Source organism: Podarcis raffonei, chromosome 2 (genome assembly GCF_027172205.1).
Source record: "Podarcis raffonei isolate rPodRaf1 chromosome 2, rPodRaf1.pri, whole genome shotgun sequence".
NCBI lineage: Eukaryota > Metazoa > Chordata > Lepidosauria > Squamata > Lacertidae > Podarcis > Podarcis raffonei.
The window spans coordinates 56,574,822-56,719,000 of NC_070603.1; the positions used below are offsets into that span (position 1 = coordinate 56,574,822).

Consider the following 144,179-nt stretch of genomic DNA (forward strand, 5'->3'; position numbering starts at 1 on the left):
TCAGAGAGAGTATACCTCTGAATACCAATTGCTGGGGCACACAAATGGGGGAAGTGTTTTTCTGTAGCTTCCCCTACAACTGGACACATACTGACTGGATTATTGTAACTCGCTCTACGTGGGGCTGCCCTTGAGACTGACCGAGAAACTCCAGCGGGTGCAGAATGCCGCGGCGAGACTCCTTATGGGGTCTTCACTGCGAGATCATATTCATCCAGTACTATACCAGCTGCACTGGCTCCCGGTGGAGTACAGGATCAGGTTTAAGGTGCTGGTTTTAACCTTTAAAGCCCTATACAGCCTAGGACCCTCGTACCTACAGGACCGCCTCTCCTGGTATGTCCCACAGAGAAATTTACGGTCTGCAAATAAAAACATCCTAAAGATACCAGGCTACAGAGAGGTTAGGCTGGCCTCAACTAGAGCCAGGGCTTTCTCGGCCACGGCTCCAATCTGGTGTAACGCTCTGTCACAAGAGACTAGGGCCCTGCGGGACCTGACATCTTTCCGCAGGGCCTGCAAGACAGAGCTGTTCCACCAGGCCTTTGGTCAGGGCGCAGCCTGACCCCCTCCTCTGGCAATCTGCACAGAATTTTGCTTGATGGTAGCCATTAATTTGATTTTAATTAATTTTATAATGAATGTTTTTAGAATGTTAGACTATTTTGATTGTTGTTAGCCGCCCTGAGCCCAGCTTCGGCTGGGGAGGGCGGGATATAAATAAAATTTATTATTATTATTATCATTATTATTATTATTATTAGATAAACGTGGTATAAATCAGCTTCTTATGTATCTAACAGTAGTCAGAAATCTTTAGTGAGCCTAACCACCTTGTGTGACTTTCGATCCATACAGCTCAGAGTCATATCATATATTCACTAACCCCCATTGTGTCAAGGCACTGGTTCCGATTGTGCATAGCCTCTCCTGACCCAGATTTAATAGATAAGTAGTGCTGGGTGCCATTGGCATCCTGATAACATTGTGCCCCACATATTCTGGTGACATTCCAGGAATGTCTGCAGCTTTAAGCCTCTAGAGCGCCTGGTCTAGAAAAGAGGTATCAATGACTGGGCAGTAGTTGTCAAGTGCCTCAGGGTTCAGGGAGGGTTTCTTCAGGAGGAGATATACCACCACCTCCTTCAAGGGACCACCGTCTCATGCGAGGATGCGTTAGTTACCTTCTTCAGCCACTCCCACCCCAATCTGTTCAAACAAGCCAGGATGGGCAAGAGTTGAGGCGGCAACTGCTGGGATGGACAGTCACAAGCACCTCATCCACATCTTCAGGCCTCTGTAACTGGAACTGACCCCACAGAATCAATAGGACAACACCAGGCACCTCGCCAGAGCAGAGGCTGCTTTAACAGGAGCATCAAGATCTGTGTGCACGCAAGTGATTTTATCCTCAAAGCGCCTACAGAACTTATCACACCCGGCTTGTAATAGTTCCCATGTCCCATTAAAATTGGGGCAAGTGACTAATCCTCCTGCCAAAACATTCTGCAGAATGTTCTGCCATGCTGGGTCTTGCTGTCTTAATACAGCCTGATCCTTCTGTTGCTTATAACCCTCTGGTGTTTGTTGGCTTCTTGTGTAACTTCCTTGCCCCGCCTTTCACATTGTTGACACACTACCGCGCCCTTTGCCAAGGCTACCTGTTTTGTTTGTGGGAATTTTGTGGAGATGGCCTTTCTCCTGGAAACACCTCTTTGCCTTACAGAGATTCTGCAGTGCTGATATATCTCCTGCAGAAGGCTGTCCTGAGTCTGTCTAGCAGCAACAGCTATATAAGGCCATCCCTCTTGCCTGTTGGAATCATTTGACTTCATTACTTCTGTGTTCTTAAAGCCCTAGTCCATGCTGGGTTTTCTCATAACAGATCATGGGGGTTAAGATTTGGTGAGCCCTAACTTTTGTAAAACAAAAACATAAACAAAAAACCAGAAGCTTTTCTTTTAGGAATTATGGGATTGAAGTTACCTAAACAATATAAAAATATATTTACGTATGCAACCACTGCTGCAAGAATGGTATTTGCCCAAAGATGGAAGGAGGAAGATGTCCCATTGAAAGAAGAATGGCTACAGAAACTAACAGAATACAGTGGTACCTTGGGTTAAGTACTTAATTCGTTCCGGAGGTCCATTCTTAACCTGAAACTGTTCTTAACCTGAAGCACCACTTTAGCTAATGGGGCCTCCAGCTGCCGCCGCACCGCTGGAGCATGATTTTTGTTCTCATCCTGAAGCAAAGTTCTTAACCTGAAGCACTATTTCTGGGTTAGCGGAGTCTGTAACCTGAAGCGTATGTAACCCGAGGTACCACTGTATGCAGAAATGGCAAAACTTACAGAAGAATAAGAAATCAAGATAACAAAGTCTTTAAGGGGGAATGGAAATCATTTATTGAATATTTACAAACTCATAATAAACAAATTAAGACATTAGCTGGATTAATGTAAAACGTGCAGTATTGAAAGCGTATATAAAATGGATGGAAATAAATATAGTTTTAAATTGGAATATGCAGGAAAATAGAGTAAATAAAAGAAACCACAGAAAGAGGGGGAGGGAAGTAAAAATATGATATGTAAAGATGATTCTGTTTGAAATCTTTATTTGCCATAAATGAAAATACTACTACTACTACTACTACTACTACTACTACTACTACTACTACTAATAAAGATTTGGTGAACCCTAGCTCAGATGAAATATCAAGATCTAACTAAACCTCCTACCATTCTCCCACTAATGGTGCCAGCAGCTTGGGTAATGTTAGTGAAATGTTAGTGAAATGTTCAGAGACACCTATAAGTATATTCAGGGCCATAGAAATGTACAAAATACATGCAAACAACATTATTCATGAATAGTGCACTTGTATGTGGACTGATTTGCTTGCAAAACATTTATGAGCTGCAATCAAGAAAATTATGAGCCTCCGTGTGCATGCACTTGGAACCAGAAGTCACAATGGTGGGTACAATTCATAAATACTCTTTCAGATGCGATAATTGAGGTTTGGTTTTTGCGAAAACAAATGAATGTTTATTTTGCTATATGTACAAACACTGGGAAGCCACAGTCACAATTTCCTTGTACAAATAAACCACGGCAAAATTAATGTCTGATTATCATGTTTAGCTATCCATGCTCAGGTTTCATACTTCTTTCCTATATGGAAGTGCTTGTAAAACAGAACAACATGTGAAATTATTATTTATTTAACTTCCACCTTGCTGCTGCCGCCACCCCTGCGAAAGGCGCCCAGGGTGGCAAAGTACAAAGGAGCAAAAACAGTACCCACATTTTAAAATGTTTTAAAAAAAAATAACCAAATATTCTCACGGCTAATAACTTCAAAGTTGCCAGGATCAGCTTTGGCAGTTCCTGTCAATTCCAAATATTTCCCCTTCTTTCTTGTCACCTTTGCTGCGGAGTACATTTCACAGTCCCTTTGATAAGTCTCCAGCTGCTCAGGTGAGATGTCCTAGTGGTACATGACCTTACTCAGATTTGGTTTCCTATGGAACAGTAGCAGATGGTGTGGTGGAACAGAGACACTTTCTGGACCTCTCAGCAAGTGAATCATCGCTGCTCACCACAAAGGAGAGTGGAGGCTGAGGTGGCAGGGAGAGTGATGGAGTGTCAAACTGGCTCTGCTGGTGTGTTTGGACCACACCAGCGTCACTGCCACCTCACTTCTCCCCCTCCTGGTAAGCAGAAGCACTTCACCTGCAGGGAGGTCAAATAACCACCTCCACCCCACTTTTGTCATCTACTACTACTTTGGAAGAAGACAGGAGTGCCTGGTGTGCTCTGGTCCATGGGGTCATGAAGAGTCAGACACAACTAAACGACAACAACTACTATTTTGGAAGGAAGTCGCTGGAGGCTTCTGGCATTTTGCAAAATCTGGGTTTATTTACAAATGCACAGACTGTGCATGGGTGGTTGTGCAGTTTAAACACTCCAGCCGAAAATACCACTGGCACACATCAAATCTTTAGGAAGAGGCAACTCCCCAAATGCTTACAGAGCTCTCTTCCTCTTGTGCTGTGCTCAGAAAACTGCAGTCTTCCTTTTTGGTTACCTTCCTAAGACACACAGCAACTTAGATTACATCGGTGCCTTTTTTCCTGGGGGTACTCAAGGGCACTTTCCCCGCCCCCACAAATGTTAAAAGTGTGGCCCTTACTGTAATAACTTCATGTTGAGTACCGGCACCCATTTTTTCTTTTTTAAAAAACACTGGATTACATCAACCTTAGATGGGAGGTCAAAAGGTATGTCCCTCCACAACCCTTGCCTCTGACTGGCTTTCCTATTTAGAACAATAAAGAGTGGGCTTGTATCGAGAAGTCATCTTCTAACAATTAGCTCCCATCAGTGCTACTTTTCTAGAAAAAGAGGTACCTGAACACCTCCCTCGTTCTCTTAGAACGGCAATGGTGCCCACCTGAGATGTGCTGGAACGGAGTTCTGGCGAGTTCCAGGTGGAAAAAAAAAGCCCTGGCTTCTATGGAGAGACATCACCTGAAAATCCTGGGCTACTAACACTTCTTTGTTAATAGCCCTATTTGTTAGTAGCCCTATTAAATCTGATAGCAAATCCTTTAACATTATAAACAACACTATATTATATAATTTTTAAAGGATGTTTGTATCATCATGATGAATGTAATCCGGTAACTAATAATAATAATAATAGTACCCCAGTCATCTGACTGGGTTGCCGCAGCCACTCTGGGTGGCTTCCAGCATACACAAAAACAATGAAACATTAAAACATTACAAAACTTCCCTGGTCTAACCCGAATGTTAGAACATAATTTAAATCATGAATTCTTAGGGTAATGTGTGTTTCCCATCACCAGACCTCAACTAAATAAGTTTTTACTGGTTCCTTGGTGAATTAATTTTGTAAAACTGTCAAGGCATGCCTAACTTGACACATCATTATGTTTAGAGCACCTACCTCTTAGAAAACCACCCACTGTGTTTGCCTTCAGCATCTGTAACTCTTCGTTTCTTCATTCAATTTGTAACTTACACCTTCAGCAAACAAAACCTACAGAACCATTGGATGGAATCCCAGTGGTGTCCTGGTGGTGTGCGTGGAAGATCTTTGAGGCCAGCGGAGGTATCTATGTTAACAGAAAAGGAAGATGCGAAACTGCCTTATATGAACTCGGACCAGTGACCCAAACCACTCATTGTTGCCTACACTGACTGGCAGTAGGTCTCTTTTCACAACTGTGTCTGGAGATGCCGCAAATTGACTCTGGGGCCTTCTGCATGCAAAGCAGATGTTCTGACACTGAGCTATGGCCTGTACCCCTCAAAAGGAAGGCAGGGTGTTTTTATTGATTCATGCTTCCTTCCATAGTCCCCATGCCACCTGCTGCCTTGTTCAGGAGGGTGGGTGGTGGCAGAGCAGCTGTTGGTAAAAATCACCCCCTCTTCCCTTTCATTAGCTTTCACTGAATCAAAAGCCCTTCTGTGAGCCCACGGGTGCTGACTCAAATCTACCCAAAACAATAATAATAATAATAATAATTATTATTATTATTATTAACACAAATACTGTTGAGACTGTACTGAGTCCCCCCCCCAAGCAAGTTCCTGAGTCCGTACCCTCTCTCAGCAGCCTGTTAGTGCCAATGTTTTTCGTTTAAAGTCTCAGCAGAAGGCCAGCATTACTCTGACTATGGACATTACAGCAGAAAGTAGCTCAACGAATAGCATCTACTAGGTAGAATATTTTGTATTCATCTAAGGATCAAATGACGTGAGGGGTGGGGAATTATGAGTGCTGAGCTGCATTTGGTTAGAGGGTGTTTGTTGTGGCTGCTGCTTTTCGGTTGTGCACAAACTGTCCCAATCTTAAACTAATATGTGCCTTGTACTAGAGAAGAAGAGATAGAGAATAGAGACAAGGATTCCATATTAATTATCTTGATTTAGGCACTGGTAAATTGTTATTGCTGCACCACACACGGCAATTTAAAAAGTCCGAAAGGACAAGACCCTTGTCTAACAATCTAAAATTCATATATTGGGGGAGAGAAATGAAGGCAGGGAGAATTAAGGGTGGAATGTGCTTGTGTTTCAACTACACATTTTTAAGCTCAGTTAAGTAGAGTACAGGGACAAGTTTCCTAGAATGCCCTTTCTGACCAAACTTGCGCTGACCTGCCCTCAGGTACTAGACTGATACTCTTAGGGTTGCTGACCTCATTTCCTCCTTCCTCCTTCGTTCTCATCTTGGGAGAGGGCATATCTTTTGTGTCTTTCCTGTTGAGATGCAAGAGCAAACATGGCTCAAGGCATCTCCACCTTAGTTAAATAGAACTAGGACCTTTCCAGTCAGACGTGTATTCCCATAATAAACATAGCTTTCTTATTTTTTCTAAACTCAAAATCTCAGTGTGGTTATATGCAGGGTAAACTGTGCTTCTCCAACCAGGATTTAGCATGAAGTTCAACTTCTGCTGAGTGATTTAACTCCTAACGCAAACAGATTTCCACCCAGATGTTCCTTCCCAACCAAACTTATGGTTAAAAGCAATTTAAGTGACAGCCAGACTTCACTGTTGTAAATAAGGTGTGGCATCATGTTGCAATACAGGTGGAGAGAAAGAGCAGCAATGCCGAATGAACCAGAAAAATATGAGAATGAACAATGTGAAGAGAAAGTCATGCTTCATAGCTGAACGGTAGTGAGCTAACCCTCCATTGTGAGAACTGGTGATATTTTTAAACTGTTCTGACCAAGTGAATCTGCTCCTGGAATGCAATCTTGCATTGTACAACAAACAGAACCATGAAAGCCAGGGCTATCGAATTTCCTCATTCATATTTTCCTTTGAAACAAAGGGTGTGCTATGTGCAGGCAAAACAGCTTCTCCATTGTTAGGGTGAAAGACGCAGTAACATTTCAATGGATAAACAATCAAGAGATTGTGGGGAGACGGGGGGCATCCACAGATAAAAGGCATTCTCTGAGCAAAGAGCTGGATACAAATCAAAAACCAATTTAAAAAAAACCTTAGTGTTGTAGAATAATCTTTTTGTTCAATTTTTTTTAAAAAGTGGAGTTACACTTGAAGTTAGACATGATCTAGGTTTGTTGGGCAGTAGTTTGTTTGTTAACAACCTCAGATATGCAGATGACACAACTTTGATGGCAGAAAGTGAAGAGGAATTAAAGAACCTCTTAATGAGGGTGAAAGAGGAGAGCGCAAAATATGGTCTGAAGCTCAACATCAAAAAAACGAAGATCATGGTCCCACTGGTCCCATCACCTCCGGCAAATAGAAGGAAGAAGAAATGGAGGCAGTGAGAGATTTTACTTTCTTGGGCTCCATGATCACTGCAGATGGTGACAGCAGTCACGAAATTAAAAGATGCATGCTTCTTGGGAGAAAAACATTGACAAACCTAGACAGCATCTTAAAAAGCAGAGACATCACCTTGCCAACAAAGGTCCGTATAGTTAAAGCTATGGTTTTCCCAGTAGTGATGTATGGAAGTGAGAACTGGACCATAAAGAAGGCTGATCGCCGAAGAATTGATGCTTTTGAATTATGGTGTTGGAGGAGACTCTTGAGAGTCCCATAGACTGCAAGAAGATCAAACCTCTCCATTCTTAAGGAAATCAGCCCTGAGTGTTCACTGGAAGGACAGATCGTGAAGCTGAGGCTCCAATACTCTGGCCACCTCATGAGAAGAGGAGAAGAAGAAGAAGAAGAAGAAGAAGAAGAAGAAGAAGAAGAAGAAGAAGAAGAGGAAGAGGAAGAAGAGTAGTAGTAGTAGTAGTAGTAGTAGTTTGGATTTGATATCCCGCTTTATCACTACTCGAAGGAGTCTCAAAGCGGCTAACATTCTCCTTTCCCTTCCTCCCCCACAACAAACACTCTGTGAGGTGAGTGGGGCTGAGAGACTTCAGAGAAGTGTGACTGGCCCAAGGTCACCCAGCAGCTGCATGTGGAGGAGCGGAGACGCGAACCCGGTTCCCCAGATTACGAGACTACTGCTCTTAACCACTACACCACACTGGCTTTCCCTGGAAGACTCCCTGGAAAAGACCCTGATGTTGGGAAAGATGGAGGGCACAAGGAGAAGGGGACGGCAGAAGACGAGATGGTTGGACAGTGTTCTCGAAGCTACCAGCATGAGTGTGACCAAACTGCGGGAGGCCCTGGAAGACAGGAGTGCCTGGCGTGCTCTGGTCCATGGGGTCATGAAGAGTCGGACACAACTTAACGACTAAACAACAACAGGTTTATTTGTTAATCACTAAAGGAGGGCTGTTTCCCAAACAGTTTTGCACCAATTGCCTATCGTTGTGCCAGAACAAAGTGCTACTTGTCTATGTGCAGGAAGATTTTGAAATGAGAGCAGACTTAATCATGTAGCACCCCCAGGTGCTTTCTAAAATGGTGAGCTCCCAAGAAGGTGAACCATGGTGTCCTGTCCCCCTGCTTCTGATTGTTTAGATTAGCCCAATGAACTAATCTAATGACCTGCTTGAGTAAGAATGGCAATGGTGCCTTACTAACAATTCCATTTCCCCAGATACAGTGGTGCCCCGCAAGATGAATGCCTCGCGAGAAGAAAAACCCGCTAGACAAAAGGGTTTTCCGTTTTTCGATGTGCTTCACAATACGAATTTCCCTATGGGCTTGCTTCGCAAGACGAAAATGTCTTGCGAGTCTTGCGATTTTTTTCGCCCCCCCCTTTTTCTAAGCCGCTAATAGCCTTTTAGCCGCTAAGCCACTAAGCCTTTAATAGCTGCTAAGCCGCTAAACCGCTAATAGCGCTAATCCGCTAATCCGCTAATAGGGTTGCTTCGCAAGATGAAAAAACCGCTAGACGAAGAGACTCGCGGAACAGATTATTTTTGTCTTGCGAGGCACCACTGTAGTATTCAACTCTCACAATGTGTGGTTGTTTTTCTGTAAATCAACCAATTGAAAGTTATCCCGCATGTATGAAAAGGTAGCTTCTTCAGGCAACTCTAAGTGGCTCCTTCTACTTTGCTAATTGTTAAGTTGTGGGTGAAAATATCAGACGACACAGCAATTCTTCAAACAGCTCTTGTTTATTCACAGGCCAGAACAGAACTGAACTGAAGGGTTCAGCCAGCCTGCTTATATAGAGCTCCACTAGAATGCAACAGTAACAATTTTCTGTAACTATCCAATCACTGAACGTCACTTTCAATCCCTTATTTGCATATGTGGACCTGAACTATCTACAGTATCCCCCTGCTGGCCCAGGGTGAGAACTTCAGTACATAACACTAATTTCAGTGGTGCCAGTGCCCAATGGTTCTGGTGGGGCAGAAGGCAGGGAAGCCTAAAGTAGGTGGAGCCAGAGCCAAGGCCAGGCAGAGCCAAATAATTTAAATTTAGTCCCCACCCTCCTCCCTGCTGGGTTCTACAAATGCAACTCTAAGACTGAGGAGGAGGAAGCAGACACCCAGTGCTAGCCTTTGGTTTGGTTGTTAGTAAGAAGGCACATAGGCTTGGAGGAATCAAGAAGACTGAGCTTGGTGTGGCTATGCCCCATTTGCCCTAATGGACCTGCCTTCTCTAGTTAATGAATGTGGGAGATGAGCAGCCAAACCTAACAAGTGCATATTCTTGCCAAGGACTAAGCCCACAGAGCTACATTGCTGATAGGCAAATACTCAGACCATAGAAATACTGTAAATATTTACAGTAAAACCAGCTTCAGGCACATGCTAAAAGCTGGAGCAAGCAGAGGCATGTTTGCATCCAACGTTGGTCAAAGGAAGAGAGAGGAACAGGAAGTACTATATGCTCCTTCCTCTCCAGGAGAGGAGGAGAAATGACATCACACATGAGCCCTCTCTGCTGATAGTATTTCTATGGTCTGAGCCCTTGCCTTCCCCCTTCTTCTTCCACTTAACAAAGGCAACAACTTGCAAAGGAAGTTTAAAAATAAGATTCCTTACTTTATAATCATGCATTGGTTCTCAGAAATAACAGCAGTAAAAACTATGCAGGCAAAATATTTTACAGAAGAAGGGGGGAGGCAAGGGCTGGATTTAGGTTTGATGAGGCCCTAAGCTACTGAAGGTAATGGGGCCCTTTATATGTCCAGCTGCCAACAACAAATTGTCTCTGTTTTTTGTGTTGAATATATGCTATATCAGGGGTCGGCAAACTAAGGTCCGCGGGCTGGATCAGGCCCAATTGCCTTCAGGATCCGGCCCGTGGACTGTCCGTGGATCGGCGTGGGGATTTTGTTCGTTCAGGCTGCGCCATCCCCCCCCCGCGCGCCATTCCCTTCCCTGCCCCTCTCCCTCACACACACCGTGGCAGCGCCTCCTCCTGGCTTCTCCCCGCCCTGCCTAGAGGAGGAAGGGGGCTGGGCTGGGCTGAGCTGGCTGATTGCCATTTTAAGCAGCCCCTCTCTGGAGCCAGTCTATTTGCGCCGCTCATCTTCCCTCCGCCGCTGCCACCACCCTGGTGCTCGTGTGGGCCAGAGAGCGGAGCAGACGAGCTTGCTCTGCCTACCCACGAGAAGCAACAGTGGTGGTGGTGGAGGCGGCGGCGGCAGCCCCTGGGAAGGTAAGTGCAGGCTGGGGGTGGGGAGGAGGACTACTTGCCCCCTTCACCTCTTTTTCCAGCTCCCCCTTCTGATGCCGCTTCTCTGGCCTGCCACAAAGTCTGAGGGACAGTGGACCGGCCCACGGCTTAACATTTTTGCTGACCCCTGTGCTATATGGTAATTTATGGACCTAATAGGTATCTAAAGCTATTTGCACATAACAAAATATGTATTTTATCAAAGTAATTGTTGAACTGAAATACAATTAAGAAGAAGTATATTAATAGTGAAATTGGGGGGGGGGCAAGAGAGTGGGGCCCTAAGCCATAGCATGTTTAGCTTATACGTAAATCCGGCACTGGGGAAAGCAGCTTACTTTGTAGCTAGACTTGCTCAAATGGAGGCTTTGTAGCCTAGTTCCGATGCTTTTAATTTTGCTGTCAAGGATGGGATTTTTAAAACTCTGTTCAACCCACACATACATGAGCCTGAAGTGATAAATTGCAATTAATATATTCTCTCCTACCCTTTAAAACCCATCCCACAATTCATGTAGCTGATGTGGGATTTTTCAAATTAGCCAGAAGCCAAGTAATAATCAGTTAAAAGTCTGTGCTTGAAAGCCTAGAAGTAAAAGGGTGAACATGGGTTTATGGGACAAGAGTGGGATCAACTCTGCTTCTCAAGCTTCATTGTAGCTGGACCAGGGTGGAGATACTGCGTGGTAAACTTCTTACCTGTGCAAAGTCCAGCTGATATTTAACATTGTTTAAATCTGCTGGACAAAGAATGGAAAACACAAACATCTGTGGAAGGGCTGCCTGGTATGCAAATTGTAAACAGCAGACCTTAAATGTATACAGAGAATTTTGCCTTACGTTGAACATGCCCACATAGCTGAGTCAGAATGTGCTGGAGTTCTTTATGTAAGTTGCTTGAAATATAGGTTACCTTTCAGGACATAAGTGGGAGAAATAAGCAGCTTTTTACTACACTTCACAGGTCACCCTGACTGTTCCTGGATACAGGATCATGTGGGGAAATGACAACATGAACAGACCTGCACACAGATACAGCTAGCAGCAGATAACAGGGACTGCTGTGATCAAAGGAGCCGGTGGAAGTGCTGCTGCAATCTTGGAAGCTGGTGGCAGCTTCTGCTGTCTTAATTCAAATACAACCCAGGGGGAAATGTTTCGGGCTTGCATCTGTGTCTTGCTTGAGTTCTGAATGCAGTGGTGGCAGTAAGAAATGGCTCAAACTAGCTACCTTAAATCCCAAGTTGTTCCTCCCCACACCTGTTTTTACATGAGCTGGGATAATGGCAGTTATCTAGCACCGAAGTGATCAAGGGGAGAAGCAGAGATGGAGCAACAGGTGGTTGCATCTGGTGCCTGCCTCCAGCTCCCTGCAGTCCTATGGTATGGTTGGATGTTCTTCCACAGGGCCCCATAGCATGGTGGTGATGCTGCTGCTACTATAAATGTCAGGTCATCACCAAGACTGGGGGGCGGGGGGAGATACTCAAGTCTGCCCTACTGGGTACTCCATGCAGCATCAAGCGAGGCTAGAGGGCAGGGCAGGGGGAGTTGCTGTGGTTCATCAGAGTTCATTCTGCTTGAAGGAGGCAGTGGTAAAACCACTCTTCAAGAAACCCTCCCTGTATTTGGAAAATCTAAGTCATTACTGGCCAGGTGCCAGTCTCCCGTTTTTGGGCAAGATTCTTGAGCCATGGTCCAGATCAAGGTGCTCTTGGAGGAAACGGATGTTCTAGATTCATTTTAATTGGGGTTTAGGCCTGTTTTTGACACAGAAACTGCTTTGGTCACCCTGTATGGTGACCTCTGTTGGGAGAGACACAGGGGAAATGTGTCCCTGTCTCCTCAACCCCTCAGTGGCTTTCAGTACCTTTGATCATGGTATCCTGGAGCGGCTGTCAGAGTTAGGAGTGGGCAGCTCCGCTTTGCAGTGGTTCTGGTCCTACTTGGACAGTCATTTCCAGAGGCTGATGCTGGGTAAGTGCTCTTTGACTCTTCACTGTGGGGTTCCTCAGAGTTTTGTTTTATCCCCCATGCTGTTTACCTGCATGAGTGGGGTCTTCTGACATTTTGGAGTACACACTGTCAGCAATATGCTGATGACACACAGCTCTACTTCTCCTTTACATCTGCAGGTGAGGCAGTGGGTGGGCTAGACTGTTGTCTTGCCTCAGTAATGGACTGGACAAGAGCCAACAAACTGAAGCTCAATCCAGATAGGAATGCTCTGGTAACTACTGGGTTAGATTATTGGTTGTATGTGGGGCTGCCTCTGAAGATGTTTCAGAAACTTCAGCTGGTGCAGAATTCAGCAGCCAGGTTGCTCACTGAGGGCAAGATGGTTTGAGCATTTCACACCAATCCAAGTCCAACTGGCTACCAATTAATTTCCAGGCCAAATTCAAAGTGCTCCAAGACCGCAAGACCTCAAGGACTGCCTTTCCCTGTATGAACTGACCTGGACCCTGCAGTCATCATCTGAGGCCCTTCTTTGTGTGAGTCCTTTTTTAATATAATTTTTATAATTTTCTTTTTTCTCATCACAAATATACTTCTATCCATAACATACAGTTTGTATAACATATCCCCCTGCCTCTCTTTTGACTTCCCTCAACTTCCATTTCTGATTTGTTATCCTCTCCATTGTATTTTGCTGTTTTTTACAATATATCATATTTTCCCTTTGTTATAATATTTGTTCCCTATCCATAAAATTGTGAATGTTTATTTAAATCCTACCATCGAGTCAATATTCTTTCCTTGTTTCTGCAAATTCTTTGTGTGAGTCCTTGAGAGGTCCGGAAGGTGGCAACACGAGAACGGGCCTTTTCTGTGGTGGCTCCCCACTTGTGGAATGCTCTCCCCAGGGAGGCTTACCTCTGTATTTGTTACATATCTGTAGGCACCAGTCCAAAACATTCTTTTCCCATGCCTTTGACTAATTAAACTATCTATGGCCTTTTAAATGGGGGGGTATTGTTATTGGTTGTGCCTAAATCTGAGGTAGGGGCTTAACAGTGGGAAGCCAGTAGGAAGCAAAAGAAAGGATTAATATGTTTGCATCTGCGCATACAAATATGCACCAAGCAGGTGCCCATTGGAGATTGCAGCCTTAAATGATTGCCTTGGGTTAAAAAGAGAGAAAATGTCTCTGGCTGGGGCTGCTCACAGACATTTAAGTCAAATGTTACTATTCAGTCTCAGACCCATTAAAAAGCAAAACACAGAATTAATGTGTGCCGACTGAGCCAATCTTAAGACTTTGGAGGAAAGATGCAAATGGGTGAAATCCAATGCAAATGTTATCTCCACTTCAGAAGCCTCCGAAACTGTTTGTATTATAAGCCATGAAAGGCTCTTGGTGATACTCATGGAGAGATGAACAGGGAGGCATCTTCTCTGGACAGTCGCACATTGTTTGCCTGCCAAGGACTCACTCTCCTTCTCTGAGGGCAGCTTTATAGCCACTCATGGACAGATCCCGTGATGTGTGCGGCAGTGTTTCTCAGATGTTTTGAATTTCCACAACCCCCTTCCAAAGTTATTCTGCCCTCTGGGATCCCACGACTCACCCAGCACCAAGCAACTGTTCCATAACAGAATGGGAAGAGATCATTGAAAACATAAACTCCTCACTTTCCTGAGTCTTCAGGTTATGGTAGAGGTGCCTGGATCTGTCACTTACCATTTCTGAGTGCTGCAGTTTAAGCTAAGCGTAGTGAGAGACTCTCTCTCTCTCTCTCTGTGCATTTTTGTGCTCACAATGAGGATTTTTTGTTTTGCCTTAGAATTCAAGAGACATAGCCCTTAACACAGGCTATCTGATCCGATTGGCTCCAACTGTGCGGCTATGAGAAAAAGAAGGTTGGCCAGGATAGTGCAGGATTTGGAAGCCATCTTGGATATGATTAAGGGACATCAGTCTTCAAATATCTAAAACAGAGGTTGTCAGCATGGTGCCCATGGGCACCATAGCACCTTTGAATGCTTTCTTTCATGCCCCCAGACAGATGCCCTGGCCTCTGAGTTTTCTACTTAAAAAAATAAGAACCTCTCTAGCCCTTCTAGAAAGAACATTATGCGACAAAATGTGCAGGAGTGAGTGTGATGTGGCCGTGTGTGTGTGTGTGTGTGTGTGTGATGCTGGCATGATAAGCATAAAATTGTTGCAGGTGGCTGTTGCTCTATTTTATGTTATGCCATGCTCCCCGTGGCAGCCATTTTGTGGCTGGCACGCCCAGCACTATTTCAAAATTTGAAATGTGACCACGAAATGTTTCAAAAAGGTTGGTGACTCCTGATCTAAAAGGATGACACTCAGAAGATGGAACAGAATTTGTCCTCCAGGGCTAGAAAAAAAAAACAGCTGGAAATTTCAGGGGAGCAGATTTCAGCTAAACGTTAAGAGAAACATCCTCACAGAACAAGTTGTTCAGCAGCGGAACAGGCGGCTTCCCCAAAAGGTGGGGAGCTTTCCTTGGCTGGAGGTATTCAAGGAGGGGCCGCATGGCCATCTGCCACAGATGCTGTAGCTGCTTCATTTAAAAGAGGATTAGACAAATTCATGGAGGATAAGTCTGTCCATGCTTACTAGTCATGATGGCTGTGCACCGTCTCCAGCATAAGAGGCCTCTCTGAATACCAGTTGCTGGGGAACACGAAGGAGAGAGGGCTCCTGTTGGGAAAGAGTGCTGAACTGAACACTTCCAGCTTGCCAAAGCATCACCAAAAGAGAGGACAAAGTATGATGCAGGTCTGCATAAAGGGGTTGATTTGTATGTAGGGAATGCACATTTAGAAACAACGACAACAATTTTGATAGAAATGCAATGCATCTTACTATAGTTGGGAAGCCTGTGGAGAGCCGTAGCTACGGGGTAGGGTGGGGGAGGCTAGTCATGTTATTTACCCCAAATGTACACAAATGCACATGGGGTGTTTGCACCAAACTGGGTCTTTGACCCGGGTGAAATAAAGCCTCATTTCGCTCCTGGACTGTGACTAGGTGACCTGAACATTGTCCAGGTTGCTACCTGTCGACTGGCAACTCTAAAAGGTTCTCCTCTCCCTCCTTATGAGTTTTTTTTTAATCTGCAATCTGAGCTTAGACCAGGCAACCCTTCAAACTGAGGGCTGACTATCCTCAGGTGCAGGACATTGCTCCGTAAAAAATGATGCATGACCACCCTAACTAGATAGACTTTTGTCTTACCCGGGAGGGTTCTTCTCATGTCCTTATCCTGTCTTGCAATTTACGTGTGGAGCAGGGGGTTGGACGAGATGGCATTCAGGATTCCTTCCAATTGTATGAGTTGGAAAACACAGTGGGGCAAGCCCTACTTGTTGCACACTGGCCAGGTATCTAAAGCTACCTGTTTGTAAAGAAAAGCCTCAGTGTAACTCTACACCGAAGTGACTGAGGGAGACTGTCACGGTAAATGTTGAGCTGCCTATGCAACAATAGTATGTGAAAACAAGTACCTCACAACACAAACATATTTGCTTTACAGATACCTAACTTCACAGAAGCAAACGTTTCCATTATTTGTATGCTCTCTACACTTATCAGTCAATATTAACATTGTGTCGTAACCATCTTTACCAAGTGATCTCCTTGACAGGGTGCCATGGTTGGAATGTACTGCTTTCTATGGTGCAGTGATTCATGCTTCTCCTCAGAGCCGTCTTTCCCATAGGGCTTAGTGGTGCGTCGCGCCAGGGCGCTGGCCTCTCGGGGCACCCCAGCAAGTGGTGAAACTGTGCGGCTTTGCCGGCGGCCTCCCCTTTCCCTGCATGCCCGCCAGCTGCACACCGCCAACCATAAGGCTGGCGGTCTTGCAGCTTCCCTCCCAAGCCTCTGCGGAGATCACTCTCCTCCCAAGGAGGCTTGGGAGGGGCACAACTTTACTCCCAAGCCTCTGTGGGGATCGCTCTCCCACAGTGGCATGAGGGAGAATTGCACACATACACACCCCCCCGGATGGCTGGCAGTGCGCAGCTATGGCCACCCCAACATTATCTGTGGTAATTGGGGGGCGCTGGGCAGATATTTGCACCCTGGTGCCGCATCTGCTAAAGACAACCCTGCTTCTTCTTTTGATGTAAACCACTTTGTAAGTGACTAATCTGGTCCCATAAGGAAAAGCCTCACAGAAACTTCTTCAACAGATCTTCCTTTTGTAGTAGTGAAGACAGGGCTTATTTTAAAAACGATTCTCCCTGTCTGCATCTTCCATCTCCCAAACTGAATTGTATCTGGTTTTCAAACCCTGAATTCTGATTTTCTTAATTGCTTTTAGAGATGAGTGCCACATCTCTGGTCTTGCTCACTTGAAAATTATAAGGACAATAAGTATCCAGAAAAGATTAGTGCATGATCTTGCATAGCCTCTAACACTCAATCATAGTGCATAATAGGTCTTTCTTTCCTATTATTGTAAGAAAGGAGAATGGTTGTAACATGAGTATTGAAGGAACATCAATGCCAACTCCTGCCCTGCCTAACAGAGCCATCTGCACACACAAAGACAATCCATCATACTGAAGGGGGTTTAGCCAGACCTGCCTGGCTCAGCTGGTGAGGAGCACTGCAAATGTGCCTCCTCAAATGGAAACCACTGCTGTTGGCATCCCCACAGGAAATGGAGAGGGTGAGAGCAGATCTGGCTCCTCAGCCAACCCTCCTCCCATCATGTGACAGCAACAGGCCCAATCATCACTGAACCAGCCTGGGATCTGGCACAGCAAGGAGTGTTTTCCCCCCTGCCACACCCCTCCTTTCACCCTGGCTGGTGTGAGCAGCGGTGCTAAGGTGTAGGCAGTGGCTTTGCCCATGCTGGTTTGGATTGCAGCAAGTCCAGGAAAGTGAAGTGTCCTGTAGTATCAAAAGAAAACCATTTATAGGCATTGAAATGTAGCTTAAGGTTTACTTGCGGTTACAAAAATTAAGTTGAGAGAAAAATACCCTCTTCATTTACGTGAACAAGTGAATGTTATTACATTAAATATTTATTTATACCCTGCCTTTCTCCCTGACAGGGACTCAGGCAGCTTGAACATGGTAATTGGTTATATACTGTACTCTACTGTACTGTACATACTGTGATATCTGGCCTGTTTTTTTGTATTTGTCTTCAAGTCTGGAGGAGAGTAGAGGTTTGGTAGGATTCATCCATTACTAGTGGATGAGCACTTTTAGGGGTTTTGTTTTATTGTATTTTTTGTATTATGGTATTTTTATTCTATGCATTTTGGTTTTGAATATCAAGGTGTTTTGGTTTTTATGGATTTGTAAGTGCTTTGAGACATCTTCTTGTGAGAAGATTGATGAACAGTATAAATAACTTATATTCAAAGTGGATTTTGTATTTGACAAAATGGTATCTAATCTCATCTTCAAAGGGGAAGACATGAACAAGCTCACAGTGTATGGCTCTCATCTCTCAACTGGACAAAGGATTAGGCCAGGCCAGGCCTGCTTTGTTAGGATATTAATACCAGCTTGCTCTTAATCTGCTTGTTTAGGATTTGCTAGTTTTATGATTGTACTGGAAAGGTATTGGTTTTATTTTAAATTTTTCCATTGCGTTGTACACCACTTTATTATTTTTTAAAGTGTGGAGTGACATAAAAACAACATTTAAATGTTTATATTTGAGGCACCCCAAGCAGCTGCAAAGAAGATGCTGATCACAATATCCATTGCTTGATTAAATGTTTTTGCTTCCCCCCAAGTTACCACTTGGGCTGGCTCTGGAAAGAAAGCCGTTTGAGACCCAGATGGAAACAGGCCTCCCATGCAGTCTTCATGAAGTGCTTCCCCACCCCAACACCCGTGGGACTTATAACAGGTATATTGTTCAGCACAAACATATTGTGATCAGAATACAGTGGTACCTCGGGTTACAGACGCTTCAGGTTACAGACTCCACTAACCCAGAAATTGTACCTTGGGTTAAGAACTTTGCTTCAGGATGAGAACAGAAATCACGTGGCGGCGGCGGCAGCGGGAGACCCCATTAGCTAAAGTGGTGCTTCAGGTTAAGAACAGTTTCAGGTTAAGAATGGACCTCCAGAACGAATTAAGTTCTTAACCCGAGGTACAACTGTAGTAGGATGGGCATTCCTGTGAGCCCACAGAACTTTTGAATACTTGGTGCAACATAGTGGCTAACAATAAGTGGAGTTGTGTGACTGTTGCAAATAAGTCAACAAATGGGAACGCCCTCGATTGAAAACTTCTAGTCGCTCTTGAAGGCTGCCCTCTTATTCCAAATGAGCCCCCTTTAATTCATTGGGGCTTCCTTCAGGGGCGGACTTTGGTAATCTTTGATAATATGGTGCCCTGAGAGAGCCCAAAATCTGGCACCCCCCAAATGGATCTTCTCCATTTTGCGCCCCCTCAGCTCAGCACCTGGTGCAGGGGAGTGATAAATCCAGTGCTGCTTTCTTCCTAGGAAACATATGTTTTGCGCTCCAAGTGACCCTCCAAGATGATTTGGTCCTCCACTTTCCACCAGTCTCAGCCAACATGGCCAATGCTGAGTGATGCTGGGAGCCGTGATCTAACAAGATCTAAAGGACATCTGGTTGGAGTGGATGGTGTTGGGGTTATAGACAAGCCACTCTTCGCCTCCCAGCAAGATAGAGAAAGGAGCATAATATTTTATGCGTCTCTTTCTTTATTGCCTCTGTAGCCCACCTTTTCTTCCAAGGAGCTCAAGGCGGCGTACATTATTATTATTGTTGTTGTTTATTGAATATATATACCTATACCCGGGGGGGTCTCATCCTTCCCGCTCTCCCCGTGCTACCCCAACAACAATCCTGTGAGGTAGGTTAGGCGGCAGCGATCTCTGCGCTGATACCTGGGAAGCGCTTGGAAGCAAAGCTCTCCCTCGACGCTGCGCAGCTTCTCTCCAGCCTCGCCGAATTCCACCCGAAATACGCAGCGACCCAATCAAGCCCCGGACTACAACTCCCGGCATCCTTCTCCGGACCGCGCACGCCGGGCAGCTGCGGTTCGGCGCCGCCGCCGCCTTCCCCCTTGCCACTCGCGGGGCGTTCTCCTGCCGGACGGGCTGGGCGTCGAGGCTCCGTGGGACGAGCGGGCTCCCCGGTTCCGCCAGCTCCTTGCCGCCCCGCGGCGCCCCGGGGGAGGGCGGCGTCCCGCGTCCTTCCCAGCCGGAGAAGGGGGAGTTTCCAGGAAGTGGCCATATTGGATTCATTCAGTTGCCTCAGCCCAGGGAGGAGGAGAGGAGCAGGTTCCCGGCAAGACGGCTTCCTAGAGCCCCAGGAGCAGGAACCCCTTCGCCCTTCGGCCCCCGGATCTCCCTGCCATGGCTGCGACGGAGCTGGAGCGCTTCTCTGTGAGTAGCAGCAGCAGCAACCACAGCAGCCTCGTCTCTAGCCAGGAGGGCAGGGGCGCCGCGCGCACGCCGCTCCCTCCAAGAGCTTAGAGACCCCGGCTGGCGGGGGCTGCGCCGTGGGAAAGGGCTCGCCGTGGGGGAGTTTAGGGACGGGGCTCCGGGCCGCGCCGGGGCTGCCTGTCTGACTTAGGCTGAGCTTGGGGCATCAGGGATCTCCCGGGGAAGGGAGTCGCCTTCTTCTGCAGAAGAGGCTGCGCGTCTCGGCGCACTCTCCAGCAGGCAGGCGTGTTGTCACTTACTCACCAGATTGCCAGCCCCGCCACGAAACACGCGTTTGGCAGGGTGGAGGGGGGCAGGGAGGGGGCTTGTGCCTTTCTGCCAGGAGAGATGGCGATGGAGGGACTGGAGTGGGGGCGACCTGTAGTCCTCAGTGAGCGCGACTCTGTGGGAGCGTGGGGGGTTAAGGCTGCGTTTCCCACCCCTCTTACCTGGGGGTAAGCCCCGCCGAATTCAGTGGGGCTTATTTCTGGGTAGGGTTGCAGCCTCCGGGGGGGGACTCCTCCATGGGTTTTGTACAGCTGCACCAGGCGCCAAGGCTGCCGCCGCTGCCGCGTTTTAATACATGTGGCCCGCACCCAAGGAGTGGACTGTCGTAGGTAGTCGGGTAAGACCCACCAGCCGACTTTCTCCTTCCGAGGTATCGGAGATCTTCCCATTCCGATGGACTTTTTGCCCTGCCCTGCAGTATTTGTTTAGTCTCTGCGGCAGGAGATGGGCAGCTGGCCTTCAGGAATGGAAACAGCAGCTGCAATTCAGAAAAGCGTCCTAGCAGCTCGATCCTGTGCGTGTCTGCATGGACTCGACTCCCACTGCTCACCTCTGAGCAAGTCGCACTGAAAACAAGGACTGTTTCTTGTGGATGTTGTGTGCAGGATCTCAAAGAGATGAGCCTCTTTCATTCTGAACCAGCTGTCGCCCAAAGGGGATTCTTCTCGGTGCATTTAATCTTAATGGAGTGGGAAACCTTTGGCCCTCCAGATATGCTTTTTAAAAAACAAAAAACCCTGCTATCCTGGCTCATGATCAGGGCTCATGGGAGTTGGAGTCAGGAGGACCATAGGTTCCCTGTCCTTAATTTAATAATTCCTGGGCGGGGAAGTCAGATTCTCAGCAGAAGTATTACCCACATAGTTGGCTGCCAATATATTGCTGCGATTACTTACGCAACTCGAAACTTGCAGTGCATAACAGAGAGAAGCAAAAGTGAGCTTTTCTATTTGCTAGTGGCTTTTACTCTGTGTTAGAAACTGGGAGAGAAAAGCTAGGAGCCAAATGGCTCCTGGGTTGTGGACGCCAAAACAGAATGTCTAGTTGCCGTTCAGCAACACTTTTTATTTATTCTTGTATAAGCATGAACTAATACGCAATTCACATAAGTGACATATTGTTAATATCACATTTCTAACATAAATTGTTAATACACGTTTAATTTGGTGCTTACAATAAAAATACTGGTACATATTTCAGTTTTCAAAACACTCTACTGTACTCTTAACATATTGTCTGTCCTTAACATATACTTTGAGGCTTCAGAGCACATACATTTCAGTAATCCTTGAGTGTCAGCCAGGTGCAAAAAAATGGCACCCAGACTTTTTGAGCTGCTCGCAAATGGAGAATTTTTTTGCATGAAATGCACCTGGCTCCCTGCTAATTTCGAACCCTGCTTTTACTCCAGTAATGATGAGCAGTTGTAATTATGGGCCTGAACCTACCATTTCTACTGAGGCTAAATAGTATCTTCCAATTGACATAAGTTGATTATAGAAATGTGAACTGTCTGTTGGAAGTCCCATATGTGATGTTGACACTGCACATATATATATATATATCACATTATCTTGGACGTGAGAGTATGCAAACACAGTTCAGCTAATAGTCCAACCCCCTATCAGCCTTGAATTCCTCAAGTCTGTGATATGCATTCGCGCAACATGCATGAATGAAATTTCATGTCCATTATGCATTTAACCATTCTGTGCTGTCTCTTTCAGACACCTTTTATCTAGCTCTGTGAAAGAATGAAATATCTCCTTCCCCACAAAACCCTGGGACATACTAGTTTTATGTATGCCTTAGTATGCTTACTAAAACAAACAACAATTTTTTTCTTTCAGAATAATTTCTTTTTTTGAAGGCTGATTGTCAAACCTCTGTGTGTGCCATTATCCTGTCTAGAACACAGCCAATGTTTTGTTTGAGTTGCCAGATGTCTCTGGCCATTGCAAATCCTTAATTGTGTAAATGTTGGCATCTAAACAAGACAGAAGCCAAGGAATGGCTTTCTAAGCCAACACTGTGGGTGTCTCTGAATGGCAACATCATTTAAATGCACATTTATGAGGCACAAACTAAGACTGTGCCTTGTAGTGTGTTTGAAATGTCAGATGGAAAGTTTGGGAAGTGTTTTGTATATTTATGTTGGGTCTGCAGGAACCTCCTGTTAGGAAGAAATGGAACAATTACAAAATGTACAGCTGCTCTTATATATACATTGTGTACATATAGCTGTATACATTGTATAATCTCATTGCACTCTATGAAAGGCACAGGTTAGTTAAAACGATCTGATATTGCCTTGCATCTATGGGTTTCTAACTGCTCATTTGAACAATTATATTGTTTCCTTCCTGGCTTTTAGCTTGTGCTAATTCACACAAGCATTTTCTCTGGCCATCTGGAGTTTTATTTATTGTGTTGCAGCCTATGGCATAAGTCAAGTGGAACTCTGTGTTATGAAAGGAACCAACTCAGGGTTGGCTAACTGCTGCACTGGGATTTTCTGAAGATGCAAATTCTTTAAATGAATGTAGGGTAATATTCAGAGGTGTCTTTCTGCTGGCATAGCGGCCACCCCACTAGCCGGAACCCTTGTTAATAGGGTAGTCAGTGGAACATTCAAAACCGATTGGTGGTGAGCGGCAACATTTGCATGTGCAAAATATATAGTGCAACTGCGGCTGTTATATATGACAGTTGAGCTTGTGCACTGCTGCTGGCACTGTTAAGGGTTAAGTTTGTTAGGAGTTGCTGGGAATTGTAACTCTGTGAAGGGCAAACTCCTGTGCCCAGAAATATTTGAGGGCAAGAATGTGCTTCAAATGTGCTTTAAAGGTACGGTGTGTACACAGCCTGGTAGTTGATGCCTCATAGGGGGAAATGAAAAAGGGAGGGAGAGGCATTGTAATGGGTGCTAGAACAAAAATTTATTTATTACACATCTATACTGCCCTTCATCGGAGGATCACAGGGTGGGTTATACAATGTAAAAACACAAAAATACATAACATAGTAACAAACAGAAACAATAAAAACCACGCATGCACACACAGTTTAAAAGGCCATAGATTGTTTAATTAGCCAAAGGCCTGAGAGAAGAGGAATGTTTTTGCCTGGTGCCTAAAGATATGTCACAAAAGCGCCCAGCAAGCCTCCCTGGGGAGAGCGCTCCGCATGTGGAATGATGGAAATTGCGTTCATACCCAAGATATACCCAAGAGACAAACACTCCAGTCCAGTAAGCTGAGCTAAACGGTGGTGCCTATAAATGCCAGAGGACAAGAGGTATATCGGGATCTTCCGTGGAGTTTTAGTGTGGGGGCAAATCAAAGTGGGAGAGTTGAGATTAACGCAAGAGCACAGTTAATCTGATGGGTAAAGCAGCCTGAATCAACAGGGCTTGCAGCATTTCCTCCTGAATTGAAAGCTCTTCCATGGGGGGGGGGAGTGGAAAAAAGTATCATGTGATGATCACATGTCCGCTTCACTGATGGCATGCACACATGTACGGAAACTGCACTTGCCCATGTGTATGCAATGAAATGCACGTGTACATGTCACACTGTTGGTTGCAGTCTGCATGCAGTTCGCAAAAGAGAGCGTTTGAAATAGTCCACAGAGGAGGACAATCCAAAGTGAGAATGAAAGCATGCAGTTATGCGCAGGAGCATAAACTGCTGTTCTTGGGTACATCATGGCAGGACGGCAAAACTTGATACTGGAACAGGCACTGTGGGATTAATGGGATTTCCTCTGTCTATGCACACAGCCAAATTGTGCATCTTGAAGTGCCTGCAACGTGGACCCCCTCCCCCCAGTCCATCATAACGATGGAATTTCACTAGTTATAGCATAAATGCCAAATAATTGTGGTAATGCCATTTTTTTTGAGGGGAGGAATAACTTAAAAGTTCTGCTGTTTGTTGTTAGTGTTGAAAGCACATCCATGTAGGCATTGATACAATGGGAATAAAAATAAACCGAGTTGAGGGTTTTGCTAAAACAGCAAGCTCAAGTCATTTGTATTCCCTTCCAGCGCCAGTGCCTTGAAACCTTGCCAGAAACTTGCTCTCAGTGGTTACTTGTATTTCTATTGAGAGTAATTAGCTCAGAGGAAAATTGTTCCCGTGATAATGTTTGAACCACTCAGAATGCAAAACAAAGCACAAAAGTAAGCGCTGCTCAGGTTTTTGCTTTTGTGTGGCATCAAGAAATCTAAAACATCGTTTCTATTAGGTGAATGGTGCAGGCAGTATAAGCTGTATAATTGTTACCAGAAGCCAAGCTGGATGGGATTTGTGTAGGTTTAAAGCTGCCATTGGCAGTGTTCAAAAGTTTATATGTTACTGTAGTGTTATTCAGGAGGAATTACAGTGATGACCAACACCTTTTATTTTCATGTATCGTGAATAGCTTAACTTCCCAAGCTCAAGTTGTCATAGTTTGAGCTAACATAATATATAGAAATTCCTTTCTCTCCATGGTTTGAGTGCATCCCTCCCGTAACATCTCCTTCCCTTCTCAGATCTCTGAACAAAAATGTTGAGCATTCTGCATTAGTTTCAAGCCCTTATGCAGCTCTGGCTATGGGGAGAAAGTAACGCATGAAATGAACTGGGCTGTGACCCATTTATCTGAGTGCTGCACAGTCTATCCTTGGAAAACATTTTTCGATTCAAAACTGGGTGTCTGGTGATACTGGATTCAGCAAGCTGGCTTTTGCTCCCGCCCCCCTCCATTCCTTTTTCCAAGGACCAATGCTAGTTTGCACATTAAGCGCCATTCCCCTGAATTGTCATACCTTAGGAAGGCCCTTTGTTAAGCAAGAGGAGCTCGGGGTTTAGTTATTATGAAATATATTGTGGGTATTGTTCTGCATTTTGAAAATTAAATTTAAAATATTGTTCAGAACAGTTTGTTTTTCACTATCATAAATTTCGGGTATGTTTGTGTAAGACAATGGAATGTAAATACCCCACCCCCAGCCCCTGCCGGCCCCAGTTGTTATGTAAGATTTTGCTGGAGCATCAGTGTGTTCTGTCTGCCTGTGACCTTAATGATGGCCTCTGGAAGGGCAGATCAATCCTAATTTAATTAGAGATGTAGCCAAACTGAACATCCATCCCTGCACGACCATGAAGCTTGCTAGGTGGCCCTGAGCAAGTCACAATCTCTCAACTTAATCCATCCTACAGAGAGGATAAAATATAAATCTCTGCCCAATAGCGGCACAGACGTGGATTCTTTAGTTTTGTTACATTCTCAGGGCTGATAACCGATATCTGTTGGGTAACTTGGTGCCCCTGAAGATATACAGTATACACTAAATGAAATCCAAGGCTGCATTCCTGTGCACACTTCGAAGCAAAGTCTAAGGACCTCCATGGAAGTCACTAGAAAGTTAGCATCCATCCATACAGTTTGGCTGCCCATTACGTTGGCCGACTTTGATTTAGGTGCTGAATCACTTTCCTATCCTGTGATGCCAAAAGGGAGGGCAAAGAGTTGATTTGGTGCTCATAAAACATGGTTGAATAGCTACTTCACAACTGCGCACCTGCTCTGACCCTACGGGAATTACAGTGCAAGCCTACATTTCTATACAGAAGTAAGCCCCACTGAATTCATCAGGACTTGCTCCAAGTTAAGTGTGTGTAGGACTGCAGACTTAGGATTTCACATTTTGAATGTTTTAATCCTCATTTCAGTAGCTGGTTTAAAACTCTGGCTAGTTCTGAAACCAGGTAACCATAGTTTCCCCGTTTCGATGGAATGAGAAGGTATGATTAGTTGAAAACTTACCAGCTTACTGCAGTGTATGCCAAGAGAGCCAGCGTGGTGGTGTGGTTAAGAGCAGTGGACTTGTAATCTGGTGAACCGGGTTCAATTCCCTGCTTCTCCACATGCAGCTGCTGGGTGACCTTGGGCTGGTCACACTTCTCTGAAGTCTCTCAGCCCCACTCACCTCACAGAGTGTTTGTTGTGGGGGAGGAAGGGAAAGGAGAATGTTAGCCGCTTTGAATCTCCTTAGGGTAGTGATAAAGCGGGATATAAAATCCAAACTCTCTCAAACTCAAGGAGTGAAAAGGTGGCAAAATGAAAGAGAGCATGAGCAAAGGGCTTGTGCATATATTGGCTTGTTTAAGCTGAGAAATGATTGTCAGAACCAGGCCATTATGTTACTTCTATGGGGGAGTTCTGAGCTTCCTTTTTAAATACCAGTAGTGATCATTGAATCCAAAGCTGTGGTTGGAATAACATTTGATTCTCAATACTTCCAGCACTCCCACAGAAACCCTGCATGACCTAAAAGCCAATGTCATATGGAATCCTGATGAATAAGGACTCCATCTCACGCAAACACCCAGTAGTTAAGGTCTCATTATTAAGCCATTATTCATGGTTGCAGAACTGGAAGTGTGGAATGCATCTATTAAACATAATTGTAATTTAAGTGTGATATGAAGAGTGTATCTCTGCTGCTTCTCTGCAAGTCATCTTGGTCCCTTTCTCCTTAAAGCTTGATGAGAGCAACTTGGAGCATAATTTTTTTTTCTTGAGCCAGCAGCTTGTGTTTAAGCTCTGCCCTGCAGGGCTATAGTTGGGCTTTGGGATATTTAGCGACCCTTCTGAGCATGTGTGAAGTGCCTTCTTGGTGCTTCTTTCATAATTCACATTGGGGATTTTGTTCTGGGTTTGTGTGTTCTGGGTTGTTCACTTTGAGATGGCTATATTGTGTGCCTGATGCCCTTAATACACACAACAGATGTTCGTTGGATTGGACACCCTTATGAAGCACGTCACTCTTCCTTGTCAACTGTTGACGTTTCTAAACCTCCGTCCCACATTAGATTGTATGGGTTTGGGGTTTGTTTTTCATTTTTCTTTGGGAAGCTGCCTTCACTTCCCACACTGTGTTTAAAACAAGCCAGCCCCTCTCCTCTCTCTACCCCCCTCACCCCCACGTTGCTAAATGCAAAGTGCGATGGAAGGAACTATTATAAGAAGCTGACAACTGATGTGGCACAATCTGGGGAGCTGGGCTTGTTCTGCTGGGCTCCCCCCTCCCCCCCCCGTGCTAATGGTTTTATGCTTCACCCTCAGCTGCTGAGGTTTGGTGTAAAGCTCTTGAGATGATAGGGTGTTCTTGGCAAATAAAGGAGTTAGAAAAACATTTCAGAAATGTTACCAATAGCTAAGGCAACAGTGTGAGAAGAGGTCATGTGTCTCTCTCTCATTTCATAACAGACCACAACTGTGAAATGTTCTGAGGAGGACTGCTGTGGGAAAGTTGATGGCTGTGATTTCCCTTTTGAATTGCCTTGGAGCCGGCTTGGGATGCTTCCTACCTCACAAAAGGATATAGGGCAAATAATTCCTTTGCGGGAAAGGGAGTTGAGCCAGAGCTGTGCTCTTAGATTTCCCACCATCACCACCACCACTGTGGAATTGGGATGACATGAGCCTCCCTAGATATTCTCTAGGAAAGGTGCCATATGTCATGTCCCCAAAGTGCCTGTTCTCCAATCACCATCCAACTAATTTAATTTGTTGGGCCGACAGCTTCTCTGAATGGATCTGCATGCATAGCCTTAGCCAGATTAAAATCCATAGTTGCTGGGACCCTGTACTTCTCCTACAAAGGGTACAGGTCTTGTCTTGTCTTGTCTCTGATGCCTCTTAGTGCTTGGGCACCTCCTACCAAGGGCAGCATGAGGGCAGGGATGGGGTTGTGTTGGCAGGGACAGGTGGGAATTGTAGATCAAGGCATCTGGGCATCACTAGGATGGTGAAGGCTGTTCTACCCTCTTCTTGAGCAGGGAGATGGAGCACAGACATGGATCATCCCTACTGTTGCACAGCACTTTCCAGGTTGTCATAATAATAATAATAATTTATTATTTGTACCCCGCCCATCTGGCTGGGTTTCCCCAGCCACTCTGGGCGGCTTCAAACAAAGATTAAAAATACATTAAAATGTCACACATTAAAAGCTTCCCTAAACAGGGCTGCCTTCAGATGTCTTCTAAAAGTCTGGTAGTTGTTTTTCTCTTTGACATCTGGTGGGAGGGCGTTCCACAGGGCGGGTGCCACTACTGAGAAGGTCCTCTGCCTGGTTCCCTGTAGCTTGGCTTCTCGCAGTGAGGGAACCGCCAGAAGGCCCTTGGCTCTGGACCTCAGTGTCGGGGCAGAATGATGGGGATGGAGATGCTCCTTTAGGTATACCGGGCCGAGGCCGTTTAGGGCTTTAAAGGTCAGCACCAGCACTTTGAATTGTCCTCGGAAACGTACTGGGAGCCAATGTAGGTCTTTCAGGACCAATGTTATATGGTCTTGGCAGCCGCTCCCAGTCCTAGAACCTTAGAACTGCAGTGTGACTGATGCAATGCAACTTGCAAGCCCTTTCAACTGTTCCTTTCCTATCTCTATAAACTTAGGGTGAGGAGAAGAGAGATGAGACTGGCACATGTCATGTTTACCACTGCATGAGTGAATTTATGGATTCATGGCCCCTTTTTCCCGCTGCTTGGCCCTCCGGATTTAAGGCACACATCACCTACATCTGAATGACTATGTTTTATTTAATTTATTAATTTAATATATTTATATCCCAGGTGTGTTAACTCCAAAGATTTTTCAGAACTGCTTATGAAACAGACATTGAGATTAAAAGGGAAAACGCCAGGATATCAGCAACACAGGTAGTTATTAAATCCACATTAGCCATGTTCAGGACGGCTTACTCCTAAGGAACTTGGTATACGATTGAGGCCTTAGCCTACATAATTGATACAGGGTACATACAGAACCTTTGTCTTAGGCTGCAACAGGAGATATTTATTTATATTCTAGTGCGGACTTGTCTAAACCTGTGCCTGGGAGAGAACCTGAGTGAACAGGAGATGAAGGGCAGGACCACTCTACCCCAGTTGCACCAGTGATAAGTGGATAGTATTTTAGTCTTGGAACCGAATCCTCACTTGAACACAGTGCTTACCTTGAGCTGCTGCTTTTCTCTGACCTGCCCTACAGTTCTGCATGGATAAACCCTCTCTACCCCACTAACCTTGAATGTCTTGGAAGGGTGGGCCTTGGGGGAAAATGTCTAAATTTCCAAGGATTTGTCTTAAGAGTTTTGAATGAACAACGGCTTACGGATTTGAAGTATTTAGATTTCAAATGTGCACCATTGTGTTATTCTGTTGCCAAGAGCTTTGAGACTGGTGGTGAAGGGTGCTTTTAGCTCCTCTGAAAGTTCGACTGAGCAGGGGCTTGCTAACAGAACTGACTGTGGCCTTTCGTTTTCCAAACCAGACGCTGTTTATCTTTTCCAGCATGTACTCATTTGGGGAATGGAATTCTTGTTCTGCTGAAATCATGAACTTTCTCATCCTTAAGGTCATTCTGGAGGAAATGTCTTTCATTTTTTTGTTTCATGGTTTCCCTCTGTTTTTCGCTGACTTCTCCAAGGTCCAACTTACGTTTGCAGGAGTGTGTTCTGTGCAGCAGTGATAAGAGGCCAAATTAATTTGGTATAACTGTGTCTGGCCTGTGCCACTTGAGGCTGCAGATGGGAGGGCCCCCAGATTTCACCGCTCCTCCAAATAAAAATAAAAACAAATCCCTGAACATGACAGGGGGAATAGTGCTGGTATAGTCTTCTTCCTTGTACGGTATTTTTCTAAGAACCGTAAATAAGTAAGTAAATAAATAAAGAGCCTGCCTGCTGCAGTGGCCCAGGTCCAAGACAGGTTTACCACTTTAGTGAGAACTAGGCCAGAGCAAACCCTAATTTTGTTCCCTTGTGCTCTCGCAACATTAGGCTGCCTTGTATAAATACAGCAACAGATCAGAAAAACCTGATTAAGTGCAACTTTCTTTCACTTTGTGTAGGGTGGGGGAGCATCATTCCTGAAGCCTTACCCATCTATACAAACACTTGGATGGCTATTCTTGCAGTGTGCACACATTGACAGGGGTTAGAGTTTTGACCTGATCTGTTTATCTTTGGCTTATTTGTCTGGTCTAGAGAAGGGAAGATGTACCATAACTCTGATCTATAGGTGCCTGTCAGGTTTTACCATGAATTCTTTTAGAAAACATTGGAGAGGATTCTGGCAGGGGGGCAGTGTAGAGATATTTGACTGCTGTAAAAATGTGATTCAGGCAAGAGAACTTCTAGGGATATTAATTAGCACCTCTTGCAATTTGTGCCAAGAGGAACAAAGGCCAGGGTTAAGAGAGACCTGCATAAATGTCAATATATACACACAGGGAGTTACATGTTTCCCCTGCTCCCATTTAATTCCTCTGCACTGTGTTGCTGTTCTCCTCTGGAGGGGTTTCCCTGGCACCTTCTTGAGGATCACATGGGGCTGCAGTGAGAAGGAGGCACAAAAAAAGTCTACATGGACAAAATGCCATGCATAGCCTTTTGGATCCCATTTAAACTCTCCTCCCCAAATTTGGAGGAACTTGGAGTCTATCCTTTGTTTAGGTAAGGAAAATATTATAATGCAAAATTCCAAAGGGTTTTTTAAATACTTAAGGCATAATGTAATCCAAGCATGGCCAGTTAGAAATATGAGTTTGTATTTTGGTGTTGTATTGATGTGTACAATACTGTCCTCTTCTTTTATAGTCAAATACAGGTGTGTTTTTTTTACTTTGCATTCATGCCTGCTATTGAAATAAAAAGCTCACCAAATGTCCTGTTTGTCAGTGTGGGAAAGAGAGAGCAGCTCTCCGCTGTCAGGAATGGGATGGGCAACTGGGAGAGCATGTGTTTCTGGACTGAGCAGCTATTTCTTACACAACGTAAGTTTTTAATACCTTGATCATCCTTCAGCTATGCTTAGCAATGAAGAAGTCGGAGATTGAGCAATCCAGCACATACCTAAGCAAAGATAAGTGACATATTGTTTGCTTTTTAAGGTGAGTCCAGAAACAGCATTTAGATAAAGAGGCTCAAATGTAAGATCAGCTTGCTTGGTAAGGGCCCCAGCCCATTGAATAGCCTTCCATAAATATGCTGGGGCTGTTGAGGAAAAGACATTTTTGCCTTCCAGAGAACCCCATTTTGTCAGCATCAGAGAAGTGCTTCTAAAAGGTCTGAGTGGCATTGCTAATAAAGCTCATGCTTTGCTGAGCAGAAGCAAAGATTTTCCTCTGAATGTTTGCTGTTCTAATGGGTACAGCAGAATATGAGGATGGGGTTGTTGTTTTTGATCCCTTAAAGGAAAATGAAACAGCAAAGTAATGGGTTGGAACTTGTGAGCTTGGTGGACCAACAAAGAGGTTGATTATCTTCACATTCCTAGTGAACTTTTTGCAACATTCAGTGTGCATTTAAAACACATGACTTCCCCCAAGGAATTGTGGGAATGGGAGTTTTTTTCCTCACAGAGACACAGTTACCAGCATCCTTAACAAGCTACATCCCAGGATTCTTTGGTGAAAACCATGTGCTTTAAATGTGCCTCGAGTGTGCTTAAAAAGTGTGGTGTGGATCTGCCCTCAGATGCCTGTAGTTAAAGGTACAAGAAGAGTATGAAATTTCTGTTGATACATTGACTGGAGAAGGGTGGTGGGAGAATCAGAGGAGTCAATAAACATCCCTCTCTGAAGTGGTTTACCTAGAGGCAGACTAGTGGTCTCCCCCGGCCTCACTCCTTCCTTTCTGCTCATTTCACTACATCATGGTCATGGCACCCTGCAGTGCCCCCTAGCCTCAGTACCCAGTGCGGCGGAACCAGTCACGCTGCCCAAAACCCACCTCTGGTTTACCCATTTTGAAAGTTGTACAGTTTGCTACAGAAGCTTGAAACAAAGCTTGAAAGATTTGGTTGCTGTGCACTCCAGATCAACAGAAGCAGCATCCCAACAAAGTTGTACGGAAGATTCTCCCTCCTTCATTCCTGATCTGCATTCTGGGATTGTACTGCAGTTTGCAAATGAAGGAGCTGAAGAGAATGTTACCCTTCCTGTGTGTGTCCCCCCCATCTGCTCAAGTTGGCTACGAGTGTTGCTTAGCAGAGATGCAGTCTGGGTTTTGGATGCTTGAAAGCGTTTGTTCCTGAATGGTGAATGAACTGATTCTTAAACAGCTTCATCATCATCATCAAATGGCTGATACCTACTTAGTTTCTGACAACAAGAGTTCTGCTGTACAAAACGAATGGAACTTTGGATTTCACAGAACAAGCCGCTGTAATAACTTTAGAGGGCTATTGAACGGCCTACCAATATAAAGGTCACATTTGGCAATTCATTGTGGGCCAGAGGACTACAGCTAATTAGCATACATAGCTGCATGTAATTAATACAAACCATTGCCTCTAGGCCACCCAAATTCCTCAGTAGCTGCATGCAACAGTCCTTCTTATGAGATATGTTTCTGCTCTGCTTATCCACACCCTGCCTTGTGAAACAGTTCTCAAACTATTCTCTCCCCCCCCCCCCCCCGTGTGTGTCTGTTTCTGTCTCTCAACTCCTGGCTTGGATTATGATGTGACTGCTTAACCAGTGACAATATCTTTTGCCCAATTACTGTACAAAATACCCAATTTATCCTAATCCTGTCCTCTTTTTTTTATCAGGGTCTGAATTATCCCACTGAGCCACAGGATGGGATAGTTTGCTAAGCTGTTAAAACCTTTCATTCAGGAAGCAAAGAAGTCCTATTTAAATCAATGCCATTCCTTTGGAACAGAATCAGAGTGTTTGAGGCATGTGCCACAGAAGGAAATGCGGAATGACTGAAGTAGTTTCTCTCCTGCTTTGCAGATGTTGTGGGACTGGAGGAGATCCTTAATTTCCCACTGAGCATATAGTTTTTCCAGTGCCTTAGTCCAATGTCTGGAAGTGGTGCTCAAACTCTTTGCTCATAGGCGCAGTCTTTGCAGCCTTTTTTCATATTGAAAGGCAGAAACTGGCTTCCCCTTGTGTCCTTAGCTGGTATGACAGAGGGCTTTCCCCTTTGTAGGTGCTCAGGCAACTGTGCATGAGGTTTGTTCTGAAAAATATTTATAATGCAAACCTGGTGGTATATTAAGGTAGGGGTTGGCACACAACAGATTGGGATCTACTGGTGTATTTCCAGGGGGTTGCATTAGAGCAGCAAGGGTTTTTCCTGACTCCCAGCTGTTCAAACATTAGCAACAACTAAATAACTCCCCTCCATCTAAATTAGGCTGTTGAAAGTAGAAAAATAACCAGGAATAGATATTTGTGTGAAAGGACTGTGCCCTCAGTTTAGTTCAGTTCTGATGTTGAAAAACAAATTTCCTAGGCTTGGAATGCCAAGTCAGAGGCACCCTGTTTTTAAAATTTTTTAACCATGTGCCTTTTGCTGGTAGTTCTAATAGAAAACAAAGTTGATTTGACAACCACGAAGGCTTCCTACCCCTGCATAAAGGCATTCTTGACACCTCTATAAAAGCTTGACAACAGTAAATGCACTTGCTTCACAATCAGTTCTGAACATCATATATTTATTGATGCCGGCAGGTTTCTTAAAATAAAAAAATTGTGTGTGTTGCACATGCTCACCCCAATGTAGCCTAGCAAGTCCATGATTCTTGAGAAGGGCCAAGGCAACCCACCCTTCCTCCATGAGTTCCCTCACCTCATGGACTGGGGGGGGGGGCAGTGGAAGCAGCCTTTCTGCAGCTGTAGCAAGTCTTTCACTTCAAGAACTATATCATACCCTGTTTTTGAAACTGTATTCTGATGGGCCCTTGATTGCACTCTGCTGAAAGTACAGTCGTACCTTGGATCCCGAAGGCCTTGCGAGGCGAACGTTTTGGCTCCCGTACGCCGCAAACCTAGACGTGAGTGTTCCAGTTTGCAAACATTCTTTGGAACCCGAATGTCCGAAGCGGCTTCCGCAGCTTCCCATTGGCTGCAGGAGCTTGCTGCAGCCAATCAGAAGCCGCACCTTGGTTTCCGAAAGTTTTGGAAGTCAGATGGACTTCCGGAACGGATTCCATTTGACTTCCGAGGTACCACTGTATGTTTCATTTTCATTTATTTATTAAATTTATAAACCACCCTTCACCCAAAGGCCGCAGAGCAGTTTACAACATAAAAATGCAAATAGAAAACACAAAATACATAATATAATAGCAAAAAACCCCAATAGCCTAATAGCTCCCCCTCCCACAAACATATTTTAAAGACCATAGATTGTTTAAGCAGCCAAAGGCTTGCTTGAAGAGGAACATTTTCCCCTGGTACCATGGACGGGAGATGCCTCCCCCTTCAAAACTGTGGATATGAGAAGGTGGCTATAGAGCATGCAAGTTCAGCTGTAATAGAAGACATGTCACAGTGCTCTAGATCTCGGGACTGCAGCCTGCCCTGACAATTCATGCCAAGAGTTTAGTGGTCTGAATATTCTGACCTGCAGCTGTGCTCTAATTGGGCACCCTGAGTGACATTAACTGAGTCACAGATTTCCCTACCGGTAAAGTAATCAATGGATCCTATAGAGTGCCCTATATCTCAGAAATAGTTACAGTAGGCCAACAAGCCTAGCTGTTCTTTATAAAAATGAATGAACGTCACGCTGTGTGGAATGTTCCATCTTCGCAAGTGTATCAGCTTGCCAGCAGAACAATGTCTCCCCCTCTCCTGCACGCTGCTCTGGGGTTCTCCTGACCCCCAAGGATGGCCCAATACATCTGGGCACCAGAGACGAACCAGAAAATGGTGCCTCCTGCCAGAGAAGAAGAAGGAGTGAAGATTTCCATCAGGAACAAGGGGGAGAGTGAAGACCAACATCGGGAACAAATGAAGGAATCAAATCAACCTTACGTGGTGGTTGAAGTGGGAATCCAAATCTCTCATGGTGCTGGGGGGAAAGGGCCCTCTCTGAATCACACTGGGCAGGTGGAGACCCCAGAGGGCAGCCCCTGCCATTTCCTGCCCAGGCATGGGAAGAGACCAGCAGTGCCTCCTGTCACTATAGATGTGACATTGGATGTGCTGCTAAGGAGGTGGCAGATCTGACCTCCAAGGAGCACATTGCACCTGGCAATGCATTCCTTGAAGGCTGGATCCTCTGCCCCAATGGATCCTGCTGCCTGAGGCAGTTGCCTCACTTTGCCTCATGGGTGTGCTGGCCCTGTCTGATGCACACCCCTGGCTCCTTTTGACCAATCAGAACCTATGCCACATGGGCAGGTAACTAGTGTGAACACCTGGCCAGGAGTTTGGAAGACCCAAGACACCCTCTGAGGCAGAAATAGGCAGTTGATAGAAATGGCAAGCAGGATTCCCCAAATTTTCCTGCCAGGTAGAACCTTTCCTGTGGATTCTGGAGATGATGTGCCTCACTCAAGGGAAATGGAGGCATGAGGAACCAGTCTTTTTCTTCACATTGACAACATGGGCATGTGGCAGTTTCCTGTGTGTTAGGCATAAAGCTTTGCCTAGAGAGCTTGCTTACTTGATCTGGCACACATTTTTAGAATTAAAGGCCCTACATGGGGTCAAATGAGAGGACACTTAAATGTCAGCTGTTGTTGTTGCTTAGTCGTTTAGTCGTGTCCGACACTTCATGACCCCATGGACCAGAGCATGCCAGGCACTCCTGTCTTCCACTGCCTCCAGCAGTTTGGTCAAACTCATATTTGTAGCTTTGAGAACACTGTCCAACCATCTTGTCCTCTGTCGCCCCCTTCTCCTTGTGCCCTCCATCTTTCCCAACATCAGGTTCTTTTACAGGGAGTCTTCTCTTCTCATGAGGTGGCCAAAGTATTGGAGTTTCAGCTTCAGGATCTGTCCTTCTAGTAGGAGACTAGATTTTTATTGGGCAGTGAGTAAAAGGCTGGAGAATCAAGGGCTTAATAACTAAAGGCTCTTTAGAGCACAATCAACAAACTAATTAGGTGGGTCTGGTCTTGCTGAGGCAGCACATCTAAAGTAGCTTATAAACAAAAGGCCAGTCAGCTGATTATAGTCTTAGTAAAGATTCAAACACATTTCTCCCTTTTGTTTGGTTTAGTTCCTTTGTGCAGTGTGTCAAAGACTATCATTTTCAGTTCCAAGCCCTCCTTGATTAGTTCATGTGCTGCAGTATTTCAGATATGTTGTCTTGTTGTTGTTTTCCTGCCCAAGGTGTGTAAGGTTTGTCTATCTTACTTATTTGTCGCATTTGTATCCTGCCTTTCCACCAAATGGTCTCAAGGCTGCTAACAGCAGTGGCAAATGTTGCAAGTATTGTGTTTCTTGGTATCCACCATAGGAGTCAACTCCTAGGGTCTGATGTCCCTTCGCCCTGCCTCCCATTGAAATATTTGAAGGGGCCGACACACACACACCCCAGAGTTGATGGGCTCTGGCATTCAAATGGTGTTTGTGTGCTGGGTCTTGTGATTGATTATAGTGACAGACTGTTCCTGACTCATCCTAAGAGATGTCCATGCAAGAACTGAAGTGGGGTTTCTATCGCCAGATGTGACTGGCTCTCCCACGTGCAGGAGTTGATCCACCTGAATAAGCCTGTGGATTGCTGGACCAAGGCCATTGATTGAGCTTTTATTGACAACTGATTCTTCTGTTCTTTCTACTTCAGTCACAAGAATTGTTTGTTTGGAATCGGATGGAAAACTACAACAGTAAGGCCACCGTTGACTTTCTCGGTGGTTTTACAGTATTAATTTTTGAGAAATGGGCTGAGTAATGCAGTCTCCTTTTTGGCTGCTACTCAGAAGCAACTGTGAACATATTAGAAGAGGAGGGGAAGCATAAAATAACTCCCAAAGCACATATTATCTTTTCATCTTCCCGTTTATGGATTGTCTTGGTTTTGCGATTTGGCTTGTCTGAGACAGAGCTTTCTTATAAACTCATAATACTGATTCTGGCTGTTGCCTAGGAACATGTCTCTGGTCTTTCGGGGCATTCATATTCTAATCATAGCTCTCTGGCAAAACCTTGTTTACTTCCTTTCCAGGCAGTGTCAATGACACAGCCTTCAAAGGTTTTGGTTTTATGTTTATAACTTGTCTTTCATTTATGCTTTAGAGAGGGTGGGTGTGAGGAACATATCAGCCCTAGGCAATTTTCATTAAGAATACAGGCTGCCAGCTGAAGTGATTGGATAGTCCGTAATTCACATTTTGTGTTTCGATAGTAAAAACAGGCTTGTAATAAGTCACTCACCTGGCTTCCTCTGGTGAGAAGAAACAGACTTCAGATGACCGTGAAGAGAAGCTTCTGTAAAATGGAAAAGATCTAGTTCTTTTCTCCCCGCCTCCAGCACAAATGAATTAAGGGCCAAACTAGGTTCCTAGGAAGCTATCTTGTATCCAGTCGGACCACTAGCCTATCCAGCTCAGTACTGTATGCACTGAATGGGTTTCAGACAGGGAACCTTTCCCTGGAGAGGCCAGGGATTGAACCTGGGACCTTTTGCATGCGAAGCTGATGCTCTACCACTGAGCCACATGGCACAAGCATGTAATAATGCATTTTTAAAAAGTTATTTGAATATTTATTTAGCATTTTGTGCATCCCAACCTTCTTCCCTTTTGGAGCACTGGGTAGCTAATGACACACAGTAATAAAAGCAGCATAAAGCAGAACATAAATTAAAATGGCTAACTTACAAAAAGACAGTAGCAATACATATCTATAGAATACATCAGCTGCTGAAGAGGAGTGAAATTGTGACTGCAGCATATAGGAAGGAGGATTTAATCCTTTTCCTGTGTGTTGCAGTCCGGCTAAAAACCTCTGCCACCATCCTTCCATCCCTCAAGCTGAAATTGGCCTTGGAACAGAAACTTCCAATCGTGCCAGCAGTGAGTTTTGAGTGTGTGGCTTACATCAGGGCGGTTGTGGTTGGGGAATGGTTAGACACCCCCTCGCTGTGCAATATTCTCTCCCTGCCTGATGTCATTTTCTTGCTCTCTTCTCTCCATCCCCTCCTTGAGATTTAAAGGTATCTTTTTTAAAATGATACTGTAGTCAGTGGTATCCAAACTTTTTTCAAAGAGGGCCAGATTTGCTGAAAGTTACTGACCTTTTTTAAAGGATTGAAGTTGTTGAGCTTTTTTTTTAGGATTTTACCCTAGAAATAAACTGCCACAACTAACTGGATTAGGCCCCTGAAACAGACTTTAGACATGCCTGCCTTAGATGTTCACATTCATTTAATATTTGAGCCTACCATACGTATGTGGAGCAGGTTTTCAGGCTGCCCAGTTTTTCTGGGCTAGTAACCTTTGTGAACACACTTGTACTGTGCATCAGCCCCACTTGCCATGTATTTGCTGAACCCCTATATTATGTCCACTAAGTCATGCTGGCCACATGGCCCGGAAGCTGTATGCTGGCTCCCTTGGCCAATAAAGCGAGATGAGCGCTGCAACCCCAGAGTCAGCCATGACTGGACCTAATGGTCAGGGGTCCCTTTACCTTTATCTATATTATGTCCACACAAAGAAATCCTATGTACAAGTGTGTGTGCACATGCTCATTGGCCCAGGATCCCTCTTCACATTGAAGAGCTCTGCTTAGGGAGAAGGGAGCTTAACTGCAACTTCCAGCTTGGGTGGCATGCTAAGTGATACCATAACGTGGCTTACTGTGTTACACAAACAGGGAGTCCTGAAGTGATTTACTGGAACAGCATCATACAAAATATACAGCTTTGAGTGATGGCTTCAATTTCTGCTGACAAACGCAGTAGGTGTAGATGAGTTTTTAAAATGTTGATGGTGATAGTGGAGTAAACTGTTGTGGTCAGCCAGGGCTGTCTTAAGCATATGTGGTGCTGGGGTGCAAAGATCCACTCGGCGCCCCCCCCAGTTGCCGAGTCCCAGGTGCGTAGGAGGGCGGAGCCGGCTGCCCACCTCAGCGTCTCACTGGCTTGGTCGCCCCCGAACTCACGGCACAGAGCCGCCTGCAGCAGAAGGGCCCGCTGCAGCGCTCCGACCGACGAGCGGGCTCTTCCCCGGACTCTAGGCCTGGTGCCCCTGAGAGCCCAGCGCCCGGGTGTCCTTCACTCCTAGCACCTATGGGAAAGACGGCCCTGTGGTCAGCATATTTCCCTATCCCGAAATCCTGTCTGGAGACACTTTGTGCTGTTCTTCATTTGGTGTAGGAAAAGGGAGCGGGAGCACAAATGTCTATCAATATGTTCCGTAAAAAAAGATGAGATCATTTTAAAAAAAGAGCTTGAATAGCAGAGTTCTGTCACAGCCAAGAAAGTTGTTTTTGGTGTTTCTTCTCTTGCCTTTTAAAATAAAGGGAGTGTGTGCTTAGTCTTTTGAAAGAGGACATTAAAATGCTTGAGTTGGTCTTAAGTTGAACAACAAGTTAATCTTTTGTTTAGTAATCTTGGAGAGAAGTCTCAAGGCTTCAAGTCCTCCACTGGAATAAATTTTAAAATTGGCAGCCAGTGAAGGTTTTCATAAACACTTAGCTTCTGTAGACTGTTCTGCCTGATGGAACATCAAGACAGGATTTATGCGGGTGGGAATGGAGAAACTCAATCCAGAAGCATCAGTGTTTGTACATTTCCTACTCTCAGTTAACCTCCATATAGTTTTGAGGGATTAGAAGCCTACCTCAGTTTTCACATAAGTAGACCCACAGGGTAGTCCTTCTGGGACAGTTCTCCAAATTGTTACCTGTGGAGCTACCAAACCACTGCGATCCTGATAACAAAATTATCATTAAATGAAGGGTGTTTGCAGAGAACACCCTTTTAAAATAATAGATGAGGGAAGTTCCTCTTTCGATTTCAGGTGGGAGTTGAAATTCAACAACATCTGGAAGGCCACCCCTGGTTTAATGTTACAGATAACTCCTGTGTTGATTCGGAGGACAAGCACTCAAACATGTACAATCGGGGTCACCAACTGGGTGCCTGCAACCTTTCTGCTAAAGCAACAGTATATGGAGATTTGTTTTGGGGTGAGGAACCCATTTCATCCCATTTTTTATAGTGCAAAAAAAAATCTGACTTTTGTGAAAGATCTGGAATGGATATACTCAATATTTTCAGTAGTATGGCATGTGTACAAGCGCCACCTCACTTTTTGTGGAGTGGGGATGGTTTAGGTGACGGTCTGTTTCAAGGCCACTTCCCTTTGACCAGTGCGAGCTGCTAGTTTGCATGCTCAGAGGAGAGAGATGGCAGATAGCGACAACAGCACAGAGTCAAAGTACTGCCCAGAACAGCGATCCTTATCCTCAGACAAAATTTCCTCATGGTAGCCAAGTTCACTATAGCTCAGGCAGACATATAGGTCTAATCCTCTATTCTTCCTCCAGATCAGTACTCCAAAATACTAGGCATTAAATAAATAGCATCTGCCCTCATGTACATGCTTATAACTCCATTTACTGGCTGGAGGAGCGCAAGGCGGCATTAGGGGTGTGACCTACAGCCATGGAACTTTTCTCAACTTGGTCATAGCCTGCCTTTGGTGTAGAAAGGAAAACCTTGTCCTCTAATAATAGTGACATATAAAGGTGCAGACAGTCAGTACCAAACCCACTCTTTAAACCGCCGGCTCAAACAGTAACTATCCCACTATAAATGGAAAGTGTGGAAAGACCCCCAAGATACCACCATAACAAGAAAACCTGGTGTGGTCGCAGATGGTGAGGTGAGTGATGTGCAGCCCCCACCACCTTCGCCCCCCCCTTCAGGAGTGCGGGTGAACAAAGCTGCTTATGGCAGATTCAAAGGAAACAGATCAAGGGCTCCGAAAGCTGCTCCCCTTGGCTAACACGATTCAGATGCAGGAGACTTTAGAAAATGAAAGGATTAAGAAGTAATAAATAAAACATGCGAATTTGCCTCTTCCCTCCCCCGCCACTCCTTTGCACAGTGAAAGCCACCGGATCCGATTGTGTGTTGGTTTTCCTTTTGAAATGGCTTCACAGTTGAAGCCTCCTGTCTCTTTAAGACGATTCCTTGTTAGATCAGGGAGAGTTTCTCTCTCTCCTCTCCCCCCCCTTCTTTTTCTGATGCTTGACTATAATTACCAGTATGTCTGGAATGTGGCATATAAAAACATAATAAACCTCTGTGTGGGCAGTGCTAGGGTTGCTTCTGTGACTAGGGAGTCTGCTTGGCTTCAAGGGAAATGGTAGTGTGTTTATGGTTTTTATATTTTTCACCCCCGGTCTCCAGTTTCTGCTAACTTCCTTTCAGAAAACCCCTGCTAAATAATAGCATTCTCTTTTTCTCCCCTCTGCAGAATGAAGAGAAACGGAATCTCGCTCTGGGAGGCCATGTTGGATTTGACAGTCTTCCTGATCAGCTCGTCAGCAAATCTGTAGCGCAAGGCTTCAGCTTCAACATCCTCTGTGTGGGTGAGTAAAGTGTGCACTGCAAACAAGAAAAGCACTTGGACAAAAACAACACGTAGAAGAAACCAACTTGTTAGAAGCCTGGGAGAGCCAGTTGCTTAGTGGAAGAACACGTGCTCTGTATGCCCACAAGGTCCCAGGCCCAATCCCTGGTGTCTCCAGTTAAAAGGGCCAGGAGAGATCTCAGCCTAAGATCTTGCCTCATCTACTCTGACAGTAGCTCTCCTAGGCTAGATGGACAAAGAATTTGACCTGGTGTAAGGTAGCTTCTTGTGTTTTTCAGGCACTGTTTTCAAACCACAGCCTTCTGCCCATGGTGGCAGGTGCCCATTGGGACTGGACTGGTGGGGTCGAAAGCAGGGAGCCCTAGCAGTAGGTAGAGTCAGAGCCAATGACAGGCTGAGCTACCCTCCTTCCTGGTCTGGTCGTAAGTAAGAAGGCAGGCAGGCAGGGGCTGAATGAGGGCAGGCTGAGTTTGGCGGGTCGCTTCCCCATTGCCTTAATAGAGCAGTCCCAACACCTTATACCATGCTTGATTTGCAGAGCTGAATCTCCCAAATTTGAGATGTAATGTACTTTGTTGAGGCAAGGCTAAAACTACTACAGTGGTACCTCGGGTTACATATGCTTCAGGTTACATATGCTTCAGGTTACAGACTCCGCTAACCCAGAAATATTACTTCGGGTTAAGAACTTTGCTTCAGGATGAGAACAGAAATCGTGCTCCGGCGGCAGCAGGAGGCCCCATTAGCTAAAGTGGTGCTTCAGGTTAAGAACAGTTTCAGGTTAAGAACAGACCTCCAGAACCAATTAAGTTCTTAACCCAAGGTACCAGTGTAATAGGATTTCAACACCATTCACCCTTTTTTTCTTTTGAGTGGGGTAAGGGCTTTGCTTGCTTTCTATATGACTGGGTTTCATGTGATATTGATGAAGGCCATGACTTATACATTGCTTTCACAATTGTGAAAAAGTCACGTTAAGAAGCTGGATTTTCAAGTAGCTTGCATTTCTAATGGCTGGACCTGCTCCTACGAGATTCAACCATTGGTTAGAATAAAACTCAGTGAATACAGGATTGGGTGGCTTGCACCATATGTTGTTGCCGAAGCTGCAGGCTTGCTTACTTGCCTTCTCCTCCATAGTTTGATAGAGTTGTCTCCCCTATCTTATGACTTTCACAGGGAGCATTAAAGTTACAGTGGTTAGATTGGAATCGGATTGGAATAATTTGCTTCTGGCAATGATAATTGGGGCCTTTGATCTTTGTTTTAATTTTTGAAACATGCATATGATTGCTGGGGAACAGGTTTTGGTCTCCAGAAGGCGACCTACAAGGCCAAATTCTTGCTTTTCTTTTTGCAGATTTAGCTGCAGCAAAAATTCCATAAATGCTTATTGTGTTAATTATAATTTTTCCCAGTCCAATCTGGCGAGTATTGGAAAATACTTTTAAATACATTGTTCTATGTGCTCATGGTTTCTGCTTAGTAAAATAGCTCAGGAGAGAATTTAATATACTCCAGGTCTCTGCTGAGAGCTATAGGTGTGTACAAAAACTTCTGTGTGATTTTGTCGCACTCATTGGTATGTTTCCCCTTCCCCTTGTTTTTCACATCACATCTTTCTAATCAGCTAAGTTATTTAACCAGGGAAGCATCATTTATTTTCTGTACTAGAGCAAATGATCGTAATTGTGGTGGGACTTAAAGAAACAGAGCGATGGAATTGGTATATTTTTATCCTTATTATTGGAATAACCTGTAGTTTTAAAGGTTGTTCAGACCTCCAAGGCCTGCTTTTCTGAGCCTATAGCTGGATGGTACTTGGATATGTGCTTTCTGTAAAGAAGAGTTTGACCTTGATTTTAAGGAAACCCCCAATAATGCTGAATTCCTTTCTCTGTTCTCCATTCACCGCAGATTAATGTAACAAAATAAAGATGATCGACATTGATTCTGACAGGAAGACTAAGCATATACTGTAGTTGCGTAGGCAGCAGTATGGGCAAGCAGGAAGGATTAAGGTTAAAGGCCATAAATCAAAAGAAATATATAAAGACCCTTTCTGTGGCTTGGAATGTCTTGATAGAAATCTTAGTTACTAATGGGACTGGGCCAGCCTCGAAAGCTTTCTGTTAACTCATGTTTCAAAATATACCCACACTTCATTGCCTCTCTGACAAAACAGCTCCACTATTTCACAAGCTTGGGTAGCCGCCAGCCATAGCCAGGAGCAAGTATTCCCTGATTCACTTCCCATTTGCTCTGCCAGCTCTCCTTGCAACATGTCCTTGCATCATACACCAGCCCAGGGGTTTCTGGTGCTCTGCCATCTGTCAAATATCCAGACTAGATTGAAATTATTACACTATTCCACACTGATTCATGATCTCTCAAGGGGAGTTTGCCCATAATTAGAACATTGGAAGTTTCCTATAGGGTTGCGGAGAGATCGTGTTGACATTCTGTAAACCTTTCCCTTATTAGTCTTCACATCTCGCTGCTCTTTTCAGTTTTATGTCTGGAAAAGCAATGCTAGCCCGTGGCTGCTTAGCAGCACAGAGGATCGAACTTAAAAGAAAGTGGCATGTTTATAGAAAGGATATTGCCTCATGCTATTAATACTGCCTTTTGCTCCTAAAACAAAGGAAGTGGTTGGAGGTGGGAGACACCATCTGTGCTTTAACAGAGATTGAGGAGTTGCACATACTGAAGGTTTGTTTTGTTTGTTAGAAGCCTTTGGGGAGAAAGCTGTAGACAAATCAAAGGGTCTTTATTGTGAACTCCCTGAAATCTATTTGTTCTGAAATCATGAGAAATATTTAGGGGGGGGAAAGACAATGATGCATCTCCTTATTTCTGGAATTTCTCAGGTGAAACTGGCATTGGGAAGTCAACGTTGATGAACACTCTCTTCAATACAACATTTGAGACTGAAGAAGCCAGTCACTATGAGCACGCTGTTCGCTTGCGGCCACGGACTTACGACTTGCAGGAAAGCAACGTCCACCTGAAATTAACCATTGTAGATGCTGTGGGGTTTGGGGATCAGATCAATAAAGATGAAAGGCAAGTCACTTTCCGATTTGGTGCAGAAAAGCCTGCAGTGCTTCGACGTGTAAAGGAATGTAATGTCTTGGGAACACGCTGGGCCTCACATGAGAGTGTCCATTCATAATGTGATCAACTGCTTTAGGCAGCCTTCGCCAACCTGGTTTCCTCAAGATGTTTTGGACTACAACTCCCATCAACCTCAGTCAGCACTGTCATTTCGGACTGCAACTCCCATCACTGGCTGGGGCCAATGGGGGTTGCAGCCCACAACATCTGGAGGGCACCAGGTTAGCAACGGGCAGCTTAGGACACAAAGATTTACTCAGCTTATCCCACTCACACTTGGGCTTGGTGGGACATTATGTACTAAATGTTGACACTGAACCTCTGGCCTTTGGACATATCGGCTGTATTGATTATTGATTACTCAACTCGGTGGGTTACTCGAGGTTGATGCTTGAGATGCTGTTCCTCCCTTACATTAACTGCTTCTGACTGTCCTCCCATTACTCTAAACAGTAAGCTAATTGGTTCTTAAGTTTTGCTCTGACTCATTTGCAAAATGGCGGCTGCTGTGCCTCCTCCAGAGTGAGGGAAATAACAATTTGGAGGAAGGAATCCTAGGTCCATAATGGCACTGAGCATCAGCAGGAGAGGGCCTTTCAGTCATGCTTGTGGGCTTCCCAGAAGCATCTGGTTGTTCACTGTGGGAAACAGGATGCTGAACTAGACAGACCTTTTAACCTGCTCCAACAGGGCTGCTCTTCTCTTCTTGGGCAGATGATAAACAATCAGTGCTTTCTCTGTTCCTTTGTGACCCTATCACTTTGCATGTAGCCCCCACCCTTCTCTGGCTTCCATTCTTAGAAACAAGTAGCTGAGGACAGTTGATGTCTGAGTAAAAGATGCATAATGTAATGCAGACTTGGACCCCCTCCCATGCTCTTTTTCTTCTCCCACACTTTTTTTTTAAACCCCAATAATCTTTTTTAGGCTGTGTAACTGAAAACACTTGTTCAAAACATCAACGTTTTAGTTTGTAAGGATCAAATCTCTTACCGATTTTTTACTTTTCAGGGCAGCTCGTGGTTTTCCTCAGCCATGAGGAAAACTAGTTGCAAAAAATAAATAAATACCCACCAGTTGGGACCTTATGGTGAAGGGTGGGTAATGAATTGAGTAAATGCCTCTCAAATATTTATTGTATTATACATTAATTATGTATTTCTCAGTTATATTTGTATCCTGACCTTCATCCGGGGAGTGTGGAACAGTATTTTAGTCTTGCAACCACTCTGTACGGTTGGTTCAGCTGACAGATGGTGACTAACCCAACTAACTCTGTGAAATCCGTAAATGAGCTGCCATTGGATGCTCACTTGACATATGAACAGTGTGAACATCCTTGGTTATAACTCAAGTGTGTAGTGAGTAACTGTGGTTTCATGTTATCACTTCTGCTTTGTAACAAAGTTATCAAGTTCAGCTCATCAGCATAACACCCGTCCCCCCAGAAGTGCTTTTGGCTTTATTTCCAATTTCACTTCTTGTGTGTGCACCACCTTCTGCCTAATTTTAGCTTTACCTCATGAGGTAACCTGTCATCGGTTAGCACTAAAGGTTTTTAACATCTCTTGCACTGAATTCTTATCAAAGCTTGGCAGATGGGGGAGACTGGGCCATTCCTTTCACAGCATTCTTGAAAGTGCCCAGTCATTCTTTGTTAACTTTAGCATTCAGGTTGCTAATGGAATTCGTTTTTAGTTACAGGCCGATAGTAGATTACATTGACACGCAGTTTGAAAACTACTTACAAGAAGAGCTCAAAATCCGGCGTTCCCTCTTTAATTATCATGATACAAGAATCCATGTCTGCCTTTATTTCATCACTCCAACCGGTCACTCGCTGAAGTCCTTGGATCTGGTAACCATGAAAAAGCTGGATAGTAAGGTATGTGCTTTACCTCACACGTGCTATGAGCATTGACTTTCAATTAAGTACAAGCTTTGGTTGGCACCTTCAACCACCAATCACTGTGTAATTTAATTTATTTGCTTTAGTTTTCTGTACGCCACTTAGAGATTGTTTTAAAATATTAAGTGGCATAGAAATGGTCTAAATAAATAAATTTAAATGTTTATTCACTTTTTATGCCAAGGAGGTAAAAGATTCCCTGTTCTCAGCAGTTGCCTTAGACACTATCCTTCTCACTTCATTACACTCATTCTAGGCCACTTAAGTGTTATAACATTTGTTGTTGTGAATGTCTCTCTTTGAGCAATCCAGAGTGCATCAACAGTGCTGAGGTATGCATGGGTTGGGGAAATAGGTTAGGGGAAGAAAATCCTGTAGGCTTATGGAATTTACGTATCACTGTTCTGATTAAAGTAAGACAGCCCTGACTTAAGTTGTGGGAAACAACTTAACAGAAGTTATAAGAAGATGGTCAACGCAGTAAATCAGTTTGTGTTAACGGCAGTTGTTCTGATGCAGTAGTCATTGGGATGCATTGTTCTGGTGAGTTCAATAAGGCAGCAACCATTTGTGGCTGTAGCCAGATGTAGACCATCTTAGCAATTCTGATAATTGCTTCCATGCAGCATGTGCTCAGCCAGCCAACTCTCCTTCTAGCTGATGACTAGGTGTGTGATGTTCAAAGTGAAAAAGCAAGTCTTCTGAAGTCCATGCTGTGAGGAGAGTTTGAGGCAGAGGGCAAAGGTCATTCACGTGAAAGGATTCATGTTCAAAACAAAAAAGTTCACATTTTTATTGGGTGACCTTTTTAACTTTAAGAACGTAAAACATTTTAAATGACCAAATGATGTACTTTGCTAAGGATTAATTTGAACACTGCATCTGCTGAGGAATAGAGATGAGTCACTTATATATTTCGGCTCCATCAGCTTGAATCCTGAGCTGCATATGCTGAGCTTTGCCCACTACTTCTGTGTGTTGCTGTTTGGAGGCTATACTATATCCCCGCCCCCCCCCCAGCAGCCACTTCTGACACTGGCGGAATCCTTAATCCTGCATGCATAGATATTTGATCAGATGCATATGTGTATAATTCTCAAGTATGCATATGTAATAGAGAGGGAGAGAATCAATCCCAAGTAAACATTAAGGTCTGATTGATAGCTCCAGTTTAGTCTTTGTTGGCATATGAAGTGAGTATTTACGATATCAAGATCTCAAAGCATGGGGCTGACAATAAAACAGTAGAAATAACAAGTAGAAAGACAAGTGGCTAACTAGGATTGTGTGCTTCCATTGCAGAACTTTGTCATGTTTTGCTCTCTTTCATTACAGCTCACAGGAAGTTCTTTACAGGGGCATAAATATTAATATAATAATAAACAGTACGTTTCTGGTGGCCAGAGAGGTATCCTAATTTTTCAGAATGGAGTGCCTTGGTAAAGAAAATAATGATTAAGTGTAGTCTGAACCTCAGAACCCAGGTCTGTGGGATACGTAGGAAATAACGCTCTCAATTTCCAACTTGCTCTTTGTCCCATTCCGAGAGCTGCTCCTGATTCAGATGTGGCTTGGATACTACATTGGCTTGAGATCAAACATCTGCTTAGCAAAGATGTAGGCATCTGAACTGGCTATGCATTGATGGGGAGGGGGGCAGCTGTTCAACAACTCTGCAATGTCAGCATGGTGATGTCAGACACTGGGTAGACTGTCTGGGTTTCCTGTGATATTAATGTATCTGGTTCATCCAAATGACTTCACCAGGCTTTTCCAGGGTGGAGGATCATTCTCCGCAGTTCTCTCTCCCATCATGCACTGGGGTGCAGCTGAAGTCATAACCAAAGGATCTGTTGCCTACTTTATCTGATTACTTCCAGACAGCCAAAAATGGTCTTCAAAGCTGAATTACTACATTAAATAATAGATGGCTGAGATTGCACCATGTCTAGCCGTTCATATCTCGACACTCACAAGTTAAAAGTATCCAACCCTATCTCATTTACCACTTTATCTTAACTCAGCATACATTTTGGCACAGTAAAGTACAGCTCTGTTTTGGAAAACCACCTGTTTCTAAAAGGGCTTTTATGATACATGTACGTTTTATTATGTTGGCTTCAATATTTAGCATGCTGATGTTGCATATCTTTAATCTCGTTCCATGCTTGCTCTTTCCTTGTGGTCGCTTCACCTGATAATTCAGAAGAGAGATTCTGGCTTTGTTTCCAGCTCTGGAAATGGAATTGGGAGTGAAGGTCAAGAAGATGCAATTTTGGGTGCAGTTTTGGGAGGACAGATTGATTACCTGTGGGAATATTTTAAGAGAAATCCCAAGATAATGAAAAGTTGTCCAGCTTGCTCTATAATTCACAATATAGTGATGGGAGATGGTGGCTAGGCTCCAAAGAACTGAGTGGGCTTGTACAATTGGCTTGGGTCAGCCAAGTGGCATATTTTACTCTTTTCAGCAGCTGACTCTCAAGCTAGATCACAAACTGCTTTTACAACTCTGCTTTCTTTTCCAAAGCAGTTCGCACTGAAGGAGTGGGGGAAGCTACTGTTTAAGGAAAAACAAGCCTAAAGCCTCCTTTGGGTGAACAGACTAGTTTTGCAGTTATCTTAATCCAGGCCAGCACTGACAACCGTGTCTTCTTAATGACCCTGACAGTGCTTTGTTGCAGCAAAAGAGCAATAAGCCATGCACCTGCCAATTCACTGCAAATAGAATTTGCTGGGAACTTTGTTCTGTAGGCAGACATGGGAAAGCCATTGTCACTCAAGTACCTGTGTGTTGGTGGGCCACCAGGTATTCAACTTTAAGCTCAATTTCCCTGAAGTTGCCTGGCTTGCTTTTTCATGCTGCTTTTTTAGAGCGTGCTTCTCTGTTCTTTTGGGAACACATCCATGCTCCCCCCCTCCCAATAAATTCACCTTTTTAAAAAATCAGCACCTCTGCATTTCTTCAAGCTAATTGCTGGAATCAGTGAATGCATGGTTTAGCAATTAGGTTTAAGAAATAACAACATTTTAATTGGCTGCCAGCTGCTTATAAATTCCATTTGTTCACAAAGCCTGCCAGGAAATTAAAGCAAGGGGAGGCTTAGATCTAAAGCACAACATGCTCTTTTCCAACAGTAGCATTCAGTACCTACAACCTGTGTAAAGTCTTACCTGAGGCAGGGAGCTCCCCAAGAGGTTCAAGGGGCTGCCATGGAATGGAAGTATTGTTCACACACATTGTGTTTGTATGGAGGGGGTTATGAATCCCGGCCAAAATCTCTTTTCATTTGCCTCTTGAAAGCAAACTACTGTTATCAGACAGGATTAGAGCAGATCAAAGTAGATCTCTGCTTTACTTTATACCCATGGTACAGTCTTGTTCATCCAGATGTTTTGGACTACAACTCCAAGCAAGCTGACTTACTGCAAGGCCTCAGGAAAAAATAGATTTTTGTGATAGAAAGTCAATTTTTTGACACTGGTTAGATTTAATTGTGTCACATTGACTTCAATCAGAATAGTTCTTTCCCCGCCCTTGCTTTACTTTGAAGGCCCTAATCATACTACAGTGGACGCTTGGGTTACAAATGTGATCCATGCAGGATGCACGTTCGCAACCCACAGCGTTTGCAACCCGCAGCTGTGCGTCTGCGCACATGTGGGTTGTGATTCGGCCCTTCTGCGCATATGCAAAGCGTGATTTAGCACTTCTGTGCTTGTGCAACCACCAAAACCCAGAAGTAACCCATTCCGGTACTTCTGGATTTCGGCGGTCCAAAACCGAACCTGAAACGTCTGTAACCCGAGGTATGACTGTATGTACATTAATAATACTTGGAAGAATAATGTAAATTTCCTTGGATATCTGAATGCAAGAGAATACACTGTGGCCAAGGGTGGCTAAATACTCCATGCCTGAGTGGTAACACTTACTAGTTCAACTGTTTGATGTGACAGACTTGCATTCAGAATGCTAAGCAACATTCTGCTCTTAGCTGGTGCTCCAGACAGCTTGTATTCAGTTAGCTTTTACTCAAGAGTAGACCTATTGAAATTAATGAACAGGGCTAACTTAATTAATTTCAACTATACACACTACTAGGAGGTTTTGAAATGGGTGGATTGGTGGCAACGGGATATTAAAGAAGAGCGGAGACCTAATTTAATGTGCTTATACAAATGAGGTTGGGGGAGCCTAGTATCCCTAACACAGTGCAATTAATGACAGGCCTCCAAAACTCTTTCAGGGGGGAAATACTTCCATTGGTTTTATTTCTTTTTCAGGTGAACATTATCCCTATAATTGCCAAAGCTGACACCATTTCCAAGAGTGAGTTGCACAAGTTTAAGATTAAGATCATGAGCGAACTGGTTAGCAATGGAGTCCAGATCTATCAGTTCCCCACGGATGATGATGCTGTGGCTGAGATTAACTCCGTGATGAATGTGAGTAATGTGCTTACTGCAACAAGTTTTTATAGTTTTGTATTGATAGCAGTGACATATCAAAACTGAAGATTGTGTGAACTGGTAGACTCTATTTGTAGTAGTGCTTTGGTGCTATTCCTCCCATTTCTCAGTGGAGCACTCCTTGTTGTATAAGGAAGCAGTGGGATCTTGTTGGGTTGGCTATTGCGACAGCGCGATGGCCCTTTTCCCCCTGGCGCTGTTGGGGTGCACTCACTTAAAAATAGAGTGTGCCTACCTCACAGAGCACCACTTCCACAAAATCCCTCAAACTACCTCAGATTATCTTGTGGGGGACTTGCGTGAGGTAAAACTTAATAATTAGGAGTCTCAGGTGGGATTTGTTCAAATAAACAATAACGATTTTATTTAACAAGGAGGTTTATGACACGAGTGGATAAAACTTAAGATACTTCAGTTTACAATATTATTTCACTTCAAGGTTTTCTCAGTTGTTTCACACTTAATACTTTGGTTCTTAACTTAATACTTTGGTTCTTAACAAGGTGGTACTTTCTGTCAGTTACACACCCCTTAGACAACCCTATTCCTGAAGTACTCCAAGTAATAGACCCAAGGTTTCACTGGTTTGGGAGTCTTCTCATACTAGAAGAATCTCTCCCCTCCTGACTGGAATGAGACCTAAGTAAATTGTCTCTTTACAGCCTCTACTTTTCCTGTCTCAGCCTCAGCCTCCCATTAATTCCTGGCCTAATTACTCTTACAGGACACCACACACTGTCCTTCACACTAAGCTCAGAGACTCCTTTTCTAGCTCGTGATATTTTCCTCAGAGTGGATGCTTCTACCCAGAACCAACTCTCACTCCCTCTCTTCCTGCCTATCCTCCCACCCTCAATCCCAACCTACTCCAAAACCTCCTTCAGTCTCTCCAAATCCTCTCCTTTTCAACTCCCCCCTCCCCGAACCTCAGCCAATCAGAGGCTGTCGTACATTAACCCTTTTCTGGCATGGGAAAAAGAAAAAGAAAATACTTGGGGACTCAACCTGCCCTAGCAAAAACAAACTTTTCTGTCACAGCTATCATCATATACAATAAATACTCATGGGTATTACCAAAATTACTTAGTACTTTCCCAGTAAATAGAATGCTGAACTGTGGTACACAAATAGTCCTACACAACCCAATTACCTGAACTGGACACTCTTTTTAAAATGCCTCTTGCTTAAGCTTGCACTATGGTCAACTTCATAACAGCAGACAGTGCCAGACAGAGTAGAGATATAAAACATCCCTTTCACACTCATCTTTGAAATGGGGAGTGAATTTGCAATGCTATCTCTAAACATACTGTGTATGTGACAGGATCTACAAGTTGCCTCTTCCCATACCTGAATAAGCTGTGGAGTGTGGAAGCTGACTGAGTGGGAATACCAGACATCCAGGGTACCTACCTACCTTCCTTCCTTCCTTCCTTCCTTCCTTCCTTTCTTTCTTTCTTTCTTTCTTTCTTTCTTTCTTTCTTTCACCTTGAGTTGCATCCATATAAAGACCCTGTTGGGTGGATCAATATGATTACTCTTATATCTCAGATATAAGAGGTCATTGAGGCAAAACCTGTTGCTTGGGCAGTAGCTTGCCTACAGTTATTTAATGGTAAGGATTCACCCCATGAGTCCCATCTGTGGAAGCCCTGAGCAAGCAACGTGATAGTATACATCTGAGCAATGAAGAGTCAGGTGGGATATGGAATATATAATCTAACCAAAAGCATTCTTTTTGGCAAAGGTTGTTCGTGGAGAAAGTGACTGTGTGAAATCTTCAGTTCTTGGTTTATAGTTGAAAATTCTAGGGTTCCCCCCTTTTGTCTTGTTTTAGTGTAACAGCAGAAGATTTTTCAGAATGTTTCTTTCTTTGCAGTTCTGCTGTCAGCAAAAATGTCAATACCACAGATGTGGGAAATGTGATTCTGTGCTATGAGGAGTTGAACTGAGGCTGAGGGCGCAAGTGACATTTTATATTTTGCACTGAATTCCATGGTTATGTGTCATTTTAGGCTCATCTACCGTTTGCTGTTGTAGGAAGCACAGAAGAGGTAAAGGTTGGAAATAAAATGGTGAGGGCTCGGCAATATCCTTGGGGTGTGGTACAAGGTAAGTCGGAAGCCAAGCCTCTTGACAGTGTTGTGTAAACTTTCCTTGATTGTTTCCTGCTCTTGTAGCTGTATGGGCTGTAGTCATCATTATTCGTACTCTGAGGAAACCATTGAAATGAATGGACATGACTAATGGACCATTAATTCCAGTAGACCTACCCAGAGTATGACTAGCCCAATGAGTTTACTAATGTTCAGTTTTATGCCAAAGTCAGCTTGCCCTCAGCTCCAGGAAATGTCACAGTCCTCTTTCCTATAAAAGTCTTTCATAAGGAACATTCCTATCATGTCACCTTTAGATGACAATTAGGTTTCCCCCCCCCTAATTGTACTTGGCACCATCTAATTTTTAGCACCTGGCAGTTTATTTTGATGCCTGTTCTCTGTTTTCATTGCTAGGCTGGTAATTTATTGTGTCATTATACATTTTTTATTTTTACTGATTATTTGTCAGTTGCAGTATCTGTGGAAATGTTCCCAAGGGTGGGGGGGACTTTAAAAGCACACACAAAAAATATGCATGCTGATCTGTCAAGGCTCTGTGGTATTTTATTTTACAATTGTTTTTGTAAGCTGATTTTCCAACAACAAAGTTGAGCTAAAAGTGGTTCCCAAAGATAGCAAAGTGTATTAAAAACGGATGCTGTTGCTATTTTTTCATTTATTAATTGCTTCCTATAAAGAATCCCAAAGTGATTTTACAATACAATTAATACATTTATAAAACAATTGCATATATACATTAAAGATAAATTATATATAAATGCAAAAACAATTAAACAATACTCCAGGTGATCTATTAATATAAATCAAAAGCAGATGGTAATAATGCAATAAATACATCAATACACAATTAAAATACAGTTGAATACAAGGATACAAAAACACCCTCGTGGTCGCCACAAATTCATGCTATATACTCACTAAGCTGCACCATAAACCAAGGCTTTGAAGCATGGTGGCATCAGTAGTTTTAGGAGACTGTTCCTGATTAAATTATACAGGCACCTAAAATTCTGGTGTTTATCTGTTAAAAACATTTTTGTTTCTTCAGGTATTTTTAGAAAATTTATTCAGTTCATTGTTGGTTCTGTATTTTTTATTTTATGATGTTTTGATGATTTTATATTACTTTTTTGGTGTGTACCACCACAATATTTTCATTAGAAGCTAGTGGTATATCAATACCATAATAAAGAAATGAAAAACATTTTTTTAAAAAACCAGTTTCACTCAAATAAGTACCAGACACAATCATTTCCTGCTTCCAAATAAACAAGCCTAAAAAAATAAATCACCATAACAATAATATGGATGATATCCTGCATTCCATATTTATTTATACAGAGGCAGCAATCCGAAATGCAATTGCTAGAGAGTAAGCCCCTTTTGTACCCAAGGGTGACCTCTGAGTAAATTTGCATAGGATTTAGTTACAAGGTTTGCACAAAGCTGTCCTTCTCTTAACGGAGGAAACACTCCTTCAATTCTGCTTAGAATGTTACACCAACAAAGGAAACCCCAGGATTTTGAGTCAAGTTGGTGTGTATAAAGCATGGGTAGGCAAACTATGATCCGAGGGCCGGATCCAGCCCAATGGCCTTCTAAATCTGGTCTAGGAATCAGCGTGTTTTTACATGAGTAGTATGTGTCCTTTTATTTAAAATGCATCTCTGGGTTATTTGTGGGGCATAGGAATTTGTTCATTCCCCCCCCCCAATATAGTCTGCCCCCCCACAAGGTCTGAGGGCCAATGGACCGGCCCCCTGCTGAAAAAGTTTGCTGATCCCTGGTATAAACCATCCATTTTTTCACAATGGCTATGCTCCTTCTCTTCATTTGCTCAGTTGAGAATGAAAGCCACTGTGACTTTGTAAAGCTGCGAGAGATGCTGATCCGTGTCAACATGGAAGATCTGCGGGAGCAAACTCACACTCGCCACTACGAGCTTTACAGGCGGTGTAAGCTAGAAGAAATGGGCTTCAAAGATACTGATCCTGACAGCCAGCCATTCAGGTGAGAGAGCATCATCCTCTCCATTCTTGCTTTCCGCTGGAATACCTGCACAGGTGTGTGAAGGCTGCAAGTTCTGTCAGAATCTGGGGCACTCTTGTAAGCAGGATGACAGTAATGTGTCATGTCCTTACTGCCTCACCGCCTCCCTCTTTGACACATGCATGCGCAGCACATGTACATAGGTGTAGCTTTATAGCTGCTTATTGTCTTCTGTTGTTTTTCATCACCTTTTAAAGTCTAAGTGATTTGAGGTTTGTGTGTCTTTTGTGTCTTAACCAGCCTTCAAGAAACCTATGAGACCAAGAGAAAAGAATTCCTCTGTGAGTTGCAGAAGAAAGAGGAAGAAATGAGGCAAATGTTTGTGAACAAGGTCAAGGAAACAGAGTTGGAACTGAAAGAAAAGGAGAGAGAAGTGAGTGGCAGAGAATGGAATCTGGGCCACAGATTCATATGGCCATAAGTAATGGGTGGTGGGTGGGGATGAGTGTGGGTGTGTATACCTATGACACTACAATTACAATATTCCAACACTGAGAAGCAAAGAAAATGAGAACTTCCTTGCTGGATCCAACAGAGGCCTGTCAAATCCAGCATTCTGTCTCCATTGATAAGAGCAGCCAGATCCTTCTGGGAGCATTAAAGGGACATTCATCCTGTGGGGAATGCATTAGAGGGTTAGGATTGCTCCCTAATTTGTTTAATCCATTTTTAAAGGCCATCTAATCTATTGCTGTTGACTACCTTGTGGGAGTATATACCTTACTTTTTGTGTGTGAGAAACTACTGCCAGTTTATTTCATAGGCTGGCTCAAACTTTTATTTTATATGAAGGTTGTGGAGGAAAGTCTTAAAACTTCTGAATTGTTGTATTTGAATTTATTAAGATTAAGGTTTATTGCTCCAGGGCTTTCAGTATCTAAAACCTAGATGAAACAATCCCAAAATGACTGCATCCATGTCATACCTCCAGCATTATCTTACCCTAGCTATGAGCTGCTTCATTTTTTGTAAAAGGAACCTTTCAACTACAGTGGCACCTCGTGTTACGTACCATCCCCCTTACGAATGCTGTGAGTTATGCACTGCGCTAACCTGGAAGTAGATGCCCCTTGTTGCGACCTTTGCCCCGGGATGCGAGCGGAAGTTGCGCTCCGGCGGCACAGCAGCAGTGGGAGGCGCCATTAGAGAAAGCACGCCTCATGTTATGAGCAGTTTGCTGTTACAAACGGACCTCCAGAACGGATTAAGTACGTAACACGAGGCCCCACTGTAATCATGAAGGCATGTTGCTATCCTTCAGGAGCACAGGAGACTAATCTGACACATGAAGGTCTGGCAAGTGGGTGCCAAATAATTGTAAACCTTTGTTCTTCAGCTGGAACCAAGGGCCAGGCCATATATTAATGGAGTGGAGGAATTGCTGTTTTCACTATAGTGGTCCCTCCACTGATGTCTGTGGAAAGAACCCGCACAAGTCAGGCAGATTATTCTTCCCATGGTGGTATGCAGGTGTATTGAGAAGCAGAATTAGTCCATCCCACATGGATCCATTACGTAGATGTTAATCAGAGCAGTGCTGGATCCAGAAGGGACACCTGTGTTTCTCATTAGGGTTTAACTCTGCCCTCTGTGGTGACCTGTAGGACACACTTGCTTGGATGGGAGTGCCCTGCTGTAGGTCAGGATTGGGTTCTACTTCCTGATAGTGGAGGCAGCGCTGACTGGGTTTTTTCCTCCCCTCCTTTGGCCAGCTGCATGAGAAGTTTGAACATCTAAAAAGAATGCATCAGGAAGAGAAGAGGAAAGTGGAGGAGAAGAGAAGAGAGCTGGAGGAGGAGATGAACGCCTTTAACAGGAGGAAAGTGGCAGTTGAAACCCTGCAGTGTCAGTCTCTGCAAGCCACTTCACAGCAGCCGCTGAAGAAGGACAAAGACAAGAAAAAGTAAGCAGTTTGACATGAGCTTCACTTTGTTTCCATCCTTTCCCAAGACATTCACACCCAAGTCAAGTCATCTAAAAATATTGCAACAGATGAGTTATTTTTTTAAAAAAAAGTGGTGGGAAGGAATGAGGAGGGGCTCAAGAAGCGGTTTAGACAATTTCCAGAATTATAAAGAAGCCCCAATTTCCCATTCTAACAGAATAAGCCAAGGAAATGTTGTATAAATTTTAGCCGTAGTTTTGCAACCATACCAAAGATTTGAGGAGGGGAAAGACCTCCATCTTAGACTAATGAAGATTGACCCAGTAAATGCTGCTTCTGGCCCCAGGATAGTCTTGTCACTTTTTCCTGAAGTGCATTAGCAATGAAAACAAGGATAAAACAATTTCATACAAAAACAAGTTCACACACACACACACGCATATACACACAACTAGTATTAATTCTTTGTCTACTGGCCACCATGAAAGGGAAATAAGAGAGTTCTATATAAATAAATCAGTATTGTTTTATGTAGTGTTGACATTAAGCATCCCCAACAGGAATTCTTGTTCCATGGGATCTTGAAATGCAGTTGATTTTATTTTTGGTTAGCGTAGGTTCTGTTCTCCATGTAGGTCTACTCATTATAGTGGACAAATTTAATGTTCAGGCTGCATGTTGTGTCATACCTCCGCATGAACGTGTGCAGTTGCCTTGATACAAAGACAATTAGCCAATCCAGCCCATTACGCTGAGAAGCAGTGTCTGTCCAGAGTCTCCGGCAGAGATCTTTCCTACACTGCTGTGTGAGATTTTGCTGACTGGAGATCTTACAGATAAAACTGGGAACCTTCCCTCAGGCAAAGCGTATTCTGTACCACTGAGTCATGTTTCATCCCTCCAGATAAACTGGTACATGGGACCCTAGCAATTACCTTATTGGAGCAGATCAAAGGTCTTCTAGTTCAAACAGGGGCCCGCCATGTCTCTGGGAAGTCTAGAAAAGAGGATATTGTGGAGATACCACTTTTGATCTTTGTCTGCAGTGTTTTGATCTTTGTCTCCAGTGTTAACTGGCAGACTAAAACAGGACTTCCATATTCAAAATATATTTGTTGAATCTCATTGTAAAGCTGTCTAATCCAGTGACCACACTGCATCTTGTGATACTGAATTCCACAAACGAGTTTTCAATATCCGAATAAGCACATTTTTGTTTTGAATCAGCTGCTAAAAGTGTTTCTCCAATGTACTCTTCCGGCAGGTTATCACCTCTTTATAGCTGCTACTCGTAGTTGAGCCAGCTGCAGTACAAAATGGGGATAAACGGGGATAAAAACCATACTGCTACTTTGCTACACCTGGTATTTTATACTTATTAAAATATTGAAGTTCATGGAGGTCCAGGCCTTGTTTTTGGTAACCATGCATCATAATGATAATGAAGGTGAGAATACAAGGCAAGGATTAGCTCAGTTCAAGTTTAAATTTAAGTACAGTTTCCTGCTACCTGTGCGAGATTGTTTGAAGACAATTAAATCCCTCCACTGCAAATTAATAATTTTCCTGCTTAGAATGTACTGAAACTTCTGTGGCATATTTATTGTTGTTCTTGCTAATACTTCTTTTTCTTGCTAATACTCTGGAGGACGCCTGCCTCTCATCTTTAGCATCTCTTCTACTTGATCTAGGATCCAAGAGCCATAGCTTGTTTTATGAGATATACTCTGATTCACGTCGGATGGTTTTCAGTGATCTGCTGTAACGCAGTCTTTGTTTCAAAGTATTGCCATGTGTGATACGGTTGCATGTCCAGCCTTTGAGATTAAAGGTGCCCTTTACTTAAAAAGGCGAGGATAATGCTGAAACGTCTTCCTCAACCTATGCTTGCCTATGAATACTCGCCAGCATTCATATGCATACCTAGCCAACCAGCTGCAGAAGTTGTGCGTATCTTCTCCTTCTGGTCCATTCAAGGACTAGTACGACAGTTCTGATGCTTTGTTAACTCTGGAGAATGTAATAGGCATTCTAGTCTCTGCTGTGGTCTGTAGCTTCCCCAGACCTCTGCCCCTGGTTTTTCTACCCTCAGTTCAGTCAGAGGCAACTCACCTGTTCAAGTATTCAGAACCACATAGCAATAAGCCTGTGAGGGAAGAGAGCAGGACTGTCACACTGTGCTGGTACCTCCTGCCACCACTTCCCAATGCTGTTTGTGCATGTTTGCTGAGGGTTCTAGCTCACAGGGAAAGCCCACGTGTCCATCAGGCTCCTGCATTGCAGACATGCCCCCAACACAGAGACAGAATTGGAGAGAGGCTAGCACGGATGTGGAGGCAGGGCAAGGGTGCACAGTATTATTTTCTTCGTCGTGCAATTATAGTCATGGTTGTGAAGGTCTTTGTAGACCTGAAGTTGCTTAGCACATGTGTTGATATCCTCATGCTGTTGTTAGAGGTCAGGCTCAGCTGATACTAGCTGCCAACTTTTCCAGATTCTTATTCCCAAGAGTGGGCTCACGTGTTACCTTTGTAGCATGAAAGCCACTTCTGCCTGGACCACTGCTAGATTAGTGACATCTGTAAAGAAGGAACTTGCCTGTGTTAGGATCATGGTGGGGATCCTTCTTTCCTACTGTTGTCAGGAAGTGGTGGTGACATCACTCTACCATGTGAATGAATCCTCCAATGATAATATTGTGAGGGATGTCAAATAGCCCGCCTTGGATCCGTGATCTCTGTTAGTTGCTTATTACTGCCCAGATACAATGCACGCAGCTTGGGCCCTAGGAGTTTTATAAGGTTTTATGCAGGTTTTATAACTGCTGTCCTTGCAGCTACAGTGTAAAAGAGAGGAATGGATGACATTCTGCAAGTGGCATATAGTGTACCAGAGCTGGGGAGGGTGCAAAAAATGGTGTAGGCAAGGTTGGGGGGGAAACTCGCCTGAAGCAAGTTGATGTGAACTTGACAGCCAATGACTTTCTGAGCTAATGCGTGTTACAAAATTCTGGCAATTTGCTTTGCCTCAGAATGTTAGTAGTTTTGCATTAACTATTTAACTTCAAGTAAAGAACCCTAGTGTTTTTATGTGATTTATACCTTTTTATCTTTTTTAAAAAAATGATATGATTGTGTGACTAAGCTATAGAACTGATCAACAACTACATAGTCTCAGATGATGTAATATTTGCTGTGTAATACACAGTGCAATCTATTTTTTCCATGCATACTTACCCTAGGTAAGTGGATGATGGCGATTGTAAGATAAATTGCCCATCTAGTAGTTCAAACTAAAAGGTCTAGCACAAGTTGTAGAAAAGTTACAGAATTGGGCTATAAGATTGCTATAGGGGCTTCTGTCTCATATATAAGAGGCTTCTTTGTTCTTTACGCATGCTAAATTTCAGCCTCTTGTCTTCCATGAATTAAGAATGTTTGTGATGATTTGTGCTTGTGTTAAGCTTAATATGATGTTGTATCCTTTTGACAGATGCCTGGTTATCATGATTAGTTCTATCTAACATTACTAGTACTTATTTCTTTTTCTTTTTAAAAAAAATTCAGCAGTTTTGGTGAACAGCCTATTTATATTTCTGTATGAATTTTATGGAGCAGCAGCGTAACTATCCTATTTAGCATGAGCAAGATGACTTACAATATGATGAGCTAAAGTGAGTCACAATAGCCTGTCTAGAACGCCAGTGTCAGCCACCGCCAATCCAGGATCTTGAACAGACCCAAGTCCTTCTAACAGAGATCTTAAAAACAGAAATGCCTGAGATTGAACTAGATGACTCATAAATTTAAAAACCTGTGGTCTGTTATTCAGGTAAACTGATTAATCTTATCTCTAGTGCAATTAATTAGATTTTTTGTTTTGTCTTTTTAAAGAAGTAAGGCAAGAATGATTTGATTTTGATCATGGAGTGGTCTGGTTTACATAGAACATTAAACCATGGTTTAATGTTATGTGGCCAAACCTTTGCAAGCCCAAGCAAAGAGTCAGACTCACTCACATCACTTTCCTCCTTCTCCAGCCAGGAGTGTGACTTCTTCTGAGCTTAGTTTAACTTGCAAATTAACTCAGCTTAGCATTACATGTGTACCAGCAATCCTGGTTGGAAACTAGTAATGGTTAGTGAAACAAGCCAGCTTCATAATCCATAGTTTGAGGTTGGCTTGTTTGGAAACTAACCATGGATTGATTTAAACCAGGATACCGGGTTCATATGTAACGCTAAGCCAATATTTTCTGGAATCAAAACTAAACTCAGCAGAAGTTCTGTTGGCTGCACAACAGAGGAAGGGAAGAGAATACTTGCCTGATGCTTTGCGCAGGCTTGGGGAGGCTTATTCACACAACGCTAGACCTTGGTTTAGTGTGGCATGTAAGTCCCAAAGGATCACATTGCGTTTTTGCCACTAACATTGTGTATGATATTGCTTTACGTTTTCGTTATGTTTGATTTTCTATCGTTTAATTTTTGCTTTTTATGTTTTCGTTTCAGTTGATCTCACACACAGACTTGTATGCCAGGAGCGGACTCTGTCCATTCATATGTTTTAGTTGCTTGCTTTTCCACCTTGTGAATCCTTCTGTCATACCATTGTGCAAGTGAAACAGCATGAAAGACAAACTGACCATCTGGTGCGTTTTTCAGTGACTGGATTGTGACTATGCAGGATGTTAACGTTTTTAAGAAAACATTAGCCTTGTCTTTGCAGATTCCCTTTGGAAAATACTCGTATTGCTAGTTCTGAAATGTCAGGGGTTTAATTTGTTTTAAACCCAATGAATTACTATCTATTTATAAAATGGCCCTAACTATATCTAATACATTTTTAAAAATGCAATCTTGATGAAAGAGTTCCGTATAAAAGTTTCTGTTGGGAACCTGTTTATTTTCATTTTTCAAATTTATTTTAGGTTAAATATCACCAATATTTTATTTTTAACAAAAATTGCAACCTAAATGCATTACGAGCTTGAAGTGACACTTTAAATTTATTATTTGAAGAAGGCAGTTTCTACTTCATAACGTGCACACTAGTGTGCAGTTTAAATAAGACAAACATCTTGTATATTGTTCTGCTATTTATATTATGTTGCTGAAGTGCAACTCCTTATTAAACAGTAGTTTCTTTTCTTTCACTAGTGTATGCTCCTGTCTGAGTAGATGTTCATCCTCAAACTTATTATTTTTAATAATAAATAAAATAAATTACAACTCCATAATCAAAAGTAGAACCTAGAAAATTGCAGTTAATGTTTATAAATCACTCTCTGCATCCATCTCCACTCTGGATGCTACTTCTGCCTTTAATGCTGCTCCCATTTTTTAAACCTGTTGATTTTGACTATCCTAAAACAAACAGGATTTGGATATTTCAGTGGCTGGAAGGAGATGTTCTCCTTTTTATGGTGGCGGTGAAACAATCAGTAAAAATGGCTTTGATAGAAAGAATTCCCTGTACTTCTTGAACCGAAGGCAGCTATCAGTTAAAGTAATCCTTCAAACACCTAGATGTGAATATTTTTAAGACAATGTCTTTGTGCAGATTTACATTCTTTAGCCAAGCTCACGCACATGAGTTGACCAAATCCAAAAAAGCCCCTTTAGACGAAATTAAGAGGGCTCCTTAACATGATTTGCTTTTCCAAATGTATCATGCCTTTTTGCCACATGCTTTGTGGAAGGATGCATTTGAGACAAGGGCTTGTGAAATGACTGCAACTTTTAGGAGCATCTCAGCCTGCCAGACAGGCCACCCTGAGATCCAGCAGGGTTGCTTGCTGTGAGTGGGGATGCAAATATACATTGGACACCTTCATGAATTAAAAGTGAAAATGGCAAAGTTCCATGTCCAGCAGATCTCCCTGTAGTGAGGAAAAATGAGTTGCATGGCCCAATTAACACTAACTGGGCTGCAGGGCAAAGATTTCTCAGGTCATCTGTGAACTTCCACAACGTTGTTGAACATCACATTTTATTCTTTCCATAAGCTTTGGTGAGAAAACCCATATTCACGGCTAGCTGTAAGAGCTTGTTTGCATAGAGAAGTACAGATGGGAGGCTGGAATACTTAGTAAGGCTTGTGTACACACTCCTGTCTCCTCTGCATTCAGTGGGCTCCCACCACTGGTTTGGGAAGCCATGGGTGACAAAGTTAGCCGCAGCCTGTAGTTCCTTGTGGAAGACTGCATTTTTATTCCTGCCCACCCCACCCCAGCCCCGCCATCCTGCCCACCCCAGCCCAGCCCCGCCAAGCCAGCTCCCATCTGAGCTGAGAACTGCTCATTCGGTAAAAGTATCCCTTTCCTGTCTCCAGCCTCAGGTGGGAACAATATACCAAGGCATGCTGATGTGTACAACAGCATGCAAATGCAGTTATGAAACACAATGAAAAAGAACAACCCTCCGTTTTAAGCCAATAATGTGTACACAGCCTGAGAGTCTCCTGCCAGCTCTTTTCTGCTGTATTGTGCAAACCTGGGATGCACCTGTCACCCAAAGGGAGACATGGACAAGCCAGGGGTCACACAGTTCCCCACCACCACCTACCCCCGTCTCTGTGACAGTTCACATCTATTTTTTGCTATGGAATTAATTTAATCTTCCACTTCAGTTCTCTTCAGTGCTGTAGCATAGCCCGTTTTTAATTTTTAAAACAGCAAAAGGCATCTTTTCTTGCTTGTCTCAAAGTAGCATTTAGCTATAGTCCGGGTCTAAGGTTCCTCATCTTTTCCCACAGAAGCCCATTACACATGCTCAGATATTGAAACCCGGTCTTTTGTTTGCTTGTTTGTTTTTCTCTTAAAAGGACAATGTCTGAATATATTGAAAAATATGTTGCAGTATTACTTGATAATTGTAAAAAAAACCTCATGAAAAAATTATACTGGTACTGTTTAATAGCAGACCCACCTAATGGTGGTATAGTGGATAGTTAACCATTTTTTAGGTGTTTGTAGTAATCTGAATTTAATAAATAAAAAGGCTGTGCCTCTATTAAGCTAAATATATTTTCTAAAATATTAGCTTTCAAAATAGTAGGGAAGGGGGAATGGTTGTGCACAGGATCAAATATGCTGCATTATGTACACAATGACAATCCTGACACGCGATCAGTTAAAGTTGCAAAAGCAAACCATGTCCGCTTGTGTGAAAACAAGATTTCACATGAGCCTGGAAATTAATTAATATGAACAAGGCTGCAGGGTTGTGGAATAAAGGCGTGGTTTTTAAAATCAGATATGCAAACTAATATAGCATGATAAGTTTTCCAGCAGTTGCATAAGGCAGCAAGATCATCTATGCAAATATTTTCTTTCTGATTGGCTTTCTGGCAATCACTTTGTTTCAGCCCTATTTGAAAGTTTATGAAAAAGTGGTAGCAATAATGAAAAGATAAAACATGTAGACACATGGCCATAATGGCAATATATTTCTGATGAAGACATTCAGAATGTATGTAACAATATATTAAATACAATTATATATATATATATATATATGTATGTATGTATGTTTGTGTGTTTGTACCTTTATGTTGTGCTGACCATTTTGTCATTTTTAGTGAAATACTGGCCTCAGCGTTTGCTGGCCTCAGTCTCTTTGTTAAACTTTCTGCAATAGTCTTCCCCAGTAGAAACCAGTATCATTTTTCTCAGCTGGGATAGTACTTGACTTTGCATTTTTTGTATGAGACCAAATTGCATATAGTAGGTTCTATATGTTATTTCTTATTTAATAAGTTCCTGGTTATTACAATGTGACACTAATCTTAAATTAATTCTTAAAACTAAGCTTGAAGATTCACCTCTTATGTGTGAGGTAAGAAAAACAGGAAGACAACAATCTGTTCAAATCTCTCCGTTCTGTATGTAGTTTGACGAATGGAAAGACCGCTTTCCAGTGAACATGCATATTTTTCTGTTTTCAAGCTTGCATATTTTAGATGACTATTCATTTTGTAGTTTGCATATTTTGATTGGAGCAAAGCAGTTATTTCCACCTGGAAGATCGTACTGAATGAAACTTACAAGGAGGCAACAGGAAAACCTATGGAACTGATTTCATGGATTGCTAACATGTCACTCTCATTTTTGTTTTACAAGTTTTTTTTTAAGCTTTCACTTTTTCAGTTTCCTTTGTACTTCTTTCTTTTTATTAAATGTTACATTTTATTTTGAGTTCTGGTCTTTTTATTTTTATATATATATTCCTTTCAACCTATATCAAGTAGATCAGTATAATGGGGAAAATAATTTAAGAAATCCAATTTGCATGTAAAGCTCTGCTCTATCATCTCCTTAAGCTCATGGGATGAAACCATAATTTCACTGATCTCAGTGGGTCCAGACCATTTTACATACACAAACACTTGGAATTAGGGTTTGTCTGGGTTTTTAAAGAGTTGCATTGGGTGATATTACATACTTATATATCATTTTGCTCCTAAGGGTGGAGCAAATTCACACATTTGTTACCCTGCTCTGATATACATCAAAGGCTACCTTGCTCTTTACAGAATTGTCAAGATGGCTCAGCCTAATGCTATAAGGCCAAACTTGCTCAAAAGAAACACAAGGCTTCACTTCTGGTCAAATCTAAGGGAGATGAGGTTTGGCTTGGACATGAGGCAAAGTGCCTAATATGCATGGTGTGTGCAAGGAATGATCTGGTTAGAGAGAAGTTTAAGGAAGTTGCATTGTCATGTATTATCAGCATTGACTTCCCATGATAATAGTTTTAACTCTGAATTATGGAATGTATTGGCAACATAAAGGTGCCAAGGTAGAGAATCTGAAGAGGCCTTTCCTTTACAGGTAAAAGGAACTAAAGTAGTAGAATTTCAAATTTGCAGTTGTTGGGACAGAACAAGGATGCTTGCATGAAATCTGCTTCTTCACAATGAGCCAGCTAATAAAAATGTGAACAACGGGCAGTGAAAATACCTAGAAACTAGGGAATCCAACATATAGTCCACCAGATGGTGTTTCCTTCTTTCACTTTAAAAGGGCCTGAGCTGTACGCAGGGCAGGCCCACTCAAATGGATGCTGAGTAGTGACAATCTGTTTTCTATCAACTGCTTCAAGTTATAGCGGGAGATGCATGCACTTTGTACAGGTCCAAGAGATTTCACACTTCATTCACAACACCTGAAAAATACATCTCTAGAACAAACATAGAAGTTTTCTTAAGTAACGTCTTTTTACAAATGATAACATGAGTAACTGAACTTTGAATTGCTTCTGAAGCATCACAGTTGCTACAGGTATTGCAATTCAGTATGAGGAATACACGTTTGGGGGTGGGGAAGAAAGGGCAAGCATGTTAACTTTCCCCCTCCTCAACCATGAAGGAGGATGGTGTGAAGCAGGTTCCCTTCTGTATCCATGGCAGCTTCCTGCGTGTGTAGGAACCTTGATCTCATAGGGTTCCAAAATGCACAGTGCACCTCCCCACACTTGTCACCTTTTGCTTATTTTTACAATGTAATGTCTCAAGAGTCTAGCTATGGGACTTGCCTTCTTAAGTCTTACCATGGTGTCTTAAATATTGGAGTGACTTGGGCATGGCTTGATCTTCTTTTAAGAGGCAGGGACATTTGTGGCGAGTGAGGACAAAAACAGGCAGAAAGGTCAAATAGTTGGTTACAGTCTGATAAAGTTATCCGTCTGGCCATGGATCCTTCCGTCTTTAATGGAAACAGTAAAAGCAAATTAAGGGTTTTGCATATAGACTTTGTATGTGTAGTTAGGCAAGGAGATGAGCCTGTTGGCTTCTTTTGGACTCTCCTTATGCTATATTCCAACGAGTGACAAGAACTTTGGGAAGGACAGATGAGCAATAAGCTTTGCAAGTTGAAACCAGATCATGGCCAAATGTGTCAGTGAAGGGTTCAACAGAGTTGCTCAAGGCTGCTTCCAGATTTGGGGGCAAAGTGCATTCTGATATCATGCCTATTATACTGATGAACCCCTCAGGCTTTCTTGGCTGTGGTGGTGGCGGTAGTGACAGTAGCAGCAGCTGCTGCCATTTTAATTTCCCAGAGTGCCCAGTGCTGTATCATGTTGGGAAATTAAAATGGAGGCTTACACACCTAGCTGCCTGATGGGGCCCTGTTGGGGTACTGACAGCCCAGAGGCTGATCTAGGATTCCGGGTGGCAATATTGATCCGCAAGCTTTATTCAGGTTCTTTAGTTGTATTTGCTGTCTGTCCTCTTCTTTTTAAATCTGTTTGAATCATTGAGAGCAGGTTACTTATGAAAGTATTTTTTTGTATTTGAAAGATGCTAAGTGTGGGATGCAGTATGGCTTAGCTGTTGCTGTACTATCAAACTTCAATATATCTAGCTGCATACACTTTCCTTTTATATTTTATCTGTTTAGAATGGTAGTGACTACATATCTCCCTTAAAAGTTCAGCAGCAGGGTTAAATAGCCGCCTTCTTTAAACAAGACGGTAGAAATTTCCATGCATATAACTGGACTTCTATATTTCCTTGAGTTGCAACCATGTGGTTTCATGCTATACACTTGATGTAACTGAGTGAACCTGCAAGCTAAACACTGATTCTCTCTTGTTCTTTCTGTAGCTTCTTTAGTCTTCCCAGTTCGCGCTCCATAACATCAGGAAGATATGTAAATTAGAAGATTTATTAAGGCCAAAACACCTCATGCAGAAGAAATTTAATTGGTGCTTCTACTTTTTTATGCTTGCAATGTATTGCACAGAAGAGATTCCAAAGCGAGAAGTGATTTGGACAACATTGCCTTGACCAGGTTTCTTGATTAAGTAGACCTCTGATAATTCAACCATAAATTGTTAATTCCAGCTAAATGCATGGCATGCACTAAAACCAAAGAACTAATCTTCTTACATGATGGGTGAAAGAACCCCAAACAAAAATTTTCCAGTGGCAGACTGAACACACTTGGCATGTGTTCAGCATGAAATAGATGCTGCTTTAAACTGCCGTTGTAAATGGGAGCTTGATATGTTTGTCTATAAATTTGGCTTTGGGTCTGTAAAGTAACAGTGTGTCCTAATTATGCTTCATAGACAAAAGTCCCACTCCTTATAACTTCCTTTTGTGGGACTAATAATAACAGCCCAATGTATTTCAAATTGGGGCTTAAAATACCAAATTTTAACTATCCCTAACCTTCCCGTGAAATTTTAGAATCTTTTAGCGCTAACTATTTTGCAGAGGTTTCCCCTATATAAAATGTATTGTCAAGGTATTTTCTATGGAAGGAAAGTCACTCACTAGTTTCCTAAAAGGTGCCTAATTTGATAGAGGGAGGCTCCTCCTTGACCCATTTTCCTCTCCCTCCTTACTTCTGTATTTACATCTGTTTATTGTTACAGGAAATGGCTGGAGTGCCCCCAATCTTTTCCTATCTGCAAATAATAAATTGAACTGGATTCTGAAACCATTTTAAAAGGACAACTGATTGGGGAGGGGAAGAGGAGCCAGGAAGCATGTGCAAAGGGATTGCCATAGTGGAACTGAGAGGGTTGTGTTGTTGCCCATGCTCTCCTTTTAGCAAACAGGGTTTATTTTGTAACACAAAGGCCTAAATTCCTGCCCTGTTCAGAGATAAGATCTAAAAAGACAAGTACGACACCTAGGAAGCAAAATAATGTTAAACATTCCATTAACAAGCTGTTACTTGGCAATCTCATTGTGTTAAGACAGAAAGCTATGTGGACAGGGCTTTGGTGTAATTTCTTTATATTTTTAGCAAAATAAGTGAAACACATAAATAAAATCAACACGTATTGGAAAGGCAAAATGTGAGAACAATTGCTGTATTCCTACAGTATTCCTAAAATGCAGCAGTTGGCTCAATTTTCTCCAAATTTAGCAGTTCTCTGGGGGGTCATTCACAGCATGAACTGGCCACTCTTCCCCATTCTTCCTGACTACGGGTGGGAGTTCCCACCAGTAATTCCAGAGAGAAATTCCTGTTAATGGCCAACAGCACCCAGTTTCTCAATAGCTGCTTACTTTCTTAATCTCAGCCACCTTTCTTGGTATCGCCCCGAAATGTCTGAGGGGTGCAAGCTCTATGACTGTATAGCAACTGTTTCCAGAGTTTTCATGTCCCTGTGCCCTTAGATCTTGATGAGCACGAATTCAAGGGGAGATGTTGTTTTGTGTCGTGAGGGCTACAAGGAAGGCACCAGAAGATGAAGGCAGCAGCTGCAGTGTTTTACAAATAAGAAACAGCCTGAATTCTGTTAGGTAGGTGACAGAAAGTGGTGTAAACATGGGGTGCATAGCTCTGGTTGTTTCTTCCGGCCCAGCCTGGTCCTTCAAGAGGGTTTTTTGCAACACCCTACTGCTCATGCTGGCCAGGCAGGACAGGGGAACGTGTCTCTTTGCAGTGCCAGCTTCCAGCCTAGCGAGACCAAGAGGCCCAGATCAGGTCTGTTGCCCTCACTTGACAGCAGCACTGTCCACACAGGATCCTGCACTGGGCTGCCCTCAACGCTGCCAGAGATGCCACCCCACGTGCAGTTTTGGGAAGCACACTGGGGTGCTCATTGACAGGGCTCCCCCAATGAACAGCAGAGCTCCTCAAGCCAGAGCCCCAATGTAGGGCCACCTCCACCCCATCTGAACAAGTCCCAGGGGGATGGGTTGCTCTCCTGATAGCTCAGTTGGTGGAGCACGAGACTCTTAATACCATGTGTTTGAGTCCCATGTTAGGCAAAAATAAATCCTGCATTGCAAGGGGTAGGACTAGATGATCCTTGGGGTCCCTTCCAACTCTATGAATATACTGCATATATTCCTATTATATAGTATTCCCATTATTTAATACAGTAAATATAAACAACAGAGTTCAATACCATTGCCATTCTCTGATCAGACTGAAAGAAACTGCAGAGATGTGATTCCGGGAAAGAAGAAAAAACACAGACACAATATTTCAAGTACATTTTTATATAACGAAACAGGAGGGGTCACCCACATTAAAAACAAACAAAAAAAATGTTTTCCTATATTAAAAATATAAACAGTCAAGTCACAGTTTGTGATCAAAGAAAAGACAGTGCTTTTGGTCCCATAAAGAGAAAAGCAAGACCAAGGACGTTTTGTTCCAAGCTTTCCCTGAATAACTAGACTAGAGAAACTCCAACCGATTTTGCAGTTTAACATGCTGCATACTTAAATTCCTCGGTTCTTAGCTTATTTCCTATGTATCAGCACCACTCCTATGCTGCCATGCTGGCAAGGTACTGCTTTTGAGTTCTTAAGCACTAAGCATAACATTCACAGTTTGGAGGGGTTTTTTGGTAGCTTTCATGTGCTTTCCTGACGTATTCCAACACTTGCTGCAATGTACACCTGCCAGGTGTGCTTCAGGGCCTCTTCACGCAACCATCAGGCATGTGGTTACCACAGGAAGAGTTTCTGAGAGTGCCATGTAAGCAAGCTGAATGGAAGCATGCACACTGGCAGAAACAACGGCTGCTAACATAATGCAGATTTTGTCTCTTGAGCGCCTACAGTGTTGTACCCACATCCATCTGGCGATAGGTTGGGAACCAGAATATCACCTGTGGTTTTTCCATAGCTACTGTGTTCCACAGCAGCTGTGCAAAAGATCCCTTATTCACATTCGATCTTCACATTGGTGTGACTTTTAGCCGAGTCTTTAAAAAGACTTTATGCATATATTGCACTATTGATCCTTCTGTCCCTTAGCATTAGGTAGGGAGCACCTCAGTAAGCACAGTTTGGGGGACCATGAGCAGAGAGAGCAAAAATAGTCAATAATGAAGCTGACTGTGACATTTTTACTATGTGCGAAGGGGCATCATTTGGTGCCAAAGTGTGTATCTGGGGCCATCTTCACCCTCACGTCATTCTTTAAAGGTAGGCCCAATGTGGTTGCACAAACGGCTTTTAAGGATTTGGGGCAAAAACATTTAAGGGGTGTCCCTATTAATGCGTTTAATTTGAGAAAGTTTTTCCAAAAAGCTAAAGACAATTGGCATAAGCACATGCACATGTGATAAATGCACCTCTGCTGCAGCATTGACCAGGTGTGGGATTCTTGCTGCAGAGTTATTTATTGATTGTTACACCAAGTGGGACCAGGGAGAGACTGCTCATCTAGCAATACTGGACCTGCAGTAAGTATCTGTACCTATTCCCTTATCTCTCCTTTCAACTGCTTGCTGCAGACGAGAGCTGCCAATGTGACATTGATCTACAGTCTCCTTGTGGTATCCAATCACAACTGAACTATTTTTGCTCCACTGTACCCTTCAGTGTTATAGAATCTGAGCCTATTTCTGTGCACAGCTCAGCACTGTGCTATTGTACATCTTCCTGCTGAAACAAGGGTTTGAGCTTTCAAAGACAGGGCTCTGTATGCTTTTTAACATTAAAGCAACATGCTCAAGTTAATATGAATGCCGCATCAAGAAAAGCTAAAATCTGTGAGACGCTTGAAAATGAAGCGTTATCACGGCTTATTTTGCACAACTTATTTCTGCTTTTGTGGGAGGGCAATTCTAGTGATCCTCTGCATCACTAGAAAACCTGCTTAGCTTCTGAGGAAATCTTATGTTCAGATTCCCACTTAGACTTAGTGACCTTGGCTTGCAACATTCTCTCAGCCTAACCTATAGGATTGTCCCAAGTATAAAAACAGAAAGAACTATGTGGGCTGCTTTGAGCTCTCTGAAGGAAGCACAGGATAACTGATTTTATCATTAAAAGACAGGGAATATATCTATATAAATAAAAATCTAATAGAACTACAGTGGTACCTCTACTTACATTCACCTCTGGTTACGTATCCTTCGGGAGACGTACGCGGCAAACCTGGAAGTATTTTTCCGGGTTTCGCCGCATGCACAGAAGCAATCTGGCCTACCGCCGCACGTGCATGCACAGAAGCGGTCCCTCCAGTTGCGGAAACCTTGGGATCCAACTGGAGCTCCGAAACAGATCCCATCCGCAACCGGAGGTACCACTGTATTGTCTATATCAGTCCTGAACTACATGGCCCATCAAACCAAATACAGATCACCAGAGATGGTGTCCCTCCACAACAACAATTTTAATTGCCTGCCAGCAACTATAATTGTAAGAGCAATGAGAATTATTTGGTAAGCTACAATACATGGCTGGGGGTACTATGTTCAACTGTGTGAGTCACAAGTTGTATGGGTGTATTTTATGTCCTTTCATAGGGCTAGAATCTTATTTTAATTTTTTTAATGAAAAAGATTCTGGGATGGTGAATTCTGCGCCATTCCACAGTTCTATGGCATAACTGCGGAAGTGTGGCTACAGCATCCTTCTCCAATGCTATGTGCAGAAATAGTGGCCCCCTTCCCATAGATAAGAGTGCCAGAAGCCAACATTTTGTTGCTCATCCAACCTCATTAGCAAGCGTATTTCACCTGCATCAACACAGGCCTGCCCATTTCTTGCATTTAGGAATAAGGCACCAAGTACTGGAGGACTTCACAATTATCTACTCAGATGAACTTTGCATGATGCTTGCAGTATTCATTCAGAGCTGGATTGCATGACCAGATACAGGTATGCTTCAGCTGAGCATGTCATTGTAAAATAAACCTAATACAGGATGGTGATGGTGTGTATACTAATGGTTAGCTCACTTGAATTTGAGCTGTCAGCCCTGACAACTGGAAAGGGAAGCTTGCTCCATACATAATTTTAAAAATGAATCATTTTAAATGCTGCCCCACCTTCCCTTTTTGCGAAATGTGACCCTTGAATAACTTTCCTGCAATCTCTCCTCTAAGGACAACTTCCTATGAACTTGTCGAAAAGACCTCATGGCGAAGAAGCCAGAGACACAGTGTGAAGAAAAGTTCCAATGTTTTAAGAATTGTTCCGTAGTCCAGTAGGGTTGAAATCAGATGAGCACTCCAGTTGTCTTTGATTTCAGAGTCGGTGAGCAGGGAGAAAAGTTTAAATTGTTCAGCAAGGGTAAACTCTTCTTGTAGCACAATTTCACTAAGGTTGAAGCCCAGCTCACACACCTTTATCCAAGTGGTGTTCTAGTTTATCAACGCCTGGAAAATGTCTTCATGGCAGCCCCCATCTAAGCTTAGTCTGAGCCTAGCTGCATGTCATTAGTCTACTCATCCCTACAACTAATTTTCAGGACTCATTCACGGCTCAGTAATGACGTACAATAGGTTAGCTTGTGCAGGAGACCACAATTAGTGTCTGAATAAAAACAAACTATCCTACTGTGTACACGAAAGAAAGAGGAAGCTCCCACTCCTTCCTGGAATAAGGCTTGATTTGTATTTCTAAGCATAGCACATAGCCCAGCCTGCTAAATGCTGATCCCTGAAGTTGTGTATTTCAGCTGCTTGTAGATCAGGATTTTGTTTTTTGTGTGTGTGTTTTTTAGTTTTCAGTCTCTCTTAGAGTGTGGCCATATCAAAACAAAGGTAAGAGCTGTTTGACAGTGGAGCAGTCTCCCTTGGGAGGTTGTGGACTCTCTTTCCTTGGAGGTTTTTAAAGCAGAGGTTGGGCGGCCATCAGTCATGGATGCTTTGGCTGAGATTCCTGCATTCCCTTGTTGGGGTCACTTCCAACTCTATGATTCTATGAAAAAAGGCATGCAGGGTTGCAGAAAGAATTTTAAAAGGTAGAGAGTTAAAGGTTTCAAAAATAGGCAGTGCTTCTTATTAACAGCTCTACTGACATCTGAAATAGCCTTTGGAACTAAGTGGCCCCATGGTGCTACACAGAAATCAGTCAATCTGAGGAACAGGCTGTAATGGTGGACAAGTGTTGTTGCTTTCTTCTTGCCTCTGATTATCACTGCCACCCATACTGCTGGTCTGCCCAGCTTCTGGGATCTCATCTTCACTGTACAGGTATTTGAATCCATCATAGAATTCATCAGGCTGCATGTCATCTTCATGGGTTTTGGCTCTGAGAAGTATGAAAGCTGATGGGCCTGGCCAGCTCCCTCTGGCTCCTGAGTTAATCTGTGTTGTTTGCTTCACTGTGGAATAACAGCAGGGTAACCTTTTGTCCAAGTGAGTTTGGATGTTTTGGTTTGCAGGGTTGAATATATAAACAGTATTGGATGGTTGGAAGCCCAGGAGGTGCTGATCAACAAGCTCTTTACAGTGGATGAATTGGGTGCTGTCGATCTGTAATGCAATATATAACACAACTATTTTTTTCTCAACTTCTGAAATTATTAGCTGTCATCAATTTTCAGTTCCAGTATCTCCAGCTGTACTAAACTAATGAAGTCAAAGTCTATTTCAGGGGATATGCATAACATGTAGTAGTTTCTGTTGCATATAGCAAATGTGGAGTCTGCGTATATCCTGGCTGGGTTCAAACACAACAAAAAACTATAGTTTGTTTTGTTGTCAGCCTAACACAAACCATGGCTTGTTTGGTGCCCACAAACCAGGATCTGAAGCTACGGTTTGAAGCTGGTTTGCAAACCATAGCTGCATTAACTGTGGCTTGCTGTTTCTGAATTCACAGGCCATTGACAAAAGCACAAAGAGCCATTGCTCTAAGCTGATGCACCACAGACTGAAGTGCACTTATGAAGCACGTCCTGAGCAGATGGGAAAACAAAAGCAGACAAGCTGCTCAAAACCACTGTTTGCTCAAACTATAGTGGAAGTTCAGCCATTGATTAATGCTGTATTTGAACCCAGCACGTGACTTACTGCTGCATAGGAACCTACAAATGGCATTGTGCCAGTGGAGAAAAAGGGAAAAAAGAGTCACACGGTAACTCCACTCAGATCATTTAAATTCAACTCTTGCACAGAAATATCCCCTAATACTTACAATAGAGCTTTAAGGGGGCAGGGAAAAGTTGCTATGGCAGAAAAGCCAGAGTTACACCTGAAGATTAGTACGGTAGGACAAGGAACTGGAGAGTAAAGCAAGGTTCAAAGTTCTATGCTGTACTGTTCCTCACCTACCCCAAAGTGGTTTCATAATGCTTTCATTCAGAACACTTGGGACTACTCTGTCCCCCTTGTTCACAGCAGGATTGCATTGGTGCCTAGTGCCAAACCTAATTACTCTTGAATTCTCTAGGTCCTCATTTAGAGCTTGGCTTGGGGAACTGGAGATAATAATAATAATGATTTTATTATTTATATGCCACCCATTTGACTGGGTTGCCCCAGCCACTCTGGAAAGCTTCCAACGAAGTATTAGAACCTCAAATGTTTTTAAAAAACCTACATGTACAGGGCTGGCTTCAGATGTCTTCTAAAAGTCAGATAGATGTTTATTTCCTTGACATCTGGTGAGAGGGCATTACACAAGGTAGGCACCACTACTGAGAAGGCCCTTTGCCTGGTTCCCTGTAACCTCATTACTTGCAATGTGGGAACCACCAGAAGGCCCTCGGATCTGGATCTCACTATCTGGGCTGAACGATAGGGGTAGAGACACTCCTTCAGGTATAATGGGCCAACCAACATGAGGCCATGTGAGTTTTTAAAGTTTGGGGTGTGACAAATTGTCAGAATGAGAACAGTGGTGATGCTCTATTGTTTAGAATAGAGCATCTCTTGAAAGCGTGACCCAAATTAAGTACAATGTCATGGCATTGCATAACCCAATAATGGGCTTGGAATGGCTGCCCTTCATCCGGACCCTAACTTTCATTACACTAACATGGAATTTTGCATCCAGCGGTGGAAAAAAATGCATCCTAACAAAAGACACACCAGCACTCCTGAGAAGTACATGAAAAAACGTACATTAAATGGCTTTAAAGTATTTGTGAAGTTTTTCCATTTTTCCTTTTTCAGTCTTTGTGCTGGCCTCAGGTTTGTGCCGCAGAGGCAGTTTGACTCCTACCTGTGCTTTTTTTAGCAGATCAGTAATTACAGGAAACCAGTCAGGAGTCAGCCTCTCCAACTCTAAGGTGATGATCACCAAAGCCAATGTGGAGCCCTTAAACTGCAATACTTGGTGGCATGCCATACAGTGCTGTAGCTGCTTGGTCAAGAATGCGGCATGGCGGGAAGGATTCCTCTGAGGCAGCCCATTTAGTAGATGGGGCCACTTGGACATCACCATGGCATGGAACTGGAGAGAAGAGAAAACATTTATATCACACACACACACATATATATATATTTAAGCACACACGCACATTTATTTATATTTATTTATATATATATACGTATATATATATATAAAAAAACCAGAACTGAGGTCAACTGTGAACTTTGTACGTTTTCATATGTCATTGACCAGAAGTGCAAACTAATCCTTATTCATGGCAGGAAACCTCTTATAAAGTTTTGTTATTATTTTTTTGTCCTGCTGTTACCATTTGTGTCGTATTTGCCAAATATTGAAATGTTGAAGCTTCTACTGAATGTAACTTAATTCTGAATTCGTTGCATTGTTCGCAATTGTCAATTCAGAAGCTTTTGACTTCTCGTTTGTATAACTGAGTAACGGTGATAATTCAAGCCAGCAAACAGGAGAGAGAGAGAGAGGGAACAACTGATGATGCTTGGAAGCAGAACTAATGCAATCTCATCATCCTGGTTCTGATCAGACATTTTCCCCCAAACAATCCTAATGCCAGGATGACCCAGGAATCCACCCTTTGCTATAAAGCAGGGTTGGGGACTCTGCAGCTCTCCGGATACTGCTGGACTGTAACTCCTGTCACTGCTGACCACTGGCCAGGCTGGATGGGGTTGATGGGAGCTGGGGTCCAGCCACATTAAGAGAGTCACAGGTCACCCACCCATGCTGTGAAGAGATGAACTCTGAGAGACATTATCACACGACTTTTGCCTTACTATAGCACATGGTAACTTCTTAATGGGGAGTTTTCTTCCGGAAAACGTTTAGCAAATAAGATGTGACTTAAGTGCCAGATCAGAATGATCTAATTTGCCTAAAAATGAGGGTCAAATGTTTTTATGCAGGGTGAGGAGTAAAGAAAAGCTGATCTGAGATGCCCCATTTGTGAAATGTAGCAAAAACTCTGAAAGCTTTTTATGTACAGTATTGAGAGTGCAGATAGTTAGAAATATTTTTGCAGTGTATATTTAAAACAAACGGAACAAATCTCTAGTGGTACAGTATGAGCTCTTTTTAAAAGTCAATTATTAGTTGTCCTTTCAAAATGGGAGTCTACATGGTTTGTAAATCAAACTTATGGAATAGTTGGGTGTTCAAATGGAATTTCAATATCTTGAACAGTAATTCACTTCAAAAGATTTGCAGATAGTTAAGAATGAGTGGTCTGCAAGGCTAACTAGAAGGGAATGTATGTGCACCATTGCTGTTTTCTAGTCTTATTTGGTAAAAACAACAACCCTAGTTTAGCCTTTTGCAAAAAAGAAAAAGAAAACATGTCTAGTGCTTACAATGTTTAAGAAATCGATTGATGTTGCTGTGTAAAGATCCCAGTGAAGTTTATTGAGTATAATTCTTTCCATTCTCACAATCTCAGCTGGAGAACATTTACAACCACTCTGCACTGCAAGCTTCTTTACCGATGGTATTATCTGTTTTAAAACAAAAGGAAAAATAATAATAATAAAAGAAGCCCAAATTCCTATGAAATTTTGTATGGTGTGGTGTGTGCGCTACTATCACATAAATGAAATGCAGCCTACTCAACTATCCTCTTTGGGGTAAAAACCAAGAGGTCCTTGAAATAATCCCAATATTCATTGTAGCACCATGTTCTCAGATTTTAATAAAAGTAATTCCCCACCCTTGTGAATTCCCTTATGTGTAAGACTAATTCCACTGGTCATGCATCTTGAGGATGTATGAAACCAACTTGCCTTCAACTTTTTTTGTGTTCTGAAACAATGGCTGGATTCTTCGAGGTTTTTTTCTCTTGTGATTTGGCTATCTTTATTGCATATTCACCTTCACTTCTAGAGTACTAACCTTAAAGCCAGAGAGGGGGACTTCTGCAGGCCAAGGGCCACATTGATCCACGGTCAACTCTCTGAGGTCCACATGTCAAAGTAGGTGAGGATGAAGTGTACAGTGAATGTGCCCCCACTTTTTAAAAAGGACCATGCTTGGGGTGGGGTTGGGGGGTGTCTTGAGCAAGTCACACAAAAAACTTTTGACACTCCAGAATCACAGTAGGAGACCTGCCTGAGTAATCAGTAATTTTATAATATGTATAAATACATAAATATAAGGGCTTGGGGTTGTTAATGAACATATTTTTGAAGGATCTTGGGAGGCACAAAAACACTCTGGTATTACAGTAGAGTATCCATTCTGTTAAAAAAAAATGTTTTTTTAAATTTCCTTTGGTTTTTTTTTAAAAAGGACAAATTTTGGGGTGGGGAGGGGCAAAAATACCTCTTGGGGCCTGTGGGTAACAGATTAACCATCCCTGGATTAAAGTTAAGTTTGTGACATCAACTCTAAAACATACACTGAATGAAGGCCTGGCTAAAGTCCATTATGGACATTTCTGAGGAAGTTTACTCCTGAGCTTTAAATGTCAGATCTTGTTCAATAGCAGAGGCCTAATTGTATTCTAGCTTCTACAGTGACTTTGTACACATAGCATAAAATCAGGCCACTAGTACACAGTTTTTCAATGATTCTTTGAGAAAGGAAACAATTATTATTTAGAGCCTGTTTAACTAAACAACAGAATTTATAAGAACTTTTTGACACAATCAACAATTTAGTGCTCAAAGCAGAGTTCAGGATTCTTCAGCATATTCAATGCAGAAATGCCACTTAATTTATTTATGCAATGTATTTATATCCCACCTACTCTCAAGTCGGGATCCAATGTGGCTTCCAACATTTTAAAAGCTTCATTATAAAATACAGAGCAATAAAAATGAACTAGTTAAAAAGAATAATCAAAATTCATTACAAGACATTAAAAACCAGACATTAAAAACTAAAAGGTAGCCCAGTGATAACCTTCGTCTGCATCAAGGGCTCTGCCACACTTCTTTATGCCCCATGCCTAGAAAGTACAGGTCCAAGCAGTTTTCTGTTTGCTCCACAATTTCTAAGCATGGGTCCTTTGCCCTGCTGCTTTCCCCTGGAAAACCCGCTATTTAGTGACAAATTGGACCAAACCAGATTGCCATGTGTTCCAATTTAAAGATCAGGTTTTCCTGGGGTAAGCAGTGAGGCAAACAGAAATAAGCACTTTGAAAACTAAGGCCTGTCTGAATAGGAAGGTCTCAGCTTGACGGTGGAAAGATAATGAAGGAGGAGCCAATCTAACCTCTCTTGGGAACGAATTCCACAAAACAGGTGCAGTCACAAAAAAGGCTCTGTCTCATGTCACCACCAACCATGTTTCTGATGTTGATGGGACTAAGGGAAGGTGCTCATTTTAGCACCTGAGCAGGTTTCTATAGGGAAATGCAATCTTTCAGGTAGCGTGGACCCAAGCCTTCAATTGCAACTTGGTGCACTGTTTGCAAGCTTGTCCAGGATACCATGTGGCCATCGAAGCAAGGATCAGTATGATTTCATCGGCAACCACCATGCAGCAATAGATGCAGCATAGCAATGAGACAGGCAACTGAAAAACGGAGAGTGTATGATCCAAGCAGACTAAGGCAAGTCTGAGAGTGACTTACCTAGATGTTCTACTGTAGTTTTGCTGCCAAACATCCAACAATGTCACTGTAACCTGATACATTGAAATAAGCATTCATAATGGGTTTAAAACTGACAGGTAGCCTATTGGGACAGACAGGCTCCCTCGGACACAGGTTGCCCATAGACTTTCACAGTGGCTTGAGCCATTCCAACTACACACATCCATAAAAAAGGGTGTGTGTCTGTGAAGATCCTGTACATGTCACTTTAATGGAAGACAAATCCTTCTCTTAGGTTGCCACATTTAAAACATACACACCTCATCTTCTTCATTGATTTTTGCTGCAAGAACCAAGCAAGCTGTTGCAATGCATTGGAGGTATTTTAACTGTGCCTGAAAGAGAAGGGTAGTAGTTTAAAGAAAAAGAATGGAGGAAAAATACCCAACTGGATACACACACACACACACACACATACACACACATATTCATGCTTCTGAGTTGCCTCACTGTGGTGCACCAAGCAGTAAGAGGAGTCTGAGTAACTGGAACATGGCAATTTAGCAGCAGTACTCTTCAAAGCTATACAATGGTACCTCGTTTTGTGACCGCCCTGTTTAGGGTCCTTTTTGTCCAATATCAGCAGCAAACCTGGAAGTACCGGAACGGGTTATTTCCAGGTTTTGCTGCCCGCACAGAAGCACTAAATCGTGCTTCACGCATGCACAGAGCACTGCTTTGTCAAGCGTCCTTTTCGTCAAGCATCTGGGGCTCTGGAACAGATCCCAGACGCAAAAGGAGGTACGATTGTATATGGTCTATGATGGAATCACTTCAAGTAATTAATACAAGACAGAAAGGGCCTGGCATGAAATGTTTAACAGCCACTGCTTTTTTAAATATCAGAATTAGGACAGGGAAGCGAGATCGGTGTTATTCATGCAAAATGTACCTATTCCATATATTCCCTTTATTTACATTTTAATCAAAGCACTTGGATGTGTTTCTGCCCTAGCTCATGCTAACACTGATGGAGAAGCTCGCGTCACACTTGGAGCTGTGGTATACAAACAGCTTACAATTTAAAGCAGCCTTCATGGGGTACCAATAGGACTGCACTGCACATCTGGATCCAGCTCTCTAATATTAGATGAGTGCATGCTGCAGCCCAGCGAAATCCCCATTTATTATTGATAATAAAAGAAATAGGGTGAGGTTGAAGCTCTTTACCTTCACTGATGCCAACAACCGATTAAAAAAGCTGACAGCCAGAGCAAATGTTTCGGAGCAAAACTGGAAGAGCAAACTCGATTCCCTGATCCACAAAACAGCTTTCTCATAATAAAATGGAGATATGTCTGTGCCCTAAAATGGAATAATGGGGTTGGTTAAAACAAACACAATAATTTGGGATCTGCTGAAGTTTAAAGAACATAACTGAGAGCGAGGCTAGAAATATATTCCAAAAAATTTTAGGCACACATAACAGAGATTTTGCTTTAGCTTCTCATTGCTCACTGTAATCAGGATTGGTTATTAATGTCTAGATGGAAGAGTTTTTGTTAAAGACAAACAGTCTCCTACCCACGTGTAAGAGGGTGGTTCACAGGTGCAACTACTGAACATGAGAACAGAGCTCTTTCTTTTTACCCAGGCACAGTCTTTTTACTTGTTTGGAAGGATTCTGTTGCTAAGTAAAAATCACTAAATGTATCCCAGACTACAAAATGCCCATCTGTATAATACAAAGTGCATGGTGGTAGACTGTATGGGTGCATGTGATAGGACTGGTTCCCTACCCACTAGAGCAAACCAATTTATATTCATTTTATATGAAGGAATTATAATCAATTTTTGAGGAACTCTTCTTTATCTCCCTACCCCACTCAAACTGACTAAATAAGGTTGCCAATCTAAGGAAATTACTGGTCAAAGGTTGAAAAATGCATGCCACGTGGCTCTCCAACTTCATGAACCGCAGTTCTTTTCTATGAAGAGCATACCTTCACTGCGAAACCATGGAAGACTGGCACCTTCCAAGTCTCTGTCTCTCTTGCTAGAGCATGCTCCATTGCCAAGGCAAGTTTCTGGCTCTCCGGAGGTCCTGTGCACTTCATAGCGGTTACTGAAGAGACCGTCTTCCTGGTGAGGAACCACTACCTTACAACCAGAAAACAAAATAAAACTATTACTATTATTTCTTACAGAACTACATGGGTCTGCACGTAGACTATATAAGTTGAGGCTCTAAAACCATTTTGCCAAGTACCTGTACATTACAGGTGTGTTTTGATGACCAAACTCTTGGCAGGCAGAAAATATTATCTAGACAGGTCACTATATCTACTAGACATGGTGACTAATAATTCTGGCTAGTTCTAACCTCAAATGCAATGTGTCATGATTAAGCAACTGAACAGACAGCTACTCTTTTGTTTTTTGTTTTAATCACCTTCTGTTCTGGCTTCTTTTTTTAACCTTCTTTTTTCATGCTTCCTGGATGAAGCCTATCCTTGGTGGGGACCAAAGAATGTGATACACCCACTATAAGGAAGGCACTTTAAATTACTTCACATGAAACTATTTCCAGGTGTCAAGCTGTGTGCATTTAGCAGCTCACACTCCAAAATGGACCATTTCCTCTATGTGTCAACACAAAGCCACTCCCACAAATAGGGGTGGTGACATGGAGAGAAGTACTCTGTTCACACAGGGAGCTGTGGCAGATAAAGAGCTCGCCATTTAAAGCAGCATTCATGGGGTATCAATCATAATGTCTACTGGCTCAGGCACACAGGGAAACACAGCCAACTAACAGACTTTTCCATTGCACATGGAGAACTTCAAATCTCTTCTTTGGTTAGGGAGACCCACGACTTATGTACCGGTATTCTACAATTTATATCTCGCACCTTCAACACTAGCATGATCCCAGAGCGGATTACAGAAATGTAATAAAAACAATAAATAAGGCAATACTTAAAACAGAAAAAGCATACAAAAACTAAAAGCGGACTCTTTTTGTGAGCCCTTGCCATAGAGGCAAATAATTTGTTCTTAAAAAACAAACAAACAAAAACCCTGCACAAACTAAATCTTTAGAGAATGTTTTTTAGGATTATGTATATGAAGCACTACAGAAGAAAATTAATTCTCATGGGTGTGAACAAAAAGTGCCTGTGAACTTGTGCTTCTCTATAACTTTGATTTCAGCACATTTGTTTTTACATGTGCACACACATATAAACTGACATGCATTCCCATGGCCAACCACACCCCAATCTTGCATGCCAATTTGAGAACTGGCCAGAATGGTAAACATGGTTCAGTGCAAATGTCAGACATCTCAGAAAAGTGACATCTCAGAATGAATGGCATGGTGCTAATCAAGATTGGACAATACATTTGAATGACACGTGTCTGGCGCACACAAAATTATGGATGTACCTTCAAACTTGCAAAGAACAAAAATCGAAAAGATGACAAAGGAGGCTAAGTGTACAAAATCATGTTGGATGTCTCACTCAAAGTGATCTAGCAGGTGTCCTGGATGGGTGAGAAGTGTGTTTAATTATCTGATCATGCCACATCTTCTGGGATTTTTTTCTCCTCCCCTTGTGAAATTCTAATGTATACACGCAGGGGGCACTTTTTCCTATTAAATTCTAAACCAACAAGATCCTTCACACAGCAGGATAATGAGAGATCAGATGATCTCGCACATGTCAGGACTCCCTTCAAAACAACAGCTCTGCAACTTTTTGTCTAGACGGATGAAAACAGACAAACAAGCAGTGATTACGTCACACACAGAGTCACATGCCCTATGGTACCCTACCTGACCTTGCAAGTTCTGGATCAGGAGACAACGGAGACAAGGTATGTTTCCCCTTCCCTCGAAAGATAGAAGAAGCAAGGGCTGGTGAGGGTGTCCACAGGAGAAAGGCCTGTGGGCAACTAAAGCAATGGAATGAAGCATTATGAATGGCACAGACTCATATGAGAATGGACTGGAGTCCATTTGTACAACACTGCATTTACAGTGCCAGAGGATCCCCGTGACTATTTGATTGAGGTGTGACTAGAAATTGTGTTAACTCATACAGAGGTTGTTGGGCTCCTGACAGGGCTTCTCAACAATGGAGAGCTTCCAATTTTCCAGTTAGCACCCCCTTCAGACCTTCATGCCAAATGCACTAAAGCAAGGGATGGAATGGGATGGGGTGGGGTGGAGTTGCTCACATGCCCATCCCTTCAACCTCTACACAAATAATTGTGCAACAGGATTTTCCGCTCTCTCCTCATGTACCCCCAACTTTTTGGACAAGATTTGGGGACAGTGCATGGCACACATATGGGGCATGGAGGAATTACGTTGCAAATGTGGAAATCATACTGCTTGCACAAGCGTTTCGTTGACTGTCACCAAAATGAGTTCTAATAATTGCTAGGGGTTAAGCCCTGTTCATGTAAAAACAAACAACCCTGTATTTTTGCCCAAGGGGTATTTTATATGCATTTCTCTTCACTGGATTACATGCAGGCTCAAACTGTGGATGGAGCAGGGGCACAAATGCAATCACTAGTGTGGGGCAGGAAATTTTATAGTGCTTCATTCACTTTCTAAGCCACTCTAATTGGCATTGGAAAGTTTTCAGGGCGGAGGGAATCCCTATAATCACAGGCAAGCCCCATCCCCAACATCTCTGTGCATTTCGTGTGAACACCTGTAGTGAATTTGTAATGTTCATTTGAACACACTTATAAATCCTCCCAGTCGAGAGGTTCCAAGAGTGTTCAAGAGAACATGCTTAGAAACCCTTTTCAGACCTTCACACTGGGGACAAGGCTTGCATCAGCCCCCATTCACATTTTGAGCCCTTCAATGTTCAGCTGAATGCCTGAACATGGCTTAAATTGCCAGGTTTTGTACTGCACCTCTCTCTGTACAATCAGTCTCGGAACAGAAATCTGTGTTTCTGGAACACTGAGGTGCTGGGGTTAAACACACTGCATGAAACTGGACCCAAAATTAATAAACAAAGGACTAGCCCAATACCACAGGTCCAAGAGGTTGCAGGGAGCAGAGGTTGTTGCAGCTGTTGAAAAACATTGTTCAAATGCTGATGTATGCAGACTGCTACATAAAGTACAAAAAAGTCCAGAGTAGCTTCTATAGAATCCTAAGTTTAGCAACAAATCAGAAGCACTCAAAGATTTGTTACCACCTTCAAATTTGTTACTCAAAAATTAGGTTAGAGCAAGGTTGTCCCAGCCTCCTCAGCCTGAAGAATGAATGGCTGCCCTTTTCGCCACTATATTTGGGGATGCACCTGGCATAATATCATGAAGTGGTTTGCTGCCCAGGCTACAAAAGGCTTGCAACTGATCCTAGATGCTAACAGATCATAAGCTGTGCCTAATATCAGAAACCTACAGGTGAGGATCCTTTTTCCTTCTGAAGGCTGGATTTCCTCATAAGCAACTTTTCAGGGTCTGCAGCCAGTTGTGGGCAAGGCCAAAGGCAAAGGTGGATGTGGTCTGAGGGGAAAGTTGGGTGGAGCAATACTATTACATGTTTATAGTAGTCTACCTTTCAGCCATGCAAAGTCTGATGTTCCTACATGCATATCTCTGCATCCAAGCAAGGAGCTCAAGGATACAGTCCAGCCAACAAAAAGCATGTGAGGGAAGAGTGAAAAAAATGACAGTGAGGGGTGTGGCCTGAGGAGAAGAGGCGTGGCTATCCCTTTAAGTAACCACAGCTAAATTTGACCTGGAAAATAACACAATTGAAAACCAACTTCCCTCACCCAGAGAGGCTCACCTGACACCTTCCTTTATGTTGTTGGCGTAATAGCCAAAAACCTTTTAAAATAACTTCCCCAAGCTTTCTAATCCTCTGCAAAATTATTTTAATGCTGTTTTGTGTTTTGTTTTGCAAACCGATTTTATGTTGCTGTTTTAGATGGTGATGTTTTAATGTGTACCCCCCTCCTAGATTTATTGTAAACTTAAATGAAATTAAGCTGGCCGGGTGACTTCGTTGAAGGGTACGGGATGAATATCCTCAAGAGATATTCCCATCTGAGTGCGCCACTGCAAAAAGTTGGCACTTCTCATAACTTAGAAGCCTTTGTTTACAAATACGGATGCGTTTCCTAAGTAAAAGGCCACAAACTGTGGTTCTCCTCCATGTAGCACTGACATCGGGCACATCCTGTCTAAAACCTCAAAAAGCAGCCTTATACAACAGGGAGAGAAGAGACAGGAAAACAAAAAAAGGCAGGAAAACAGACGGCTGATAACCACACGACTGGCCTCCTTCCGTTTTCACGGAAGGAAACAAAACAGACGACGCTCGGATCACATGACTGGCTGGCACTTTAAAACAAAACACACACAAAAGTGCCCAGCTTTTGGAAAGCAAAACTCCAGGCGAACGAAAGTCAAGGGAAGAGATCGACATGGCTAGAGGTGACTACCAGAGTGCCAGCCCCAGATCGGGACTTGGGGGAGGGGGGCACATCTGTCGGTCTCCAGAGAACGAGCCTCCTCCTTCCCCTCCCTTCTGGTCCGATGGGCTCTTACCTCTCTGCCCGGGGCTCTGCCCTTGGCGCTGGGGGCGCTTCTCTCATGCTGTTCGGCTCCGCGTCGCAAGCAAAGGCTCGATCCGATGGGAAGAGGAGGAGGACGAGACGCCTCCTCCGATCATAGTTGCAGCTGGTGAAGTTAATGGGCCCTGCTAAGTTCCAGAAGTCCGGGTGGAAGGAGCAGCGTCCTCCTGCTTCTAAACCCAGGGTGGAAAATAATAATACAATAATAATAAAGTAGCTTAAAAATATATTTGTTGGCTCGCCGATGCGCCGTTTGCAAGGTTCCCCTCTCCGAAAGCGCAACAAAACGGCTGGGAGAGTCCTTTCTTTGTGGGCGGATTCAAACCGCGGCAGGCTCCGCCTCTGGGCTTGAGGGTTGCTCACAGCGACAGCGCCTTTCCCCCGGATGGGTCTTGTGGGGGGTGGATGGGGAGAACTGTCTCAGGACGTGACGCCGTGCATGAACCTCCAATGTGGGGGCGGGTGGGGATCACTGGGCCAGGCGGATTCAACCCGCGTGCGCCTCCTGGCTGACTCTGGAGCAGGATCACCAGCAACAGCTGAGCGTCGGCTCCTCTGCTGCCCCAGCCTCCTGGGGGATCGCTGGCCCGCCCCCAACAGTAACAATATGGCCTTTGTTTGGACTGTTCTTGGAAGAGAAAATTCCCAGTGATCTTTCCTCTAGGAAGAAGGGGGGAAAGGCAAGCAGTCTGGCACATTCTTCTCCCTCTCTCATGAGACTAGAACTCAGGGCTAAGCAAAAGCGCCATGAACAAAAGTACTTCTTTACAGAGGAAATTTGTTCCCCACAAAATCCACCAACTTGGAAGGTTTTAAAAGAAGATAAGTTCATGGAGGGCAATGGCCATGTTCTACCTCCCCTGGTGGAGGCAGAGTGCCTCTGGATGTTAGTTGCTGGGAACCGAAGTGGGGAAAGCACGCTTGTGCTCAGGTCCTTATTGCAGGCTTCTCTGGGGCATCTGGACTGGCCAGTGTGAGAACAGGATGCTGGACGAGATGGATCTTCGGCCTGATTTAGCAGGACACTTCCTAGGTTCTTAAGCAAATTCACTATGAAAATTCATTGGAATGGTATACTTGCCCAAGCCCAAGACTGAGTTTTTATTCATACTGCAATTCTGGTGGCGAGATAGGAATCCTTTCTATAGGCAAAACAATTAAATGTATAGTGTAGATGGGGTCTACTATTGTGTCAATAACAAAAAAATTCATACTTTTTTTGGGGGGGGTCCCCAAAGTGTTCCCAGAAAAATAATCAAATCATATATAAAGAAAATGCAAATCTTGAGAAAATTTGGTAGATTTCCGTTTAAAGGGTGAGAGATAAAGTAGTTTTACAGTAGTAATCATCTTAATAGCTAAAGTAACTTAAGTGCATAAGCAGAGTGCTGCTGAATTGGACCAAATGCCTATTAAGTCCAGCATTCTGTTCTGACAGTGGCCAATCTTGGGAAGCCCCAAGCAGAACATGAGTGCAAAACATCTAGTGTAGACCACTAGGAGTCTTAAAGGGGTAGCAGGTGTTTGTTTGACATAATCAGGTCTCACCAAATTCCAGAATACTTTCATTTGGTGATTAACTTGTCCATAAACAAATGGCCCCACATATTTGGCCAAGCTATTTCTGCTGGAAGTATGTTCTTTAAGCATGTGAAGGTTCTTGTTCCAAACGCAAATAACAAGATGGGGCATGAGACCTGCATGAAGAATCTTTGTTAGACAATTTGTGAATTTGTCAAGTAGCATTCTACCTGGATCCATAGCAATGGGTTGCAGCGCTTAAGGCCATCACATATGCAAGAACATTCTCACGCTCCAACAGTGGCACTCAGTAGAAAGTGCTGAAATGGAGCATTCCAGAAGCAGGGAAGGTGAGAGATTGCATTAGATCCTGACTAAACGGGTCTCACTGCCATGGCAGTGCATTTGCAATAATAATATGTGAGGGGGAGGGAGGTATTGTTTTTGTTTGTTATTATGCTGTATGTTCTTTTATTGTAAACCACCCTGTGATCTTCAAATGAATTATTATTAATAATAATAACTGCATGATGGCATCTGGCCCAGCCTCCACACCAATTCCGTGCTGGCTCAGCAATCTCGCTGCAGTGGGTGACCCCACCACTCCACAAAGTCATGCTGGTGGAAGGAAGTCTGGATTGCAGCCTGAGTTCTCACAAGTTATGTGGCAACGGGTGCAACTTTCACTGACGTCATGCATTTAGCATGTTGTGCGCAACCAGGATCCACTGTTCAGACTCTGGGAGTGTGAAACCTGGGTGAGGGTGCGAGTTTTGGAAGGCAATTGTTGTAGGTAGATTACACATACACACACAAAAGGAAGGGGGTTTCCTCTCAGTGGTAGCAGGACACATGCACTACAGGAAGGTTCAATCACAGGCATCTCCAGGTAGGACTGTGAAAGACCCTGGAGAGCTGCCAATCTGTGCAACAGACTGCTAGCTTGAATGATTGAGGAGACCCAACAACGTGACCCGAGCGCATCCACACATTCTCCTCCCCGACGCCCCTTTTCCTCCTGGTCTCCCGCGTACTGCGCCGCCGCCGCCGCTCTGCCTTCCTTTCCTCCCATTGGCTGCATTCCCACTCCAATAGCCGCCGGCCGCCGGAGGGGCCGCTTCCTTATTGGCTGACAGGCCTCTGCATGTCGCAGGCTGAGGACCGGAGGCGGGGAGGAGCGGGGAAGGGTGGGCTGCTCCCGCTGTCATCCAGTCGGCGCAGGCGCACTGGGGCCGGCTATTGTGTTAACCATTATTGTAGCGAAGCGGACGGGCTGCTGCCGGCCTCCTGTTCCCTCAACGCCCCGCAGTCCCGGGCCGGAGCCCCTCCAGCCCCGCTGAGTCCAGCGCAGGCAGGCAGGCAGGCAAGATGCCGGTGAGAGACCGCGCTCCCCCTTTCCCTTCCCCGGCGCCTCGGCCCCTTCCCCGCCCTCCCTGCTTCCCTGCGCGCTGCGGGTCCGTTGCTAGGGGCGGCGCTGGCGGAGAGCGAGGCTGGGCGCCGCCGGGTGAAGGGCCGGTAGGGCGGCGGGTTGCAGGGCTTCTGCGGGGGGCGGGCGGTTCTGCAGGCTTATGGGCCGGGGGCGGCGGCTTCGCATGCATTAAACGTGTAGTTGTTACTGCTGCTGCTGTTAATAATGTGTACCTTACAGGAGTCAATAACACCTACCTCACCTATTCTATTATTATCTACCTTATGTGTAATATCTACCTTACAGCGGATTTTTTAAAAAGAAAAAGCCACCTACAGAACCGATTGGAAAATTCGCAGTAAAAGCATGTGGGCTGTTGTGAATATTACATATGTATGTGTGTTTGTGTATACATGCATACATATACAGTGCTTTTTTCTGGGGGGGGGGACGCAGGGGGACACATACCCCTAAACATTTTGTGAACCTTTGTACTTTTGCCCATTTACTGTATTTATTTTTCCCGATGTGAACTATGAAATGGGGATTTTCTTGAATCAAAATGAGAGTACCCCTAAACGTTTTTTAAAGAAAAAAAGCACTGTACACACATAAATTTTATATAAAATTTGTGTGTGTACAGTGCTTTTTTTCTTTAAAAAACGTTTAGGGGTACTCTCTCTCTCTAGATATATATAGCGCCCTGGGGAGATGACTTAGGTGCTGCTAAGGCAGCCATTTGACTTCACATCATTGATGTCTCTCAAGACAGATGGATGCCAACCATATATGTATGTATGTATACTGTTCATTGGGCCTGGGTCCTGAAGGCAGTTCTCAAAAGTGAGATTCCTGCAGTATGAAGCCGAAAATCCAGAATGAAATCATCATGTGATTACTTGTTGTGATGCTGTGGATAGATGTACCTCACTGAGCAGGGCCTTCCCTGAAGGCAGTTTTCAAAACAAGGTTTTTGCAGATTGTGGCCATGTTTAAATATGCAATAAAATCATGTGATTATTTGTTGTGATGTTGTGGACATATGCCATACTGGGCAGGGACCCTTGAAAGGCAGCTTTCAAAATGAAATCCACAATAAAAGGCTGAAGGCATTGACTGATCACAGTCAATGCCTTCAGCCTTAAGGCAGAGCAAGTTTTGGTATTTACAGTACTGTGTGCATTGGTGACTGGATTGGTTATCCTGTGTTGAATTAAGCCCCGACTCAGTTTTGTATGTTGGGGATGTCTGTGGAATAAGTGTTTTCTGGGAAATGTGATTGCAAAAATAAAAGTAAAATATATTTAAAAGATGATCCCAGAAATCAAATTTAGCCTGTAAAAGTCATTGAAATCTCCTCAGGTTGACTTAGTATGGCTTATGTTAATTTTGCTTGCATTAGAATATTATGCCTTATACCTACATCAGTGCTGTGAACTTTCACTGAGGCTGTTCATTTACTTTTTTTGAAGCAAAACCAACATTTTTTTCCTGTTGTTACAGATGTCACAATGTATGTGTAGTTGAACTTACCGCTGAGTCAGAGCCTTTTAATGCATTCTGTTGTGTCTAAGTAAAAGCCTTTTGATGTGTTTGTGATTTCCTTGCTGTGAAGTCATATGCATCCTCTGTAAAGCGGTAGCAACTTTATTAAACGTGTATGCTGTTCTACAGCAAGACTTCCTAGGCAATTTAGCGTGAAAGTCTAGACATCAGAGTTGTCTCAAAATTGGTTAAACTGTGGCTCTCTAGGTGTTGCTGGCTTTTAATCCCCCATCATCCAATGGGGGTTATCACCATCCTAACAATGGTGACTGGATTTGAAGTGAATTGTATTTAGCAACATTTGGGTGGAGTGTGGGTTTCGACTGCTGATAAGTAGGAGTGGTCAAAGGGTTTACAAATGCACACACACATAGGGAATTTTGCAGGACCCTCCCAGATGGCACCCACCAAAGTGGATGCAAGCACATAGGTAAATATTAAGCAGCGGATGAAAAACCTTGCCAATACTGCTATTGCTTTTCATAGAAGGACCATTTGCCTATGCCTTTGCTCAGATTTATGATTCTGAGATATGTAATATAGAGAACCAGGCCTTTGGCTGGTTGACATTTGATGCCCTTTTGAAGGGGGGGTTGTTGGATTGTCTTTATTTTTATTATGTATTTTGTGTTTTTTATACTGTATTTTTTTTGTTGTGAGCCACCTGAGATCTACAGGTATAGGGTGGTATACAATTAATAATAATTTAAACAATACATATTGGCGGAGGATGACATGGAGGCTAAGGCTTCAGTCTTAACTCCACTTACCTGGGAGTAAACCCTATTGAATCAATAGGACTGACTTCTAAGTAGATATGGTTAGGATTGTACTGTTGATGCTTAAATTGCCCATATACCACCTTGTGCAAATGCATATCTGACTTAGAATTGTAGAATTGAAAGGAGTATTGCAGGCTATCTAGTCTAACCACTAAGCTTGCTGCAAGAAATCCAGAACTAGGTCATCCCCAGCAAGTTGCTGTTCAGCCTCTTGCTTGAAAACCTTCATCAAGCAAGACCCCAACCCTATTCTGGGTAATTGGTGCTAATGTCAAATTGTTCAAGCAGTTCTGCTAGTGTTAACTATTAGCCCATTTGAGCTAGTGTCTGTGGCAGCAGATAACAAGTCTTTGCCCTCTTCTGTGTGATAGCCCTTCAGTTTTTTGAAGAGTATATAGTCCCCATCAGTTTTTCTTTTCTTTTCTAGGCTAAATATACTCAGTTCCTTCAGTCTTTCCTCCTGACCATCTTTGTTGCCTTGCTTTAAACCCATATTTCAGTTTGTGCCCTTCTTTAAGCATAGCACCCAGAACTGGACATGGTACAGTATTCCAAATGAAGTTGGACCAATTAATGGAGTTTAAAATCACATTTGCCTTGTTTGCAGCTACATTACACTACTGACTCATGTTCATGTTTATAACCAGCTACAGTCCTGAGATCATTTAACCTGAACTGCTGCCAGCGCAAATATCTTTCATCCGAGACCTGCGTATTCGATTTTTTAATTTTCTTTTCACTTTTGCATAAATGCAGAACTTCACAGTTTTATTTTGTTAGCTTTTTGTTTTAAATTGTTTTGTTTACAAACATGTATATCAAAGAATATTGATATTGACAATGTTCTTTCAGTGCATGGTATTTATAATATGGTTCACATAGAAAAAACATCTCAGTGTAAATCTTTTACTTGGCAAATGTAACACATTTAAATATGGTGTAAACCCTTTTGATAGTTGGGGATTTTACAAAAAAATCTGCAATGCAGTTTGACTTACTTTTGAAACATGTATGCTGCAATCCAAAGAGATAATGATGCGCCAATATTCTGGCGTCACCCTCTTTTTTTGGTCTGTTTATGTTCTCTTTCCCTTTGGAGAATCTGGGGAAGCATCTTTGAACTCAGGGAAGTTTGGGAAAGGGCCTATAGTCCCTCTCACCATGGCAAGTACAATAAGTTCCAGTCTTCCCCCTAACTTAGCTGGAAATGATCCCTAACGTTGTGCTTTGAAGGTGCTTGGAAGTCTTTGGAGATACAGCGCAAGTGCACAACAATTGTGGGGATGATGATCCTCTGCCTCAATTCCAAGGTTGGGACAAAGGTTCAGACCCTCATCTTGGAGCACTGAAACAAGCCCCAGACCAGGAGAGGGATGAATAATTCTTCCAGTGGCACAGGGTACCTCTTAATCTGCTGGGTAAATGCAGAGGTAATCCCTGCTCCCTCCCCTGCCTTTTTTTTTTTAAATCTTATATCTCGAGAATAAAAGTCTACAAGCATCTACAATAAATTTAAGCAAAGGTCAGTTTTTCAGTTTCTTGTAGACCTTTCTCCAAGCTTAGAGCTGATACGGGAAGCATGGGAGAGCCTTTGAAGGTGTGGTGAAGTCAGGGTCAAGTCCTTTCCTCACAACCACTTTGGGTACGGGGCAGAGGCAACCATAAATTTTGAGCAGGTACCAAGGCACACAAAAAAGTTGAAGGGCCTTGAATTTGAGGGTTCAGTGTAACAGTATGCCGTTTCTCTGCCATCAGAAGTAGTTGTTATCTAGTAGGTGGTGATTACAGATCACTTCTTTGCTTTACAGCTTTGCTTCTTTCATGAATTATAATTGGTTATTTTCTTTCTTTATGTAGATTAACAAATCTGAGAAGTCGGACAATTCTGATAATGTTAAGGTTGTTGTTCGCTGCCGGCCTTTCAATGAACGGGAGAAAGCAATGTGTTACAAGATGGCAGTTAATGTCGACGAAATGCGAGGCACTATTACTGTCCATAAAACAGATTCTTCCAATGAACCTCCCAAGACATTTACATTTGATACCGTTTTTGGACCAGAGAGCAAACAACTTGATGTTTATAATTTAACAGCAAGGCCAATTATTGACTCTGTTCTAGAAGGTTATAATGGTAAGTGCTTCTTTGTTGCATAAAAATGATGGTATGAGCTGACCCTTGCTTTATTAAGAATTGCAAATATCCCATGTTGTTTGCACCTACTGTTCTGCTTAATTACAGAATGCCAACTGTTCATAATGTGTTCTGCTTCTGAAAAGTGCCTCTGTTTTTCTAATTGCTAACATAATCATCAACAACATTTTACTGTGATTAAGCCCTGTTCACACACTTACATAATATTCATCCTTCTGCATTATAATCTCCCAAGTCCTCTTAGAATCATATCTGGTCCCCATCAGACAACATGTAGATTTCCTCTCCTTGTTGCAGAGGCAACTTTTGTTTAGAGAAATAGTTGTGTCCAGGGATAGCCAACATGGTACCTTCCAGATACAGTTGGACTACCAACACTCACCAGCCTGTTCAGACCTTGGGCTCTATTGCACTCCTCTTTCCCCTTTCTTCTTTCAGTGATGCTGCAAGAAGAAGACTGGCAGGGTCTGCTTCCTGATAACAGCAACTGCATCCCGCTCACAGTAAAAAGTCAGGATCATAAAACACAGGTCCTAGCTTTGTCCAATAAGCCATAGTTTGAACAAAACTACTAATATTCCCACAGCTGCATTAAAGGAAGAGATGGGCAAGGTCAAAGTTTTAGCAAGCTCATTGGCATAGCACTGAACCATAGTTTAGCATTGTATCCATGCCAGGACACGACACCATCCCTGACTTTTCACTTGCTGTTTCCCCAATTCCTGTTATAGGCCTGTTCTCACATTATGTAGATATGTATGTATGAATGAATGAATTTGGATACATATACTCGAGTCCTCCCCACCTTCTGGTGTGTAAGTTACATTCATATAGAAACCTTGGAAGTTTTGTTTTGTTTTTAAGGCGAGAGAGAGAGAGAGACCTAATTATGGGACCATGCACCCTTCATAGTAAATGGGGAAGGCGTGTATTTTGCACTTAGTACTGTAATGTGTATCCTGCTATGACAAGTAAGGTGAATTTTGGGCCTGTGTTAGAATTAGAGGGGGTGTTACTGAACTTGTACACGGAGGCTGCTAGCTAATACTGCTGAGAAAAAATCCATTAAAAATCAATTTTAATGGGTTTCCCCTTCTGTACTTGTCCTAGTGATACATGCTTTCTTGATAAGTAACAATTTTCTTCCCCAGTCTAGTGAAACTGACCAGAGGTAATGTTAAATTTCAATCCTCAATTTAAATGAACTATGAAGAGATGGTTTAGTGAAGGCAAAACTAAGGAGGTGGGAGTGTGTTAGGTTCGCTGTGGCTGGTGCACGTCGTGCTAAGCTAAACCATGATTATTATTATTTCATACCCAACCATTGCTATTTACATTGTATTGTCTTAATAGTGCTGGTGGTGTCCAAGAAAGGATTAACAACTTCTCTGCCCTATATTGCAGGCACCATTTTTGCTTATGGACAAACCGGAACGGGGAAAACATTTACTATGGAAGGTGTCCGGGCTGTTCCAGAACTCAGGGGGATCATTCCAAATTCTTTTGCTCATATTTTTGGCCACATTGCAAAGGCAGAAGGTGATACAAGGTAAATCACTTAATTGCTTTCCTCACCCCCCAAACCCTAAAACACCAGTGCTGGGTGAGGCCAATGGCCAAAACTAATCCAGAAACCTGTTTCAACACATTCTCAGCAAAATGCTTCTTGGAAGCCCACAATCAGGGCAGTCTGTTGCATTTCCCCTTCATCTGGTGTTTAGAGTATTAGGTTAGACTGAGGTTTGGATTACTTGTGAACATGGAGGTTGCAGTTTAGCTATTTGTGCTATTATGTCTACCCAAAACCATCCTCCGTGAATTTGTCTGATTTCCTACTAAAGCCACTGGCCATGGTCACATCCTGTGGCAGTGAATTTCACAAAGTAATATGCTTTGTGTGTGCTGGATCTACTGTGTCTCAGTTTCATTACATGGTCAACATGGTCACATTCTAATGTGAGGATGATTATTTTCTCTCTCTGTGACATCATTGTTTTGTAATCTTGCATCATGTTCCCACTTTGGCTGCATCTTGTCCCCCAAAGTCAAAAGTCAAAAATGCTTTCACATTTTCTTACAGGAAACATGCTCCAATCTCCTGATTGAAATAAGATCCCTTCATTATTAGTTTTACATCAATCTGGTGTTTTGCATATTTGCTTGTAAGATCAAATTAATTCTGGATATGTTCTTTTTTCTGGGTGCATTAAACTTCAGGTTTTTGGTCAGAGTCTCTTACTTGGAAATCTACAATGAGGAAGTGCGAGACCTGCTGGGGAAGGATCAGACACAGAGGCTGGAGGTAAGCACCAATAACTTTTAAATTAGTGAGCAATGGGAATAGTATAACAAAATTACTAATGTGCAAATACAAAGTGTTGTATCCAAATGTCACTCCACTCATCAGAAAACTCTTCACCCCAGCAACAGCTTCTGTGAATGAAAGAGCGAAGGAAATTATGTTTTGCAAATTCTCACTTTCTTCTTCACCCTCTCTCATGGTGTTCCAAAAATTTCTTAACCCTCTGGAATTTATTTGGTGAAATGTAAGTGAACATTGCCTCCCACCCCCCCACCCCATTCCATTCACAGAAGCTTCCACTCAGAGTCTCTTCTGTGAGCAGAGGGACACAGGGCAGTATTTCTTTAAAGGCTGTTTTTAGGCGCTTTCCCAAAATGACTGCCTGATTTGTCTTATAGGTTAAAGAACGACCTGATGTGGGAGTCTATATCAAAGATCTTTCAGCTTATGTTGTAAACAATGCGGATGACATGGACAGAATTATGACACTTGGTCACAAAAACCGTAAGTTGCGCATAGCTGTTCTTGCCTCCGTTATGTGTGATTGACACATTATGTCTCTGAGGTGGGTAGGGCTGCAAGTTCCATTGTACAGTCAGAAATCCTTGGGCTGACAGAAAGAGTTAGTTGGATACCATCCAATTGTTGTAGCTTTTCTAAATTATTAATTCGCATACCAACCACTTTCCAAGTAGTTCACAGTGGATGCTTTTATTTTTGTAATTACCCTATACAACAGGTTAAACTAAGTGATAGGTTGACTTGCCTAAGTCTGATAAGGCTACTCAGTTAGTTTCATAACTGAGGAAGGATTTGGTTCAAATCTTATCACTATATTACACTGGCTTTTCAGCTGAGCTCTTATGCTCTTGTGGAAAAGAAGAGACATGCCAGCCAATTTAGGAAAATACAGAATACCTGAATGGAAGTTGGACGCCGACCGCTCGGGGGTCGCATAACTAGTTAGCATGCCAGAGTTTCGATAATGAATGAGACTCTGGCATGCTAACTAGTTATGTGACTAGTTATCCAACTTCTTAGAGGGACAAGTGGTGTTCAGCCATCTGAGATTAAGCAATACCTGAATGGGTAATTGAAACCTTTAAAAATTATGTATTTGCTGCATGTGGTTGGCTGATAACCAGCTGAAAGAAATCTAAGCTGCGTAATACCAATTAAATTTCACTAAAGTTCCTGATGTTTCCCGTTGGCTTATTTTTCTGCATTACCTATGCAAAAATTGCTTGCAGACTGAAGACAACTGGGATGCAGATTCTTGATACTTGAGTTGTTAAAAAATAAATATCATTCAGCTCTCAAAGTGAGAACTAAATCTAAACGAATTTCTGTCTTCCCCTATGACTGTATGTGCAGCTGAATCAAAAGCTGTAAATTTGGAGCACCAGAAAACATTGCTGCTGTTCACCCTCGGCAGTGTTTTCTTTGACTATCACAGCTAATGTGATAAACGGATGCATTATAGATGTGTATTTGTTTTTAGCAATAAGAAGCTGTGATTATTATGCATTAATTTGATAAATAAGGGCCAAAGACAACATGTGTGCCTCGGTACTATAGTTTTTGAAACAATAATCTGTGCAAAGTGTTGCAGTTGCTCTGGTAGTGTCAGAACAGTGTTATTTCAATTCAGGTGCTGTTATTGTTTCATATGTTATTATTGTTATGCATCTTTGTGCATTTATATTGTAAACTACCCTGTGATCCTCAAATGAAGGGCAGTATTGAAATTTAATTTTTTTTTAATGGAATTGTTAACGTAAGCCTTTCCTTGTACATAGGTTCTGTTGGTGCCACTAATATGAATGAGCACAGTTCCCGTTCCCATGCTATCTTTACAATTACAATTGAGTGCAGTGAGAAGGGTGTTGATGGGAATATACATGTGCGCATGGGCAAACTGCACTTAGTAGACCTTGCGGTAAGTTGCTACATTCATTCCTTGCGGAGAAATTGTTGCATGCATTTCTGATGCAGCTGTCTTGGGCTATCTTAACACGAGGGCTGAGATACCATCACAGGCATCACAAGAGACCCTTCTTTCAGAGCCATCTTGTGCGGGTACTCAAAAGCAAGTGTCTCTGTGTTAAGTGGTGCTTACTCACAAAGGACTGCTGGCTCAAAGCATTGGGACAACCTGGGCAAATTCACCCAAGCTCAGTTGCAAGGAAGAAGAAGACCATAACTTTGCAGGAACAGCCTTAAAAGCTTTTACTGTGTAACTATCATTAAAATCGTGGAGGATGAGATTCTGTGGCATGTTTTCTTCTGGGAATTGATTCTTGGTTTGTTGGGAAAATGTAGTAGGTTCCCTTAGATCAGCTGAAACTTCTATGCCCTAGCTGGACTTTTCTGCCTACCAGTGTTTAAAATACAGTGTTTGTTCCTGAAAATCCTCAAATACAAAAACAGTATATCTGGAACTTTATTTGCCTTTTAGCTTGTGTACCTTTTATAACCCACAGCAATTATGATCTGCCCCTCTGGCTCTGCAATAATGAGGGCTAAAAATGTTTTATTTAATAAAAATGATCCCACTGTTCCCTCTTCCTGCAGTGCAGTAGCTTCTCTACATATGTAATACTTCTTTTTCTTATTGTTTTCAAGAAGACCCCAAGGCATTGCTTGTAGCAGTTGTTATTTTAGGGATGTCATCTGCCCTGGCGTTCCTTGCAGTGTTTCTGGGGTGCAGCTTTTGAGTCATACACCAAGTATGAACTTCTTGATTAACTGAAGTTTCCCCTTTCCTCATTTTATTCAAATGGGCAACCCTAGTCTTTCCTTTTCTAGCTGCTTTGCAGTGTTCTGTGCTCTCGTTTGCAGAAAATGCTTGTGCTGGAATTTTCCATCCCTTCTAAATTTCTCCCCTCTCTTTTTCAAGGGATCAGAGAGGCAAGCAAAAACTGGAGCCACTGGGCAACGACTAAAGGAAGCTACCAAAATCAACCTTTCCCTCTCTACCCTTGGGAATGTCATTTCTGCATTAGTGGATGGAAAGAGCACTCATGTGCCTTACCGGAACTCTAAACTGACTCGACTGCTACAGGATTCCCTTGGAGGCAACTCTAAAACTATGATGGTAATGACGAGAATGTCACATTCAGTTCCATAATGCTCCAGTGAGCCGAGGCAACAGCTTGTTGTAATAGCTGCTATTGCTACTTCTCCTTTATGCTGCATTCTCCCATGCTCCTTCCCAAGGAGTTTCCACACAGCACTTTCTCCCTGCTTCTCATTTTGTCCTCACTTAGCAGGGATTTCAGTTGGGCAGCTTGTACACTATGCCACACCAGCCCTTAATGGGAATTTTTTTAAGTATGTGTTTGTTTTGCTGCAAAATTGTGTGTGGGATTCAGTTAAGTTGTTGTATACATGGAACAATGTCCGCTAGTACAGCTGGACTCCCTCTCCCTTATGTGCTCCCATATGCCTTAAATCTACTCTGGCTCAGGTTTGGGGGGCATGTGGGGGAAGGAAAGGGGGAAGGAAAGTCTAGTTGCACAAGTAAGCCTCTGTCTGCATGCATACCCTACTTAGCGCTACCTTGAATTCCACCCTCTATTTATAAGTAATATATACAATATGGGGTGTGTATGTAAAGTTTTAGCTTTCCATGTTTGGGGTTTGGGTTAGCATAATTCTTGAAAGCATGATAAAGCAGGCATATAATAATAATAATAATAATAATAATAATAATAATAATAATTATTATTTATTGTTGTTAGGGCGGCTAACAACAATAAAATAATACAACATTCTAAAATCATTTCATTATAAAACTAATTTAAATCAAATTGATGGCAACCATTGGGCTAGAGTTCTGTGAAGATTGCCAAAGGAGGGAGTCAGGTTGTGCCCTGGCCAAAGGCCTGATGGAACAGCTCTGTCTTGCAGGCCCTGAGGAAAGATGTCAAGTCCCGCAGGGCCCTAGTCTCTTGTGACAGAGCGTTCCACCAGATTGGAGCCACAGCCGAAAAAGCCCTGGCTCTAGTTGAGGCCAGCCTAACCTCTCTGTGGCCTGGGACCTTCAAGATGTTTTTGTTTGAAGACCGTAAGTTCCTCTGTGGGACATACCAGGAGAGGCGGTCTCGTAGGTATATATATACATACAGAATATATACTTACATACATGTAAATACATACAGAAACATTTTTTTTAGCCTGGTGTGTTTAGTATAATGTAGGAAGCGTTACCAATTGGTGAAGCAGACACGAACCACATTGATAAATAACTTTCTACATTTCTATGCATTAAAGGAAAGGTGCTAGTTCAGGCAGTAGAGCATGAAACTCTTAATCTCAGGATCATGTGTTTGAGCCCCATGTTGGCAAAAGATTCCTGCATTGCAGGGGGTTGGACTAGATTCTGTGATTCTATGGAGCCACCTCTTTATATATTAGGCTTCCTAACTGGAGTGCCCCCTGTATAAGTTCAGGCCAAACCCGGGCACAGGAATTTGTGAACCAAGTAGGGGTCTCTAACAGCCGGACAACAGACAATTTGGCCTTCAGTTATGCTTTGGGCTGAAATCTGTAGAGCAGCCCCATGGCCAACAGGCGACAAAACTTTACCCTAAATGTGATCACTGTGCTGTGCAGTCTGTAGAATTGACTTTGTTTCTCTTCAAGCTGTAGTTTTCTAGGTTCTTGCTTCCACCCAGCTTTTTGTACATAGCTTTATTCTTATTTCTTAGTGTGCAAACATTGGTCCAGCAGACTACAATTATGATGAGACTATCAGCACTCTGCGATATGCCAACCGTGCCAAGAACATCAAGAATAAGGCTAGAATTAATGAAGATCCAAAGGATGCTTTGCTTCGCCAATTTCAAAAAGAAATTGAAGAACTTAAGAAAAAGTTGGAGGAAGGTAACCTGCCAACTCTTTTCCACCAGTCCTTTTTCAATAGAGATTACAAGCAGGTAGTAGAAATAGCACTGAGTGTCCAAATTACCTTTATAATTTTCCAAATGGCAGAGAAATTCTGATTGTTAAAATGCTTAAAGATTTTGAACCTGTCCTCATAGGAAGGCGTGGGGAACCTTTGGCCCTCCAGGTGTTGCTGAACTACAACTGCAATCTGCCCTAGCGAGCATGGACAATGGCCAGGGGTGATGGGAATTGTAGTTTGGCAACATGGAGGGCCAAAGGTTCCCCACACCTGCTGTGGGGTGTACAGAATGACACCCCCTTTAATCCTCACAACCTTTTGAGGTGGGTTAGTGAGAGTGAGCAACTGACCCCTAAGTCATTGTATTAGAACCCGAATATTCCCAAATCTAAGTCAAGTACTTGAACCACTACATCATACTTGCTCTGAACTTCAAATTAGTGCTTAATTCCTTTCAATAAAATATTACATCTGCCCACTAGATGGTACCTGGAGCTAAGAGTAGGTTACCGGTTACTTGTTTTTCTTTGTTTAGGCTTGCCTGCAACTAGTGTTTTACTTATTTAACAAAATTTATATGCTGCTTGATTGAAAGTAGAACCTATAAGTGGTTCACACACAAAAACCACATTAAAATTGTTAATAAAAAGTGTTTAAAAAGTATTTTTTATAATTAAAATTGACAGTTAAGCTAAAAGCAGATTAAAACATATGTCAACTATTACATGTCTGGATACATTTGCCTAAACAAAAATACTTTTAGCAGGCACTAAAAATAATAATACAGAGGTTCCCAAACTGGTCTACAGCCAACTAGTAGTCTATGAGTTTCGTTCAAGTGGTCTGGTGAGCAGTAGCTGAAAATGTAGCGCACTAAACATACTGATTTCTAATTATATTTTTATTGCTTCTCTTATACGGTATCTTATATTTTATTAGTTGTTCTATGAAATTCTAATTGTAATACAATAAGAAACAATGTAATAAATAAAAAGCAATAGAAATCACACAGCATCTAGCACAGCTCAATACAATTGCTACAATAGGTAGAAAAATCATTAAGTGGCTTGCTAAGATTCTTTGATATTTTCACGTGGTCCACCCGGAGGAAAAGTCTGGAAACTACTGAAGGCACAGCAAAGGCACCTGCCTGATGTCAAAGGATACAGCAAAATCAATTTGATAAAGACCAGGCCCACATCCAGCTGCTAATGGTAGTCTGTTTGGTCTGCCAGGCTTCCTTGCAGTCCGATTTTCTAGGAAGGGTGGGAAAGGAAATTGGACGGAACTAGGGTGAGTTTTAAATTAAGATAATGAAGTGTATGGGTGCCTCGCTGATGTAACAATAAGCTGTAGATGAGCACTGACTGAAGAGTGTCTGTTTCTTGGATAAGCTGCTAAAAAAACACAATAATACCATAGGGGAAGAGATCTCTGGCTCTGAGACGAGTGGCTCTGAAGATGATGATGAAGATGATGATGGGGAGATTGGAGAAGATGGAGAAAAGCGAAAGAAGCGAAGAGGTAAGGTGCTGAAAAAATAGCTGCAGTTAGCCTTTTAATTATTTGTATTTTGCTGTAATTATCATGGCTCTTTTAGAAGTGTTGGAATTGCTTACTTAAAAGATAAATGCTGTTTCCGCTTGCACAACACACTTGTGCTAGTTTTCTTGAATAACGTGGCTCTTAAGTGACAGTATGTTCATAGTTCAGGAATTCACAGGTATTTGAGTTCTTGGTTGATTTTTTTCTCAGCAATTGTAACAGGGAGGGTGCACGGGTAGTCAGATAATCTGGGTTGTATGAAATGCTGTAAACTGTCAAGGGTTGTGCATATCAAGGTGGTCACTGTCTTGTCTCAATACTTTGGTGTACTTAGTACAGGCTTTTTTATTTTAGGATATACACTTGACTCTTGAAAATACTACTGGAAAGCAAGCTCCACTGAACCAACATGTTAGTGCCTGGATTTTGATTGTGTAGCTGGAGAGATCTAGCTGTGAACATATTTGATGTTCAGCCACAGTTGCCAAGGAGTTTGCTGTTTGGGCCTCTCTGTGTTTATGCCATGCTCATTCCTAAGGAAACACCTTGTCACATCTGCAAATCTGTTGCATCCTTCTGTTATCTTCCTTTTGGGAATGAGGGAGCAGTGGTGATGGGTCTTTTAATCATTTCTTTCTAAAGACAGTTGCCTTATACTGAGAGACCCATTGGGCCATCTAGCTCAGCGTTGTGTGCACTGATTTGCAGCCGCTCTCCAGGGTGTGACTGAGGTCTATCCCAAGCCTCCTTGAACATGCTAGGGATGGAACCAGGGACCACTGGCATGCAAAGAAGATGCTCTGCCAGATTCTGTTTTCTCTGTAAACAGAAATCCATATATTTTATCCATAACAACATAATCCAAACAACATAATCATAAACCTGAAATAATTTCATCCATTTAAACCACATGCAAAGTCATGATTTTAACACTGAGCCCTCACAGCACATTTTTATATTAGTGTGAAAAGAAAATTGAAGTTCAATCCCAAGTTATCAGCATAACTTGATGCATTCTGTAAACTAATTTCAGGCTTACATGCAAGCAGATTAGGCTAAAGTGATGCTCCCATCTATACTTTTTTACCTTTGGGCCAAAGAAGTAAATAATTAAATTGATTTAAACATGAATCAACTGAATACTTTGAAGTTTTTGCAAACTTTTTCTTCTTGTTAAATAAGCCTCTTGTAGCACCAAGGATATTGACCAGATCCTCATGCTCATGTGTTTCCTCACTGTGACACCCCATGCTGGGAGGTCTTGCACTTATTTGAACATATTTAAAACATATACAGCTGCATATTGGACCTGCCAGAGAACAGGGCAAGGAGATTCTGTGGCTAACTGAATGCAGAATCTCTTGGTTGGAATGTTGTTGTCTTCATCAGTGTTGGGGAACCTATGGTCCACAGGCCTAGTAGGGCATGACAGTGGTCCTAATTAAGACTTTAAAACTGTTTTCCCCAAGCCGCACCCACCTGCCCAACACTTGACATCAAGTGTGACATCAGGTGTGGGACAACTAAAGACATGCTTGAATTGGGGTACGCCAAGCAGTTTCCCATTAGTAGTTTTCTAGTGCAGCCAATGGGGCTGTGCTCAATGCCCATCAGCTGATGGGTTTCTTCACCTTTGAAGGAGATGATCTCAGTGCCAGCTGGGAGGACCCTGCCAGCATTGAGCCATGGAGGGTGGGGGAAGTAAAGATCCACTTCACTTCCCAGCACCCAATCTATATGTATGAGCCTAAATGTTCTTTATCTTTACCATGCATGGAGGAGGGAGAGAATGCCTGAACAGGCCTTGTGTTATGTCTGTTTAAATCATGAGTAGCTCAGTGGGTCTAAACCCTTCCTGCATTAAAAAAATAAATAGGTGTCTGCTCTGTTGACATTTCTTCAGTGGGTTTCTGTCTTCTGCTTAGATTGGTGTGTGTTTTTGTGCAACTAGTGCGTTTATGGGTCTGAAAAGCTAGTATTGCTAGATGGTCTGTCTGATCTGTGCTCTCATTCTGAAACAGTGGGTATTTAATAAAAATCCTGACAATTTCCTTGATCACAGTGAAGAGGAGCAGGCTTATTTATGGTCATGCTGCCTCCAGATTTGTTCCGGTTTCAGAGCAGTGTGCAGGCTTGTTGCAAGATCTCTGATCCTATTCAGTTCTGAGTGGAAGAGTCACTCTCATTTAGTAATAACAACTGCTGGCTTTATTCTTATCCAAGCTGGTTTCTTATTGTTGGGCAGCTAAGATGAAACTAAAATGTTTTTGAGGGTGAAGCTACCTGCCTATGGCATCATAACAGTAATTTTGAAGCTAGTTTTTCAAAAACTGCTTCATTGCCCATCCGTCACCCTGCTCCACTCAACTGCCAGAGTTTTGTGGGAACAAAAAGGTTCTAAAGTAAGTGCTGGTGCTGTTTGAACCAAATTAAGCACACAGCTTACCAGTTATCCCTGTACATGTGAAAACATGCACAGCAATTCATTAGTTTTGTGACAGGGATTGGCATGGGGAAGATGGATGTGAGGCTCAAAATAATGGTCCGAAGGAGGAAATTTTTTAACCTGTTGGATGGGATATAGTCCCTATTGCATTCTTTCACATTCTCATGATATGTAATTCAGAAGTGCAGTCCCCCTCCACATGTTCAATTCTTGACTTGAGGTTAAATGTAAATCTTGGCTGCATCCCTTTAAGCAATAGACCACGGGGTACTACCATTCAGATGTCTTTGTTCCAATGTTAAAGGTCTGTGTCCTTTTCCTTCTTCCAGATTGCGTCCTTGTTCAGTTTCCCATTTATCCATTGCTAGTCACAGTTAATAAGTGACCCAACACCGAAACTGTTTTATTGAAAAACACCACATTGACTGCTAGAAGAAGTGAGAGAGGCACACATTCCCTGAGACCAAGGCAACTGTCAATTGCCTCAGTTGATTATTATTATTATTTATTTAAGCCACTAAGATGACTTGGGTCAATCAGTCATGTGTAACACTGCAGCTGTACATAGGAAGACGATGAAAATGGGATTGTGCAACATGAAACCAGTCTCTCTGAGCTTCTTGTCCTTTAGAGCTAATGCTTAGCATGTGTTTCTTTCATCTTGTTTCTTCCATGGGGCCTGCTTCTCTGTTTTCCAGGCAGTAGCAGCAGCAGTAGTTCAGACTCTACATGCTCTGTCATAGAGAAACCTCTGGATAAATCCTTCACTAGTGAGTGGGAGCTCTTTGGTCATCCAGTGAAGTTTTGGCCTTTCCATAACCTTTGCACTCTTTGTTTTGATGCTGCATTTTGCTCCCTGTCCACAACATTGGTTTTGTTCAGAGTGAAATGTGGATTCTTCCCCACCCACCTACCCAAGTTAAAGCATGTTTTTTATTCCCCTTTGCTGCTTTAAACTTCTTGTGGAGGGTGGTGGTGGGGAGAGAGCTGTTTGAGATTAATCTTTGGCTAAATAGCTGAGGACCGCAAGAATACATGTTAGTACTGGTCATATAAGGTGGCAGGAAATGAGTGGATTTTTTGGCATTGGGTGATGTTCTCTAAAATCATAGCTTTATACTGATATACAGTCGTATATATTTCAGTAGGATGTTAACAATCTTTCTCTAGATATATATATATTGGAAAAGTTGCTAAGCAAGTGTGCATAGTTCCGTAATCTTCCAGAAAACTGGCTGAAACTCTTTAACGCTAAACAAGGAAAAACTTCACACTCCTTTCCTGGGCCAAAAAGCTCTGCTTGCGCAGAGGCCACTTCCCATCAGCCTCTACAATATGTGTTGGCATTTCTCCTTCTGCACATCAGAAGGAGTGACTGGGAAATCCCTCCACCTGTGGGACTTACTGTGTATCTTGGAGCTGCTAAGTTGCAGCATTTAACTGTTGTGGGTAGACATGTCAATTTTGGTGCTGATGAGGTAGAACAAGGTTCAAGGGGTTTTCATTAGGCACTTTTTATTAACAGTTGGAAACAAATGAGCTGCATCTTCTGCTTCTAACCACTGCTCTTAATCACAACGGGATGTTCTCATTTGAAAAACACTTTCGGTCCACAAAATAACCTTGAGCTTGAAAGAAGCGTGTGGCATAGATTGGGCTTTCAGGTTTTAACAAAAACTATTCTTCCCATTCTGTGACTTCTTTCCCCCTTTCCTGTTCTTTGCATGTTGCATGTTTTCATTGCATTTGTTCCTTCTCCCCCAATGCTACTACTTCTCTTTGATGGCACCAGCTAAATTTGCCACTTTACCTCTATGGAAGCACCTGAGTTTCTAGAAACAAAACTATGCAACTCCCAGCTGAAATTAACACTGAAATCTTATGAACTCTCCTACATGTGTGATTGGTCATGTGAGATGCAACAGCCAATTGGCAATTTGTTCGAACGCCAAGTAAGCTTAACTGGACATTTATGGCAATTGGCTATGTCAACATGCTCTGGTTTAAATGAGGGTAGTAGATCACCCTCTTGGATGTTTCTTAGAGCATGATCTTTGTGAGAGGCTTGCAGCTTGAACAGCAGAATTTAGCATAATATTGTTGAGAGAAACAATGTTATCCTCCAATGTACTGAAGATTAATGATACTCTTCAGTATAATTTGGGGCAGCGATGATCACATTTAATCTTGCATTTTGGAGTTTTAATTTGCTGGTTTTTCTTTTCTTTTTGTCTATGGAAGCATATTTTGATGAATGCTTTTACTTAAGATCTTGTTTCTTTTTTTCTTTTTGTAAAACAAATCAAGCCAATAATGTGTTTCTTTTTTCCCTCCCCACCCACTTCCTTTGTGCGTGTGCTGCCTCTCTGCGATTTGTTTGCCTCTTCCTCTTAAAATGCAAGATCAATCAGGTTGGTGTGTTTGATTTGCACTCCATCTAATACAGTTGAAACTGCTTAATATTTTGTTAAGAATGCCTAGCTTTTTCTCTCAGACCTCCATTCAAGATGCCCCCAAATATCTTAAGACAGTGTTAATGGATCCAATGCAGTTCTACACTGAACTGTCACCACTTGAGCAAAGCTTTTCTGTGTGTGACATTATCCAAATGTAGCTGTGGGAAAGAGCAAGGGTAGTCTAAGGGATTTCCCCTTACAGCAGCAATAAAACTGTTGCTCCTTTTCAAGATATAATCAGTCTAGATGTATCCAGATAGCCTAAGATGTGGGGGCAAGAGAGGGGAGAGCAAAATGGGGCAAACAAAGTAATGATTCTTTCCCCCCACCCTTCTTTTTCTTCCCTTGAATTGCAGTGCAAAGAGTTTTCTTTTGGTTTTGCAAACCTGCTTTTAGCTTTTGTACCCCTTCTGTCATGATAATTTTGTTCCTTCATACATATATCTTTTATTTTTCTGTTATTCTGACTATATACATTCTAATTATTAGTTTTAAAGTGCTGGCCTCTTCAGGTACATGTGGCTGTTGTGTGTCTTTTAAAGTAACTTCCAAATCGATTGAGTTACAGAAAACATTCTGCAGCTAATTTGATATACAACTGTCCTTTTCTAAATCAGCAATTTATTCCCTATGTCACAATTCTTCATTCCAATCACTGATTCTCAGCAGATGATTGTTATGATAATTATTTGGGTTTTTTAAAATCACTCACGCCTCTAAATAAATTAGAATTCTGCTATATGGCTGGAGGACATTTTTGAGGGCAAATGCTCCAGGGGTGACTATATTAGCAAATATTTCGATAAAAATTTCAGCTCCTAGTAAATAATTAAAAAACAATCACTAAGATGGAGCAGGGCTATCACCAGAGTGTTGTTCTTTCTCTCTCTTACAGTTGTGCATTCCTGTAGCTTCTGAGTTAATAGTAGCAGCCGTAGGCTCTTTAATTCTTGTTATAACAACTAATCTAATTTTTTTAATGGTAATTCACATATTGGGACTATGTATGTATATGCTTGATTTATTTAAACCTGCACTTGGTTCTCCTGAAAGGAAAGAAGAAAGTTTCTCCTGACAAGATGATAGAGATGCAAGCGAAGATTGATGAAGAAAGGAAGGCTCTTGAAACAAAGCTTGATATGGAAGAGGAAGAAAGAAACAAGGCCCGGGCAGAGCTGGAGAAGCGGGAGAAAGACCTGCTTAAAGCACAGTGAGCAATGCTGAAATTGGAATAGAATCATGTTTGCCGTTTGTATAGAATTACATGGTTGTAATCCTGTGAAGCAAATCGGTATGATTGTCGGGCTCAGGCTGAGAGAAAGTGGCCTGCCTAAGGCTCCATCGTGATTTTATGGCAGGAGTGACATTCAAATCCAGGACTTCCTGCTTCATAGCTCAGTCTCTTAGGTGGCACAGCTCATTGGTGATAAGGGCATGTTGAGATTTGGTTTGAGATGTGGTTGGGGGCATTTCAAGTGCATTTGGGATCTTGGCAAGGTCCCCAAAGTGGGAGGATTTGAACTGTACGTACGTACACACACACACACACACACACACACACACACTGCTTGCCTGGCAAGGTATAGAAGTTAACTTATGAAGCATCTTGCTCACAGTGGCAATAGACCAGGCATGTCCAAACATGGCCCTCCAGATGTTTTTGGAACTACAACTCCCATCATCCCTAGCTAACGGGACCACTGGTGAGGGATGATGGGAATTGTAGTCCCAAAACATCTGGAGGGCCGAGTTTGGCCATACCTGCAATAGACCCTGCCTTGCAACAGCTCGTTGACACTTTGGGCATGCGTACTTTATCATGCACTCTAAAAACGCCCCTTCTTTGGGAGACTTGCACACTCCAGAGACCCCAAATGTAACTGGAATGCTCATGCATACACCCCACACATACAGTTGCATTTTTCATATTCCTCTTTTGTGATTGTTCACAAGCTAAAGAAAGCTTTCTCTCTTCCTCTCCATCCCACCCCCTACAGACTTTCAGGCCACGCATTCCAAACATGCATTCCTTGCCTACATGCAGTTCTCCAATATGTACAACTTCCCCCGCACCACAGATATACTGTGGGGCTGTTCAGATGTTAGTCTGTACCAAGGAGAGTTGACGGGGTTTAATAAAGCCTCTGTTGTCTAATGCTCTCCCCTGCCCCCCACAGTTTGCACAGTTCTACAGAAGATGCTAAATAAATAAAGAGAACTGGGAGTGGGGACAAGATCTTGAGAGCACAGCAGGACAGCAAACTAACAGATTTTTGAGAGAACAGGGTGAGACTGTCTCCTTCTAGCAGCCCCTAGTGGATTGAAAAGTAGGCCCTGTTCAGCCCAGCTAAATTTAAGCAAGCACTAGGGAACAGGCTTAAGTCTTCCTACAGTGGTTGCTTGTTTTCTTACATTTATTTATTAGATTTAAAGGAAACTGTTTGGGATTTTGGGCATGCAGTGTGTGGGCCCCTCAACTGAAGTTGGAGATCTGTATGTAGCTTTAGAATCGTTACGATTCCCCCTCCCTTCCTGTTTTTATCCAGGCAAGAACATCAGTCTCTTCTGGAGAAGTTGTCAGCCTTGGAAAAGAAAGTGATCGTGGGAGGTGTGGACTTACTGGCAAAAGCAGAGGAGCAGGAGAAGCTTCTAGAAGAATCCAACATGGAGCTGGAAGAGCGTAGAAAAAGAGCAGAGCAGCTCCGGAGGGAGCTTGAAGAGAAAGAGGTTGGATTTTGCTGCCCTGTTCAATTGCTGTGTTTTGAAAAGGCATTCACAGTCCTTTCTTTACCTGCATGTTGTGCATGTGCAGGCAAGACGAAGGCACATTTGAAATGAGAGGCAGTAGATGGTATCGACGTTTGTAGAACATGGTGATCCCTGAAAGATTAAATATCTTCCGCTTTAGTGTGCTATCACACTTGCTCAAGATATGTGTTTCTGTTTGGTGTCTGAAAGACTCCTGTCCATGTTGAGGGAATAAGCTTGTCCAGATTACAAATGATTAGAGAGAATTTGGCTCTAGGCCAGGGGAAGCTTTTCCCTCTACACGCCCTGGCTGTAGACCTGGGCCCAGAAACTAAAATGTGCAGGAGCTCAGCATGCATCACTGCAAAAACTTCCGTATAGGTAGCAGAGTTCCTCATGAGGCACTTGAGTGGGAGCCACAGAAATGGGGTTTACAAAGGGAAAAAAAGAATAGTGGGTTAACTTCCATAAAGGCCGTCCCAGTGAAGGGAAAATAGAGAGGAATGGGGAGTAAGAGAACAGCAAGCTGAAAGAAGGCTGCACAGTGATGCTTCAGACTTTGCAGGGCTTGAGGAGGTAGAAGCTGGAAACCTGGCAATAAAGAATGAGTGACACCTTTTTCTCTCCTTGGCTGCTTAAACATCCTATGGTCTTTTAAATGGGTTTGTGGGAGGTGGTTATATGTTTTTGTTATGCATTTTGTGTTCTCATTTTGTATTTTTATGCTGTAAACAGCTCTATGATGAAGAGCAGTATACAAATTTAATAAATAATAATAACAACTTGCCAGTAGACACTTTTGGACCAAAGTGATGGTGTGGGGACAAAATGGAGGTGAGATGGGGCTGTGAGGCAGCCGCTTACATAGGATCCCTGCATACACTTGTTAAGTGAATCATCCCCAAAAGCCAGGACTGAATAGCACCCTCCCACCAGCACATCAGTTTGGACAATTCTGGCTAACTTGTGGCATTTTTAATAATTTGCAAACAGCAAGAGCGTTTGGACATTGAGGAAAAGTACACCAGCCTTCAGGAGGAAGCACAAGGGAAGACCAAGAAGCTGAAAAAAGTCTGGACAATGCTAATGGCAGCCAAGTCAGAGGTCAGTGTCATAAAGTCTTCACGCTTGTTCCCACGTAAAAGAACAGTCCAACCCGTTCCTGAGCCATGTTGAAGGCAGATATGAACATGCAAATGGCCCTTGACCCTTGTACAAAGAAAAGGTGGTGTTGCTCACGTTGGGAGTAAGAAAGAACCACAGAAGGAAATAGCATGGAGTGTGTGAGAGTCATATGGCTGTTCCATATTTGGTTATTTACGTAAGTGGACACATATACTGTTAGTATATGCTAACAATGCACACATATACAGGGTCATCAGTGTGCAGTGTGCCTTACATGATAACGTAAGCATTAAAAAAAATCTTGGAAAGAGCTCACTTAATTTTCCTTGCCAGGTGAGATGAGGTTGGTGGGAACTGGGGAGAGGCCCTTCTCAGTGGTTATGTCTCATCTGTGGAATGCTTTTCCCTGACTGGTACAAGAGTTACCACCCATCTTTTTGTTTTAGAAGTCAAGTAAAACTTTTTTCTTCTTTTGGGTTTTTGATGGTTTCATTGACTTATTTAATGTTTTGTTAGCTTTTAATTGTTTTTATAAGTCTTATGCTATTACATTGATTTTATTTCAGTTTATTCTTCTTCTGCTTAAGTTTTATTATCCTCTGAGTGCCCCTTTAGTGAAAGTGTGCAGCACAACAAAATGCTCTGCCATTTGTAAGCCTCAATAATCGATAGCTTATAAAAATGGCACCTAACTTGAAACTTGGCATACATGATCTGCCTGATGAGGTCTATGAATGAGCTGAATTTCAAATAGATTCAGTAAAAATTTCCACAGAAAAGCCAGCTTAAGCAAGCTGAAGATGAACATTTTTGCCATGTTTATTATACCAGTATATCATTTTTTATTTTATTTTTTACAATTTTGATTAAAACTACTGGTGGACTTTATTCAGACTTGTCAAAGAAGATGCACTTTCATTGGTTTGGTGAAGTTCTGAGAAGCAGTTCAAAAGTAATCATTTGTTTTTTTTAAGCCAAAGGTAACTAAATTTTGAAATGCAAATTTACCAGGGCTTCAGTGTTTGCTAAGGGAGCCACCTGGTGGATAATGTAAGCAATGCCCGTTTCTCTAGCTATGAGATATACAGTGGTACCTCCGGTTGTGGATGGGATCCGTTCCGGAGCTCCAGTTGGATCCTGAGGTTTCCACAACCGGAGGGACCACTTCTGCGTGTGTGGCGAAACACTTCCAGATTTGTCAGTTTCACAACCCGAAGTTTACATTACCCGAGGGTAACGTAAGCCAAGGTGCTACTGTAACAGAATGGTGCAATGGTTAGGTAAGGGATTGTCAATCTTTTTAGGCTACTAGACACATTTTGAAAATGAGAAACTGTTGTGGGAGGTCACAACGCACAACCATGTGTGTACGGCCCCCATGCCCCACTCAACACTGCAGCACCCTCCTACACACACTGACACAAATGTGTATACACCTCTAAGGATGGCAAAGGGTGCTAGAAGAGGGTCCCTCTGCATAGTTCCTTCTCAAAATTTCTCTAGCAATACAGTAAGCTTGGATGCTTTATAAGACCATATGAGATCCAGGCAACATGGGACATCTTCGCAATCTGTCATTGGGCCTGAAAGACCAAGGAAGTGAGCACTATTTCTGTTGATTTTGAAGAACATTACCGTTTACAGAGCACATCTGTTAAGACATCAGCATAAGCTTCCACGCTTGGCTCAATATGAAAGAGCCTTAATGCTGGTGCTAAACTGGCATGCTTTTTGTTGATCAAGTCATGCCTGTTGACTTCATCATTGTTTTCCTTATTCTTCTGTGAGCTGATCTGAATGTCCTTTTAATTGAAAGTGGCTAAGAAATAAATAAAAATAGGTTTCCTTCCCTAACCGGTAATTTTCATTTGCTGGAATTACCTTCCACCAAATGGTTAGAATGGAAAGAAAGAATAATGGAGAAGATGAAAACAAATTAATGCTGGGTTGGGGCCTGTTCGTTTTTAAAACCACCAGATGGAAGGGGCTTTGACAGGTAGAAGTTCATTCTCTTAGAATGAACTGAGCATGAAAACACTCTTCAAGTATGATGCCAGGTTTGGCATGGGATGATCATGATTATCTTTACACCACGAGCTTTATGTGTCTGGTTGAATAGTCCATTTCTTAGGGGATGATCCTGTTTGTCGCTTCCTGATGGCTTGCTTTATAATTGGTATTCATAGATGGCAGATTTGCAACAAGAACATCAGAGAGAAATTGAAGGCTTATTGGAGAACATTCGACAGCTCAGCAGGGAGCTTCGTCTTCAAATGCTTATCATTGACAACTTTATACCTCAGGATTATCAGGTACAATAATTGAAGGAGCCCTGTATTTGTTTTGAGAGATTCAGCAATAATGACCCTGGAAGCAGCCTTTTTCACCCTCGGGACCAGTTGTTACGTTAACAGAAGCTGTATACTTGCACCTCCCTTAGCATAGTTTCCCAAGCTGCCCTTGTTATGTCTGAATCTCAGACAGGGCTGGCTTACCCACAGGTGCTAGGGGTGCCAAGCACCCGGGCGCCAGGCTCTTGGGGGCGTCAGGCCAAGAGTCCAGGGTCGAGATTTGGAGTCGGGGGGATTGAAGAGCCAAGCCAGTCAACAGCCACTGCCGAGTGGAGCAGAGCCCTTCAGAGCGCCACAAGCTTTTATGCTGCAGGCGCTGAGGCAGCTGGCCATCTACGCCCTCCTGCGCGCCTGGGATTGGTGGGCTGTTGAGGGGCCTGCCCAGCGCACGCACGCTGCTCACATGAGGCGCACAGCTTCCCTCCCAAGCCTCTGTGAGGATTGCTCTCCTCCCTCCGTCTCCAGTGGGGCGCTGGGCAGTTTTTTGCACCCCGGCGCCGCATATGCTCAAGACGGCCCTGATCTCAGAGGTCATGCACCTGTGTTACTTTCCCCCCTTTTCTTCTGATTTTTCTTTCAAGGAAATGATAGAAAACTACGTTCACTGGAATGAAGATATTGGAGAATGGCAGCTGGTACGTAAGCACAGCTGCAATGCATGGGAACAGTGATGTGAAACCCAGTGGCAGTCAACAGGGTGGTGGCAGCACATACCTAGTCACCTGTCACTGCACCTGTTGGTGTGGCTTACTGGGATGTGGAAGGACAGCAAGGTCCGTACAGTGCTAAACCACAGGCACAGCTACTCAGGGCTTCCATCAGTGCATATGCACTGCACCAACTTCATCCCTCTCCAGTAAGCCTCAGCAGCGCTGGTGATGGGAGGTCAGGTAAGCTCCACTGCCCTGCCAGCTACTACCAGGGCAACATTAGGACAACCTGAAGGACCTTGATCTTTTATGTTATACCCCCTTTATTATCAGGACTTCCCATATTGTGTTGCTAGACACAAAAGCTGTAACCTACCTGAGTCAGTTTTTTATTATCCAGTGTAAAATACGTGGTCCACTCTTTCCATTAGATGGAATATCTGTGTCTTGCATCTGCTTGTGGAATGAATTCGCCAGGGAAGCTCACCTGGTGCCTTCGTTACATATCTTTAGGCACCAGGCAAAAACACTTCTCTTCTCCCAGGCCTTAACAATCTATGGCCTATTTAAACAAATTATCTGTGTGGGGTGGGTGTTTTTATATTGTAAACGGCCCTGTGAACCTCAGATGAAGGGTGGTATAAAAATGTAATTAATAAAATCAAATGAATAAGGACCCGAGCCCTGTCAACACTGACTTCACTGATTTTGGTGCATGGCCAGGATTGCACCCTTAAAATGCTTCTGGGCATATTGAGGACAAAACCTGCCTCTTTTCAAATTGCCGAGATTGCCCTCCTTGCGACAAAGGAAGCAAAAGACCTCCCAGCAGTGTGGTTACTTGGTACAATATCTAATTTCCTTCCTTATCTTCTTTTTTTTTTCTTTTAAGAAATGTGTGGCATATACCGGAAATAATATGAGAAAACAGACTCCCGTGCCAGATAAAAAGGAAAAAGATGTAAGTGATCCTTTGCAAATGTAGGCTGCTGTAGTCCACACTTTTCCAGCTTTCTACACTTGCATTTTTTGTATAATTTCCTTCAGCTTTGATGCTATACTTTGGTATGACCCACAAATGTCCACTCACAGTGTCTGTTTTACCCCCTCCTCAGCCCTTTGAGGTGGACCTTTCCCATGTATATCTAGCTTACACAGAAGAAAGCCTGAGACAGTCTTTGTTGAAACTAGAGAGACCAAGGACTTCCAAAGGCCGATCAAGACCCAAAACTGGCAGAAGGTAAGGACTGTGTGGCGATCACACAGGCTCCCCAGATGTTTGACTGTCTATTGATCCCTGTGCCACCACTGTGATTGCTTCCCCACTGCCACCAACCCGTTTCTCTCGGGTACACATAGAGTCCAGACAATTGTTAACATTAAACCAAATAAACAAGTTTATTTTATAAGCATTAACAAGTTTATGGTTTCAGATAATTTTTCTTGTCAATTTCTTATTCTTAGTTTCAATACCAGCCTATACCTTCCTATTACCTCTAACTGATTATCCCAACTGTCTGACTCCTCTTAACAGATTCTCTCACTCTCTCACATCAAACTATCCCAACCCACAGACTTATCCTCCCTCTCTCTTCTCTAACACCCGACTGACCTCTTAACAACACTAACTCTCTCTCTAACTCCTCCCCTTAGATTCCCACTTGCCAATCGCTTCACACTCATTTAACCCTTTCCTTATAACCCAGCACGATGTCACCTAGGAGGGCAAATGCCACAGACTGCTATAGGATATTGTGTTTTGCACCATCTTGAAACTTTGTCCTCACTCCCATTCTGCTCAATGCCAAATAAAAACTCAATGAATGCCCATGTTGCATGTCTGAAGCTGACCTAAATTGCAAAATTGGGGGTGTCCTTGCTGTGTGCATACCAGGGCCAAAGGGTTCAGTTTGTGTATGTTGTCAACGTTCACTCTGCTTGGGGAACCAGTGAAAAATTATAGAAGTGAAATAAATAAAAGTAGCTCTCAAATGGAATGTGGTTGCAATTAGGAGAATAGAAGCCACTGGCCACTCACAAGTTTACAAGTGGGCAAGAATCTTTTCTGTCCCAAGAGGATATATTTTTAGCCCAGGGCCATACTGAACTTAAAGCTGTATTTAGGGACATTGCTTCCCTAAAAGTATATTAGATTAATCTACGACAAATTATACTCCCTGCCCCCAAACTCTCTGCTCTCCTTGCCATTGAATCCATGGTTGCTATTGATTACCACAAAATTTAGACATGTTTAACATGTTTTAAACATTTTTAAAAACATGTCAGTGTAAGCACCTTTTAAATGTTTCGTTGTGACCATGCGCATACCTTAAATGAGGGCATCTTAGCTTCCTCCTGAAATCAGCCTGGTTTCTTGATTTTGTTGTCTGTACTTTGATTTGACAGCATTAATTTCTCTCTTCATATAACTTTCTTTCTCCTCTCCCAACAGAAAACGTTCTGCCAAATCAGGCGCTGTGATCGAGTCATTGCTCCAGTAGACTCTGACAGTGGTGGGACTGCAATAAAGATTAGCGTGTGGCTTAATACTTGGCCCAAATATGCAGATTCTTGTTTCTGGAGATCGCAGAAGAGTTTTGATGTTTGGTTGACACAGAAGTAGCTACAAAGGGCTACACTTGTGTCTTGGAGACAACAAGAAATACATTTGTTTCCCTTGATTTGCTTTTATGTCATCTGTTACATGTATATTATGTTCAATCTAAACTAGATTGTGACTGTAAATTTGTCAATGTTACTAATCCTGCTTCGGGCATTATGCAGGTGAAGCTGTTGAGGATATATGGTGTGTTTAAAATGAACTGAATTGACTGGAAAAGGTTTTGTGTGTGACTGAATTTTAACCAGAATAGCCCTGTTGTGAGTAGATAACCAGGATTCCACATCCTGATAGGCCTGTTTTGCTTCCATTTGCCTCTTGTGTTGTTCTGCCTTTGCGCCACTGCAGACTTATTCTGGTAGCTGCAAGTTCTTGGGATGCTCTGAATCCCCTTCTGTCTTAAGTATCCCCTACGACATATGTGCAAATAACTTATTAATTTCTTCAGCATGTACTTCATGTGCATAGACTTTTCTCCATATTGTTATACAAAGATGGACTGTTGTAGACCTTAGGTGGTGATGGGACGTGTTTTGGTTTAGAGGGTAAAGACTGAGAAATCCTTTAGACTGAAGTTGCAGCATGCATTCTACATCAAGTGCCCACCGCTTGATTATTTCCCCCAGCACTTGCCTCAGTTACTAACACTACTCATTCTCCCTACCTGACGCCATTTCTAGTCTGAGTGGACATTGTCATCTCTCACTCTTTTTACTGTTGAATCTTTCATCCCCTTTAAATTAGGTTGCGATTACTTTCAGTGAGAACAGTTGCTGTTGGATAGCTGTGGCAGACTGAACTGAAAAATGAAATCCTGTGACATTATTATAGAAGGGGCTCTCATAAATAGTCTTAAATGTAGTATCGTGAACAAAACATGCTAGGTTTTTCTTGCATTCGTGAACCTAAATCATCTGGCCACACTGGTTTTTGGATAAAGCAGCTGAGTCTGGGAACGTTGTAGAAAGCCACCTTGGGCTTCATCCCTTCAGTGTTTCAGTGGAGGAACAATAAATGTTGTGAAGGATGTCATGAACTGCTCCATTGCCAATTACCAAGTGATGATTTACAGGGTGTTTACGCAATGGTAGTGTCAGCAGGTTGGTGCATTCTTACCCTCTCTTTAGTTGTACAGTGGTACCTCGTTTAGGGTCCATTTTGTCCACGGCAAACCCGGAAGTACCGGAACAGGTTACTTCTGGGTTTGCCGCACGCGCAGAAGCGCTAAATTGCGCTTTGTGCATGCGCAGAGTGGCGCTTTGTCGAGCGTCCCTTTCGTCAAGCATCCGGGGCTCCGGAACAGATCCTGGACACAAAAGGAGGTACGACTGTACTTGTTTTGAGTTTAAAAGAAATAAAAGTTTTTCCTTGTTCATCATTCCAGATATTTAGTTGGCACCAGGTTATTTTTCCAATCTCTTATTTATGAAGTGGTGCCACTACCATACACAATATTATGTGTTAATATTGTTTCTTTTGTAACTAAGTATATTGTGTGACAACTGCTGGAGATATCTGTTACTGTATGTATTTTGTAAGTCTTTAAATTAAACATGACACTAACTGTGCGACTTGTATTCTGAAAAATGTGTTGGTTGTTGTGAAATACTCTGATGCTCAAAATAATAATAATAATTTGTCATAACAGGATTTGCGATTGGACACTCTTGAGTCTTACTGATTGTGCTAAATTGCTATAGGCTGTATTGCTCACACGCACATGAAAACTACTGACAATTTCAGCTAAATGTCAGCTGTAGGGCAAATTTAGTATGAATATGGAACGCAAACTTGGATTAAAAAAATGGAAATGGGTAAAGACGAGTTTTTTGTTCATAGTTTGGTTCAACCCACTTATATAGGCATAAGGATTGGAGCTGATTTGATTCTTTTCATACATAATGTATTCCTAACTCTCTGCTGGATTAGGAATAGATCAATGGTTTCATTTCTAATCCATACATTGTTGTAATGGTCGTTGCCAAAGGAAGGAATCTCCACCCAAATGCTCACCTGTCTGATAGCCCACAGGTGAGTGACTCCACAATTGTGGTGTTATCAGAAGACGCACATTGGGCATGCAAATTGTGTCTGAAATACAGTGTGATTGCATCATCTAATGAAGAAATGTGATAGTTACAATCAACCAATTGGAACGCCAATGCATACATTGACCTTTGATTACTACTGAAACATTTGTCTTTCTCTTGACTAGCTTTAGTTTTGGAGATTTAAAATTCCTGCTTGTCAAGAGGTAGGCAAATTTCAAATGTTGTCCCTTAAAAGTAAGTTTTAGGAGGATCCTGGCAGACTTGACTCTTCAGGTTTTAAAATAACATTTTGTCGTAGTTGTGGGCACTGTTTTTATATAGCTTGGGCCAGTTCTTTAGTCTTAAAATGCTAACAAATCTAAAATAGCACACAGGTTTTGTTTTGTTTTTCTCAAAAGTGGCATTCCAGGTTAGACACAGCCTTAGGACCATTTTGAACGAAGGAGCAAGAGACTCTTAACAGGAGCTTCAGTGAAAGTTCACAGCACCACAGTACAGTGCTTCATAGTCCTTTGTTGACTCACGCAATGCAAGTCCAACCTTGCTTGTGCACACACAGATGCCTCTCCAGCAGAGCAATCATCTTAATTTAGGAAAACTGGCCCAAAGCCTTTAATTTTTTCCTTAGTTTCAGTTTCTGCATGGGTTTTGTGGAGTCGTTTTCTTTAATGACTTAACCGGTTCCTGGACTACAAGAATAGGAGGAGATGTCTTGCTCCATGCCTTTGGAATTAGTTACCCTGTGTTCTTTACCATTCTAGCAACTGCTTATTAGTCCATGCCATCAAGTCTGTATATAAGGGCGTAAATACCAGATGTAAAATTGGTCCCTATTTATTGTTTTGCTAACTTTTTTGAGAGTTAAAATTTCTGGTTGCATTGTGTACAAAGTGTGTTCCTTATGTTGTATATAGTGACACAATGTCTTGACATTGAGCATGTTGATGCCTAGAAATAAAAGAATTGGATTCCCAATATATTTTTGCAGTCTCTCTCTCTGCCAATTCACACATCACAGTGAGCCATAGCTAATATCTTACAATGAATGAGCAAAATGCTGTCATTTCACTCCTCCCCTAGCAAGAGTGGAAGCAACAAGTTTTGGTTTAGCATTATATCCAAATTGGGTATTGTGGTCTGGAAGCCAAAAACAAACCTTTGATTCAGAGAATGATGATGATGATGATGATGATGATGATGATGATGTATTATTTATATGCCACCCATCTGACTGGGTTGTGATTTTGTTGAGGTTTTAAATTCATCAGTTTTGTGGGGAAATGCTTCAGTAGATAAACACATATAGGATGGTAGGCTCTCAAAGGCACGGGGAAAGGTTATATACATGTTGTCCGAATCCCTGATTATTATCTTCCAAAGCAACTATTCTATTCCCAACTTAAGAATGGAAAGCGAAATGCTGGTGGACAACAAAAGAGGTTTAAAGATGCCTCAAGGCAAATCTTTACAAATATAGTATGAGCACTGACAACTGGGAAACACTGGCCTGCAAGCGCTCCAATTGGAGAACAGCATTTACCTAAGATGTCATAGACTTTGAAGAAACATGAATCCACAGTCACAGACTCACTGTTAAGACCGTTTTCATGGAAGACAATCTTACTCTATGAGTGATCGCCAAAGAGAAGAGCGATGTACCATATACATGGGGGAAAGTTACAAAAAGCAGGGGAACTACCCCTTAGTGAAAGGCAGCTTCTTAAGGATTGTGCTTTGCTGGGAAGAAACAAGGTGGTAGTGATCAACACATTCACAGTAACCCATTAATCGCACACCTACATCAGCACAACCGGATGCCTTCATCTGTCCCAGCTGCAACAATGCGTGTCTCTCCTATATCAGTTTCTACAGCCACAGCAGGCGCTGTGACTCCAATGATTTGACGTTACCCCCAAAGTCACACTTTTCCAGATGGATGTGATCTTCCCGGGACCTGCTGAGAAAGGGCAGGTAATGAATTTATTATTATTATTAAACCAAATTACTCTATTTCTATCTTTTCTTCTTTATTCTTATATATTGGATTATCTGACTTAATGGTATGTATTTGTGTGCCTGTTTTATAGTAAGCCACTTGGAGGGTTTGGACAGACATAAATGATGATTTAGAAATTTTAAACACAAACATATAATCAGTATGGATTTCTCTCATGCTAATATTGCTTTTTCATCTCTACAACAAAAAGCAGAAACTGGAGTAAGTGTGTGCATGAACCGTATGAGGCTTAGTATTTCTGTTTCCGTCATAGAAATGAAAATGGCCAAACGTGGGGAAGCAGCGATGCAGACTATGATTTGGGACACAAAGAGGGGTAAAGGTGTCTGTCTGTCATTTTATTTCTTGTTTGATCTTGGTGTTATCAAGAAAAAGGGTTAAGGGGTAGAAGTGCCACTTCAGAAAGGGGGAGAGATAACAGATTTTTATCACCGTGACGGTACCAAAACTGCTAACACGAAGCAGAGGAAATGGTTATGATTATGTGAGTGGAGCAAATTCATAGGAACCATTGGAGAGGCATTCTCAGAATTTGCACCAAACTGCAGTGTGGGTGTGGCAGCCGTGTCAAAGGAAGAATTGAAGAATCATCTGCTAGTTTACAGGGGGTGGAAAATCAAAGAAAAGATGAATTCATTCCAAAATGGTATTTCATTATTCAGCAACATAGTATAACTCCACAACCACTGTGGTGAAAGGACGGAAGAGGCATAAAGGAGAAGAGAACAGTGCCAGAACACAAATGAGTAAAAATATTAATAATAATGGGGGGGGGGGCAAAGCCTCAAAACAATGCTGAGGTATGAAGTACTATGTGCGCCCCATTTCTCTGAACAATGAGACTTAGGATTCATCCACACTGTCATTTAATTAGGATAGGGAGCTAATAATAAAAGAAGAAGAAGAAGAAGAAGAAGAAGAAGAAGAAGAAGAAGAAGAAGAAGTTTATTATTTATACCCCGCCCATCTGACTGGGTTTCCCCAGCCACTCTGGGTGGCTCCCAACATAATATTAAAAAGAGGATAAAACATTAAAAGCTTCCTGTACCTCCATTAATTCACCACTGTCCATATGACGTTCCCCTTCAATCGCTGCCTTCCCATACTCTGCCTTCCCTCAATGTAGATTTTCTCAATCAGGGATACTCTGTAAAGGGGAAATTAGGAGAAAATTGGGATTGAGCAAGGGGAAAGTGTAGGAAGGCAGAGATTTGGAGAACATCATATGGACAATGGAGAATTATGGTAATGGAGGTACAGGAAGCTTTGTAACCACATTAAACAACAGCAGGAATGGGCCATCAAACTATTCCTCTGAAATGTGGTTTATTTACAAAAGTACAAGTAGATTGTAAGTAAAGGTAAAGGACCCCTGGATGGTTAAGTCCAGTCAAAGGCGACTATGGGGTTGCGGCGCTCATCTAAGGCCGAGGGAGCTGGCGTTTGTTCAAAGACAGCTTTCCAGGTCATGTGGCCAATATGACTAAACCGCTTCTGGCGCAATGGAACAACGTGATGGAAACCAAAGCACATGGAAACACTGTTTACCTTCCTGCCGCAGCAGTACCTATTTATCTACTTGTACCGGTGTGCTTTCAAACTGCTAGGTTGGCAGGAGCTGGGACAGAGCAACGGGGGCTCACCACCGTCGTGTGTATTCAAACCACTGACCTTCTGATCACTGACCTTAACACTCAGCGTTACCAGAGGATAGGTACATTGGAGAATTCTGATGAAAACGGGACCAGAAATTGCTAATGTTCACACATTCATCCAACATCCAGAATGGAATGGAAATCAATCCAGCAAATACAGTTTGTATGATTATGTACTATTCCCCCTCCATTTGCATTGCATTTCCTTGGCAATGAAATGAATGGGGTGCAATAATGTAATTCAATTTTAATTTATGTGATATACGTAGGTTATATAGTTTAACCACAGCAGATGGCAAAAGAAATAATGTAGGTTTTGGTGGGAGTCGAACTGCAGCATAATGGAAACTGTGTTGCATGAATACAGGGCAGAATCGAAAACGACACCTTTCTTACATCCCAGGGGTGATCATGAAATCACTCTCTAAGAGTTAAAGAGATGCATCTATCTATCCTGGACCATTTACAGTAATTTCCCTTTTCAAAGGAAAAAGGAGGGGAAGAGATATTAGGTCTTGCTTGGCCAATGGAAGCCATATTCCATCCTCAACACATTTCAGTTTACACCTTCTGCAGGAATAAACAAATGTAAATTCTTGGAGTGCTTCATTCTTGAGACATGCCACTTGAAGTAGTCCAACACAGGATCAGACCATACATTCACAAACAGTTTTTAGAAGCCAGCCAGGGCACCAGTGAGGTTAACTGAATAATGCCTTTTGCGGACATTGTCGTATGCCCAGTCTCCAGTCAGAGGGAAGATTGTAAGCATGTTCAGCTGCATGTGATTGCATGCAGGTCTCCCTATTCGTTGTGGAGATGGTGGGAGCCAGGCTGTTGCCTTCTTCATGGGCAGTGGTTGTGTTTGCAGCTAGCATCTGAAGAAGCCTATAGAAGTTTGATGTTTACCTATTTCATAAAAATATATATACTGTTCGATTGTAGAAAGGCAATCAAAGCAGTTTACACTGATTGTTCGTTGCAATCAATCACCTACAGAGAACATCCTGATAGTTTGCCACCTGCTGAAAACAGATTTGTTTCACCAAGCGTGTTCAGAGAATTCAGAGAATTAATTTGATTTCATGTTGGTCATTCGTTCCTTAACTTATGATGTCAGAGTTTTATGATATTTTAATGATTTTATTGTACAACATCTTGATAGTTCTTTAAAATGAGCTGGAAGTTTTTATAATTTTTTTAAATAATTAAAATAAATTAATATTCTCTGTATGGAAGGCATTATTTCACTTTGTTGGTTCTTTTGAGATAATTAGTGTGGTTGCTGGAGATGCTCTTGATTCAGAGGGGTGAACTATAGAGAATGTTTATTTTGGAGTGTTTTGAATGTCAAATATTAAAAAGGAAAGAGAATTTCTGAATCAATGTAATTTTAAGCCCTGAATTTAGCGGTTTTATAGATGCTCCCCTTTTAACAGGCAATGTTTTACTTCTGTTGTGAAAGTGAAACACATAATTAAGATTTCTCCCCCTATACTCCCACCCCCCAAATTTAATACTTTACAATTGCTTCTATATTCCTGACATGGCAGCTCCAGGCGGGCACCCCAGTTGCTATGTCTAGCAGGTCTGGGAATGTGGTTCCACGTTTCTGTAAAGGCCTGTCAGGCTGGGGGGTGGGGGAGAGAGCTTACAAGTGCCGCCCACATTTTTATCGAGTATTTTCTTTTTCTTTAGAACAGCTCTCTTCTATATGCTTCTAATTCTTTAGAATACATTCATCCTGAGTGTTTTTAAAATTCTCAGCTTGGCTCATGCCATGTTACCAAGGAAGGAGGAAGCCGAACGTTCAACTAACTCTCTTTCGTCATTCACTTAGCAGTTGTTACAGCTATTGTCACATTTCCCCACTAAAAATAAGTGTCTATTAGTTTTTCAGCATCTGATTAGTATTTACCCTGACATCACTAGAGGTATGCAATGCCTTTTAGATTGGCGTAGGATTGTTGAGAGGCTGGAGGCTGACAGCAACTATGATTCTATTCTGAGCTAAAAATCACTATTTAATCTGCACAATGTCATTGTGGTTACTGGTAGCTTCCAGTTTGCATCATCCAACCACAGTCTAGACCCTGAAGACAACAGAAGGAATAAGAGTAAAGTTATTAACTGACTTTTTAACTGTTCTTGGTTTCAACATCGATTTATGCATATAATATAACAGGAACTCGGCATAGATTTTTGGAAATTATTTTATTGATTTTTCTTGGTAAATCTGTACACAGATTGCTTGGGTTTGGGGGTGGGTAGGTGGGGGGATATTTATTTATTTCAACATTAAGTAGTGCCAGCGATTAACTCAAACTCAGGGCAGCTCACAAATAAAAAAAAATTGCAACAAAATATTGTAAACTAAGCAGTACTTATGCATTCCTACCCTGCCTTTTACATCATAGCATCCAACTAAAGGGAACCCAACTGCAGTATGTTTCAATGGGGGCAAGTGAAGAGATGTTTTAGAGTTATTTATTTTATTTTGTTTTATTTTTATTTTCTTTAATTCATTCATTCATTTGGCATATTAGTCACTTGTTACCTGAAGGCAGGGGTCATCAACATTTTTGGACCAATGGGCACATTTCAAATTATGAAGGTGCCAGCCACAGAATGGCTGCTGGGTGTTTCTGTGATATATCAGAAAATGGCTGTGGAGAGGCGGACATGTCATAACACAAAAATTATAGAGAGTATAATCATGGTAAAGCTGTTCCATAACTGTACAGTGGTACCCCAGATTAAGTACTTAATTCGTTCCGGAGGTCCGTTCTTAACCTGAAACTGTTCTTAACCTGAAGCACCACTTCAGCTAATGGGGCCTCCTGCTGCTGCCACGCCGCCGGAGCACGATTTCTGTTCTTATCCTGAAGCAAAGTTCTTAACCTAAAACACTATCTCTGGGTTAGTGGAGTCTGTAACCTGAAGCATATGTAACCTGAAGCATATGTAACCCGAGGTACCACTGTATTTCCATACAAGAAAATTCTTAACCTGTTGAATTTCTGCCTGTCGTATTGCTGTCAAAGGTACAAAACTCAGCTTCCCCCAATAGTAACCATAAAGCAAAGCCTAGGCTGCCATTCTGTACCAAATTAGCTAGGAGTAAGGCCCTTTAAGCATAAATACTTACCGTAACTCTGAATAGGCATGTATACCATTGTACTGTAACTTAATTATATTGAGTAGAATTCGTTGTCACGCTTTCTCAATCATGCTGTCTGTGCAAGTATTCCAGCATGTTAGATGGAACAACACCCCTCTGGGGTTCTTCAGATTCCCCAAAGCTCATTTTGTGTGTTACAGGGAACAGAGAGGGGGGAGAGGGGGGGACCCATTTCACAAGCGGAAGTCCTTGTGCAGGGCTTCTAATCTAGACTTAGGAATGAGCAGTGAGGTGGTGAAGTTCACTGATGATACAGACAGAGTGTGAGACGCTCCAAAAAAACCTCTCCAAACTGAGTTAATAGAGGTGAAATTGTGAGTGCAGTTCAATATAGTGCAAAATGATGCATGTTGGGACAAAAAATAATAATAATCACATATACGCTCATGGGATCTGAACTATTTGTGATGAACCAGGAAGGAAACCTTGGAATCATAGTGGATAGTTCAATAAAGATGTCAACCCAATGTGCGATGGCCGAGAAAAAGGCAAATTCCATGCTAGGGATCATTAGGAAAGGATCATTGAAATAAAACTAGCACTATCATAATGCCATTCTCCAAACCTATGGTACGACTTCATTTGGAATACCGTGTACCGTTCTTGAGGTAGCTTCACCACAAAAAGGATACTGTAGAGTTGTAAAAGTTTCAGAAAAGGGCAACCCATCAAGGTGATGGAGCGGCTCCTTTATGAAGAAAGCTTGCAGTATTCGGGACTTTTTAGTTTAGAGAAAATATAAGCAAGAGGTGACACGGCAGAAATTCATAAAATTAAGCATGCCTTGTAGAAAAGTTTTTATGCCTCTCTTGCAACACTAGAACTCATGGACCTCCAAAGAAGCTGAATGTTGGAAGATACAAGGCAGATAAAGAAAGCACTTCTTAGTCTATGGAACTTCCACAGGAGACAGTGAGGGCCACCAAGTTGGGATGGCTTTAAAAGAGTATTAGGCAAATTCATGAAGAGGGCTATCAAAAGTTACTAGCTATGATGACTATGCTCTGTCTCCACAGTTGGAGGCACTAAGGCTTCTGAATATCCTACAAGCATCATCTGAAGCACTTCTTTGTGCGCCCTGGACCCAATGCTGACCAGCGCCTCCATGAACAGCTGAGAGTTCAAAATGGCCCCCAGGCTGCACACCTGGTCCTTTAGGGCCACAGTTACCCCATTCAGAACCAGGGAGTCATCCACACCTGCCTGCCCCCTGTCCCCCAGAAACAGAACTTCTGTCTTGTCGGGATGTGACCTCAATCCGTTAACCACCCTCCAAACACCTCCAGACACTCACACAGGACGCTCACCGCCTCCAGTGATTATGATTCAAACTAGAGGAAGAGCTGGCACCCACAGCATGTTTATCAAGATATGAGTACCTGTACCTCATTTTTTTAACCAAAAAAAGAGAGAGCACTGAGTTGATTAACTCAGTAGGTGGCAATGGGGACCATGCTGTAGGGGACAAGTCAGTATCATTAGTCCCCATGTTTCCTGAGCAGGAAAGGCGAGAGGCGATTTATGAAATAAATGCTTAACTGTTGTCACCTACTATGCTCTTTTTATTAATCTACATCACTGGGTTGTCACATACAGACTGGAAAAATATGTGTGTAGCTGGAACAATTACAGTGGTACCTCGGGTTAAGTACTTAATTCGTTCCGGAGGTCCGTTCTTAACCTGAAACTGTTCTTAACCTGAAGCACCACTTTAGCTAATGGGGCCTCCCACTGCTGCCACGCCGCCGCTGCGCAATTTCTGTTCTCATCCTGAAGCAAAGTTCTTAACCCGAGGTACTATTTCTGGGTTAGCGGAGTCTGTAACCTGAAGCGTATGTAACCCAAGGTACCACTGTACTTCCTAGTCCTGAACATGGTTCAGCAGTTTGCGTAAGCTGCAGTCGAGAATCCACAAACATCACTAAGGACCTCATTCCAGAGGACTTGACAAAACCCTGGGACATGATGTTTTAATTTCAGGGCTATTCTAAGACTTGAGAGGCCTCTTGGCAAGAGTCACCTCCTCTGCTAATGAGCATCCCTGATTGATTTACCCAGCAGAAGTGACTGTGCTCCTTTGACCAATGACACTATAACTGGCACCAGACAACTGCCATTTTAACTTCCCACAATGCCCCAATGTATTGTTGCTTGGGAGCACTGCAGGAAATTAAAATGACAACCACTAATGGTGTCAAGCACTGGGAAGACATGTTTCAAAGAGAGAGAAAGGGGGGATGCCCTTATAAAAACGAGGAAGGGGAAAAATAAACCTTGTTTAATAATAATAATAATAATTTATCATTTCTACCCCGCCCATCTGGCTGGGTTTCCCCAGCCACTCTGGGCGGCTTTCAACAGAATATTAAAAACAGAATAAAACTTCAAACATCAAAAACTTCCCTAAACAGGGCTACCTTCAGATGTCTCCTAAAAGTTGGATAGTTCAAAACTTCAAACATCAAAAACTTCCCTAAACAGGGCTACCTTCAGATGTCTTCTAAAAGGTGGATAGTTGTTTATTTTCTTGACATCTGATGGGAGGGCATTCCACAGGGCGGGCGCCACTACTGAGAAGGCCCTCTGCCTGGTTCCCTTAACTTCACTTCTCGCAGTGAGGGAACCACCAGAAGACGCTTGGAGCTAGACGTCAGTGTCCGGGGTGAACAATGGGGGTGGAGATGCTCCTTCAGGTATACTGTTTAAAAATAAAAAGGTGGGGGAATAAAGACCCTGTTTAACTGCATATGATTTAAAAAAATAATTAAAGGAAGTAACTGTGCATACAATGCTACCTGGATGACCTCATTATAAGGAAGCTTCCTATGCTCCCCCTACTTCAGAAGCAGAGAAGGGACTTTGAAGGACATTCTGCTGAGATCTAGATGTTGCTGCCGCCTGTAACTCCTAAAACTAGTGGTCTCCTTCTACAAAGGTCCTTCAGTGCACTGTAACTCCTAAAACAATGTAAAGCATCAGTGAATTCTGTGGGTCTGTTTCTGTTGCTATTTTTATTTTATCTCATTAATAGTTGGCTTGGATGGAATTTCCTTGAGTTTTTACACAAGGAATTTGCCAACTTGTTCTTCTGATTTCCAGTACGCTGGGCACATGCATGCCATGAGATAACCAGCATGCTGGACATTATGAACCTAATTTTATTACAAGAGCAAGTCATGAGCAAAAGGTGTTTTATATAACTGTCCAGTTTGTCTTTCCCACTGCTTAATCTCCATATGCATCAAAACTTTGAGTCTCTTCCTACTATTAATTAAGGCTTGTGAGATTATTTTACGCCATAAGTATGATTTCAATACATCCCATTAGTAGAGGCTGTGCTATTTCAATAAATTACTGTATGGCTGAGAGAAAAATGGCGTCCTAAGTAGGAAGGAACTGAGTCTCCACTGGTGAGGCGAGTCATTTCAAAGTGGCTGTAGCACTAAACTCACTGGGGCATGATCCAAAATGAGAACTGGTGCAGTCATAAATCTTATGATCTTTGACAAAGTGGAGAAACAGTGTAGCCTCCAGCAGTTCTTACATACACAGGACACGGGTGGTGCTGTGGTCTAAACCACTGCGTCTCTTGGGCCTGGCGATCAAAAGGTCTGAATCCCCGTGATGAGGTGAGCTCCCATTGCTCTGTCCCAGCACCTGCCAACCTAGCAGTTCGGAAGCACTCCAGTAGGTAAATAGGTACCGCTGCGGTGGAAAGGTAAACAGCATTTCCATGAGCTCTGATTTCCATCATGGTGTTCCGTTGTGCCAGAAGCGGTTTAGTCATGCTGGCCAAATTACCGGGAAAGCTGACTGTGGACAAACACCGGCTCCCTCAGCCTGAAAGCGAGATGAGTGCCGCAACCCCATAGTCGCCTTTGACTGGACTTAACCATCCAGGGGTCCTTTACCTTTACCTTTTGTTTACATACACAGCAAAGAGGGAGCAAACAACAATAGTTCGAAAACTTTAAAAAAACAACAACAGTAAAAAACATAGTTGCCAACAGGCATGGAAAAATAAAAGGTCTGCACCCATTAAAAACTAGTCCATTGCCAACAGATGGTCCAGGATGTTTTGCTACTAGAGGCAAAATAGAAAATGGATGAGGGAATGAGCGGTGCGCTCCCCCAAGGTCAAATCTGCTGCCCCTCCCAATTGCCTGATGACTGCCACCCTGAGGCCACTGCCTCATAATGCCTCATGGGTTGGCTAGCCCCTGCCACTGCCACAGAGAAGACCTTTTCTTCACCCACCTCACACCGTGAGGCAGTTGGGGAATGGTGGTAGATAAGGGATCCAATTTTAAAATCCAGGCAGTCAAATGTGGGGAGAAATGATCTTATGGGTGTACTGTCCCAAAGCAACTTGGGGCTTTGAAGATTAATACTAGCACTATGAACTAGACCAGGAAACTGGAATACAGAAAAAAACTTATTTCTAGAGTGTACAAGTTATTACTAGAATGGGAGACAAAAGGTGAACTGGTAAAATAAGCTATTGGGCGAGGGGTATAGAACATAATATAGAATTCAGTGCACATGAGAAATTATGGAAGAAAGACTTACAATTTACAGCATGTTACAATTTTATGAAAATGATCAGTAGTATCTGACGCCTAGTAAATTAGCAAAGATGTATAAGTCAGAATCAGATATTTGTTGGAAATGTAAAGAGAAAGAAGGTACTTTCTATCATATGTGGTGGACATGCAAAATGGCTAAGGGCTTCTGGGAGATGATACACAATGAAATGAAGAGGGGGGGAAGGCCCTTTGTAAAAAGCTTTTCTTTTAGGAATTGTTTCAGATGTACCTAGAGATCGGGGGGGGGGGATTCCTTAAAAAAAGGAAAAAAGGAAAGGAAAATCTTTTCATGTATGCAACTACAGCAGCCCAAATGGTATATGTTCAGAAATAGAAGGAGGGTAAACACCCACAAAGCAGGAATGGCAGATGAAACTGATGGACTATGCAGAAATGGTAAGTTTAATTAGTAGAGTAAGAGACCAGGAAGAAAGAGACTTTCAGGAACACTGGAAAAGATTTGAAATATTTAGAATATTTGAAAAACTATTGTAAACCAATTAAAACTGATTAGAGTAAATTCAGAAGTATAATGCAAACTGAGATAAAAAGGGGGGGAAAGAACATGAAATAACTAGAATATGCAGTGGTAAAGGGTAAATAAAATGAAACATGGAACAGGGGGAGGGGAAGTCAAGGTGAAATGTATGGTTTGTATTTTGGTGACTGTAAATGTGTAAATTTTGTAAAATTGGGAGGGGGGGGGAATAGGGAACCACCTGGACATTCTAATTTGGGCCAAAAACATAGATAATCCTGTACATGATGAAGTCCTATCAGATATAACTTGATAGGATTTCCATTGAATAGCAACAATTGCTCATTATGACCATGATGTCAAGATTGATGTGGTTTTGCGATTTTGAGGAGGGTGGAGATTCTGCACATACTGACAGCTATCTTTTTTTCCGTTGTTACACATATAAATATTCAGCTTGCAAAGGAGCAACAAGCAGTAAGGATTGCTATAGTGCCTAATAATCAAAAGGACGATGCCCGTGTTTCTGAAAGCAATCCTGGCAATCTGCTTGTTGGTAGAAATTGTCTCTACCACTCCATTAAGACAACCAGAACAGATGGATGATATAAAATTTAAAAGATATGTTGCAAACTTAAACGCCATCCTTGGTCCAGCATGTGAGAGCTTAAAGGTAAGTCAAATATCATATTTGTTTTTATTGCCATGTCATTATGTATTGTGGCCAATTTATTGCTCATTGAACAATCACAAAGAAGGCAAGGAGGATGTTTTGTTATTAAACCAACTTCCGTTGGCAAAATGTGCTAACTTTTCTCTCTCTCTCAAAATGTACTAAGAAGAAGAAGAGAAGAGGGTTGTACTTTTTTACACAACATAAATGGTTCAATAGGATGTATCACTTTACTCAATATTCAGATTCATTCCTTGGAAGCATCAGTGTTTTATCTTTCTAGGAAACCTTTAACAGCAGCATGTTGATGATGCTACTGATTCAGAATCTTTACCATGATTGCCACTTTAAAAAAGAAATATATTATTATTTCGCAAGTGTATAGGTACTAGACAAAATCTTCATTACATTATTAATTCTAAACCACATCAGAACTTTCCTTTCATTCAACAATGATTTCAGTAATTATTCATTGATGTATGCTACTTTGAGCACTTTGCAGAAAGGTAGGATAGAAAGTGTAATAAGTAAATAACTATTGGATAAAAATTGTGCTGCTGAAAGTTTAAGATATTTGCGAGTTGCTGTTAGTAGACCGGGCTAGTATCTAATCTAGAATCATAAGCATTAATATAAGCAGAAACCAGTAACAATTATTTAGTGAATATGTTCTCAGCACAATGAGACAACAAGAAAATCCCAAAGTAATCTCCTTTCTTTGTAAAATCTAGAACTGAAAGTTACAGGTCACACATTCTGCTCTGCCCAGGGACCAGAATCCAGAGATATGATGCTGAAGTCCATGGCTCTACAGTGTATCTTAGAGCAACTGGCACAATGCACATGATACTGGTCCACCTATTACACCTTTAACCATGTTCCCTCATGCTAGTAGGCTTCTGTGCATGAAATATATAGGAACAAGCTGCCTGTAGTAAATTGTTTTCACAAATGGATTCAGGTTTCTTCTATATGAGGGCAAATGTGTTCCCCTCACTCAGTTCAGCTTGCATGGTTTACAGTTTTAGGCTTTTAAAAAAAGTCTTCCTGAAGTCCTTTGCAGAACATCATTTTTTCAGGAACACCCAGCCTGGTATCTTTGACAAGCCTACAAATGAGCCATGATGCTGGCAATTGATTGTTCCCAACATCTGGTAATTGCACATACGCTGCCTTTGGAGGTGAAGACTTCATGTTGAATTACTGCAGCCATTGAGAAACTCCTTCTCATTGAATCAGTCTAGTCCATGTTTGAAGAAGACCAGCATGCAGTTCCTTCCTCTAAAATGGAAATTAGAGTGGGGGCAGGAAACAGTTGCCCAAACTCTAGCCAGCGAGTCAGGACTCGCTTGCCAAAGTTTCCTTCCTTAACCAATTTATTGCCTTTTGTTTTACAGAATTCATCTTGTGGTAATGAAGAAATAAGAAAGATTCGCTTTGAACCTAATGCTGAGAAAATTGTAAGTGAAAAGTTTATGTCCTTAACCCAAAATGTAAAGCTTGAAAGTGTTTAGCAGCAAAAACCGAGCTGTTTGGGGCATGTGGTGGGTGGGTTGAACGGACATTTAGAAAATCTTCTGTAATTTATATGGCTACTTTATTGAGGAGTGTCCACAGTTGGCATCAAGCCATTCTTTATTCATTATTTTGAAATGCTACAGATTGCTGTCCATATAGTCAAAACGTTTGTTGCTATGGCAGGGCAGTGGAAGGGACACTAAATTATCAGGTTGCAAAAAAGCAATTCCACTGAAAAAGTTCTCAACACTTGGGAATTGCAACACAGCTTCCCAGTACAGGATAAAATATAAATTATGCATTGGAGAAAATTGCAATTTTTTCATAAATCAATATATTACTTTTTATTTAATTTTCTGCTTTCCTCAGTTATAAAGGTTTTTGGATGCGCTGCTTCTCAGCCTGCTACTTCATTTGATTCAGGCAGGCATTTGATTCTCTTCACAATACGTGATATGGTTCAGGCTCATAGAACTTTAAACCACTATGAAAAATGTGCTTGCAGAAATTTACAAACTATGCAATGCCTTGTTAGGGATGCGGGTGGCGCTGTGGGTTAAACCACAGAGCCTAGGACTTGCCGATCAGAAGGTTGGCAGCTCGAATCCCTGTGATGGGGTGAGCTCCTGTTGCTCGGTCCCTGCTCCTGCCAACCTAGCAGTTCGAAAGCACATCAAAGTGCAAGTAGATAAATAGGTACCGCTCCGGTGGGAAGGTAAACGGCGTTTCCGTGCGCTGCTCTGGTTCGCCAGAAGCAGCTTAGTCATGCTGGCCACATGTCCCTCGGCCAACAAAGCGAGATGAGCGCCGCAACCCCAGAGTTGGTCACGACTGGACCTAATGGTCAGGGGTCCCTTTACCTTTACCTAATGCCTTGTTATGACCAACCAGGGGTATGTAGGAAAGGAGCCTTGCTTCTGCAAGTGTTGAGGCCTTCTCATTAAATCTTTAAGCCTGTCTCAGCCTGGAATACAAGGAAGTACTTAGTTGGGAGACAAACAGCAGAATCCTTGCCATGTCTATTTACAAGTTATGTAGTCCTACTGAATTCATTAGGCTTTACCCCCATGTAAGGGTGGTTAGAATTGCAGCCTAAAGCTGTATTGTCATACACTCTTCCCTTGATGTAAGTCCTACTGAACTCAGGAGGGCTTACTTCTTAGAAGGCATGGTTAGGATTTCAGTCTTACAATCTTCGAAGTGACATCCTTCTAGAATGACATGTGCTTTTTTTGGAATATTGTTATTACACTTCAAAGAACATGTTAAAACACACACATGATTTTTGCAATTATATATGCCATGCAAGTAGCTGACCAAGGGAAAAACATCAGGGATTGATCTGCTATAGCATGAAACATAAAGAAATTAGATTATACATAATGATAATGAGTAACTTGAGTCTTGAGAACATTATCCTAACCCTAACCCTAAACAAGTAGTTCAGTTAAAAAAAGTATTTTGTCAAGTAAGAAATATGAACAAACCTTGTACTCAGTATGTATTGAAGTAGTCATTCTACATTCAACTTTGAACTTTTCTCAACAGTGTCAAACTTACAAAAACGTATTCTTGGATGTCCAATGTGCCCTCGATGCAAAAAGCAATCCAACTGAATGCAACAAAACTGTGTCTAAGATCCAGCCACACCCAGAGCTGTTTGACAACCAAGTGAGTATTATCTGAAAATTTCCCATCAGTGAAAATCTTGTGAAAATCCAATCTTATCCGCTGACTCAGATCTTATCAGATGTGTAGAAAATCTGAAAAGAGATTTGCTTAACCAAACTTCGATCCAGCAGGTCAGATAGGCCTTTTGCAAGGCACAGCCACAGAACGACGAGAGAAGCTCTCAGACCTGTGAGAATTAATCAGTACTTAAATACGATCAGAATATGGGCCAAGAAAAAGTGTGGATGAGCCTGTGGTAGAGAGAAAGTTTGCCCCTTTCTTTAGTTCAGAAACTATTGGGAAGGGATTCCAGTATGGGATATATTTTTACAAGCATATTTATAAATTGCTTTATCTTGACCTAAGAGATCAGCTCTAATCATCTGTCTCTAAAACAATACTACTACTACTAATCATCATCATCTTCTGAATGAGCCAAAATTTGTTCAGGCCTACTTCTACAAATTACCGTTTTGGTAGCTTTGTACTGTTGGCGCTGTGCAGCCTTATCAACTCTCCTTTTGTCTCCCTTTAAAGACCAGCTGTACTTTACCAAATGATGATGACATGCTAATGAAGGAATTCTGCCTCAAACTACAAAACTACGTCAGCCACTTATATGCCAACTGTGCGAAGAGCTAAAAGTGTACATCATAAGGAGTAAGAAGATTTTTGTCTCATAGGAAAGCATGGCATCTGACATTGTCCTGCAACCCAACACTTCATTTGTGTTTGTTATTCTTAATGTCTGCTATCGAAAGGGTTAAAGCAATAATTAATTTCTCCAGCCAGGAAAAAAAGAAAATCAATAATAATACAAACTACCCACAGCAGTGAGCTCAAAGACCCTTGAGCGTCATCATATGCATTTGGAGGCTGCTTCCGTGGGCAAAGATTTGAGGACCAAAATCAAATCCACACCATTCGTTTAAAGTCCATGGCTTTCTTCCAAAGAATCCTGGGAACTGTAGTTTGGTAATGGAGCAGGGAGTTGTCGCTTTGTGGTGGGTAAACTACAGTTCCCAATATTATTTGGGGGCGCAAAAGAACATCTCCTTAAAAAATGACTGGAACAAAGAACAGACCCTCCAAGTGCCTTATTTTCCAGGGACATTCCTGATTTAGAGAAGCCATCCCGGTTTCTGATTTGATCCCAGAATGTCCTGCTTTTCCTTAAGACATCCCTATTTTAATTGGAGAAGTGTCAGAAGATATGGAGTCATCCGACTCCCAAACTGTATGAAAGCAACCCTGTACTGTATAGGAAAGTTTTCTTAATGTTTCATGTATTATTATATGTTGGAAGCTAGCCCAGAGTGACTGGGGCAACCCAGTAAGATGTGTTGGGTATAAAATTATCATTCTTGAATGGGACGTCCCTATTTTCATCAGAGAAATGTTGGAGGAGGGTATGAAAGAAGAAGAAGCTCTCTCGAAGTCTGGTTGTGCCCAAGTGTGGCAGCAGCAGCCTTTAAGTGCCCATCTAGGAACTGAAGGTGGAAACAGGTTGAACCAGAAGCAAAAAATTTAAGGCAAATATAGTACAGTACAGCAATATTCCTCCCTCTTATCCCACAGGAGAGTCCATGGATTTAGGGCATTTTCATATGAGACACTTTTTCAGACTGCATGCACACCGTGCATTTCAGTCAGATGGCTTCCCCAAAGAATCCTGGGAATTGTAGTTTGTTAAAAGTGCTCTGTGTGGGTTGCATTTTCTATCAAGGCATGCCTTAACATCAGCAGGGAATCCATTTTTATTTTATTTCTTAAATTCGTTGTTATATAGTTGCAACTGACGACTTTTTACCAAGCAGTGGTTTAACATGGTGTGCATGTATGTCACTGCTGTCTGGTTTGTTCTGTCAAGTCCTACAGAAATGTCAGCATAAATCTTGGGCAGATGTGTGGTAAAGTGGTTGTCTGCATCTATGCATCCATTCATAAAGATGGAGGGGTGTGTGAAAGCACTGAAATAGAGTTTATTTCCTCTTAGCAGTTTCATGACATTGGGTTGAACTTATTTATTTCTGTTTTATTTAACATATTTAATATTTTATATTATAAATATTTTCTTATCAAGGTTAGAAAACAAACCTGTGCTTAAGTGATACAATAAATGAGATATTTTGTTGAAATTAGTAACCATAAGAGTTATGACCATTATTTAATATTTAAAACCATAGTTATATATTTTCTTGTTTGTAGTTATGTAATTGGTACTGTTGTTGTTTTCATAAACTTTCCTCATTTTGTACTGAAGAATAATTTTATACATGTTTGTACTGCAATTGCATTTATTCTGTATTTATATTGATATGGATTTCCTATGTGCTGTTTTTATATTAAGTTAATAATGAAAATATTTAAGTTACTGAACACACAATAAAATCTTGAGCAAGAGTGAAGTGTTTTCCTTTGATTTTAACATATTTTAAGAATACTTGGATCAAGTCATTTGTGAAGCGGTATGAATTGGGCTTGACATTACACTTTATTGGGTAAAGCTGAACCAGCAACAAGGATTACAAACCCAATAAATTTGTTCACCTCACACTTTTCAGTGCATTTGCTCTTCACTTTCCTAACCACAAAAAGTCTGTATTTTTTAAAGAAGATTTATTGTGCTAGGGTGATGGAGTCCTTTAATTCACTGTGATTGTGCACACTTAAAATTCGAGTATTCTTTTTACTAAAACGAGCCCAGGAAGGGAAACATATCTACACTAATACAAATGAGACTTCTAGAAACAGTTTAAAACAACCTTTTAAAACAGCTTAAAGCTCTTCAAAGCAATCGCCTGCTCTGCAACTAAGTACTATGCACTTGAATCCCTCGCTCAAAATTGTGACCCTCTGGAGAATGATCACATTAAGCCTTGGCCTAATCGTCCTCAGTATTCCCATTTGTACAGTGAGATGGAGGGTGGACTGTGTTTTACAAGGCCTTCCGTGTGCTTAATTCTGTAAATATGTACGTCAAATTTGTGAACATTTGTTTCTGCTTGTGGCACATTCCTAATTGCACTGGACTCAACTTGCCATTCTCCACTAGCCACCCTGGTCTCACTTCTGGGCCATTGCCAGGCTTCACCTCAAGCCCCACTCCTGATAGCAACACTTTGCCAAAAACACTAATAAACAATTAAAGAGAAGAAGAATTGCAATGGTATTGCCCTGAATGGATGAGTGGGTGTCTATCAGTGTGTGGAAATGCTGGGATGGTGAGAAGAGTTGGACTCACCAGCGCCACCTAGCTGCTCTTTTCCTCTTGAGCTAGCTTTGACATTCAGCACCAGTTATAATCCATCTGCGCTCTCTCGCTCTCTCTTTTGTTCTCTCTCCCCCTCCCTATAATAATAATAATAATAATAATAATAATAATAATAATAATAATAATAATAATATCACCCTCAACATGTTTTCTAATTGCCTTGTAAGTCGGAACTGTCTTATAAACAAATGTCACCACTCCCAGTCTTGTCATAACTCGGACAACTGCTGTTGTCGCAGGAAACACCCCCCCCCAATCATTCAGTTTGTACAAACTTCACACACACACACACACACACACACACACTACATATGCTACGCTTCTGTTATAAATTCATAGAAAAGCAACCATGCATCGGATTTGCACAGTTCCACTTTTATTTTACTCCATGAAGGAAGGACTACAAAACGGGGAAGGTTTGATACAGGGCAGCCATAATCCCTTAAGCATACCAGCACTTACACAGTTGCTATGCCAACCCTGTTGGTCCTAGACAGAAGACCATCAAGATCACAAAGAACTTGCATATGGGAGTGGATTCAGCACTGACTGGAACAAAGGACAATAATCAGCTCTTCCCTCTGGGGGCAGGAAACTACAAATTCCCCTCTGTCACCTGGAAAGTACTCATGGGGAGGGGGAAAGAGGGAACCAGCCAGGTGACAGGACACTCAGGTTACCACCGCAACTCTTCCCTCAACCCCTCCTTTCTGTGATGAAGGTGTGATGTATCTGAGGGGTGGTCTTAGGTTACACCCCTTCTGTGATGTATGTATGATGTTTCTGGGGGTGGTCTTGATCTACAGGGTGGCAATTTCAAAAGTCTTTATAAGGCCTTGCACACCATTTTTCTGGGTCCTTCCTCTCTCCTGCAAGTGAGGGGAGCACCCTGTTGCAACAGTTCAATAAAGGCCAAGCCTACAGGCTGCTGTTTTGCTCCAAGTTATCCTGGTTGGTGTCTTTGTTTTTGTCCAAGGGAGCCCTCGGATTTTTCCGTTAACACTGTCTCTCTCCTAACAAAAGTCTTTCTCATTCTCCCTTTCAGTTAGTGAGAGTACTGACCTGCCTGTCCAATGCCTTATCTTGATGGCTTATAAGGAAAGCCCACCACCCTTATTACTGTACTTTCTTATGCTGCAGTCTTACCCAAAGCCCACATCCCTTCTCATGACATAACACATTCCTAAACACACTTAACTTCTTAAAGGACACTTGAAGGAGTAATAATAACTACAAGGTTCAGGTTTCTCTGCAGTCCTTGCATAGCCTACAATTGCCACGCAAATGTTGGGACCTTTGCAAAAATGCTTAAGCCACCACGGCTTCTCACTCTGTCATACACAGTCCCAGGACTGGTACACACCAGGGCAAGCTGGGGATGGGGAAGGAGAGATTGGTGTAGGAAGTACTCACAGAGTGACGGAGGATGGTGAGGCAGTGGGACACAAGAACCAGAGCAGCAGGACCCATCTCCAGGGACAGAGAAGCCCCTGTCTCCTCAAACACAGCAGGCTCTGAGCATAGGGAGCAGAAAGCTGTCCAGGTGGGGCTCGCTAGCTCTGAGAGGAGGTGTGTGATTCCTTAGCTGGAGTAGGCTGAGAACAGGTGAGGCTCACTTGCCTCATCAAGCCCAGGTGCTGCAATCAGCATGCAGAGTACACAAGGGCAGCGGAGCTGAGGTGCTGTGTCTGCTCAACTACTTGGATACTTCAGGATCTCTGAGGGACTGTGCTTTGGTTTGGACTTTGGCCATGTGGATTGACTCCGGACATACCTGTCGTACTGTCTTGCTGCCAGGTAGGCCAGGGATTTGGGACAGGTGTGCAGGTGATTCAACCAGGATTCACCACAGCACCAGAATGCTGCAGTTGCTTACACAGTCCTAATTTGCTCAGAAGTTTGAAACACTTAAGAAAAAGGGAAGCTTGTGTATCCTTGAACTCAAAAGCTTATATGTCCCTGGTCCCCAAAACAAACATTGGCGTACCTCATATCATACACCTGTGCAATTGCAACAATAATAGTCACATACTATAGTCTATACATACACACACACAATCCTATAGTTAGTTGTATTATTGATTTGGTGTTTTCTTTTGCCCTCAGGCTTCCCTTGCACGCAATACATAAATTCAAAGACGTCTGTGTTTAAAATGCTGCAGTTTTGTGTGTTTATTCTAATAACTTTGGTACCTGAACAGGAGAAAACGTCCAAGCAGTGATACTGATGTAGAATAGAGTGTCCCCATTTGCACCTGAGGCGCCATGAAGTGAATGCAATACTGGAATTTTAGGTTTGCAGAATGAAAGTGAATTAAAGCACTCTATCTCCCTAGCACAATGAATTGACCTAAAAAGCAAAGGCTAGTGTGAGGTGAACTAATTTATTTAGTTTGTGATCTTTGTTACAGGTTCAGATTGCCCAACGGAGTGTAATGTCAAATGGAAATGTATACTGTTTCAAAAATGACTCTATTCAAGCTTTATGGAGATATTTTCATAAATATAAAGGGAAAACAATCAAGGGAAAACAGGAGTCTTGCCTGATATTTTATTGTGCGTTTTGTTACTGAAACATTTTCATTCTCAACTTAATATATAAAAGGCACATAAGAAAACCATATCAGTTTAAATATAGTATTAATTTAATTGTAATACAAACATGTATAAAATAATTATATAGTACCAACTTAGTAACAGTGTCAATAATATAACTAAAAAGAATACAATATGTAACTTTAACTATAACTTTAAATATTAAATAATGGCCACAACTTAAAAGTCTTACTGTTACTGATTTCAATAAAATATTTCTCTCTAGATGTGCTCAGCATTATTGCATCACTTAATCACAGGTTTGTTTTCCAATGTTGATCGGAAAATACTTAGAATATGCAACATTAAATATGTTAAATAGAACAGAAATAAATAAGTTCAACCCAATGTCATAAACTGCTAAGAGGCAATAAACACCATTTCAGTGCTTTCACACACCCCTCCATCTTTATGAATGGATGGATAGATGCAGACAACCACTTTACCACACATCTGACCAAGATTTATGCTGACATTTTCTGTACAACTTGACAGAACAATCCAGACAGCAGTGACATACACACATGCACCATGTTAAATTACTGCTTGGTAAAAGGTCATCAGTTGCAGCTTTATACTAAAAACAACACAGAATAGCAAATAACAAAGAATAAGAAATAAAATAAAATTTGATTGCCCTTAGATGCTAAGGCATGGCCATACAATGGGACACTTCTCCATTAGAACAACCCAATTTAGGGACAACTGTTTCTTCATGGTTCAGTGGCTTTTTTTGGTTTTAGGAGATGTCAGAGATCTTTGCCCTTTCTACTCTCCAGCCCCCACACCCAAAATTCCAGGGAACTGTGGTTTACCCATTACAGAGCTATAATTCCCAGCCCCTAAGAAACTGCAGTTCCCACGATTCTTTGGTGGAAAGCCATGTGCTTTAACTGTGCTATAAGTGAATGGTGTGGATGTGACTCCAGTCCTCAAATCTTTGCGCAAAACATCAACCTCCAAATACATATGGCGAAGCTCAAGGGGTCTCTGAGCTCGCTGCTGTGCGTTAGATTGCATTATTATTGATTTATATTTCCTGGCTTAATAAATTAATTGTTGCATTTCCCTATTTGACTGCATACATTAAGAATAACAAACATGAATGAGTTGTTGGTTTCCAGAACAATGTCGGGTGCCATGGTTTCTTATTGGGGGAAAAAGAGATCCTCCTAGTTCTTATGATGTACACTTTTTCTTGTCCACATAGCAGATATGTAAGCTTCTGACATAGTCCAATAGAGCTGGACAGAATTCCTTCATTGGCCTGCTACCAATGTTTGGCAAAGTGCAGTTGGTCTTTAAAAGAAGATGGGGGGGAGGAGAGTTAAATTAACCATACAGTTCCAACAGTACAATGCTAATAAAATGGTAATTAGGAGGAGGAGGCCTGAGCTTATTTTGGCCCATTGAAAAGATTTATTTTTTATTGGTTTTCCCGACAGTTGATTAGAGCTGACCTCTCAGGTAAAGTAAGTTAAAGCAATTCGTAAATACATTTGTAAAAATATATCCCAACCCACCGAGAATCCCTTCTGAACGTTTAAAAAAGGGGGCGCAAACTATTTCCCTACTATGTCTCACTAATAAGAAATATATACATTTACAAAAAATACTCACATGGTCTTCATACAGAGAGTCGGGTGGAAGCATATTTGATACAGTGCTGTTGCAAGCACTTTGAGAGACATTTTTCAGAGCCTCGTTGACTTGGCAAAATACTCTGCTGTAAGTTTTGCACTGTTGAAAAAAAGGTTTAAAATTGAATGCAGCATGACTGCTTCAATGCAGTTTGAATGCAAGGTTCATTTGTTTTTTTATCATTTGAGGTGATACTTTTTTATTGCACTTTTTAGGAGGAAAATGTTCTCTAGAATTTATATGTACAGTCATACCTCGGGTTGAATGTGCTTCAGGTTGAGCGCTTTCGCGGCAACCCAAAAGTAACGGAGCACATTATTTCCGGGTTTCGCTGCTCACACATGCGCAGACGCTCAAAATGACATAACACGCATATTTTAATCTGGTTTTTGAAGTGCAATAGTGCTGTTCAGAACGAATTAAATACTTAACCTGAAGTACCACTGTGCACTAATCTTCTAGCATAACACAGCAAGAAGCGTGAGACATCGTAGAGCTAATCTATGTGTTTATTTACACACTATGTACAGACAAAGGAGTCATGGCATCCTCTCTCTCCAGCTCCGAGAGAAGAAACAGGCAGAAGTAAAAGCAAAAGTACAGTGGTACCTTGGGTTAAGAACTTAATTCGTTGTGGAGGTCTGTTCTTAACCTCAAACTGTTCTTAACCTGAGGTACCACTTTAGCTAATGGGGCCTCCCGCTGCCGCTGTGCCGCTGTTGCACGATTTCTGTTCTCATCCTGAGGTAAAGTTCTTAATGCGAGGTACTGTTTCTGTGTTAGCAGAGTCTGTAACCTGAAGCGTATGTAACCTGAAGCGTCTGTAACCCGAAGTACCACTATACAGTACAATAAGTATATACAGTGGAAGAGATAAGACTGTCTTCCATTCCCACACTCTTCTCAGAGAGGCATGTGATTTACACCAATCTCTTCTGCAGCATCGGAGGCGTGAAATACTAACAAGATGAACGCCTGGAGACTTCAAGATTGAAGACTCCTTAGAAAAAGCCCCAGTGAGTTCCATATGACTTACTCCAAGGAAAGAATGTATGACAGCAATAGGCTGCAATTTTAACAACATTTATCTGAGAGTAAACTCCAATGACTTAAGTAAGACTAACTTCTGAATAGACATGGTTAGCATTGTGGCGCTTGTCTCCTAACCAATGACTTCCTTGTACTCCAGACTGAGAAAGGCTTAAAGTTTTAATCAGAAGGCCTCAACACTTGCAGAAGCAAGGCTCCTTTTCCACATACCCCTGGTTGGTCATAACAAGGCATTGCATAGCTTATAGATTTCTGCCACCACATTTTTCTTAGTGGTTTAAAGTTCTATGAGCCTGAACCATATCATGTATTGTGAAGAGACCTGCCTGAATCAAATGAAGTAGCAGGCTGAGAAGCGGCACTTCCAAAAACTTTTATAACTGAGGAAAGCAGAAAACCAAGTAAAAGTAATGTATTGATTTATGAAAAATGCTGCAATTTTCCCCAAAATGTAATCTAGCGTTGTAGGTCACCCCAACAAATTTCCTGTACTGAGAAATTGTGTGGTAATTTCCAACTATGGAGAATGTTTTCAGTGGAATTCCATTTTTGAGATGTGTTTTTCATTTAGTGTCCCTTCCATTGACCTGCCATAGCAACAAACACTTTGACAGCTTAGACAGTAATCTGTAGAGAAGTTCTCAAATAAAGTGTACAAGTTGTGAGACTCCTATGAAGGTTCTCAAGGTCCAAATATAGCATTTCAAAATAATGAAGGAAGAATGGCTGGATGCCAACTGTGGACACTCCTCAATAAATTAGCCATGGCTGATGTTTGAAAATT

The 144,179-nt window shown here is 42.4% G+C and overlaps 3 protein-coding genes across 9 annotated transcripts; 2 read left to right on the plus strand and 1 right to left on the minus strand.

Moving 5' to 3' along the window:
* The first annotated feature begins 19,642 nt into the window (after positions 1-19,642).
* On the plus strand, positions 19,643-77,846 carry SEPTIN8 (septin 8). Of its 5 annotated transcripts, none has more exons than XM_053376741.1 (10): positions 19,643-19,998; positions 41,562-41,676; positions 44,549-44,744; positions 46,494-46,680; positions 50,992-51,153; positions 53,193-53,289; positions 55,139-55,307; positions 55,587-55,719; positions 57,059-57,249; positions 76,128-77,846. In XM_053376741.1, exons 1-10 carry the CDS (start codon positions 19,969-19,971, stop codon positions 76,291-76,293), a joined length of 1,446 nt encoding a protein of 481 aa, XP_053232716.1. In that variant the 5' UTR covers positions 19,643-19,968; the 3' UTR covers positions 76,294-77,846. The 5 variants fall into 5 exon arrangements, with proteins under 5 accessions (XP_053232716.1, XP_053232717.1, XP_053232718.1 ...); XM_053376742.1 differs by having other exon boundaries at positions 76,131-77,846; XM_053376743.1 differs by having other exon boundaries at positions 46,500-46,680.
* Positions 77,603-87,336, minus strand: CCNI2 (cyclin I family member 2). Its single transcript, XM_053376747.1, has 5 exons — positions 86,420-87,336; positions 81,832-81,988; positions 81,059-81,193; positions 80,149-80,223; positions 77,603-77,788 (listed from the first exon to the last, which is right to left on the minus strand). Exons 2-5 carry the CDS (start codon positions 81,943-81,945, stop codon positions 77,603-77,605), a joined length of 510 nt encoding a protein of 169 aa, XP_053232722.1. The 5' UTR covers positions 81,946-81,988; positions 86,420-87,336.
* A 1,840-nt stretch (positions 87,337-89,176) lies between these two features.
* Positions 89,177-117,066, plus strand: KIF3A (kinesin family member 3A). 3 transcript variants are annotated; one of them, XM_053376755.1, is made up of 18 exons: positions 89,177-89,340; positions 93,559-93,832; positions 95,258-95,402; positions 96,071-96,155; positions 96,554-96,659; positions 97,955-98,094; positions 99,055-99,252; positions 100,868-101,042; positions 102,487-102,588; positions 105,754-105,825; positions 108,565-108,721; positions 110,058-110,238; positions 111,253-111,363; positions 113,571-113,696; positions 114,317-114,370; positions 115,278-115,346; positions 115,501-115,625; positions 116,838-117,066. In XM_053376755.1, exons 1-18 carry the CDS (start codon positions 89,335-89,337, stop codon positions 116,884-116,886), a joined length of 2,175 nt encoding a protein of 724 aa, XP_053232730.1. In that variant the 5' UTR covers positions 89,177-89,334; the 3' UTR covers positions 116,887-117,066. The 3 variants fall into 3 exon arrangements, with proteins under 3 accessions (XP_053232730.1, XP_053232731.1, XP_053232732.1); XM_053376756.1 differs by lacking the exon at positions 105,754-105,825 and adding an exon at positions 107,458-107,466 and having other exon boundaries at positions 89,178-89,340; XM_053376757.1 differs by lacking the exon at positions 105,754-105,825 and having other exon boundaries at positions 89,178-89,340.
* The last annotated feature ends 27,113 nt before the right edge of the window (positions 117,067-144,179 follow it).

What these genes read in the sequence shown, in the direction of transcription:
- SEPTIN8 (XM_053376741.1), top strand. Translation starts at nt 19,969, where the DNA reads ATGGCTGCGACGGAGCTGGAGCGCTTCTCT. An exon ending in CTTCAACATCCTCTGTGTGG is followed by an intron (nt 41,677 to 44,548) that starts GTGAGTAAAGTG and finishes GGAATTTCTCAG; the next exon opens with GTGAAACTGGCATTGGGAAG. An exon ending in AGATTAACTCCGTGATGAAT is followed by an intron (nt 51,154 to 53,192) that starts GTGAGTAATGTG and finishes GTGTCATTTTAG; the next exon opens with GCTCATCTACCGTTTGCTGT.
- CCNI2 (XM_053376747.1), bottom strand. Translation starts at nt 81,945, where the DNA reads ATGAAGTGCACAGGACCTCCGGAGAGCCAGAAACTTGCCTTGGCAATG. An exon ending in TCCATGGTTTCGCAGTGAAG is followed by an intron (nt 81,194 to 81,831) that starts GTATGCTCTTCA and finishes ATTCCATTTTAG; the next exon opens with GGCACAGACATATCTCCATT. An exon ending in AAATCAATGAAGAAGATGAG is followed by an intron (nt 77,789 to 80,148) that starts GTGTGTATGTTT and finishes GTTTTAAAACAG; the next exon opens with ATAATACCATCGGTAAAGAA.
- KIF3A (XM_053376755.1), top strand. An exon ending in AAGGCAGAAGGTGATACAAG is followed by an intron (nt 95,403 to 96,070) that starts GTAAATCACTTA and finishes ATTAAACTTCAG; the next exon opens with GTTTTTGGTCAGAGTCTCTT. An exon ending in ATATTGGAGAATGGCAGCTG is followed by an intron (nt 114,371 to 115,277) that starts GTACGTAAGCAC and finishes TTTTCTTTTAAG; the next exon opens with AAATGTGTGGCATATACCGG.